Source organism: Oncorhynchus gorbuscha, unplaced genomic scaffold (assembly GCF_021184085.1).
Source record: "Oncorhynchus gorbuscha isolate QuinsamMale2020 ecotype Even-year unplaced genomic scaffold, OgorEven_v1.0 Un_scaffold_736, whole genome shotgun sequence".
NCBI classification, from domain to species: Eukaryota; Metazoa; Chordata; class Actinopteri; order Salmoniformes; family Salmonidae; genus Oncorhynchus; species Oncorhynchus gorbuscha.
In genome coordinates this window covers 1-105,000 of record NW_025745784.1, presented here as the reverse complement: position 1 = coordinate 105,000, position 105,000 = coordinate 1, and the positions used below count along the sequence as shown (strand labels likewise).

At 46.6% G+C, this 105,000-nt stretch overlaps 2 protein-coding genes and 1 pseudogene across 3 annotated transcripts in view; 1 reads left to right on the top strand and 2 right to left on the bottom strand.

Moving 5' to 3' along the window:
• LOC124019945 (DNA topoisomerase 3-alpha-like) overlaps positions 1-15,179 on the bottom strand; it is a 48,204-nt gene extending 33,025 nt beyond the window's left edge. The window contains 6 exon segments of the mRNA XM_046335385.1: positions 9,094-9,237; positions 9,650-9,758; positions 13,247-13,322; positions 13,413-13,486; positions 13,692-13,751; positions 14,525-15,179. Coding sequence (XP_046191341.1) covers positions 9,094-9,237; positions 9,650-9,758; positions 13,247-13,322; positions 13,413-13,486; positions 13,692-13,751; positions 14,525-14,746 — 685 coding nt within the window. The 5' untranslated portion in view covers positions 14,747-15,179.
• A 562-nt stretch (positions 15,180-15,741) lies between these two features.
• On the top strand, positions 15,742-32,584 carry smcr8a (Smith-Magenis syndrome chromosome region, candidate 8a). 2 transcript variants are annotated; one of them, XM_046335389.1, is made up of 7 exons: positions 15,742-16,270; positions 16,339-16,487; positions 18,279-18,539; positions 19,047-20,471; positions 28,594-28,818; positions 31,194-31,731; positions 31,813-32,584. In XM_046335389.1, the coding sequence occupies exons 1-7, from the start codon at positions 16,073-16,075 to the stop codon at positions 32,068-32,070; spliced, it is 3,054 nt and encodes a 1,017-aa protein (XP_046191345.1). In that variant the 5' UTR covers positions 15,742-16,072; the 3' UTR covers positions 32,071-32,584. The 2 variants fall into 2 exon arrangements, with proteins under 2 accessions (XP_046191345.1, XP_046191344.1); XM_046335388.1 differs by having other exon boundaries at positions 31,194-32,584.
• Positions 32,585-48,864: 16,280 nt separating this feature from the next.
• LOC124019948 lies at positions 48,865-102,265 on the bottom strand (annotated as a pseudogene).
• Between the last annotated feature and the right edge of the window lie 2,735 nt (positions 102,266-105,000).

Sequence of the window (105,000 nt, the reverse complement as noted above, 5' to 3'; positions counted from 1 at the left end):
AGCCACGTTTCTGTTAGCCACGTTTCTGTTTGGTTAGCAACGTTTCTGTTAGGTTAGCCACGTTTCTGTTAGGTTAGCCACGTTTCTGTTAGGTTAGCCACGTTTCTGTTAGGTTAGCCACGTTTCTGTTAGCCACGTTTCTGTTTGGTTAGCCACGTTTCTGTTTGGTTAGCCACGTTTCTGTTTGGTTAGCCACGTTTCTGTTTGGTTAGCCACGTTTCTGTTTGGTTAGCCACGTTTCTGTTAGCCATTTCTGTTAGCCACGTTTCTGTTTGGTTAGCCACGTTTCTGTTTGGTTAGCCACGTTTCTGTAGCAATAATGTGATTGCAGAGTTGCAAAATTGATGCAAATAACAAAAGACGTTATTCTGCCATGTATTTACATTACATTTACATTTAAGTCATTTAGCAGACGCTCTTATCCAGAGCCATAGACTACTGTGTAGTTCCCATTTAACTCTATCGGAGATAGCATTAGCATCATGTAGCCATAGACTACTGTGTAGTTCCCATTTAACTCTATCGGAGATAGCATTAGCATCATGTAGCCATAGACTACTGTGTAGTTCCCATTTAACTCTATCGGAGATAGCATTAGCATCATGTAGCCATAGACTACTGTGTAGTTCCCATTTAATTCTATCAGAGTTAGCATTAGCATCATGTAGCCATAGACTACTGTGTAGTTCCCATTTAACTCTATCGGAAGAAGGTTAGCATCATGTTGCTAACGGCTACAAGAAGTGTGCCTTCACCAGGTTGTCTAACTAACTAACTAACTAACTAACTAACTAACTAACTAACTAACTAACTAACTAACTAACTAACTAACTACACACACACCCACACACACACACACACCTGTTTCAGAAAGCTGAAATACCCATCATAGTGGAGGACATTAGTCATTCACTGATCACTGATGATTCTGTTCATCTATTATGATTCACTTGATTCCCTCCCAAGTTCCCTACATCTAGTTGATTCCCTACATCTAGTTGATTCCCTACATCTAGTTGATTCCCTACATCTAGTTGATTCCCTACATCTAGTTGATTCCCTACATCTAGTTGATTCCCTACATCTAGTTGATTCCCTACATCTAGTTGATTCCCTACATCTAGTTGATTCCCTACATCTAGTTGATTCCCTACATCTAGTTGATTCCCTACATCTAGTTGATTCCTACATCTAGTTGATTCCCTACATCTAGTTGATTCACTACATCTAGTTGATTCCCTACATCTAGTTGATTCCCTACATCTAGTTGATTCCCTACATCTAGTTGATTCCCTACATCTAGTTGATTCCCTACATCTAGTTGATTCCCTACATCTAGTTGATTCACTACATCTAGTTGATTCACTACATCTAGTTGATTCCCTACATCTAGTTGATTCACTACATCTAGTTGATTCCCTACATCTAGTTGATTCACTACATCTAGTTGATTCCCTACATCTAGTTGATTCCCTACATCTAGTTGATTCCCTCCCAAGTTCACTACATCTAGTTGATTCCCTACATCTAGTTGATTCACACATCTAGTTGATTCATCTAGTTGATTCCCTACATCTAGTTGATTCCTACATCTAGTTGATTCACTACATCTAGTTGATTCCCTACATCTAGTTGATTCACTACATCTAGTTGATTCCCTACATCTAGTTGATTCCCTACATCTAGTTGATTCCCTCCATCTAGTTCATTCTACATCTAGTTGATTCACTACATCTAGTTGATTCACTACATCTAGTTGATTCCCTACATCTAGTTGATTCCCTACATCTAGTTGATTCCCTCCCAAGTTCACTACATCTAGTTGATTCCCTACATCTAGTTGATTCCCTACATCTAGTTGATTCCCTCCCAAGTTCACTACATCTAGTTGATTCCCTACATCTAGTTGATTCACTACATCTAGTTGATTCCCTACATCTAGTTGATTCCCTACATCTAGTTGATTCACTACATCTAGTTGATTCACTACATCTAGTTGATTCCCTACATCTAGTTGATTCCCTACATCTAGTTGATTCCCTCCCAAGTTCACTACATCTAGTTGATTCCCTACATCTAGTTGATTCCCTACATCTAGTTGATTCCCTACATCTAGTTGATTCCCTACATCTAGTTGATTCCCTACATCTAGTTGATTCCCTACATCTAGTTGATTCCCTACATCTAGTTGATTCCCTACATCTAGTTGATTCCCTACATCTAGTTGATTCCCTACATCTAGTTGATTCCCTACATCTAGTTGATTCCCTACATCTAGTTGATTCCCTACATCTAGTTGATTCCCTACATCTAGTTGATTCCCTACATCTAGTTGATTCCCTACATCTAGTTGATTCCCTACATCTAGTTGATTCCCTACATCTAGTTGATTCCCTACATCTAGTTGATTCCCTACATCTAGTTGATTCCCTACATCTAGTTGATTCCCTACATCTAGTTGATTCCCTACATCTAGTTGATTCCCTACATCTAGTTGATTCCCTACATCTAGTTGATTCCCTACATCTAGTTGATTCCCTACATCTAGTTGATTCACTACATCTAGTTGATTCACTACATCTAGTTGATTCACTACATCTAGTTGATTCCCTACATCTAGTTGATTCACTACATCTAGTTGATTCCCATACATCTAGTTGATTCACTACATCTAGTTGATTCCCTACATCTAGTTGATTCCCTACATCTAGTTGATTCCCTCCCAAGTTCACTACATCTAGTTGATTCCCTACATCTAGTTGATTCACTACATCTAGTTGATTCCCTACATCTAGTTGATTCACTACATCTAGTTGATTCCCTACATCTAGTTGATTCACTACATCTAGTTGATTCCCTACATCTAGTTGATTCCCTACATCTAGTTGATTCCCTCCCAAGTTCACTACATCTAGTTGATTCACTACATCTAGTTGATTCACTACATCTAGTTGATTCCCTACATCTAGTTGATTCCCTACATCTAGTTGATTCCCTCCCAAGTTCACTACATCTAGTTGATTCCCTACATCTAGTTGATTCCCTACATCTAGTTGATTCCCTCCCAAGTTCACTACATCTAGTTGATTCACTACATCTAGTTGATTCACTACATCTAGTTGATTCCCTACATCTAGTTGATTCCCTACATCTAGTTGATTCACTACATCTAGTTGATTCACTACATCTAGTTGATTCCCTACATCTAGTTGATTCCCTACATCTAGTTGATTCCCTCCCAAGTTCACTACATCTAGTTGATTCCCTACATCTAGTTGATTCCCTACATCTAGTTGATTCCCTACATCTAGTTGATTCCCTACATCTAGTTGATTCCCTACATCTAGTTGATTCCCTACATCTAGTTGATTCACTACATCTAGTTGATTCCCTACATCTAGTTGATTCCCTTCACATCTAGTTGATTCCCTACATCTAGTTGATTCCCTACATCTAGTTGATTCCCTACATCTAGTTGATTCCCTACATCTAGTTGATTCCCTACATCTAGTTGATTCCCTACATCTAGTTGATTCCCTACATCTAGTTGATTCCCTACATCTAGTTGATTCCCTACATCTAGTTGATTCACTACATCTAGTTGATCTCTAGTTCCCTACATCTAGTTGATTCCCTACATCTAGTTGATTCACTACATCTAGTTGATTCCCTACATCTAGTTGATTCACTACATCTAGTTGATTCCCTACATCTAGTTGATTCCCTACATCTAGTTGATTCCCTACATCTAGTTGATTCCTACATCTAGTTGATTCCCTCCCAAGTTCACTACATCTAGTTGATTCACTACATCTAGTTGATTCACTACATCTAGTTGATTCCCTACATCTAGTTGATTCCCTACATCTAGTTGATTCCCTACATCTAGTTGATTCACTACATCTAGTTGATTCCCTACATCTAGTTGATTCCCTACATCTAGTTGATTCCCATCCCAATTCACTACATCTAGTTGATTCCCTACATCTAGTTGATTCCCTACATCTAGTTGATTCCCTACATCTAGTTGATTCCCTACATCTAGTTGATTCCCTACATCTAGTTGATTCCCTACATCTAGTTGATTCACTACATCTAGTTGATTCCTACATCTAGTTGATTCACTACATCTAGTTGATTCCCTACATCTAGTTGATTCCCTACATCTAGTTGATTCCCTACATCTAGTTGATTCCCTACATCTAGTTGATTCCCTACATCTAGTTGATTCCCTACATCTAGTTGATTCCCTACATCTAGTTGATTCCCTACATCTAGTTGATTCCCTACATCTAGTTGATTCCCTACATCTAGTTGACTCCCTACATCTAGTTGACTCCCTACATCTAGTTGATTCCCTACATCTAGTTGATTCCCTACATCTAGTTGATTCCCTACATCTAGTTGATTCCCTACATCTAGTTGATTCCCTACATCTAGTTGATTCCCTACATCTAGTTGATTCCCTACATCTAGTTGATTCCCTACATCTAGTTGATTCCCTACATCTAGTTGATTCCCTACATCTAGTTGATTCCCTACATCTAGTTGATTCCCTACATCTAGTTGATTCCCTACTAAGTTCAATACATCTAGTTGATTCCCTACATCTAGTTGATTCCCTACATCTAGTTGATTCCCTACATCTAGTTGATTCCCTACATCTAGTTGATTCCCTACATCTAGTTGATTCCCTACATCTAGTTGATTCCCTCCCAAGTTCAATACATCTAGTTGATTCCCTACTAAGTTCAATACATCTAGTTGATTCCCTACTAAGTTCAATACATCTAGTTGATTCCCTACATCTAGTTGATTCCCTACTAAGTTCAATACATCTAGTTGATTCCCTACATCTAGTTGATTCCCTACTAGGGTCAATACATCTAGTTGATTCCCTACATCTAGTTGATTCCCTACTAAGTTCAATACATCTAGTTGATTCCCTACTAACGTCAATACATCTAGTTGATTCCCTACTAACGTCAATACATCTAGTTGATTCCCTACTAAGTTCAATACATCTAGCTGATTCCCTACTAAGTTCAATACATCTAGTTGATTCCCTGTGTAGTGTGTAGTGTGTGTAGTGTGTAGTGTGTGTAGTGTATAGTGTGTGTAGTGTGTATAGTGTGTGTGTAGTGTATAGTATATAGTGTGTAGTGTGTGTAGTGTATAGTGTGTATTGTACAGTGTGTAATGTGTAGTGTGTAGTGTATAGTGTGTGTAGTGTATAGTGTGTGTAGTGTGTATAGTGTGTGTGTAGTGTATAGTATATAGTGTGTAGTGTGTAGTGTGTGTAGTGTATAGTGTGTGTAGTGTGTAGTATATAGTGTGTAGTGTATAGTGTGTGTAGTGCTTATAGTGTGTGTGTAGTGTATAGTATATAGTGTGTAGTGTGTGTAGTGTGTACAGTGTGTGTGTAGTGTATAGTATATAGTGTGTAGTGTATAGTGTGTGTAGTGTATAGTGTGTGTAGTGTATAGTGTGTGTAGTGTATAGTGTGTGTAGTGTGTGTAGTGTATAGTATATAGTGTGTAGTGTATAGTGTGTGTAGTGTATAGTGTGTATAGTGTATAGTGTGTGTAGTGTGTGTAGTGTGTGTAGTGTGTGTAGTGTATAGTATATAGTGTGTATAGTGTGTAGTGTGTATAGTGTGTGTAGTGTATAGTGTATAGTGTATAGTGTGTGTAGTGTAGTGTATAGTGTATAGTGTGTGTAGTGTGTGTAGTGTATAGTGTATAGTGTGTGTAGTGTGTGTAGTGTGTGTAGTGTATAGTGTGTGTAGTGTGTGTAGTGTGTAGTGTGTGTAGTGTATAGTATATAGTGTATAGTGTGTGTAGTGTATAGTGTATAGTGTGTGTAGTGTGTATAGTATATAGTGTATAGTGTGTGTAGTGTATAGTGTATAGTGTGTGTAGTGTGTGTAGTGTATAGTATATAGTGTATAGTGTGTGTAGAGTATAGTGTATAGTGTGTGTAGTAGTGTGTAGTGTGTGTAGTGTGTAGTGTGTGTAGTGTGTATAGTGTGTATAGTGTGTGTAGTGTGTATAGTGTGTGTAGTGTGTGTGTAGTGTGTATAGTGTGTGTAGTGTGTGTGTAGTGTGTATAGTGTGTAGTGTGTAGTGTGTATAGTGTGTAGTGTGTAGTGTATAGTGTGTAGTGTGTATAGTGTGTGTAGTGTGTATAGTGTGTGTAGTGTGTGTGTAGTGTGTATAGTGTGTGTAGTGTGTGTGTAGTGTGTATATAGTGTGTAGTGTGTGTGTATAGTGTGTATAGTGTGTAGTGTGTATAGTGTATAGTGTGTGTAGTGTGTATAGTGTGTATAGTGTGTATAGTGTGTAGTGTGTAGTGTGTGTAGTGTGTAGTGTGTATAGTGTGTAGTATATAGTGTGTAGTGTGTAGTGTGTAGTGTGTATAGTGTGTATAGTGTGTAGTGTGTATAGTGTGTGTAGTGTGTGTAGTGTGTAGTGTGTATAGTGTGTGTAGTGTGTGTAGTGTGTATAGTGTGTAGTGTGTGTAGTGTGTATAGTGTGTGTAGTGTGTGTAGTGTGTGTATAGTGTGTGTAGTGTGTATAGTGTGTGTAGTGTATAGTGTGTGTAGTGTGTATAGTGTGTGTAGTGTGTATAGTGTGTGTAGTGTGTGTGTAGTGTGTATAGTGTGTGTAGTGTGTATAGTGTGTGTAGTGTATAGTGTATAGTGTGTATAGTGTGTGTAGTGTGTATAGTGTGTGTGTAGTGTGTATAGTGTGTGTAGTGTGTGTGTAGTGTGTATATAGTGTGTAGTGTGTGTGTATAGTGTGTATAGTGTGTAGTGTGTATAGTGTATAGTGTGTGTAGTGTGTGTAGTGTGTGTAGTGTGTGTATAGTGTGTATAGTGTGTATAGTGTGTAGTGTGTAGTGTGTATAGTGTGTAGTATATAGTGTGTAGTGTATAGTGTGTAGTGTGTAGTGTATAGTGTATAGTGTGTGTAGTGTGTGTAGTGTGTATAGTGTGTGTAGTGTATAGTCTATAGTGTGTATAGTGTGTAGTGTGTGTAGTGTATAGTATATAGTGTATAGTGTGTGTAGTGTATAGTGTATAGTGTGTGTAGTGTGTGTAGTGTATAGTGTGTAGTGTATAGTATATAGTGTATAGTGTGTAGTGTATAGTATATAGTGTATAGTGTGTGTAGTGTATAGTGTATAGTGTGTGTAGTGTGTGTAGTGTATAGTGTGTATAGTGTGTAGTGTGTGTAGTGTATAGTGTGTATAGTGTGTGTAGTGTGTGTAGTGTATAGTGTGTATAGTGTGTATAGTGTATAGTATATAGTGTATAGTGTGTAGTGTGTAGTGTATAGTGTATAGTGTGTGTAGTGTGTATAGTGTGTAGTGTATAGTCTATAGTGTGTATAGTGTATAGTGTATAGTGTGTATGTATAGTATATAGTGTATAGTGTGTGTAGTGTATAGTGTATAGTGTGTGTAGTGTGTGTAGTGTATAGTGTGTATAGTGTGTAGTGTGTATAGTATATAGTGTATAGTGTGTGTAGTGTATAGTGTGTAGTGTGTGTAGTGTGTGTAGTGTGTGTAGTGTGTATAGTGTGTAGTGTGTATAGTGTGTAGTGTGTGTAGTGTGTATAGTGTGTAGTGTATAGTGTGTAGTGTGTGTAGTGTGTGTAGTGTGTGTAGTGTGTGTAGTGTGTAGTGTGTGTAGTGTATAGTATATAGTGTATAGTGTGTGTAGTGTATAGTGTATAGTGTGTGTAGTGTGTGTAGTGTGTGTAGTGTGTGTAGTGTGTGTAGTGTGTGTAGTGTGTATAGTGTGTATAGTGTATAGTATATAGTGTGTGTAGTGTGTATAGTGTGTGTAGTGTGTGTAGTGTGTGTAGTGTGTATAGTGTGTATAGTGTGTGTAGTGTATAGTATATAGTGTATAGTGTGTGTAGTGTATAGTGTATAGTGTGTGTAGTGTGTGTAGTGTGTGTAGTGTGTGTAGTGTATAGTGTGTGTAGTGTGTGTAGTGTGTGTAGTGTGTGTAGTGTGTGTAGTGTGTATAGTGTGTGTAGTGTATAGTATATAGTTTATAGTGTGTGTAGTGTATAGTGTATAGTGTGTGTAGTGTGTAGTGTGTAGTGTGTAGTGTGTATAGTGTGTAGTGTATAGTATATAGTGTATAGTGTGTGTAGTGTATAGTATATAGTGTATAGTGTGTGTAGTGTATAGTGTATAGTGTGTGTAGTGTGTGTAGTGTGTGTAGTGTGTGTAGTGTATAGTGTGTGTAGTGTGTGTAGTGTGTGTAGTGTGTGTAGTGTGTATAGTGTATAGTATATAGTTTATAGTGTGTGTAGTGTGTAGTGTGTAGTGTGTAGTGTGTGTAGTGTATAGTATATAGTGTATAGTGTGTAGTGTGTAGTGTGTAGTGTGTGTAGTGTATAGTATATAGTGTATAGTGTGTGTAGTGTATAGTGTGTAGTGTGTGTAGTGTGTGTAGTGTGTGTAGTGTGTGTGTAGTGTGTAGTGTGTGTAGTGTATAGTGTGTGTAGTGTGTGTAGTGTGTATAGTGTGTATAGTGTGTGTGTAGTGTGTGTGTAGTGTGTATAGTGTGTGTAGTGTGTGTGTAGTGTGTATAGTGTGTAGTGTATAGTGTATAGTGTGTAGTGTGTAGTGTACAGTGTGTGTGTGTATAGTGTGTGTAGTAGTAGTGTGTGTAGTGTGTGTGTAGTGTGTATAGTGTGTGTGTGTAGTGTGTGTGTAGTGTGTATAGTGTGTAGTGTGTAGTGTATAGTGTGTAGTGTGTATAGTGTGTGTAGTGTGTGTGTAGTGTGTATAGTGTGTGTGTAGTGTGTATAGTGTGTGTGTAGTGTGTATATAGTGTGTGTATAGTGTGTAGTGTGTATAGTGTGTAGTGTGTGTAGTGTGTGTAGTGTGTGTGTAGTGTGTATAGTGTGTAGTGTGTATAGTGTGTAGTATATAGTGTGTATAGTGTGTGTATAGTGTGTATAGTGTGTAGTGTGTAGTGTGTGTAGTGTGTAGTATATAGTGTGTAGAGTGTGTAGTGTGTAGTATGTGTAGTATGTAGTGTGTGTGTAGTGTGTGTAGTGTGTGTAGTACCTATCCGGAGGTCCAGCTCCTGACGAACGTCCACAGCATCACTCACGTTGCCGTCTGGTTCCGTTAATGTGTCACATGCTCTCCTGATAGAGTTGGGAGTGATCTCAGAGAACCGAGCACGGAACACCTGCACACCGGGCTTGACTGGAACACACACACCACAGACACAGACACAGACACAGACACAGACAGAGAGAGAGAGAGACAGAGAGACAGAGAGACAGAGAGACAGAGAGAGAGAGAGAGAGAGAGAGAGAGAGAGACAGAGAGAGAGAGAGAGAGAGAGAGAGAGAGAGAGAGAGACAGAGAGAGAGACAGAGAGACAGAGAGAGAGAGAGAGAGAGAGACAACTGCTATCACAACACACATTATCCAGTCAGAGGTGCACAAGTGTGTGTGTGTGTGTGTGTGTGTGTGTGTGTGTGTGTGTGTGTGTGTGTGTGTGTGTGTGTGTGTGTGTGTGTGTGTGTGTGTGTGTGTGTGTGTGTGTGTGTGTGTGTGTGTGTGTGTGTGTGTGTGTGTGTGTGTGTGTGTGTGTGTGTGTGTGTGTGTGTACCTGCTTTGCAGACGTCTATCACCTCAAAGCCGATGTTCTCTCCCTCTCTGTCACAATCTGTCCAGATGACAAGCGCCTGGCACTGACCCACCTCTCTCTCTAGGGTCCGCTAGGAGACACACAGAGAACCACAGAGACACACACACACACACACACACACTCACATCAGACTGAGAAGCTTGTTCGTTTCTGTCTTCGGAAACTCTTTCAGAAACTCTTTCTGTCTTTCAGAAACTCTTTCAGAAACTCTTTCTCTGTCTTTCAGAAACTCTTTCACAAACTCTTTCTCTGTCTTTCAGAAACTCTTTCTGTCTTTCAGAAACTCTTTCAGAAACTCTTTCAGAAACTCTTTCAGAAACTCTTTCTATGTCTTTCAGAAACTCTTTCACAAACTCTTTCTCTGTCTTTCAGAAACTCTTTCTATGTCTTTCAGAAACTCTTTCACAAACTCTTTCTATGTCTTTCAGAAACTCTCAAACTCTTTCTGTCTTTCAGAAACTCTTTCTGTCTTTCAGAAACTCTCAAACTCTTTCTATGTCAGTGCATGATTTCATGATTGCAGCATTGAACAACAATGAGTCCAATCAAAGGAAGTGTCAGAACCACAGTAACAGTTAGAGACAGAAGACAGTAACAGTTAGAGACAGTAACAGTTAGAGACAGAAGACAGTAACAGTTAGAGACAGAAGACAGTAACAGTTAGAGACAGTAACAGTTAGAGACAGTAACAGTTAGAGACAGTTAGAGACAGAAGACAGTAACAGTTAGACAGAAGAGTACAGTTAACAGTTAGAGACAGAAGAAACAGTTAGAGACAGAAGACAGTAACAGTTAGAGACAGTTAGAGACAGTAACAGTTAGAGACAGTAACAGTTAGAGACAGTAACAGTTAGAGACAGAAGACAGTAACAGTTAGAGATAGTAACAGTTAGAGACAGTAACAGTTAGAGACAGAAGACAGTTAGAGACAGTAGACAGTTAGAGACAGTAGACAGTTAGAGACAGTAACAGTTAGAGACAGTAACAGTTAGAGACAGAAGACAGTAACAGTTAGAGACAGAAGACAGTAACAGTTAGAGACAGAAGACAGTAACAGTTAGAGACAGTAACAGTTAGAGACAGTAACAGTTAGAGACAGTAACAGTTAGAGACAGAAGACAGTAACAGTTAGAGACAGTAACAGTTAGAGACAGAAGACAGTAACAGTTAGAGACAGTAACAGTTAGAGACAGTAACAGTTAGAGACAGAAGACAGTAACAGTTAGAGACAGTAACAGTTAGAGACAGTAACAGTTAGAGACAGAAGACAGTAACAGTTAGAGACAGTAACAGTTAGAGACAGAGACAGTAACAGTTAGAGACAGTACAGTTAGAGACAGTAACAGTTAGAGACAGAAGACAGTAACAGTTAGAGACAGTAGAGACAGAAGACAGTAACAGTTAGAGACAGAAGACAGTAACAGTTAGAGACAGTTAGAGACAGTAACAGTTAGAGACAGTAACAGTTAGAGACAGTAACAGTTAGACAGAAGACAGTAACAGTTAGAGACAGTAACAGTTAGAGACAGAAGACAGTAACAGTTAGAGACAGTAACAGTTAGAGACAGTAAGAGACAGAACAGTTAGAGACAGTACAGAAGACAGTAACAGTTAGAGACAGTAACAGTTAGAGACAGAAGACAGTAACAGTTAGAGACAGTAACAGTTAGAGACAGTAACAGTTAGAGACAGAAGACAGTAACAGTTAGAGACAGTAACAGTTAGAGACAGAAGACAGTAACAGTTAGAGACAGTAAGACAGTTTAGAGACAGTAACAGTTAGAGACAGTTAGAGACAGTAACAGTTAGAGACAGTAACAGTTAGAGACAGTAAGAGAGACAGTAACAGTTAGAGACAGTAAAGTAACAGTTAGAGACAGAAGACAGTAACAGTTAGAGACAGTAACAGTTAGAGACAGTAACAGTTAGAGACAGTAACAGTTAGAGACAGAAGACAGTAACAGTTAGAGACAGAAGACAGTAACAGTTAGAGACAGTTAGAGACAGTAACAGTTAGAGACAGAAGACAGTTAGAGACAGTAGACAGTAGAGACAGTAGACAGTTAGAGACAGTAACAGTTAGAGACAGTAACAGTTAGAGACAGAAGACAGTAACAGTTAGAGACAGAAGACAGTAACAGTTAGAGACAGAAGACAGTAACAGTTAGAGACAGTAACAGTTAGAGACAGTAACAGTTAGAGACAGTAACAGTTAGAGACAGAAGACAGTAACAGTTAACAGTTAGAGACAGAAGACAGTAACAGTTAGAGACAGTAACAGAGAGACAGAAGACAGTAACAGTTAGAGACAGTAACAGTTAGAGACAGACAGTAACAGAAGACAGTAACAGTTAGAGACAGTAACAGTTAGAGACAGAAGACAGTAACAGTTAGAGACAGTAACAGTTAGAGACAGTAACAGTTAGAGACAGAAGACAGTAACAGTTAGAGACAGTAACAGTTAGAGACAGAAGACAGTAACAGTTAGAGACAGTAACAGTTAGAGACAGTAACAGTTAGAGACAGTAACATTTAGAGACAGAAGACAGTAACAGTTAGAGACAGTAACAGTTAGAGACAGTAACAGTTAGAGACAGAAGACAGTAACAGTTAGAGACAGTAACAGTTAGAGACAGTAACAGTTAGAGACAGTAACAGTTAGAGACAGAACAGTTAGAGACAGTAACAGTTAGAGACAGTAGACAGTTAAGACAGTTAGAGACAGTAACAGTTAGAGACAGTAACAGTTAGAGACAGAAGACAGTAACAGTTAGAGACAGTAACAGTTAGAGACAGAACATTTACAGAAGACAGTAACAGTTAGAGACAGTAACAGTTAGAGACAGAAGACAGTAACAGTTAGAGACAGTAACAGTTAGAGACAGTAACAGTTAGAGACAGTAACAGTTAGAGACAGAAGACAGTAACAGTTAGAGACAGTAAAAGTTAGAGACAGAAGACAGTAACAGTTAGAGACAGTAACAGTTAGAGACAGTAACAGTTAGAGACAGTAACAGTTAGAGACAGAAGACAGTAACAGTTAGAGACAGTAACAGAGACAGAAGACAGTAACAGATAGAGACAGTAACAGTTAGAGACAGTAACAGTTAGAGACAGAAGACAGTAACAGTTAGAGACAGAACAGTAACAGAGACAGTAACAGTTAGAGACAGAAGACAGTAACAGTTAGAGACAGTTAGAGACAGTAACAGTTAGAGACAGAAGACAGTAACAGTTAGAGACAGAAGACAGTAACAGTTAGAGACAGAAGACAGTAACAGTTAGAGACAGTAACAGTTAGAGACAGTAACAGTTAGAGACAGTAACATTTAGAGACAGAAGACAGTAACAGTTAGAGACAGTAACAGTTAGAGACAGTAACAGTTAGAGACAGAAGACAGTAACAGTTAGAGACAGTAACAGTTAGAGACAGAAGACAGTAACAGTTAGAGACAGTAACAGTTAGAGACAGTAACAGTTAGAGACAGAAGACAGTAACAGTTAGAGACAGAAGACAGTAACAGTTAGAGACAGTAACAGTATGTTCAACTAGACTACCTTGATCTGAACAAAGTTCTCAGGACAATACTTCTCCACCTCAGCATCAAACAGCAGGACAGGATTACAGCTGTGCCTGGGGACACACACACACACACACAGTTACACACAGAGAGAGAGAGCACTATAGGAGGTGTCGTACGATGACAGAAGTCGTAAATCTCACCATTTCTGGAACTGAGCCTTGAACTCCAGACCCAACAGATGACCTGACACTGAGGTCATACACACCGTGACATTCTGTAGACACACACACACACACACACACACACACACACACACACACACACACACACACACACACACACACACACACACACACACACACACACACACACACACACACACACACACACACACACACACACACACACAAAATGAGCCACCACCAAATCCCAAACACACCTGGGATAGAGCAGGAGTAGTGTTGAATGCTGCTACTTACCCTTCCAAACAGGTTGTATTCATACTCATAGAGTTTATTATAGACGGACAGCCCCTCACTCTGAAACACAGACAGTTTATTATAGACAGACAGCCCCTCACTCTGAAACACAGACAGTTTATTATAGACGGACAGCTCCTCCCTCTGGAACACAGACAGTTTATTATAGACAGACAGCCAGAGACAATAAACAGAGACAATCACACCTGTTGATGTGAGACATTATGTCATGGGAAGACAGCTGGAAGCTGAGATAAACAGACAATCGTCCCATGTACTGATAAAAAAAAAACATTTCTCTCACACACCTAAGACCCAGACACACACACAGACCCACCCTCCAACACACACACACAGACCCAAACACACACACACACAGACCCACCCTCCAACACACACACAGACCCACCCTCCAACACACACACAGACCCACCCTCCAACACACACACAGACCCACCCTCCAACACACACACAGACCCACCCTCCAACACACACACAGACCCAGACACACACACAGACCCACCCTCCAACACACACACAGACCCAGACACACACACAGACCCAAACACACACACAGACCCAGACACACACACAGACCCAGACACACACACAGACCCAGACACACACACAGACCCAGACACACACACAGACCCAAACACACACACAGACCCAAACACACACACAGACCCAGACACACACACAGACCCACCCTCCAAAACACACACACAGACCCAGACACACACACAGACCCAAACACACACACAGACCCAAACACACACACAGACCCAGACACACACACAGACCCACCCTCCAACACACACACACAGACCCACCCTCCTCGCTCTGCCGCCAGACATGATCTCCGCGATGCCTTTGGCCGCGTCATTCTTCTCCGCCACACAGAGAACCCGTTTGATCTGAGTCCTCCGGATCATGTCTCCCGGGGAGTCTGTCCTCTTCTGTCCGGTGACGCTCAACCCCCTGTGGACCTGGAGCCGTAACGTTAACGGTCGTCCGGTTGTGAACAGAGCCCGAGTCAGATGATGTATCAGCATAGCTAGCCTAGCCAGGGCGCGTTGGGAGCTACACTTGTCATAACGTTACACACACGTCGTGCCCAGCTAATATTAGTCAATATAACTCCTGAAGCGTTGTTACAAACTGTTATTTTGACTGATTGACACAACATAAAACTGTCCAGATCTCACAGGGTCAGTTAGCTTGATGGGAGTAGAAATCATGTCAAACTTCAACCCTGAAACTAAGTTTCCATGTCAAACTTTAACCTTAACAATTTTCCTGATCACTTAAACACAATTTACAATGTAACGTGCATTAGCGTGGACCCAATCTGCTAATAAATAAATCGTTTTAAAACTATTTTGCCAACTGAAAGGGTTGGTAAAAAAGGGCAGATAAATGTGATGTTATTGATTTTACAAATTCCGCGCTTGTTAACGACAGCAGTCGTAAATCGATGATGTCGTAAAAACAACTGTCGTAAAAAACCCTTCCTGTTCGTATGAATAATACTTTTTTATGCCGATGTCCTTTAATTTTACGCCAAAAATACTACGTGAAGAGTATCTATTTTCAAGATTGAAATTGTGATTCACAATCTTAAATCATGTTGAATGTGTCATATTAGGTTTGTAATTTTAGGACAGACAGCTACTTCCTTATGTGAGCTGGTCACGTGGTAACTACCAGCGGATTTTAATATGGCGACGGTCAGGATGTACACTTAACATTAAATAGTTTCACCGTATTTACTACTGGGACTTTATTATACCAGTGCATGACGGGCCACTGCCGATATTACCCGGTAACGGTGCACGATTCCCCGGACGAGCAATGTGTCATTGGTGGTGTGTCGGGATACGGTCGTGTTCCGTTACGCGTCGTCTGTTTGCCAGATAACTGTCTTGACGTCGGTACTGTACCGGGGACGGAGCCAGAGAGATAGTCCCGGTGTTAAGTGCTATTGTTTATATGCAGCGGTGACAGACAGACAGACAGACAGACAGACAGACAGACAGACAGACAGACAGACAGACAGACAGACAGACAGACAGACAGACAGACAGACAGACAGACAGACAGACAGACAGCCTTTGGTCAAATGTCATGTTGATGTGTGGCCTTCCTGCATCGTGTGATATCATCATGGACAGACAGGTGAAGACCACTCCCAGCTGGTAGAGGTAACGGGACGCAGACGACAGACCGACATTACAACCGTCAGTGTCGTGGACTGTTACTCCCAGCGAGTAGAGGGATACAGACAGACCGACAGTCAGACTGGCTATCAGGCAGACATCTAGCCTAGTGGATGGACTTCCTCTGACGTCAAAGCTGACCCAAGCCCGGTCCAGAGAAAGATGATCGGTGCCCCAGACGTGGTGGCGTTTACTAAGGAGGATGATTTTGGGGAGGTAGGGTACCCCAACCCCTGGGTGGTGCCAGAAGAGTTCTCTGTCCCTCTGTTCCCATCGGATAACAACGCCAACCCCTGGGCCAAGACGGCATACGCCAAGTTCACTAAGGACTTCATCCTCATATCAGAGTTCTCTGAGCAGGTCGGTACCAGGGAAACCGGGGGGGGGTGTGTGTGTGTAATGAGCTGACCTTGTGTTGCCCCCTCCAGGTGGGCCCCCAGCCTCTTCTCACCATTCCTGACGACCCGAAGGTGTTTGGGACCTTTGACCTCAACTACTTCAGTCTGAGGATCATGTCTGTTGACTACCAGGCCTCGTTCGTAGGACACCCCACCGGCAGCGGATACCCACGACTCAGGTAGCTGTCCTATTTCATTGTTTATTGTGCTCTACTCTGATGTCCTATTGTATTTGTACTCTACTCTAATGATATCCTATTGTATTTGTATTGTACTCTAATGATATCCTATTGTATTTGTACTCTAATGATGTCCTATTGTATTTGTACTCTACTCTAATGATGTCCTATTGTATTTGTACTCTACTCTAATGATATCCTATTGTATTTGTACTCTAATGATATCTAATGATATCCTAATGTATTTTGTATTGTACTCTAATGATATCCTATTGTATTTGTACTCTACTCTAATGATATCCTATTGTATTTGTACTCTACTCTAATGATATCCTATTATATTTGTACTCTACTCTAATGATATCCTATTGTATTTGTACTCTACTCTAATGATGTCCTATTGTATTTGTACTCTACTCTAATGATATCCTATTGTATTTGTATTGTACTCTAATGATCCTATTGTATTTGTACTCTACTCTAATGATGTCCTATTGTATTTGTACTCTAATGATATTGTATTTGTATTGTACTCTAATGATGTCCTATTGTATTTGTATTGTACTCTAATGATGTCCTATTGTATTTGTACTCTGCTCTAATGATATCCTATTTTACTGTTTTCTGTTACATTTACATTACATTACATTTACATTTAAGTAATTTAGCAGACGCTTTATCCAGGAAGCGACTTACAAATTGGTGCATTCACCTTATGACATCAGTGGAACAGCCACTTTGCATAAATTCTAATGATATTGTATTTGTACTCTAAGGAGGGGCGTTCTACTCTAGTTGTTCTCTCCTCCCTGTAGTTTTGTGGAGGACTCCAGTGGAACAGGTGCTGGGTGACTCTAAGGAGGGGGGGTTTCGTTTGACTAGTCTGTTCTCTACCTCCCCTGTTCTGTTTATTCTGTTCTATTCTGAGGATATTCTGTTATTCTACTTATTTTCTGTTACATTATATTAATGTTCTACTCTAATTCTGTTCATTTCTGTAATTATTTTCTGTTCTATTCTTGATACATTCTAATATTCTGTCCTCTTCTACTGTAATTATTTTCTGTTACATTCTAACATTCTACTCTAATTCTGTTCTGTTACATTCTATTCTACTCTAATTCCATTCTGTAGTTTTGTATTACATTCTACTCTAAATCTGTTCTGAGGACTCTACTCTAATGGTGTTCTGGGTTCTACTCTCTAATTCTTTTCTAGGGGTATTCTATTATATTCTACTCTAATTGTCCTGTTCTCTCCTCCCCTGTAGTTTTGTGGAGGACTCCGGGTGGTTCTGGGTGACTCTAAGGAGGGGGCGTTTGACTAGTCTGTTCTCTCCTCCCTGTAGTTTTGTGGAGGACTCCCAGGTGGTGCTGGGTGACTCTAAGGAGGGGGCGTTTGACTAGTCTGTTCTCTCCTCCCCTGTAGTTTTGTGGAGGACTCCAGGGTGGTGCTGGGTGGTGCTGGGTGACTCTAAGGAGGGGGCGTTTGACTAGTTGTTCTCTCCTCCCCTGAGTTTTGTGGAGGACTAGTCTGTTCTCTCCTCCCCTGTAGTTTTGTGGAGGACTCCCGGGTGGTGCTGGGTGACTCTAAGGAGGGGGCGTTTGACTAGTCTGTTCTCTCCTCCCCTGTAGTTTTGTGGAGGACTCCCGGGTGGTGCTGGGTGACTCTAAGGAGGGGGCGTTTGACTAGTCTGTTCTCTCCTCCCCTGTAGTTTTGTGGAGGACTCCCGGGTGGTGCTGGGTGACTCTAAGGAGGGTGCATTTGACTAGTCTGTTCTCTCCCCTGTAGTTTTGTGGAGGACTCCCGGGTGGTGCTGGGTGACTCTAAGGAGGGGGCGTTTGCCTACGTTCACCACCTGACACTCTATGACCTGGAGGCCCGAGGCTTCGTCCGCCCGTTCTGTATGGCCTACGTCTCTGCCGACGAGAGGAAGATCATGCTGCAGTTCCAGGAGCTGTCGCTCCTCTTCTCCCGCGCCTCCGAGTGCCTGAAGACCGGAAACCGACGGGCCTTCGCCCGCGAGCTGCAGAGGAAGCTACGTGACCTGGAGTATGAGGACACACACTGAGACACACACCCACACTCTGACACACACCCACACTCTGACACACACCCACACTCTGACACACACCCACACTCTGACACACACCCACACTCTGACACACACACACACTCTGACACACACACACACTCTGACACACACACACACACACTGACACACACACACACACTCTGACACACACACACTCTGACACACACACACACACTCTGACACACACACACACACTCTGAGACACACACCCACTCTGAGACACACACACACACTGAACACACACACACACTCTGAGACACACACACACACACACACACACACACACACACACTCTGACACACACACACACACACACACACACACACACACACTCTGACACACACACACACACACACACTCTGACACACACACACAACACTCTGACACACACACACACACACTCTGACACACACACACAGGTTCCTACCATCTGTTGTAACTTCCTGTTGTGCCCCTCCTGCCAGGTACACACGGTCTGTTCTGCAGAAAGAGGAGGGGCTTCAGCGGGAGGCGGGGCCTCAGGGGTGTTACTCCGCCCGCGCGGTGGACAAGGCCAATGAGCTTGCGGCGATGGAGAAGAGTATTTACGAGCACCGAGACCTGCTGAGGCAGATCACCTCGTACCCCCTCCGCCCCCGCCGAGACCCCCATGCCGCACACTGTCAACACTGTGTCACCGAGTCACAGAGACATAGAGACGCGCCGCCTGGCCCCGACCGTGACACGGAGGAGGAGGCGGGACAGAGGAGGCAGTCCTACACCCCGCAGCTGATCAAGGGGAAGTCGGCCAAGTGTTTCGCCAAGCGTCTGAAGAACCTGACGGAGTTGTGCGAGGAGAGGTTCTACGAGGCCACCGTGGAACTACTCAACCACACAGAGCGGTGTTTCCGGGGGGACTTGTGTTACCTGTACACCCGCCGCCTGGACCGAGCGCTACGCAGGAAGCAGAACGTCACCAACTTCCTGTTTGAGGAGGAGCTAGGGGAGGAGGAAGAGGAAGTAGCGGTGCTGGGAAGAATCTTCTGTTCTCTCAACCACACAGCGGGGACGGACTCACACATACTCACCCCTTCCATCGTGCTTTGCCCCGAGCCACCGGAGTCTGTGGAGGTGAACCCCCCCTGCCCTGATAACTCTGCCCAGCAGAGTGAGGCCCTGACCGGGGAGGAGAGGCTGGAGTCGTCACTCTCTGATCTGACCATGGAGACGCAGGACCAGGAAAGCTCTGAGGAGAATAAGGACAGCTTTAGTAGTGACAGGAGTGGAGGAGAGGAGGAGGAGGGACGTGAGGGAGGAGATCAGACCCCTGTTTTTCTGCTGGAGGCTGAGGAGGGGGGCGAGGGTGAGAGACACCGTGTGTGTGAGAGGGAGGGAGAGGCAGAAGGAGTGTCTAACAGAAAGAGGGAGACAGAGGAGGGAGGGGCTGAGACAGAGGAGGGAGGGGCTGAGACAGAGGATGGAGGGGCTGAGACAGATGAGGGTGATGGACAGAGAGTTCCTGATCCTGAGTTACTGGTCCAGATGGACACAGCCTGCTGCATGTCTCAGGAGGGCTTCCTGTACAACTCCTCTCCCCCAGACGCGCTGCCTGCTTCTGGGCTGCAGCCCGGCTCTCTACCGCTTCCCCTGGTGGTCAACCAGGAGCCCCAGGCCCTGCTGCCGGTCCAGGGGGACTACGGCCTGGGTTCCCCCCACTGCCAGAGCCCTGGGGCTGGGCTGGACCTGCCCGTCTCCTCCTCGGGAGATACCACCTCCAGGGGTTCGGACCAGGACGGGTGGGACTGTACCATGTCAGCGTCTACGGGGTCCGAACGGGCCGGCTCACCTCTGGGGTACGGGGGGTTGGTAACGCTGAGGCAGAAGAAGAGGGCCGGGCAGGGAGCGCTCAGGTGAGTCACTCATTGGTTGATTAATACATTCTATAGTTTAGAGGACTCCTGATATCTCCAGTCTATGTGAGTGTTTTCTATACCTGCTAGAAACACAAGCATTAGATACTACTGTACTGTTGGAGCTAGAAACACAAGCATTAGATATTACTGACTGTTGGAGCTAGAAACACAAGCATTAGATATTACTGACTGTTGGAGCTAGAAACACAATCATTAGATATTACTGTACTGTTGGAGCTAGAAACACAAGCATTAGATATTACTGACTGTTGGAGCTAGAAACACAATCATTAGATATTACTGTACTGTTGGAGCTAGAAACACAAACATTATATATTACTGACTGTTGGAGCTAGAAACACAAGCATTAGATACTACTGTACTGTTGGAGCTAGAAACACAAGCATTAGATACTACTGTACTGTTGGAGCTAGAAACACAAGCATTAGATATTACTGTACTGTTGGAGCTAGAAACACAAGCATTAGATACTACTGTACTGTTGGAGCTAGAAACACAAGCATTAGATATTACTGTACTGTTGGAGCTAGAAACACAATCATTAGATATTACTGTACTGTTGGAGCTAGAAACACAAGCATTAGATATTACTGTACTGTTGGAGCTAGAAACACAAGCATTAGATATTACTGTACTGTTGGAGCTAGAAACACAAGCATTAGATATTACTGACTGTTGGAGCTAGAAACACAAGCATTAGATATTACTGTACTGTTGGAGCTAGAAACACAAGCATTAGATATTACTGTACTGTTGGAGCTAGAAACACAAGCATTAGGTATTACTGTACTGTTGGAGCTAGAAACACAAGCATTAGATATTACTGTACTGTTGGAGCTAGAAACACAAGCATTATATATTACTGTACTGTTGGAGCTAGAAACACAAGCATTTAGTTAGATACTACTGTACTGTTGGAGCTAGAAACACAAGCATTAGATACTACTGTACTGTTGGAGCTAGAAACACAAGCATTATATATTACTGTACTGTTGGAGCTAGAAACACAAGCATTTAGTTAGATATTACTGTACTGTTGGAGCTAGAAACACAAGCATTAGATACTACTGTACTGTTGGAGCTAGAAACACAAGCATTAGGTATTACTGTACTGTTGGAGCTAGAAACACAAGCATTATATATTACTGTACTGTTGGAGCTAGAAACACAAGCATTTAGATATTACTGTACTGTTGGAGCTAGAAACACAAGCATTAGATATTACTGACTGTTGGAGCTAGAAACACAAGCATTATATATTACTGTACTGTTGGAGCTAGAAACACAAGCATTAGATATTACTGTACTGTTGGAGCTAGAAACACAAGCATTAGATATTACTGTACTGTTGGAGCTAGAAACACAAGCATTAGGAATTACTGTACTGTTGGAGCTAGAAACACAAGCATTAGATATTACTGTACTGTTGGAGCTAGAAACACAAGCATTAGATATTACTGACTGTTGGAGCTAGAAACACAAGCATTAGATATTACTGTACTGTTGGAGCTAGAAACACAAGCATTATATATTACTGACTGTTGGAGCTAGAAACACAAGCATTATATATTACTGACTGTTGGAGCTAGAAACACAAGCATTAGATATTACTGACTGTTGGAGCTAGAAACACAAGCATTAGATATTACTGACTGTTGGAGCTAGAAACACAAGCATTTAGTTAGATATTACTGTACTGTTGGAGCTAGAAACACAAGCATTTAGTTAGATACTACTGTACTGTTGGAGCTAGAAACACAAGCATTTAGTTAGATATTACTGTACTGTTGGAGCTAGAAACACAAGCATTAGGTATTACTGTACTGTTGGAGCTAGAAACACAAGCATTAGAGATTACTGTACTGTTGGAGCTAGAAACACAAGCATTAGATATTACTGTACTGTTGGAGCTAGAAACACAAGCATTAGATATTACTGTACTGTTGGAGCTAGAAACACAAGCATTAGAGATTACTGTACTGTTGGAGCTAGAAACACAAGCATTAGATATTACTGTGCTGTTGGAGCTAGAAACACAAGCATTAGATATTACTGACTGTTGGAGCTAGAAACACAAGCATTTAGTTAGATATTACTGTACTGTTGGAGCTAGAAACACAAGCATTTAGTTAGATACTACTGTACTGTTGGAGCTAGAAACACATGCATTAGATATTACTGTACTGTTGGAGCTAGAAACACAAGCATTTAGTTAGATATTACTGTACTGTTGGAGCTAGAAACACAAGCATTAGATATTACTGTACTGTTGGAGCTAGAAACACAAGCATTAGATATTACTGTACTGTTGGAGCTAGAAACACAAGCATTAGATATTACTGTACTGTTGGAGCTAGAAACACAAGCATTAGATATTACTGTACTGTTGGAGCTAGAAACACAAGCATTAGATATAACTGTACTGTTGGAGCTAGAAACACAAGCATTAGATACTACTGCACTGTTGGAGCTAGAAACACAAGCATTAGATATTACTGTACTGTTGGAGCTAGAAACACAAGCATTAGATACTACTGTACTGTTGGAGCTAGAAACACAAGCATTTAGTTAGATATTACTGTACTGTTGGAGCTAGAAACACAAGCATTAGATATTACTGTACTGTTGGAGCTAGAAACACAAGCATTATATATTACTGTACTGTTGGAGCTAGAAACACAAGCATTTAGTTAGATATTACTGTACTGTTGGAGCTAGAAACACAAGCATTAGATATTACTGACTGTTGGAGCTAGAAACACAAGCATTAGGTATTACTGTACTGTTGGAGCTAGAAACACAAGCATTAGATATTACTGTACTGTTGGAGCTAGAAACACAAGCATTAGATATTACTGACTGTTGGAGCTAGAAACACAAGCATTTAGTTAGATATTACTGTGCTGTTGGAGCTACTGTAGAAACACAATCATTTAGTTAGATATTACTGTACTGTTGGAGCTAGAAACACAAGCATTTAGTTAGATACTACTGTACTGTTGGAGCTAGAAACACAAGCATTATATATTACTGTACTGTTGGAGCTAGAAACACAAGCATTTAGTTAGATATTACTGTACTGTTGGAGCTAGAAACACAAGCATTATATATTACTGTACTGTTGGAGCTAGAAACACAAGCATTAGATATTACTGTACTGTTGGAGCTAGAAACACAAGCATTAGATATTACTGTACTGTTGGAGCTAGAAACACAAGCATTAGATATTACTGTACTGTTGGAGCTAGAAACACAAGCATTAGATATAACTGTACTGTTGGAGCTAGAAACACAAGCATTAGATACTACTGCACTGTTGGAGCTAGAAACACAAGCATTAGATATTACTGTACTGTTGGAGCTAGAAACACAAGCATTAGATACTACTGCACTGTTGGAGCTAGAAACACAAGAATTATATTACTGACTGTTGGAGCTAGAAACACAAGCATTAGATATTACTGTACTGTTGGAGCTAGAAACACAAGCATTAGATATTACTGACTGTTGGAGCTAGAAACACAAGCATTTAGTTAGATACTACTGCACTGTTGGAGCTAGAAACACAAGCATTAGATACTACTGTACTGTTGGAGCTAGAAACACAAGCATTAGATATTACTGACTGTTGGAGCTAGAAACACAAGCATTTAGTTAGATACTACTGCACTGTTGGAGCTAGAAACACAAGCATTAGATACTACTGTACTGTTGGAGCTAGAAACACAAGCATTAGATACTACTGTACTGTTGGAGCTAGAAACACAAGCATTAGATACTACTGTACTGTTGGAGCTAGAAACACAAGCATTAGATACTACTGCACTGTTGGAGCTAGAAACACAAGCATTAGATACTACTGTACTGTTGGAGCTAGAAACACAAGCATTTAGTTAGATATTACTGTACTTTTGGAGCTAGAAACACAAGCATTAGATACTACTGACTGTTGGAGCTAGAAACACAAGCATTAGATATTACTGTACTGTTGGAGCTAGAAACACAAGCATTAGATATTACTGCACTGTTGGAGCTAGAAACACAAGCATTAGATACTACAGTACTGTTGGAGCTAGAAACACAAGCATTAGATATTACTGTACTGTTGGAGCTAGAAACACAAGCATTAGATACTACTGTACTGTTGGAGCTAGAAACACAAGCATTAGATACTACTGTACTGTTGGAGCTAGAAACACAAGCATTAGATATTACTGACTGTTGGAGCTAGAAACACAAGCATTAGATATTACTGTACTGTTGGAGCTAGAAACACAAGCATTAGATACTACTGTACTGTTGGAGCTAGAAACACAAGCATTTAGTTAGATATTACTGTACTGTTGGAGCTAGAAACACAAGCATTAGATACTACAGTACTGTTGGAGCTAGAAACACAAGGATTAGGTATTACTGCACTGTTGGAGCTAGAAACACAAGCATTTAGTTAAATACTACTGTACTGTTGGAGCTAGAAACACAAGCATTTAGTTAGATACTACTGTACTGTTGGAGCTAGAAACACAAGCATTTAGTTAGATACTACTGTACTGTTGGAGCTAGAAACACAAGCATTTAGTTAGATACTACTGTACTGTTGGAGCTAGAAACACAAGCATTTAGTTAGATATTACTGACTGTTGGAGCTAGAAACACAAGCATTAGATACTACTGTACTGTTGGAGCCAGAAACACAAGCATTAGATACTACTGTACTGTTGGAGCTAGAAACACAATCATTAGATATTACTGTACTGTTGGAGCTAGAAACACAAGCATTAGATACTACTGTACTGTTGGAGCTAGAAACACAATCATTAGATATTACTGTACTGTTGGAGCTAGAAACACAAGCATTTAGTTAGATATTACTGTACTGTTGGAGCTAGAAACACAAGCATTAGATATTACTGTACTGTTGGAGCTAGAAACACAAGGATTAGGTATTACTGCACTGTTGGAGCTAGAAACACAAGCATTTAGTTAAATACTACTGTACTGTTGGAGCTAGAAACACAAGCATTTAGTTAGATACTACTGTACTGTTGGAGCTAGAAACACAAGCATTTAGTTAGATACTACTGTACTGTTGGAGCTAGAAACACAAGCATTAGATACTACTGCACTGTTGGAGCTAGAAACACAAGCATTAGATATTACTGACTGTTGGAGCTAGAAACACAAGCATTTAGTTAGATACTACTGCACTGTTGGAGCTAGAAACACAAGCATTAGATACTACTGTACTGTTGGAGCTAGAAACACAAGCATTAGATATTACTGACTGTTGGAGCTAGAAACACAAGCATTTAGTTAGATACTACTGCACTGTTGGAGCTAGAAACACAAGCATTAGATACTACTGTACTGTTGGAGCTAGAAACACAAGCATTAGATACTACTGTACTGTTGGAGCTAGAAACACAAGCATTAGATACTACTGTACTGTTGGAGCTAGAAACACAAGCATTAGATACTACTGCACTGTTGGAGCTAGAAACACAAGCATTAGATACTACTGTACTGTTGGAGCTAGAAACACAAGCATTTAGTTAGATATTACTGTACTTTTGGAGCTAGAAACACAAGCATTAGATACTACTGACTGTTGGAGCTAGAAACACAAGCATTAGATATTACTGTACTGTTGGAGCTAGAAACACAAGCATTAGATATTACTGCACTGTTGGAGCTAGAAACACAAGCATTAGATACTACAGTACTGTTGGAGCTAGAAACACAAGCATTAGATATTACTGTACTGTTGGAGCTAGAAACACAAGCATTTAGTTAGATATTACTGTACTGTTGGAGCTAGAAACACAAGCATTAGATACTACAGTACTGTTGGAGCTAGAAACACAAGGATTAGGTATTACTGCACTGTTGGAGCTAGAAACACAAGCATTTAGTTAAATACTACTGTACTGTTGGAGCTAGAAACACAAGCATTTAGTTAGATACTACTGTACTGTTGGAGCTAGAAACACAAGCATTTAGTTAGATACTACTGTACTGTTGGAGCTAGAAACACAAGCATTAGATACTACTGCACTGTTGGAGCTAGAAACACAAGCATTAGATATTACTGACTGTTGGAGCTAGAAACACAAGCATTTAGTTAGATACTACTGCACTGTTGGAGCTAGAAACACAAGCATTAGATACTACTGTACTGTTGGAGCTAGAAACACAAGCATTAGATATTACTGACTGTTGGAGCTAGAAACACAAGCATTTAGTTAGATACTACTGCACTGTTGGAGCTAGAAACACAAGCATTAGATACTACTGTACTGTTGGAGCTAGAAACACAAGCATTAGATACTACTGTACTGTTGGAGCTAGAAACACAAGCATTAGATACTACTGTACTGTTGGAGCTAGAAACACAAGCATTAGATACTACTGCACTGTTGGAGCTAGAAACACAAGCATTAGATACTACTGTACTGTTGGAGCTAGAAACACAAGCATTTAGTTAGATATTACTGTACTTTTGGAGCTAGAAACACAAGCATTAGATACTACTGACTGTTGGAGCTAGAAACACAAGCATTAGATATTACTGTAGGTCAACTTCTGTTGGAGCTAGAAACACAAGCATTAGATATTACTGCACTGTTGGAGCTAGAAACACAAGCATTAGATACTACAGTACTGTTGGAGCTAGAAACACAAGCATTAGATATTACTGTACTGTTGGAGCTAGAAACACAAGCATTAGATACTACTGTACTGTTGGAGCTAGAAACACAAGCATTAGATACTACTGCACTGTTGGAGCTAGAAACACAAGCATTAGATATTACTGACTGTTGGAGCTAGAAACACAAGCATTAGATATTACTGTACTGTTGGAGCTAGAAACACAAGCATTAGATACTACTGTACTGTTGGAGCTAGAAACACAAGCATTTAGTTAGATATTACTGTACTGTTGGAGCTAGAAACACAAGCATTAGATACTACAGTACTGTTGGAGCTAGAAACACAAGGATTAGGTATTACTGCACTGTTGGAGCTAGAAACACAAGCATTTAGTTAAATACTACTGTACTGTTGGAGCTAGAAACACAAGCATTTAGTTAGATACTACTGTACTGTTGGAGCTAGAAACACAAGCATTTAGTTAGATACTACTGTACTGTTGGAGCTAGAAACACAAGCATTTAGTTAGATACTACTGTACTGTTGGAACTAGAAACACAAGCATTTAGTTAGATACTACTGTACTGTTGGAGCTAGAAACACAAGCATTTAGTTAGATATTACTGACTGTTGGAGCTAGAAACACAAGCATTAGATACTACTGTACTGTTGGAGCCAGAAACACAAGCATTAGATACTACTGTACTGTTGGAGCCAGAAACACAATCATTAGATATTACTGTACTGTTGGAGCTAGAAACACAAGCATTAGATACTACTGTACTGTTGGAGCCAGAAACACAATCATTAGATATTACTGTACTGTTGGAGCCAGAAACACAAGCATTTAGTTAGATATTACTGTACTGTTGGAGCTAGAAACACAAGCATTAGATACTATAGTACTGTTGGAGCTAGAAACACAAGGATTAGGTATTACTGCACTGTTGGAGCTAGAAACACAAGCATTTAGTTAAATACTACTGTACTGTTGGAGCTAGAAACACAAGCATTTAGTTAGATACTACTGTACTGTTGGAGCTAGAAACACAAGCATTTAGTTAGATACTACTGTACTGTTGGAGCTAGAAACACAAGCATTAGATACTACTGCACTGTTGGAGCTAGAAACACAAGCATTTAGTTAGATACTACTGTACTGTTGGAGCTAGAAACACAAGCATTAGATACTACTGTACTGTTGGAGCCAGAAACACAAGCATTAGATATTACTGACTGTTGGAGCTAGAAACACAAGCATTTAGTTAGATACTACTGTACTGTTGGAGCCAGAAACACAAGCATTAGATATTACTGACTGTTGGAGCTAGAAACACAAGCATTTAGTTAGATACTACTGTACTGTTGGAGCCAGAAACACCCTCAATAACATTGTTGAAAACGTGTATGTGACCAATAGCGTGATCATCTCGGTCTCTACCTCCAGGTTTGTTCGTCAGTATCCGTTTGCCCTGCATGCCCTGTGGTCCCTACTGAGTGGTCGAACCCTGGTGGTCCTGGGATCTGAGGAGGGGAGGGTCAGGAGGCTGGTGTCCGCTCTGGCCCTCTACGTGCCTGGACCCGGGCGCTGTGGGGAGAGGGTCCAGCCCTGGCTCTCCTGCCCCTTCAGCCTCACTGACCTACAGAGATGGAAACTCATAGGACTGCAGAGGTGAGGAGGAAGGGGCGGGGCTCTACAGCAGCAGGCTGTCACATGACATGATGCTGTCATCAGTCCTGGGGTCAGGCAGTGCATCTTTTGACCGAAACACTTCCTTTTATAACTAGCCTATATACGGTCAACTTCCTGTTATAGCGAGCCCATATACGGTCAACTTCCTGTTATAACTAGCCCAAATATGGTCTACTTCCTGTTATAACTAGCCCAAATTCGGTCAACTTCCTGTTATAACTAGCCCATATACGGTCAACTTCCTGTTATAACTAGCCCATATACGGTCAACTTCCTGTTATAACTAGCCCATATACGGTCAACTTCCTTTTATAACTAGCCCATATATGGTCAACTTCCTTTTATAACTAGCCCATATACGGTCAACTTCCTGTTATAACTAGCCCATATACGGTCAACTTCCTGTTATAACTAGCCCATATACGGTCAACTTCCTGTTATAACTAGCCCATATACGGTCAACTTCCTGTTATAACTAGCCCAAATACGGTCAACTTCCTGTTATAACTAGCCCAAATACGGTCTACTTCCTGTTATAACTAGCCTATATACGGTCAACTTCCTGTTATAACTAGCCCATATACGATCAACTTCCTGTTATAACTAGCCCATATACAGTCAACTGCCCTATATACAGTAGACATGCCTCCTCCTGCCCTATATACAGTAGACATGCCTCCTCCTACCCTATATACAGTAGACATGCCCCCTCCTGCCCTATATACAGTAGACATGCCTCCTCCTACCCTATATACAGTAGACATGCCCCCACTACCCTATATACAGTAGACATGCCTCCCCCTACCCTATATACAGTAGACATGCCTCCTCCTGCCCTATATACAGTAGACATGCCTCCTCCTGCCCTATATACAGTAGACATGCCTCCTCCTGCCCTATATACAGTAGACATGCCTCCTCCTGCCCTATATACAGTAGACATGCCTCCTCCTGCCCTATATACAGTAGACATGCCTCCTCCTGCCCTATATACAGTAGACATGCCTCCTCCTGCCCTATATACAGTAGACATGCCTCCTCCTGCCCTATATACAGTAGACATGCCTCCTCCTGCCCTATATACAGTAGACATGCCTCCTCCTGCCCTATATACAGTAGACATGCCTCCTCCTGCCCTATATACAGTAGACATGCCTCCTCCTGCCCTATATACAGTAGACATGCCTCCTCCTGCCCTATATACAGTAGACATGCCTCCTCCTGCCCTATATACAGTAGACATGCCTCCTCCTGCCCTATATACAGTAGACATGCCTCCTCCTGCCCTATATACAGTAGACATGCCTCCTCCTGCCCTATATACAGTAGACATGCCTCCTCCTGCCCTATATACAGTAGACATGCCTCCTCCTACCCTATATACAGTAGACATGCCTCCTCCTGCCCTATATACAGTAGACATGCCTCCTCCTGCCCTATATACAGTAGACATGCCTCCTCCTGCCCTATATACAGTAGACATGCCTCCTCCTGCCCTATATACAGTAGACATGCCTCCTCCTGCCCTATATACAGTAGACATGCCTCCTCCTGCCCTATATACAGTAGACATGCCTCCTGCCCTATATACAGTAGACATGCCTCCTCCTGCCCTATATACAGTAGACATGCCTCCTCCTGCCCTATATACAGTAGACGTGCCTCCTCCTGCCCTATATACAGTAGACGTGCCTCCTCCTGCCCTATATACAGTAGACATGCCTCCTCCTGCCCCTACCTATACAGTAGACGTGCCTCCTCCTGCCCTATATACAATAGACGTGCCTCCTCCTGCCCTATATACAATAGACGTGCCTCCTCCTGCCCTATATACAATAGACGTGCCTCCTCCTGCCCTATATACAGTAGACGTGCCTCCTCCTGCCCTATATACAGTAGACGTGCCTCCTCCTACCCTATATACAGTAGACGTGCCTCCTGCCCTATATACAGTAGACGTGCCTCCTGCCCTATATACAGTAGACGTGCCTCCTCCTGCCCTATATACAGTAGACGTGCCTCCTCCTGCCCTATATACAGTAGACGTGCCTCCTGCCCTATATACAGTAGACGTGCCTCCTGCCCTATATACAGTAGACGTGCCTCCTGCCCTATATACAGTAGACGTGCCTCCTCCTGCCCTATATACAGTAGACATGCCTCCTAGCTCCTACTCATACAGACAGCCTAATTAACACCCCTTGCATAGTTGTCATTTTGCGGCCTTAAAGTATAGAAAGTGCATTTATTTGGGATCGTTTTCCCCCATTGATCAATATAAAATCTGTCTAGACTTTCACGAGGCGCTTTGCATCTTACTCAGACTGAAGTTCTCCTCCCTCTTTCCCTCCCAGGATGGCGTCTCCCGTGGGGACCAGCATGCTCTGCTCGCTGTCTCGCTACAGCCGATACATCTCCGTCCTGGACGCCGACCGGAAGACCCTCCGTTGCCCCGGCTACCGCGGAACCCTCCTGGCCAACGTGGCGGACCACCGAACCCGTCTGCGTCGAGGTTCCACCTACTTCCTTCATCTCCAGAACGTGCTCAGTGGACTGGCTTCCCGGGCCTTCCTCCTTAGCTTTACGCATCACCTCCACCTTCCCATCAGCCACCTGGAGGAGAGACAGGAAGTGGAGGAGAGGACGAGAGGCTTCCTGAGGGATCAGCTCAGGCTTGGGGAAGACGACTGTTCCATCCTGATGTACCTGAGTCAGCTGATCACACAGCACTACCTGGACAGTACCACAGGAGGAGCTGTTACGACACAACCCCACCTGGAGAAGGACAACAGGCCTGGAACCACACAGCATTACCTGGACAGTACCTCAGGAGGAGCCGTTACGACACAACCCCACCTGGAGAAGGAGAACACGCCTGGAACCACACAGCAGGACCTGGACAGTACCTCAGGAGGAGCTGTTACGACACAACCCCACCTGGAGAAGGACAACAGGCCTGGAACCACACAGCAGGACCTGGAAGCTAACAACATACTAGACCCTACCACTGGGGGCACTATAACCCCAGCGCAGTACATAGACCCTACCACTGGGGGTGCTATAACCCCAGAGACGGGCCTAGACCCTACCACTGGGTGCACTATAACCCCAGAGCAGTACCTAGACCCTACCACTGGGGGCGCTATAACCCCAGAGACTGGCCTAGACTCTACCACTGGGGACGCTATAACCCCAGAGACTGGCCTGACTCTACCACTGGGGGCGCTATAACCCCAGAGACGGGCCTAGACCCTACCACTGGGGGCGCTATAACCCCAGAGACTGGCATAGACCCTACCACTGGGGGCGCTATAACCCCAGCGCAGTACATAGACCCTACCACTGGGGGTGCTATAACCCCAGCGCAGTACATAGACCCTACCACTGGGGGCGCTATAACCCCAGCGCAGTACCTAGACCCTACCGTCCATCAGTCTGCTTCTAGGAGCAGAGCTCCACCCAGCTTCACCTTTAACTACACCACCAGTCTCCTATACAAGATCTGATCTGAAACACTGACTGGGGTCGAATCTCCTGAGAGCCTTCAAGTCCTCTCTACTCACCTCCTCAAAACAACACCGGAGGAGACAGATCTGCGGTAGATTCACTCTAGGTTGGAGATGGGAGGGCCTGTCTCTGTCTCCTAGGTAACCAGGAGAGACTGAGGGCCCGTCTCTGTCTCCTAGGTAATCAGGAGAGACTGAGGGCCTGTCTCTGTCTCCTAGGTAACCAGGAGAGACTGAGGGCCTGTCTCTGTCTCCTAGGTAACCAGGAGAGACTGAGGGCCTGTCTCTGTCTCCTAGGTAATCAGGAGAGACTGAGGGCCTGTCTCTGTCTCCTAGGTAACCAGGAGAGACTGAGGGCCTGTCTCTGTCTCCTAGGTAACCAGGAGAGACTGAGGGCCTGTCTCTGTCTCCTAGGTAACCAGGAGAGACTGAGGGCCTGTCTCTGTCTCCTAGGTAATCAGGAGAGACTGAGGGCCTGTCTCTGTCTTCTAGGTAACCAGGAGAGACTGAGGGCCTGTCTCTGTCTCCTAGGTAACCAGGAGAGACTGAGGGCCTGTCTCTGTCTCCTAGGTAATCAGGAGAGACTGAGGGCCTGTCTCTGTCTCCTAGGTAATCAGGAGAGACTGAGGGCCTGTCTCTGTCTCCTAGGTAATCAGGAGTGAAAGTGAATGTAATGTAGCAGTGTTCACGTCAGTGACGTCACAATCATGCTGTCCATCAAGTCCTCCTTCCGATGAATGCCCTAACCTTGGGGGGCGGGGGAACCTGGACGCTGATTTTGATTGGTTGACAAGTCACTATGAACCGTCCTTCTGATCTGAGCGAGAAGTGTGTGTGTTGTATGAAACGTTAATATGTTCTGTGTGTGTGTGTGTGTGAAACGTTAATATGTTCCTTGTGTTTGTGAAACGTGTGTGTGTGTGTGTGTGTGTGTGTGTGTGTGTGTGTGTGTGTGTGTGTGTGTGTGTGTGTGTTAATGAGGCATGTTCTGTGTGTGTGTGTGACGTTAATGAGGCATGTTCTGTGTGTGTGTGTGTGTGTGTGTAACGTTAATGAGGCATGTTCTGTGTGTGTGTGTGAAACGTTAATGAGGCATGTTCTGTGTGTGTGTGTGAAACGTTAATATGTTCTGTGTGTGTGTGTGAAACGTTAATATGTTCCATGTGTGTGTTCGTGCCGGTCTGTCTCCCGTGACGTTGCATGTTGTCCACGGAACCACAGTACTACTACAGTTGCTTAGGAACGTTGACGTTGTAAAAAGACCAGATTGGTGCCCATTCAACACATCTCATCTAACAACAGAGGATCAAAGACCAGATTGGTGCCCATTCAACACATCTCATCTAACAACAGAGGATCAAAGACCAGATTGGTGCCCATTCAACACATCTCATCTAACAACAGAGGATCAAAGACCAGATTGGTGCCCATTCAACACATCTCATCTAACAACAGAGGATCAAAGACCAGATTGGTGCCCATTCAACACATCTCATCTAACAACAGAGGATCAAAGACCAGATTGGTGCCCATTCAACACATCTCATCTAACAACAGAGGATCAAAGACCAGATTGGTGCCCATTCAACACATCTCATCTAACAACAGAGGATCAAAGACCAGATTGGTGCCCATTCAACACATCTCATCTAACAACAGAGGATCAAAGACCAGATTGGTGCCCATTCAACACATCTCATCTAACAACAGAGGATCATCTTGTCATATCTGTCACGATGTAGTTACTTTAAGTCCCGATATATTGGACTGTTTGCAACATGTAGAAGTTGTCCCCTTTTTCAGGTTTAGAAGAAGAGGTGACCGCTAAATGCTAACTCCCATCCGTATAAGCTGGTAGCATAGCTAGCATACAGAAATCGTTGATGGTAGTAGTCATGTCTTTAAAAAAAAAAAACGAATGCACTTGATTGGTTGTTAACGTCCACACAAGCATTATACCTCAACATCGTGTGAAATAGACAATAAATGTAGGCTAATTTAGCTTTGGGGGGGTAGGGGGACAATGAGGAAGCTTAGGGATCTTAACCCCCCCGACGCGTTTCCATGACAACGGCATAACCATTGTTTTGATTTAGCTTTGGAGTGGGGTGGGGGACAATGAGGAAGCTTAGGAATCTTAACCCCCCCCCGACGCGTTTCCATGGCAACGGCGTTCCCATTGTTTTTGTTCAGTTGGATTTAGCTCGTGACTGCATCTGTAACCAACGACAACGTGTATATAAACTCTGGACTGCTGATTGCTTTGTTTTGGCCAGTTAGAGGCTTTAAGCCACTGGTCGGCCATTTTGACAGTCCTCCATAGGATTGAATGGAATTCTACAGCATTTCAATTAAAGGTTTCGAGGACCAAATTACATGTATTTCAGTACTTGTTGTAGTTTGGGACAGTAACATTAGTATTTTTAAGGGGGGGATGGGGATGTTTATTTATTTTTAGTGTAGCTCACATGTGTAAAATGATACATTTTAAGGTGTTTAATGGAATAAACGTGTCAGAAATGAATGTTGTGACATTAGTAAATGGATTTCTATATCTTCCAACATATTATTTACAATTGAGAGCCAAGATGGCTGCCGGTGGCTTCAATACAGCACCCCCCTGTCAGCCATCCAGGGTTTATACACATCATTAAGGAGAGCCAAGATGGCTGCCGGTGGGTTCAATACAGCACCCCCCTGTCAGCCATCCAGGGTTTATACACATCATTAAGGAGAGCCAAGATGGCTGCCGGTGGCTTCAATACAGCACCCCCCTGTCAGCCATCCAGGGTTTATACACATCATTAAGGAGAGCCAAGATGGCTGCCCAGTGGCTTCAATACAGCACCCCCCTGTCAGCTATCCAGGGTTTATACACATCATTAAGGAGAGCCAAAATGGCTGCCTGGTGGCTTCAATACAGCACCCCCCTGTCAGCCATCCAGGGTTTATACACATCATTAAGGAGAGCCAAGATGGCTGCAATACAGCACCCCCCTGTCAGCCATCCAGGGTTTATACACATCATTAAGGAGAGCCAAGATGGCTGCCCGTGGGTTCAATACAGCACCACCCTGTCAGCCATCCAGGGTTTATACACATTAAGGAGAGCCAAGATGGCTGCCGGTGGCTTCAATACAGCACCCCCCTGTCAGCCATCCAGGGTTTATACACATCATTAAGGAGAGCCAAGATGGCTGCCGGTGGGTTCAATACAGCACCCCTGTCAGCCATCCAGGGTTTATACACATCATTAAGGAGAGCCAAGATGGCTGCCGGTGGCTTCAATACAGCACCCCCCTGTCAGCCATCCAGGGTTTATACACATCATTAAGGAGAGCCAAGATGGCTGCCCAGTGGCTTCAATACAGCACCCCCCTGTCAGCTATCCAGGGTTTATACACATCATTAAGGAGAGCCAAAATGGCTGCCTGGTGGCTTCAATACAGCACCCCCCTGTCAGCCATCCAGGGTTTATACACATCATTAAGGAGAGCTAAGATGGCTGCAATACAGCACCCCCCTGTCAGCCATCCAGGGTTTATACACATCATTAAGGAGAGCCAAGATGGCTGCCGGTGGCTTCAATACAGCACCACCCTGTCAGCCATCCAGGGTTTATACACATCATTAAGGAGAGCCAAGATGGCTGCATTAGCCAACCAGGGTTTATACACATCAAGGCCAAAATGGCTGCCGGTGGCTTCAATACAGCACCCCCTGTCAGCCATCCAGGGTTTATACACATCATTAAGGAGAGCCAAGATGGCTGCCAATACAGCACCCCCGTCAGCCATCCAGGGTTTATACACATCATTAAGGAGAGCCAAGATGGCTGCCGGTGGCTTCAATACAGCACCCCCGTCAGCCATCCAGGGTTTATAAACATCATTAAGGAGAGCCAAGATGGCTGCCGGTGGCTTCAATACAGCACCCCCCTGTCAGCCATCCAGGGTTTATAAACATCATTAAGGAGAGCCAAGATGGCTGCCGGTGGCTTCAATACAGCACCCCCCTGTCAGCCATCCAGGGTTTATACACATCATTAAGGAGAGCCAAAATGGCTGCCCGGTCGCTTCAATACAGCACCCCCCTGTCAGCCATCCAGGGTTTATACACATCATTAAGGAGAGCCAAGATGGCTGCCAGTGGCTTCAATACATCACCCCCCTGTCAGCCATCCAGGGTTTATACACATCATTAAGGAGAGCCAAGATGGCTGCCGGTGGCTTCAATACAGCACCCCACCTGTCAGCCATCCAGGGTTTATAAACATCATTAAGGAGAGCCAAGATGGCTGCCAGTGGCTTCAATACAGCGCCCCTTTGTCAGCCATCCAGGGTTTATACACATCATTGATTTATAGAGCCCCATAGTGGTGTCATAATTCCCATAAAACCTAGCGGTCAAATAGGGAAATGGTTCCAATCATTTTCCCACCATGTTAATCTCTCTCGGACAAGGTGACTTTTATCAATATATTCGGCTCCGTTTACTCTGATTTGAAAATGCTAATTAGCATCAAAGTAGACATGCACAACTACAAATCCCAGCATGCTCCTGCATGTCATCTCCAGCTGACACCTTTGCTAACAGGTATTGTGTCAATTAAAAACTTACACAAGACAGTTCGCAGAATTGTCAATTTAAATTAAATGTAGCCAATTTATTAATAACTACATTTAGCTAACATTAGATAGTTAATACAGAGATTCTTACCTTTGTCTCGATTGTTAGTCTCTTGTCCAGATCATCATGGTATGTGTAGTTCTTTATGATAGCCACATTAGCAGCTAATTAGCATTTCTTTGTTTTTTTTGTGTGTGTGGGGGGGGGGGGTAAATAACCCTAACCCTAACCCTATATTTTATTTAAAGAATCACCTTGTCCAAGAGAGATTTACACAGCCCTTATTTTAAGATCCTGAACTGTATTCCGGGAAAAATTTGAACCATTTCATTGATTGCTGGAGACCCAACGCCCTATTAAAACACTATGTTGGTGTTTCCTGTACAAAGGTCAAGCTGATTAGATGTGTATTTTATTCTTCTGATTGTTACAGATTGGCTGAATGCAGACAGACAGCCACCTAACGGCAACCATTAGAGGGGTGATATATAACTGACCATAAGACTGATCTAGAATCAGCTTCCTCTCCTCCAGTCCTAACAGCCACCATTAGAGGGGTGATATAAGACTGATCTAGAATCAGCTTCCTCTCCTCCAGTCCTAACGGCCACCATTAGAAGGGTGATATATAACTGACAATAAGACTGATCTAGAATCAGCTTCCTCTCCTCCAGTCCTAACAGCCACCATTAGAGGGGTGATATATAACTGACAATAAGACTGATCTAGAATCAGCTTCCTCTCCTCCAGTCCTAACGGCCACCATTAGAGGGGTGATATAAGACTGATCTAGAATCAGCTTCCTCTCCTCCAGTCCTAACAGCCACCATTAGAGGGGTGATATATAACTGACCATAAGACTGATCTAGAATCAGCTTCCTCTCCTCCAGTCCTAACAGCCACCATTAGAGGGGTGATATATAACTGACCATAAGACTGATCTAGAATCAGCTTCCTCTCCTCCAGTCCTAACGGCCACCATTAGAGGGGTGATATAAGACTGATCTAGAATCAGCTTCCTCTCCTCCAGTCCTAACGGCCACCATTAGAGGGGTGATATAAGACTGATCTAGAATCAGCTTCCTCTCCTCCAGTCCTAACAGCCACCATTAGAGGGGTGATATATAACTGACAATAAGACTGATCTAGAATCAGCTTCCTCTCCTCCAGTCCTAACGGCCACCATTAGAGGGGTGATATAAGACTGATCTAGAATCAGCTTCCTCTCCTCCAGTCCTAACGGCCACCATTAGAGGGGTGATATAAGACTGATCTAGAATCAGCTTCCTCTCCTCCAGTCCTAACAGCCACCATTAGAGGGGTGATATAAGACTGATCTAGAATCAGCTTCCTCTCCTCCAGTCCTAACGGCCACCATTAGAGGGGTGATATAAACTGACCATAAGACTGATCTAGAATCAGCTTCCTCTCCTCCAGTCCTAACAGCCACCATTAGAGGGGTGATATATAGACAATAAGACTCTCTAGAATCAGCTTCCTCTCCTCCAGTCCTAACGGCCACCATTAGAGGGGTGATATAAGACTGATCTAGAATCAGCTTCCTCTCCTCCAGTCCTAACGGCCACCATTAGAGGGGTGATATAAGACTGATCTAGAATCAGCTTCCTCTCCTCCAGTCCTAACGGCCACCATTAGAGGGGTGATATAAGACTGATCTAGAATCAGCTTCCTCTCCTCCAGTCCTAACAGCCACCATTAGAGGGGTGATATACAACTGACCATAAGACTGATCTAGAATCAGCTTCCTCTCCTCCAGTCCTAACAGCCACCATTAGAGGGGTGATATATAACTGATGATCTAGAATCAGCTTCCTCTCCTCCAGTCCTAACGGCCACCATAAGACTGATCTAGAATCAGCTTCCTCTCCTCCAGTCCTAACGGCCACCATTAGAGGGGTGATATACTGAGACTTAGAGGGGTGATATAAGACTGATCTAGAATCAGCTTCCTCTCCTCCAGTCCTAACGGCCACCATTAGAGGGGTGATATAAGACTGATCTAGAATCAGCTTCCTCTCCTCCAGTCCTAACAGCCACCATTAAAGGGGTGATATAAGACTGATCTAGAATCAGCTTCCTCTCCTCCAGTCCTAACGGCCACCATTAGAGGGGTGATATATAACTGACCATAAGACTGATCTAGAATCAGCTTCCTCTCCTCCAGTCCTAACGGCCACCATTAGAGGGGTGATATACAACTGACCATAAGACTGATCTAGAATCAGCTTCCTCTCCTCCAGTCCTAACGGCCACCATTAGAGGGGTGATATAAGACTGATCTAGAATCAGATTCCTCTCCTCCAGTCCTAACGGCCACCATTAGAGGGGTGATATATAACTGACCATAAGACTGATCTAGAATCAGCTTCCTCTCCTCCAGTCCTAACGGCCACCATTAGAGGGGTGATATACAACTGACCATAAGACTGATCTAGAATCAGCTTCCTCTCCTCCAGTCCTAACGGCCACCATTAGAGGGGTGATATAAGACTGATCTAGAATCAGCTTCCTCTCCTCCAGTCCTAACGGCCACCATTAGAGGGGTGATATAAGACTGATCTAGAATCAGCTTCCTCTCCTCCAGTCCTAACGGCCACCATTAGAGGGGTGATATAAGACTGATCTAGAATCAGCTTCTCTCCTCCAGTCCTAACGGCCACCATTAGAGGGTTCCTCTCCAGGTGATATAAGACTGATCTAGAATCAGCTTCCTCTCCTCCAGTCCTAACAGCCACCATTAGAGGGGTGATATAAGACTGATCTAGAATCAGCTTCCTCTCCTCCAGTCCTAACGGCCACCATTAGAGGGGTGATATACAACTGACCATAAGACTGATCTAGAATCAGCTTCCTCTCCTCCAGTCCTAACGGCCACCATTAGAGGGGTGATATACAACTGACCATAAGACTGATCTAGAATCAGCTTCCTCTCCTCCAGTCCTAACGGCCACCATTAGAGGGGTGATATAAGACTGATCTAGAATCAGCTTCCTCTCCTCCAGTCCTAACGGCCACCATTAGAGGGGTGATATATAACTGACCATAAGACTGATCTAGAATCAGCTTCCTCTCCTCCAGTCCTAACGGCCACCATTAGAGGGGTGATATAAGACTGATCTAGAATCAGCTTCCTCTCCTCCAGTCCTAACAGCCACCATTAGAGGGGTGATATATAACTGACCATAAGACTGATCTAGAATCAGCTTCCTCTCCTCCAGTCCTAACAGCCACCATTAGAGGGGTGATATATAACTGACAATAAGACTGATCTAGAATCAGCTTCCTCTCCTCCAGTCCTAACGGCCACCATTAGAGGGGTGATATAAGACTGATCTAGAATCAGCTTCCTCTCCTCCAGTCCTAATGGCCACCATTAGAGGGGTGATATATAACTGACCATAAGACTGATCTAGAATCAGCTTCCTCTCCTCCAGTCCTAACAGCCACCATTAGAGGGGTGATATATAACTGACCATAAGACTGATCTAGAATCAGCTTCCTCTCCTCCAGTCCTAACGGCCACCATTAGAGGGGTGATATAAGACTGATCTAGAATCAGCTTCCTCTCCTCCAGTCCTAACGGCCACCATTAGAGGGGTGATATAAGACTGATCTAGAATCAGCTTCCTCTCCTCCAGTCCTAACAGCCACCATTAGAGGGGTGATATATAACTGACAATAAGACTGATCTAGAATCAGCTTCCTCTCCTCCAGTCCTAACGGCCACCATTAGAGGGGTGATATAAGACTGATCTAGAATCAGCTTCCTCTCCTCCAGTCCTAACGGCCACCATTAGAGGGGTGATATAAGACTGATCTAGAATCAGCTTCCTCTCCTCCAGTCCTAACAGCCACCATTAGAGGGGTGATATAAGACTGATCTAGAATCAGCTTCCTCTCCTCCAGTCCTAACGGCCACCATTAGAGGGGTGATATACAACTGACCATAAGACTGATCTAGAATCAGCTTCCTCTCCTCCAGTCCTAACAGCCACCATTAGAGGGGTGATATATAACTGACAATAAGACTGATCTAGAATCAGCTTCCTCTCCTCCAGTCCTAACGGCCACCATTAGAGGGGTGATATAAGACTGATCTAGAATCAGCTTCCTCTCCTCCAGTCCTAACGGCCACCATTAGAGGGGTGATATAAGACTGATCTAGAATCAGCTTCCTCTCCTCCAGTCCTAACGGCCACCATTAGAGGGGTGATATAAGACTGATCTAGAATCAGCTTCCTCTCCTCCAGTCCTAACGGCCACCATTAGAGGGGTGATATACAACTGACCATAAGACTGATCTAGAATCAGCTTCCTCTCCTCCAGTCCTAACAGCCACCATTAGAGGGGTGATATATAAACTGACAATAAGACTGATCTAGAATCAGCTTCCTCTCCTCCAGTCCTAACGTCCACCATTAGAGGGGTGATATAAGACTGATCTAGAATCAGCTTCCTCTCCTCCAGTCCTAACGGCCACCATTAGAGGGGTGATATAAGACTGATCTAGAATCAGCTTCCTCTCCTCCAGTCCTAACGGCCACCATTAGAGGGGTGATATAAGACTGATCTAGAATCAGCTTCCTCTCCTCCAGTCCTAACGGCCACCATTAGAGGGGTGATATAAGACTGATCTAGAATCAGCTTCCTCTCCTCCAGTCCTAACAGCCACCATTAAAGGGGGATATAAGACTGATCTAGAATCAGCTTCCTCTCTCCAGTCCTAACGGCCACCATTAGAGGGGTGATATATAACTGACCATAAGACTGATCTAGAATCAGCTTCCTCTCCTCCAGTCCTAACGGCCACCATTAGAGGGGTGATATACAACTGACCATAAGACTGATCTAGAATCAGCTTCCTCTCCTCCAGTCCTAACGGCCACCATTAGAGGGGTGATATAAGACTGATCTAGAATCAGATTCCTCTCCTCCAGTCCTAACGCCACCATTAGAGGGGTGATATATAACTGACCATAAGACTGATCTAGAATCAGCTTCCTCTCCTCCAGTCCTAACGGCCACCATTAGAGGGGTGATATACAACTGACCATAAGACTGATCTAGAATCAGCTTCCTCTCCTCCAGTCCTAACGGCCACCATTAGAGGGGTGATATAAGACTGATCTAGAATCAGCTTCCTCTCCTCCAGTCCTAACGGCCACCATTAGAGGGGTGATATAAGACTGATCTAGAATCAGCTTCCTCTCCTCCAGTCCTAACGGCCACCATTAGAGGGGTGATATAAGACTGATCTAGAATCAGCTTCCTCTCCTCCAGTCCTAACGGCCACCATTAGAGGGGTGATATAAGACTGATCTAGAATCAGCTTCCTCTCCTCCAGTCCTAACAGCCACCATTAGAGGGGTGATATAAGACTGATCTAGAATCAGCTTCCTCTCCTCCAGTCCTAACGGCCACCATTAGAGGGGTGATATACAACTGACCATAAGACTGATCTAGAATCAGCTTCCTCTCCTCCAGTCCTAACGGGGACCACCATTAGAGGGGTGATATACAACTGACCATAAGACTGATCTAGAATCAGCTTCCTCTCCTCCAGTCCTAACGGCCACCATTAGAGGGGTGATATAAGACTGATCAAATCAGCTTCCTCTCCTCCAGTCCTAACGGCCACCATTAGAGGGGTGATATATAACTGACCATAAGACTGATCTAGAAAACATCAGCTTCCTCTCAGTCCTAACGGCCACCATTAGAGGGGTGATATAAGACTGATCTAGAATCAGCTTCCTCTCCTCCAGTCCTAACAGCCACCATTAGAGGGGTGATATATAACTGACAATAAGACTGATCTAGAATCAGCTTCCTCTCCTCCAGTCCTAACGGCCACCATTAGAGGGGTGATATAAGACTGATCTAGAATCAGCTTCCTCTCCTCAGTCCTAACGGCCACCATTAGAGGGGTGATATAAGACTGATCTAGAATCAGCTTCCTTCCTCCAGTCCTAACGGCCACCATTAGAGGGGTGATATAAGACTGATCTAGAATCAGCTTCCTCTCCTCCAGTCCTAACGGCCACCATTAGAGGGGTGATATAAGACTGATCTAGAATCAGCTTCCTCTCCTCCAGTCCTAACGGCCACCATTAGAGGGGTGATATAAGACTGATCTAGAATCAGCTTCCTCTCCTCCAGTCCTAACGGCCACCATTAGAGGGGTGATATATAACTGACCATAAGACTGATCTAGAATCAGCTTCCTCTCCTCCAGTCCTAACGGCCACCATTAGAGGGGTGATATATAACTGACCATAAGACTGATCTAGAATCAGCTTCCTCTCCTCCAGTCCTAACGGCCACCATTAGAGGGGTGATATACAACTGACCATAAGACTGATCTAGAATCAGCTTCCTCTCCTCCAGTCCTAACGGCCACCATTAGAGGGGTGATATAAGACTGATCTAGAATCAGCTTCCTCCCTCCAGTCCTAACGGCCACCATTAGAGGGGTGATATAAGACTGATCTAGAATCAGCTTCCTCTCCTCCAGTCCTAACGGCCACCATTAGAGGGGTGATATATAACTGACCATAAGACTGATCTAGAATCAGCTTCTCTCCTCCAGTCCTAACAGCCACCATTAGAGGGGTGATATATAACTGACCATAAGACTGATCTAGAATCAGCTTCCTCTCCTCCAGTCCTAACGTCCACCATTAGAGGGTGATATAAGACTGATCTAGAATCAGCTTCCTCTCCTCCAGTCCTAACGGCCACCATTAGAGGGGTGATATACAACTGACCATAAGACTGATCTAGGACCAGTGTTAAACAGAGCTGAATGTCTGGTTCACACCATTAGAGGGGTGATTGATATAAGACTGATCTAGACCAGTGTTGTTATTATAATTACATTAAATTGTTGAATGCCTGTCGAAGTTCTTCTCCAGTCAGATAAAACACAGCCGATTCCTCTCCAGTCAGATAAAACACAGCCTGTTCCTCTCCAGTCAGATAAAACACAGCTGGTTCCTCTACAGCCGGTTCCTCTCCAGTCAGATAAAACACAGCCTGTTCCTCTCCAGCCTGTTCCTCTCCAGCCGGTTCCTCTCCAGTCAGATAAAACACAGCCTGTTCCTCTCCAGCCGGTTCCTCTCCAGCCGGTTCCTCTCCAGTCAGATAAAACACAGCCGGTTCCTCTCCAGCCGGTTCCTCTCCAGTCAGATAAAACACAGCCGGTTCCTCTCCAGCCGGTTCCTCTCCAGTCAGATAAAACACAGCCTGTTCCTCTCCAGCCTGTTCCTCTCCAGCCGGTTCCTCTCCAGTCAGATAAAACACAGCCTGTTCCTCTCCAGCCGGTTCCTCTCCAGTCAGATAAAACACAGCCGGTTCCTCTCCAGCCGGTTCCTCTACAGCCGGTTCCTCTCCAGTCAGATAAAACACAGCCGGTTCCTCTCCAGCCGGTTCCTCTACAGCCGGTTCCTCTCCAGTCAGATAAAACACAGCTGGTTCCTCTCCAGCCGGTTCCTCTACAGCCGGTTCCTCTCCAGTCAGATAAAACACAGCCTGTTCCTCTCCAGCTGGTTCCTCTACAGCCGGTTCCTCTCCAGTCGGTTCCTCTCCAGTCTGATAAAACACAGCCGGTTCCTCTCCAGTCGGTTCCTCTCCAGTCGGTTCCTCTCCAGTCGGTGCCTCTCCAGTCGGTTCCTCTCCAGTCAGATAAAACACAGCCGGTTCCTCTCCATCCGGTTCCTCTCCAGTCAGATAAAACACAGCCGGTTCCTCTCCAGCCGGTTCCTCTCCAGTCAGATAAAACACAGCCGGTTCCTCTCCAGTCAGATAAAACACAGCCGGTTCCTCTCCAGTCAGATAAAACACAGCCGGTTCCTCTCCAGTCGGTTCCTCTCCAGTCGGTTCCTCTCCAGTCGGTTCCTCTCCAGACGGTTCCTCTCCAGACGGTTCCTCTCCAGTCGGTTCCTCTCCAGTCAGATAAAACACAGCCGGTTCCTCTCCATCCGGTTCCTCTCCAGTCAGATAAAACACAGCCGGTTCCTCTCCAGCCGGTTCCTCTCCAGTCAGATAAAACACAGCCGGTTCCTCTCCAGCCGGTTCCTCTCCAGTCAGATAAAACACAGCCGGTTCCTTCCATCCGGTTCCTCTCCAGTCAGATAAAACACAGCCGGTTCCTCTCCAGCCGGTTCCTCTCCAGTCCAGATAAAACACAGCCGGTTCCTCTCCAGTCAGATAAAACACAGCCGGTTCCTCTCAGTCGGTTCCTCTCCAGTCGGTTCCTCTCAGTCAGATAAAACACAGCCGGTTCCTCTCCATCCGGTTCCTCTCCAGTCAGATAAACACAGCCGGTTCCTCTCCAGCCGGTTCCTCTCCAGTCAGATAAAATACAAGCCAGGTTCCTCTCCAGTCAGATAAAACACAGCCGGTTCCAGTCAGATAAAACACAGCCGGTTCCTCTCCAGTCAACCTCTCCAGTCGGTTCCTCTCCAGTCGGTTCCTCTCCAGACGGTTCCTCTCCAGACGGTTCCAGTCGGTTCCTCTCCAGTCAGATAAAACACAGCCGGTTCCTCTCCAGTCGGTTCAACTCCAGTCGGTTCCTTCCAGTCGGTGCCATTCCAGTCGGTTCCTCTCCAGTCAGATAAAACACAGCCGGTTCCTCTCCAGTCGGTTCCTCTCCAGTCGATTCCTCTCCAGTCGGTTCCTCTCCAGACGGTTCCTCTCCAGACGGTTCCTCTCCAGTCGGTTCCTCTCCAGTCAGATAAAACACAGCCGGTTCCTCTCCAGTCGGTTCCTCTCCAGTCGGTTCCTCTCCAGTCGGTGCCTCTCCAGTCGGTTCCTCTCCAGTCAGATAAAACACAGCCGGTTCCTCTCCATCCGGTTCCTCTCCAGTCAGATAAAACACAGCCGGCCTCTCCAGCCGGTTCCTCTCCAGTCAGATAAAACACAGCCGGTTCCTCTCAGTCAGATAAAACACAGCCGGTTCCTCTCCAGTCAGATAAAACACAGCTGGTTCCTCTCAGTCGGTTCCTCTCCAGTCGGTTCCTCTCCAGTCAACCTCTCCAGACGGTTCCTCTCAGACAACATCTCCAGTCGGTTCCTCTCCAGTCAGATAAAACACAGCCAACATTCCTCTCCATCCGGTTCCTCTCCAGTCAGATAAAACACAGCCGGTTCCTCTCCAGCCGGTTCCTCTCCAGTCAGATAAAACACAGCCGGTTCCTCTCCAGCCGGTTCCTCTCCAGTCAGATAAAACACAGCCGGTTCCTCTCCATCCGGTTCCTCTCCAGTCAGATAAAACACAGCCGGTTCCTCTCCAGTCAGATAAAACACAGCCTGTTCCTCTCCAGCCGGTTCCTCTCCAGTCAGATAAAACACAGCCGGTTCCTCTCCAGTCAGATAAAACAAGCCTGTTCCTTACAGCACGGTTCCTCTCCAGTCAGATAAAACACAGCCGGTTCCTCTCCAGCTCTCCAGTCAGATGAAACACAGCCCCTCTCAGTCAGATAAAACACAGCCTGTTCCTCTACAGCCGGTTCCTCTCCAGTCAGATAAAACACAGCCGGTTCCTCTCAGCCGGTTCCTCTCCAGTCAGATGAAACACAGCCGGTTCCTCTCCAGCCGGTTCCTCTACAGTCGGTTCCTCTCCAGTCGGTTCCTCTCCAGCCGGTTCCTCTCCAGTCAGATAAAACACAGCTGGTTCCTCTCCAGCCGGTTCCTCTCCAGTCAGATAAAACACAGCTGGTTCCTCTACAGCCGGTTCCTCTACAGCCGGTTCCTCTCCAGTCAGATAAAACACAGCCGGTTCCTCTAGTCAGATAAAACACAGCTGGTTCCTCTACAGCCGGTTCCTCTCCAGACGGTTCCTCTCCAGACGGTTCCTCTCCAGACGGTTCCTCTCCAGTCAGATAAAACACAGCCGGTTCCTCTCCAGCCGGTTCCTCTCCAGTCAGATAAAACACAGCCGGTTCCTCTCCAGCCGGTTCCTCTCCAGCCGGTTCCTCTCCAGTCAGATAAAACACAGCCTGTTCCTCTCCAGCCTGTTCCTCTCCAGCCGGTTCCTCTCCAGTCAGATAAAACACAGCCTGTTCCTCTCCAGCCGGTTCCTCTCCAGTCAGATAAAACACAGCCGGTTCCTCTCCAGCCGGTTCCTCTACAGCCGGTTCCTCTCCAGTCAGATAAAACACAGCCGGTTCCTCTCCAGCCGGTTCCTCTACAGCCGGTTCCTCTCCAGTCAGATAAAACACAGCTGGTTCCTCTCCAGCCGGTTCCTCTACAGCCGGTTCCTCTCCAGTCAGATAAAACACAGCCTGTTCCTCTCCAGCTGGTTCCTCTACAGCCGGTTCCTCTCCAGTCGGTTCCTCTCCAGTCTGATAAAACACAGCCGGTTCCTCTCCAGTCGGTTTCTCTCCAGTCGGTTCCTCTCCAGTCGGTTCCTCTCCAGTCAGATAAAACACAGCCGGTTCCTCTCCAGCCGGTTCCTCTCCAGTCAGATAAAACACAGCCTGTTCCTCTCCAGCCGGTTCCTCTCCAGTCAGATAAAACACAGCCCTTCCTCTCCAGTCAGATAAAACACAGCCGGTTCCTCTCAGTCAGATAAACATTAACCGGTTCCTCTCCAGTCGGTTCCTCTCCAGTCGGTTCCTCTCCAGTCGGTTCCTCTCCAGACGGTTCCTCTCCAGACGGTTCCTCTCCAGACGGTTCCTCTCCAGTCAGATAAAACACAGCCGGTTCCTCTCCATCCGGTTCCTCTCCAGTCAGATAAAACACAGCCGGTTCCTCTCCAGCCGGTTCCTCTCCAGTCAGATAAAACACAGCCGGTTCCTCTCCAGCCGGTTCCTCTCCAGTCAGATAAAACACAGCCGGTTCCTCTCCATCCGGTTCCTCTCCAGTCAGATAAAACACAGCCGGTTCCTCTCCAGTCAGATAAAACACAGCCTGTTCCTCTCCAGCCTGTTCCTCTCCAGCCGGTTCCTCTCCAGTCAGATAAAACACAGCCGGTTCCTCTCCAGTCAGATAAAACACAGCCTGTTCCTCTACAGCCGGTTCCTCTCCAGTCAGATAAAACACAGCCTGTTCCTCTACAGCCGGTTCCTCTCCAGCCGGTTCCTCTCCAGTCAGATAAAACACAGCCGGTTCCTCTCCAGCCGGTTCCTCTACAGTCGGTTCCTCTCCAGTCGGTTCCTCTCCAGCCGGTTCCTCTCCAGTCAGATAAAACACAGCTGGTTCCTCTCCAGCCGGTTCCTCTCCAGTCAGATAAAACACAGCTGGTTCCTCTACAGCCGGTTCCTCTACAGCCGGTTCCTCTCCAGTCAGATAAAACACAGCCGGTTCCTCTAGTCAGATAAAACACAGCTGGTTCCTCTACAGCCGGTTCCTCTCCAGACGGTTCCTCTCCAGACGGTTCCTCTCCAGTCAGATAAAACACAGCTGGTTCCTCTACAGCCAGTTCCTCTCCAGTCGGTTCCTCTCCAGACGGTTCCTCTCCAGACGGTTCCTCTCCAGTCAGATAAAACACAGCCGGTTCCTCTACAGCCGGTTCCTCTACAGTCATCTATCTCTCTCTCAATGGAAACATGATAAATGTGTGTATCTGGAACCAAATCCCAATGGCCGATGGGCTCTATATCTACCCACAATGCACGCTCTAATCACATCCATTGACCCACACATGCTATCTACAGTTCATCTCTAATCACATCCATTGACCCACACATGCTATCTACAGTTCATCTCTAATCACATCCATTGACCCACACATGCTATCTACAGTTCATCTCTAATCACATCCATTGACCCACACATGCTATCTACAGTTCATCTCTAATCACATCCATTGATCCACACATGCTATCTACAGTTCATCTGCTGAAGAAAGAGCCGGTAGAGACCGAGGTGTGGTCCACATCTGTGAGTTTTATTGGTCTTGGGTTTCATTACATTAAACCGTTAAAGCAGGGGACAAACCAGTCAGTCAAACCAGTCAGACAAACCGTTAAGGCAGGGGACAAACCAGTCAGACAAACCAGTCAGACAAACCGTTAAGGCAGGGGACAAACCAGTCAGTCAAACCAGTCAGACAAACCGTTAAGGCAGGGGACAAACCAGTCAGACAAACCAGTCAGACAAACCGTTAAGGCAGGGGACAAACCAGTCAGTCAAACCAGTCAGACAAACCGTTAAGGCAGGGGACAAACCAGTCAGTCAAACCAGTCAGTCAAACCGTTCAGGCAGGGGACAAACCAGTCAGTCAAACCAGTCAGACAAACCGTTAAGGCAGGGGACAAACCAGTCAGTCAAACCAGTCAGTCAAACCGTTCAGGCAGGGGACAAACCAGTCAGTCAAACCAGTCAGACAAACCGTTAAGGCAGGGGACAAACCAGTCAGTCAAACCAGTCAGACAAACCGTTAAGGCAGGGGACAAACCAGTCAGTCAAACCAGTCAGTCAAACCGTTAAGGCAGGGGACAAACCAGTCAGTCAAACCAGTCAGTCAAACCGTTAAGGCAGGGGACAAACCAGTCAGTCAAACCAGTCAGACAAACCGTTAAGGCAGGGGACAAACCAGTCAGTCAAACCAGTCAGTCAAACCGTTCAGGCAGGGGACAAACCAGTCAGTCAAACCAGTCAGTCAAACTGTTAAGGCAGAGGACAGCAGAGAAGGAAACAGTCAGTCAAACTGTTAAGGCAGGGGACAAACCAGTCAGTCAAACTGTTAAGGCAGGGGACAAACCAGTCAGTCAAACTGTTAAGGCAGGGGACAAACCAGTCAGTCAAACTGTTGAGACAGAGGACAAACCAGTCAGTCAAACCGTTAAGGCAGAGGACAGCAGAGAAGGAAACAGTCAGTCAAACTGTTAAGGCAGGGGACAAACCAGTCAGTCAAACTGTTAAGGCAGGGGACAAACCAGTCAGTCAAACTGTTAAGGCAGGGGACAAACCAGTCAGTCAAACTGTTAAGGCAGGGGACAAACCAGTCAGTCAAACTGTTAAGGCAGGGGACAAACCAGTCAGTCAAACCGTTAAGGCAGGGGACAAACCAGTCAGTCAAACCGTTTAGGCAGAGGACAGCAGAGAAGGAAAGTCAGTCAGTCAAACCGTTAAGGCAGAGGACAAACCAGTCAGTCAAACCGTTTAGGCAGAGGACAGCAGAGAAGGAAAGTCAGTCAGTCAAACCGTTAAGGCAGAGGACAAACCAGTCAGTCAAACCGTTTAGGCAGAGGACAGCAGAGGTATGATGATGTGGCAGGTGACAGAAAACAACTTGAAAACAGGTCTTTAAAGTTCCTCCAGACCAGGCATGGGGAACCCCCCAGCGAAAGCCTCCACCTCCCCCCTCAGCTCTGCTACCCTCTCCTGGTGCTTCCCCTCCCCTGCCAGGGCCTCCTTAAACTCCTTCAGGGTCGCCTTGGGCTGCAGAGAGGCCTGGATGTCCAGGGTCATCTGGATACCTGTAAGGAGAACGAGAGTGAGAGGTCAAGGGGTTAGAGGTGGCCTTGGTCTGCTAGCTGGACATCTAGGGTCGGCACCATGTCTATAGACACAGAGGTCAGGGGTTAGAGGTGGCCTTGGTCTGCTAGCTGGACATCTAGGGTCAGTACTATGTCTATAGACACAGAGGTCAGGGGTTAGGGGTGGCCTTGGTCTGCTAGCTGGACATCTAGGGTCAGTACTATGTCTATAGACACAGAGGTCAGGGGTTAGAGGTGGCCTTGGTCTGCTAGCTGGACATCTAGGGTCAGCACTATGTCTATAGACACAGAGGTCAGGGGTTAGGGGTGGCCTTGGTCTGCTAGCTGGACATCTAGGGTCAGTACTATGTCTATAGACACAGAGGTCAGGGGTTAGAGGTGGCCTTCGTCTGCTAGCTGGACATCTAGGGTCAGCACTATGTCTATAGACACAGAGGTCAGGGGTTAGGGGTTAGGGGTGGCCTTGGTCTGCTAGCTGGACATCTAGGGTCAGTACTATGTCTATAGACACAGAGGTCAGGGGTTAGAGGTGGCCTTGGTCTGCTAGCTGGACATCTAGGGTCAGCACTATGTCTATAGACACAGAGGTCAGGGGTTAGAGGTGGCCTTGGTCTGCTAGCTGGACATCTAGGGTCAGCACTATGTCTATAGACACAGAGGTCAGGGGTTAGAGGTGGCCTTGGTCTGCTAGCTGGACATCTAGGGTCAGTACTATGTCTATAGACACAGAGGTCAGGGGTTAGGGGTTAGAGGTGGCCTTGGTCTGCTAGCTGGACATCTAGGGTCAGCACTATGTCTATAGACACAGAGGTCAGGGGTCACCTCTGTGGATGAACTCTGCGACCTTCCTGAAGTCGTCTTCAACCATTCCTCTGGAGGTCAGAGCAGGAGAGCCGAACCTCAGACCGCTGGGACGCAACGCACTCTTATCACCTACACACACACACACACACACACATTATGTATATACACACACACACACATTACGTATATACACACACACACACACACATTATGTATATACACACACACACACATTATGTATATACACACATATACAGACAACTGGGACACAGAGCACTCTCACCACCTACAGAGGACTGTGTCTGTTACTTACCTGGACAGGTGTTCTTGTTGCAGGCGATGGCAGCAGCTTCTAGAACCTTCTCAGCTCGTCCACCGTCCGTCCCGTTGGGCCTCAGGTCCAGTAAGATCAGATGGTTATCAGAACCCCCTGGAGAACATTAACACAACCATACAACAACCTACAGCAACATTAACACAACCCTACAGCAACATTAACGCAACCCTACAGCAACATTAACGCAACATTAACACAACCCTACAGCAACATTTACACAACCCTACAGCAACATTAACACAACCCTACAGCAACATTAACACAACCCTACAGCAACATTAACACAACCCTACAGCAACATTAACACAACCCTACAGCAACATTAACACAGCAACATTAACACAACCCTACAGCAACATTAACACAACCCTACAGCAACATTAACACAACCCTACAGCAACATTAACACAACCCTACAGCAACATTAACACAACCCTACAGCAACATTAACACAACCCTACAGCAACATTAACACAACCCTACAGCAACATTAACACAACCCTACAGCAACATTAACACAACCCTACAGCAACATTAACACAACCCTACAGCAACATTAACACAACCCTACAGCAACATTAACACAACCCTACAGCAACATTAACACAACCCTACAGCAACATTAACCCTACAGCAACACAACATTAACACAACCCTACAGCAACATTAACACAACCCTACAGCAACATTAACACAACCCTACAGCAACATTAACACAACCCTACAGCAACATTAACACAACCCTACAGCAACATTAACACAACCCTACAGCAACATTAACACAACCCTACAGCAACATTAACACAACCCTACAGCAACATTAACACAACCCTACAGCAACATTAACACAACATTAACACAACCCTACAGCAACATTAACACAACCCTACAGCAACATTAACACAACCCTACAGCAACATTAACACAACATTAACACAACCCTACAGCAACATTAACACAACCCTACAGCAACATTAACACAACCCTACAGCAACATTAACACAACCCTACAGCAACATTAACACAACCCTACAGCAACACTAACACAACCCTACAACAACATTAACACAACCCTATAGCAACATTAACACAACCCTACAACAACATACATCAACATTAACACAGGTTACAGTCTGTTAACCACAACCATGACATTATTGTCTCACCGGTGACGATCTTGTACCCGTGGTTGATGAGGGCGTTGGCCATAGCTCTGCAGTTAGAGAGTACCTGGTACTGATACGCCTTAAACTCTGGGGTAAGAGCCTGCTTCAGGGCCACCGCCACACCTAGAGAAACATTCACACACATTAACACACTAACCCTTAAACTCTGGGGTCAGAGCCTGCTTCAGGGCCACCACCACACCTAGAGAAACATTCACACACATTAACACACTAACCCTTCAACTCTGGGGTCAGAGCCTGCTTCAGGGCCACCGCCACACCTAGAGAAACATTAACTCTTAAACTCTGGGGTCAGGGCCTGCTTCAGGGCCACCACCTAGAGAAACATTAACCCTTAAACTCTGGGGTCAGAGCCTTGCTTCAGGGCCACCGCCTAGAGAAACATTAACCCTTAAACTCTGGGGTCAGAGTCTGCTCCACCTGGAGAAACACTAACCCTTAAACTCTGGGGTCAGAGCCTGCTCCACCTAGAGAAACATTAACCCTTAAACTCTGGGGTCAGAGCCTGCTCCACCTGGAGAAACATTAACGCTTAAACTCTGGGGTCAGAGCCTGCTCCACCTAGAGAAACATTAACCCTTAAACTCTGGGGTCAGAGCCTGCTCCACCTGGAGAAACATTAACCCTTAAACTCTGGGGTCAGAGCCTGCTCCACCTGGAGAAACATTAACCCTTAAACTCTGGGGTCAGAGCCTGCTCCACCTGGAGAAACATTAACCCTTAAACTCTGGGGTCAGAGCCTGCTCCACCTGGAGAAACATTAACCCTTAAACTCTGGGGTCAGAGCCTGCTCCACCTGGAGAAACATTAACCCTTAAACTCTGGGGTCAGAGCCTGCTCCACCTGGAGAAACATTAACCCTTAAACTCTGGGGTCAGAGCCTGCTCCACCTGCAGAAACATTAACCCTTAAACTCTGGGGTCAGAGCCTGCTCCACCTGGAGAAACACTAACCCTTAAACTCTGGGGTCAGAGCCTGCTCCACCTGGAGAAACACTAACCCTTAAACTCTGGGGTCAGAGCCTGCTCCACCTGGAGAAACATTAACCCTTAAACTCTGGGGTCAGAGCCTGCTCCACCTGGAGAAACATTAACCCTTAAACTCTGGGGTCAGAGCCTGCTCCACCTGGAGAAACATTAACCCTTAAACTCTGGGGTCAGAGCCTGCTCCACCTGGAGAAACATTAACCCTTAAACTCTGGGGTCAGAGCCTGCTCCACCTGGAGAAACATTAACCCTTAAACTCTGGGGTCAGAGCCTGCTCCACCTGGAGAAACATTAACCCTTAAACTCTGGGGTCAGAGCCTGCTCCACCTGGAGAAACATCAACCCTTAAACTCTGGGGTCAGAGCCTGCTCCACCTGGAGAAACATTAACCCTTAAACTCTGGGGTCAGAGCCTGCTCCACCTGGAGAAACATTCATATTACCTGGCTACTGTACCTGTCATAGTGAGGTGTCCTGGCTACTGTACCTGTCATAGTGAGGTGTCCTGGCTACTGTACCTGTCATAGTGAGGTGTCCTGGCTACTGTACCTGTCATAGTGAGGTGTCCTGGCTACTGTACCTGTCATAGTGAGGTGTCCTGGCTACTGTACCTGTCATAGTGAGGTGTCCTGGCTACTGTACCTGTCATAGTGAGGTGTCCTGGCTACTGTACCTGTCATAGTGAGGTGTCCTGGCTACTGTACCTGTCATAGTGAGGTGTCCTGGCTACTGTACCTGTCATAGTGAGGTGTCCTGGCTACTGTACCTGTCATAGTGAGGTGTCCTGGCTACTGTACCTGTCATAGTGAGGTGTCCTGGCTACTGTACCTGTCATAGTGAGGTGTCCTGGCTACTGTACCTGTCATAGTGAGGTGTCCTGGCTACTGTACCTGTCATAGTGAGGTGTCCTGGCTACTGTACCTGTCATAGTGAGGTGTCCTGGCTACTGTACCTGTCATAGTGAGGTGTCCTGGCTACTGTACCTGTCATAGTGAGGTGTCCTGGCTACTGTACCTGTCATAGTGAGGTGTCCTGGCTACTGTACCTGTCATAGTGAGGTGTCCTGGCTACTGTACCTGTCATAGTGAGGTGTCCTGGCTACTGTACCTGTCATAGTGAGGTGTCCTGGCTACTGTACCTGTCATAGTGAGGTGTCCTGGCTACTGTACCTGTCATAGTGAGGTGTCCTGGCTACTGTACCTGTCATAGTGAGGTGTCCTGGCTACTGTACCTGTCATAGTGAGGTGTCCTGGCTACTGTACCTGTCATAGTGAGGTGTCCTGGCTACTGTACCTGTCATAGTGAGGTGTCCTGGCTACTGTACCTGTCATAGTGAGGTGTCCTGGCTACTGTACCTGTCATAGTGAGGTGTCCTGGCTACTGTACCTGTCATAGTGAGGTGTCCTGGCTACTGTACCTGTCATAGTGAGGTGTCCTGGCTACTGTACCTGTCATAGTGAGGTGTCCTGGCTACTGTACCTGTCATAGTGAGGTGTCCTGGCTACTGTACCTGTCATAGTGAGGTGTCCTGGCTCTGTACCTGTCATAGTGAGGTGTCCTGGCTACTGATACCTGTCATAGTGAGGTGTCCTGGCTACTGTAACCTGTCATAGTGAGGTGTCCTGGCTACTGTACCTGTCATAGTGAGGTGTCCTGGCTACTGTACCTGTCATAGTGAGGTGTCCTGGCTACTGTACCTGTCATAGTGAGGTGTCCTGGCTACTGTACCTGTCATAGTGAGGTGTCCTGGCTACTGTACCTGTCATAGTGAGGTGTCCTGGCTACTGTACCTGTCATAGTGAGGTGTCCTGGCTACTGTACCTGTCATAGTGAGGTGTCCTGGCTACTGTACCTGTCATAGTGAGGTGTCCTGGCTACTGTACCTGTCATAGTGAGGTGTCCTGGCTACTGTACCTGTCATAGTGAGGTGTCCTGTCTACTTTACCTGTCATAGTGAGGTGTCCTGTCTACTTTACCTGTCATAGTGAGGTGTCCTAGCTACTTTACCTGTGTTAGTGCGGTTGTGAGGTTTCCTTGTTAATATCCACCTTAGAGATGTCTGTGTAGGTGCCTGTATATAAAGCCAATATAGGTGTCCAGAGAAGTGCCTGTACCTGCGATGGCGTGGTTGTGGGGTCCTCCCTGTAGTCCTGGGAACACTGCCTGGTTGATGAGAGACTCCAGATTATACAGAGTCTCCTTTCCCTTAGGGTCCACACTACGTATTCCTGGAGGACAGGGACACAGAGAGAGACCAGCATGACACACACACTAAACCCCACAGAGAGAGAGACCAGCATGACACACACACTAAACCCCACAGAGAGAGAGACCAGCATGATACACACACTAAACCCCACAGAGAGAGACCAGCATGATACACACACTAAACCCCACAGAGAGAGACCAGCATGATACACACACTAAACCCCACAGAGAGAGAGACCAGCATGATACACACACTAAACCCCACAGAGAGAGAGAGAGAGAGACCAGCATGATACACACACTAAACCCCACACAGAGAGAGACCAGCATGACACACACACTAAACCCCACACAGAGAGAGAGACCAGCATGATACACACACTAAACCCCACACAGAGAGAGAGACCAGCATGATACACACACTAAACCCCACAGAGAGAGATCAACATGATACACACATTAAACCCCACAGAGAGAGAGAGAGACCAGCATGATACACACACCTAAACCCCACAGAGAGAGAGACCAGCATGATACACACACTAAACCCCACAGAGAGACCAGCATGATACACACACTAAACCCCACAGAGAGAGACCAGCATGATACACACACTAAACCCCACAGAGAGAGACCAGCATGATACACACACTAAACCCCACAGAGAGAGAGACCAGCATGATACATACACTAAACCCCAGAGAGAGAGAGACCAGCATGATACACACACTAAACCCCACAGAGAGAGAGACCAGCATGATACACACACTAAACCCCACAGAGAGAGAGAGACCAGCATGATACACACACTAAACCCCACAGAGAGAGAGACCAGCATGATACACACACTAAACCCCACAGAGATAGAGACCAGCATGATACACACACTAAACCTCACACAGAGAGAGACCAGCATGATACACACACTAAACCTCAGAGAGAGACCAGCATTATACACACACTAACCCCCACAGAGAGAGAGACCAGCATGATACACACACTAAACCCCACAGAGAGAGAGAGACCAGCATGGTACACACACTAAACCCCACAGAGAGAGAGACCAGCATGATACACACACTAAACCCCACAGAGAGAGAGACCAGTATGATACACACACTAAACCCCACAGAGAGAAAGACCAGCATGATACACACACTAAACCCCAGAGAGAGAGACCAGCATGATACACACACTAAACCCCACAGAGAGAGAGACCAGCATGATACACACACTAAACCCCATAGAGAGAGAGACCAGCATGATACACACACTAAACCCCATAGAGAGAGAGACCAGCATGATACACACACAAAACCCCACAGAGAGAGACCAGCATTATACCCCCCCTCCTCTCCGTACCCTTTCTGTAGAAGATGACCCCAGAGCGACAGCCCCGCAGCGTCTTGTGGGTCGTCGTGGAGACCACGTCACAGTACTCGAACGGAGACGGGACGATTCCCGGCCGCCACCAGTCCGCTGATGTGTGCCATGTCGGCCAATAGGAAAGCTCCGTTCTCATCGGCGATACGACGCAGCCGAGCGTAGTCGAGGTTACGGGAATAACAGCTGGTACCTGGAGAGAAGACGGAACGATTAACAGGAAACGGTCTCAGTTTTTTCAACCTCATCCTCAGCACCATTCCCAACATCAACTGTGAAAATTACAGATTTCAATGTTTTGTAGTTAAAAAGATGCACCAAACGACAACAGGAGATTCTGTGTCTGAGAAACCAGGCCCAAATGATACAACAGGAGATTCTGTGTCTGGGAAACCAGGCCCAAATGATACAACAGGAGATTCTGTGTCTGGGAAACCAGGCCCAAATGATACAACAGGAGATTCTGTGTCTGGGAAACCAGGCCCAAATGATACAACAGGAGATTCTGTGTCTGGGAAACCAGGCCCAAATGATACAACAGGAGATTCTGTGTCTGGGAAACCAGGCCCAAATGATACAACAGGAGATTCTGTGTCTGGGAAACCAGGCCCAAATGATACACAACAGGAGATTCTGTGTCTGGAGAAACCAGGCCCAAATGATACAACAGGAGATTCTGTGTCTGGGAAACCAGGCCCAAATGATACAACAGGAGATTCTGTGTCTGGGAAACCAGGCCCAAATGATACAATGTCAACAGGAGATTCTGAGAAACCAGGCCCAAATGATACAACAGGAGATTCTGTGTCTGGGAAACCAGGCCCAAATGATACAACAGGAGATTCTGTGTCTGGGAAACCAGGCCCAAATGATACAACAGGAGATTCTGTGTCTGGGAAACCAGGCCCAAATGATACAACAGGAGATTCTGTGTCTGGGAAACCAGGCCCAAATGATACAATTCTGTGTCTGGGAACAGGAGATTCTGTGTCTGGGAAACCAGGCCCAAATGATACAACAGGAGATTCTGTGTCTGGGAAACCAGGCCCAAATGATACAACAGGAGATTCTGTGTCTGGGAAACCAGGCCCAAATGATACAACAGGAGATTCTGTGTCTGGGAAACCAGGCCCAAATGATACAAGGCCCAAATGATCAACAGGAGATTCTGTGTCTGGGAAACCAGGCCCAAATGATACAACAGGAGATTCTGTGTCTGGGAAACCAGGCCCAAATGATACAACAGGAGATTCTGTGTCTGGGAAACCAGGCCCAAATGATACAACAGGAGATTCTGTGTCTGGGAAACCAGGCCCAAATGATACAATGTCAACAGGAGATTCTGTGTCTGAGAAACCAGGCCCAAATGATACAACAGGAGATTCTGTGTCTGGGAAACCAGGCCCAAATGATACAACAGGCCCAGATTCTGTGTCTGGGAAACCAGGCCCAAATGATACAACAATGATACACAACAGGAGATTCTGTGTCTGGGAAACCAGGCCCAAATGATACAACAGGAGATTCTGTGTCTGGGAAACCAGGCCCAAATGATACAACAGGAGATTCTGTGTCTGGGAAACCAGGCCCAAATGATACAATGTCAACAGGAGATTCTGTGTCTGGGAAACCAGGCCCAAATGATACAACAGGAGATTCTGTGTCTGGGAAACCAGGCCCAAATGATACAACAGGAGATTCTGTGTCTGGGAAACCAGGCCCAAATGATACAACAGGAGATTCTGTGTCTGGGAAACCAGGCCCAAATGATACAATGATACAACAGGAGATTCTGTGTCTGGGAAACCAGGCCCAAATGATACAACAGGAGATTCTGTGTCTGGGAAACCAGGCCCAAATGATACAACAGGAGATTCTGTGTCTGGGAAACCAGGCCCAAATGATACAATGTCAACAGGAGATTCTGTGTCTGGGAAACCAGGCCCAAATGATACAACAGGAGATTCTGTGTCTGGGAAACCAGGCCCAAATGATACAACAGGAGATTCTGTGTCTGGGAAACCAGGCCCAAATGATACAACAGGAGATTCTGTGTCTGGGAAACCAGGCCCAAATGATACAACAGGAGATTCTGTGTCTGGGAAACCAGGCCCAAATGATACAACAGGAGATTCTGTGTCTGGGAAACCAGGCCCAAATGATACAATGTCAACAGGAGATTCTGTGTCTGGGAAACCAGGCCCAAATGATACAACAGGAGATTCTGTGTCAGGAGATTCTGTTCTGTCTGGGAAACCAGGCCCAAATGATACAACAGGAGATTCTGTGTCTGGGAAACCAGGCCCAAATGATACAATGTCAACAGGAGATTCTGTGTCTGGGAAACCAGGCCCAAATGATACAACAGGAGATTCTGTGTCTGGGAAACCAGGCCCAAATGATACAACAGGAGATTCTGTGTCTGGGAAACCAGGCCCAAATGATACAACAGGAGATTCTGTGTCTGGGAAACCAGGCCCAAATGATACAACAGGAGATTCTGTGTCTGGGAAACCAGGCCCAAATGATACAACAGGAGATTCTGTGTCTGGGAAACCAGGCCCAAATGATACAATGTCAACAGGAGATTCTGTGTCTGGGAAACCAGGCCCAAATGATACAACAGGAGATTCTGTGTCTGAGAAACCAGGCCCAAATGATACAACAGGAGATTCTGTGTCTGGGAAACCAGGCCCAAATGATACAACAGGAGATTCTGTGTCTGGGAAACCAGGCCCAAATGATACAATGTCAACAGGAGATTCTGTGTCTGGGAAACCAGGCCCAAATGATACAATGTCAACAGGAGATACAATGTCAACAGGAGATTCTGTGTCTGGGAAACCAGGCCCAAATGATACAACAGGAGATTCTGTGTCTGGGAAACCAGGCCCAAATGATACAATGTCAACAGGAGATTCTGTGTCTGGGAAACCAGGCCCAAATGATACAACAGGAGATTCTGTGTCTGGGAAACCAGGCCCAAATGATACAACAGGAGATTCTGTGTCTGGGAAACCAGGCCCAAATGATACAACAGGAGATTCTGTGTCTGGGAAACCAGGAGATTCTGTGTCTGGGAAACCAAATGATACAATGTCAACAGGAGATTCTGTGTCTGGGAAACCAGGCCCAAATGATACAACAGGAGATTCTGTGTCTGGGAAACCAGGCCCAAATGATACAACAGGAGATTCTGTGTCTGGGAAACCAGGCCCAAATGATACAATTCTGTGTCAAACCAGGAGATTCTGTGTCTGGGAAACCAGGCCCAAATGATACAACAGGAGATTCTGTGTCTGGGAAACCAGGCCCAAAATGATACAAATGATCAACAGGAGATTCTGTGTCTGGGAAACCAGGCCCAAATGATACAACAGGAGATTCTGTGTCTGAGAAACCAGGCCCAAATGATACAACAGGAGATTCTGTGTCTGGGAAACCAGGCCCAAATGATACAACAGGAGATTCTGTGTCTGGGAAACCAGGCCCAAATGATACAACAGGAGATTCTGTGTCTGGGAAACCAGGCCCAAATGATACAACAGGAGATTCTGTGTCTGGGAAACCAGGCCCAAATGATACAATGTCAACAGGAGATTCTGTGTCTGGGAAACCAGGCCCAAATGATACAACAGGAGATTCTGTGTCTGGGAAACCAGGCCCAAATGATACAATGTCAACAGGAGATTCTGTGTCTGGGAAACCAGGCCCAAATGATACAACAGGAGATTCTGTGTCTGGGAAACCAGGCCCAAATGATACAATGTCAACAGGAGATTCTGTGTCTGGGAAACCAGGCCCAAATGATACAACAGGAGATTCTGTGTCTGGGAAACCAGGCCCAAATGATACAACAGGAGATTCTGTGTCTGGGAAACCAGGCCCAAATGATACAATGTCAACCAGGAAATGATTCTGTGTCTGGGAAACCAGGCCCAAATGATACAACAGGAGATTCTGTGTCTGGGAAACCAGGCCCAAATGATACAACAGAGATTCTGTGTCTGGGAAACCAGGCCCAAATGATACAATGTCAACAGGAGATTCTGTGTCTGGGAAACCAGGCCCAAATGATAAACCAATGATACAACAGGAGATTCTGTGTCTGGGAAACCAGGCCCAAATGATACAACAGGAGATTCTGTGTCTGGGAAACCAGGCCCAAATGATACAACAGGAGATTCTGTGTCTGGGAAACCAGGCCCAAATGATACAAGGAGATTCTGTCAAACCAGGAAATGATTTCTGTGTCTGAGAAACCAGGCCCAAATGACACAACAGGAGATTCTGTGTCTGAGAAACCAGGCCCAAATGATACAACAGGAGATTCTGTGTCTGAGAAACCAGGCCCAAATGATACAACAGAATCTCTAGTCTGATCTATAGTCTGATTGGACACAATGTGATACAGCTGGCGACAGGACCTGCTGGTGGTGTGTGTGTGTGTGTGTGTGTGTGTATATGATGATGATGATGGTGGTGGTGTGTGTGTTACCTGCGATGATCAGTCTAGGTGGAACAGCCGGGAGCGTTCTCCTCCAGTCGGTCGTAGTTGATGAGACCAGTGTCTGGATCTACCTGATACAACACAGATTAACGTCACTAGGATCTACCTGATACAACACAGGTTAACGTCACTAGGATCTACCTGATACAACACAGATTAACGTCACTAGGATCTACCTGATACAACACAGATTAACGTCACTAGGATCTACCTGATACAACACAGATTAACGTCACTAGTCGTAGTTGATGAGACCAGTGTCTGGATCCACCTGATACAACACAGATTAACGAGCGTCACTTTGTTAATCTGGGGGAACCCCTTCGGCACCTTGTCGAGTCCATGACTTTATACATCTGTCAGCAACGGCTGAAACATAATCCACTCATTTGAAAAGGGTTGTCCACATACATTTGTCTACAAAGAAAGAAAATTGCCCCCAATTCAGAAATGGAGAAAGAGGAGAGAAAGCTCTAGAAATGTTTAGAAAGCTCTAGAAAGCTACCGTTATCTGCTGCCTCTTCAACAAGAAGCCACATTGATCCTACGATCCAGAAATACACTTCCCTCCCACACCCCTCCCACATCCCTCCCCTCCCCACCCTCCCCTCCCCACCCACACCCCTCCCACATCCCTCCCCTCCCCACCCTCCCCCTCCCACATCCCATCCCTCCCCTCCCCACCTGGGATCCATCCCTCCCACATCCCCACCCCACATCCCCTCCCACACCCTCCATCCCTCCCCTCCCCACCCTCCCACATCCCACATCCCCCTCCCACATCCCCCTCCCACAGACCAAAAAAAAAATCACCCTCCAAAAAAAGCATGGCCCCTTCTCCGGAATGCCACCCGATCCCAGTGGCCGAAGCATCGCATTTCTGTTTAGGCAGCACTGTATAGAAAACAACCCCCGAGAGCCACAGAATGACCGAATTAGCACCACCATAAACACCTATAGGCAGCACTCGGGCAGGCTGTATAGAAAACAACCCCCGAGAGCCACAGAATGACCGAATTAGCACCACCATAAACACCTTTAGGCAGCACTCGGGCAGGCTGTATAGAAAACAACCCCCGAGAGCCACAGAATGACAGAATTAGCACCACCATAAACACCTATAGGCAGCACTCGGGCAGGCTGTAGAGAAAACAACCCCCGAGAGCCACAGAATGACCGAATTAGCACCACCATAAACAACTGTAGGCAGCACTCGGGCAGGCTGTAGAGAAAACAACCCCCGAGAGCCACAGAATGACCGAATTAGCACCACGCACAGCCACCACAAACACCTATAGGCAGCACTCGGGCAGGCTGTAGAGAAAACAACCCCCGAGAGCCACAGAATGACCGAATTAGCACCACGCACAGCCACCACAAACGCCTTGAAAATGTCTCTTTCCCATAGGCTGGTACTATCTACGTCATCATCAGCAGTTAAATACCATCATGGTAGACGCGTTTACAGCTGGTTGGCTTTGATCACGTGATCTCTGAAATTCAAACCGATTTGGAGAAAGAAAAAAAATCAAGCCCAACTTTTAGAATAACTTTATAAGAATTGATTTAAGAATTTGTAAATTTGGGAATGTTTTCTTAGGGGTGCTCCAAGTTACTATTCTATGTGTTTCTGCCATTGAGAAATCAAAGGACTCAAAGGAGGAACACTCCGGGACTCGGAGGAGGAACACTCCGGGGCTCGGAGGAGGAACACTCCGGGGCTCGGAGGAGGAACACTTCGGGACTCAGAGGAGGAACACTTCGGGACTCAGAGGAGGAACACTCCGGGACTCAGAGGAGGAACACTCCGGGACTCAGAGGAGGAACACTCCGGGACTCAGAGGAGGAACACTCCGGGACTCAGAGGAGGAACACTCAGAGGAGGAACACTCAGAGGAGGAACACTCAGAGGAGGAACACTCAGAGGAGGAACACTCAGAGGAGGAACACTCAGAGGAGGAACACTCAGAGGAGGAACACTCAGAGGAGGAACACTCAGAGGAGGAACACTCAGAGGAGGAACACTCAGAGGAGGAACACTCAGAGGAGGAACACTCAGAGGAGGAACACTCAGAGGAGGAACACTCCGAGGAGGAACACTCCGAGGAGGAACACTCAGAGGAGGAACACTCCGGGAACGGAACACTCCGGGAACGGAACACTCCGGGAACGGAACACTCCGGGAACGGAACACTCCGGGAACGGAACACTCCGGGAACGGAACACTCCGGGAACGGAACACTCCGGGAACGGAACACTCCGGGAACGGAACACTCCGGGAACGGAACACTCCGGGAACGGAACACTCCGGGAACGGAACACTCCGGGAACGGAACACTCCGGGTACTTTAAGGAACACTCCGGGTACTTTAAGGAACACTCCGGGTACTTTAAGGAACACTCTGGGTACTTTAAGGAACACTCCGGGTACTTTAAGGAACACTCCGGGTACTTTAAGGAACACTCCGGGTACTTTAAGGAACACTCCGGGTACTTTAAGTCTTTAGTGATTTGAACACCAAGGAAGTTCGCGACCCGGAAACCTGACCAATAAAATGAGGCCCGATCCAGAACGACTGCAGACGATCTTAGATCTTTGGTCTACAGTATGGAAAGCCTTCGAAAGGTCAATAAAGAGGGCTGCACAGTACCTCCGTCCTATCCAGTCCCTTTACCACATCATTTAAATCAGCCAATCAGGTGTTGAGGATGGGTAAAGGTCAGTGAGACAACTCCGTGTGGTCAAGGCCTTTGCACAGCAACAATGTTGCAACATAAAGACAACACTGACACAACCAACTAACCGTGTCAAGGTCCATCTTTGGTGTGATGACATAACGGTGCATCAGACAGTCTGTTCTCGCCGTGGTTACCTTGGCTGGACAGGCAGGCAGAAGGACGTTGATCTCAAATAAACTGTGTGGTGTGTCTCTGCTCCTCTCCTCTCTCTCTGCTCCTCTCTCTATGCTCTTGCTCCTCTCTCTCTGCTCCTCTCTCTCTGCTCCTCTCTCTCTCTGCTCCTCTCTCTCTCTGGCTCCTCTCTCTCTGCTCCTCTCTCTCTGCTCCTCTCTCTCTGCTCCTCTCTCTATGCTCTGGCTCCTCTCTCTATGCTCCTCTCTCTCTGCCCCTCTCTCTATGCTCCTCTCTCTATGCTCCTCTCTCGCTGCTCCTCTCTCGCTGCTCCTCTCTCTATGCTCCTCTCTCTCTATGCTCCTCTCTCTCTCTATGCTCCTCTCTCTCTCTATGCTCCTCTCTCTCTATGCTCCTCTCTCTCTCTATGCTCCTCTCTCTCTATGCTCCTCTCTCTCTATGCCCCTCTCTCTATGCTCCTCGCTATGTGTTGTTGTTGTTTACCTTGTAGGGCATGGACTCAAAGAAGATGGATGTGTTGTTGTTTACCTTGTAGGGCATGGACTCAAAGAAGACGGATGTGTTGTTGTTTACCTTGTAGGGCATGGACTCAAAGAAGATGGATGTGTTGTTGTTTACCTTGTAGGGCATGGACTCAAAGAAGACGGATGTGTTGTTGTTGTTTACCTTGTAGGGCATGGACTCAAAGAAGACGGATGTGTTGTTGTTGTTTACCTTGTAGGGCATGGACTCAAAGAAGATGGATGTGGCAGAGATCTTCTTCTTGTCCGTCATGAAGCCGTGCGTCAGGTGACCTCCGTCGGGGAGGTCCAGACCCATGATCCTCCCATGAGGCTCCACGATCGCCGTGTACACAGCAAAGTTAGCAGGGGAGCCTACAAACACATCGTCTAGTTAGACCCTACAGAGCTGTACTGGGATGGTCTGGTTACACCTCCACCTAGTTAGACCCTACAGAGCTGTACTGGGATGGCCTGGTTACACCTAGTTAGACCCTACAGGGCTGTACTGGGACGGCCTGGTTACACCTAGTTAGACCCTACAGAGCTGTACTGGGATGGCCTGGTTACACCTAGTTAGACCCTACAGAGCTGTACTGGGACGGCCTGGTTACACCTAGTTAGACCCTACAGAGCTGTACTGGGATGGCCTGGTTACACCTAGTTAGACCCTACAGAGCTGTACTGGGACGGCCTGGTTACACCTCCACCTAGTTAGACCCTACAGAGCTGTACTGGGATGGCCTGGTTACACCTAGTTAGACCCTACAGAGCTGTACTGGGATGGCCTGGTTACACCTAGTTAGACCCTACAGAGCTGTACTGGGATGGCCTGGTTACACCTCCACCTAGTTAGACCCTACAGAGCTGTACTGGGATGGCCTGGTTACACCTAGTTAGACCCTACAGAGCTGTACTGGGATGGCCTGGTTACACCTCCACCTAGTTAGACCCTACAGAGCTGTACTGGGATGGCCTGGTTACACCTAGTTAGACCCTACAGAGCTGTACTGGGACGGCCTGGTTACACCTAGTTAGACCCTACAGAGCTGTACTGGGATGGCCTGGTTACACCTAGTTAGACCCTACAGAGCTGTACTGGGATGGCCTGGTTACACCTAGTTAGACCCTACAGAGCTGTACTGGGATGGCCTGGTTACACCTCCACCTAGTTAGACCCTACAGAGCTGTACTGGGATGGCCTGGTTACACCTAGTTAGACCCTACAGAGCTGTACTGGGATGGCCTGGTTACACCTCCACCTAGTTAGACACTACAGAGCTGTACTGGGATGGCCTGGTTACACCTAGTTAGACCCTACAGAGCTGTACTGGGATGGCCTGGTTACACCTAGTTAGACCCTACAGAGCTGTACTGGGATGGCCTGGTTACACCTAGTTAGACCCTACAGAGCTGTACTGGGATGGCCTGGTTACACCTAGTTAGACCCTACAGAGCTGTACTGGGATGGCCTGGTTACACCTAGTTAGACCCTACAGAGCTGTACTGGGATGGCCTGGTTTCACCTCCACCTAGTTAGACCCTACAGAGCTGTACTGGGATGGCCTGGTTACACCTAGTTAGACCCTACAGAGCTGTACTGGGATGGCCTGGTTACACCTCCACCTAGTTAGCCCTACAGGGCTGTACTGGGACGGCCTGGTTACACCTAGTTAGACCCTACAGAGCTGTACTGGGATGGCCTGGTTACACCTAGTTAGACCCTACAGAGCTGTACTGGGATGGCCTGGTTACATTTACATTACATTTAAGTCATTTAGCAGACGCTCTTATCCAGAGCGACTTACAAATTGGTGCATTCACCTTATGACATCCAGTGGGACAGTCACTTAACAATAGTGCATCTAAAACTTAGGGGGGGTGGGGTGAGAGGGATTACTTAACCTATCCTAGGTATTCCTTAAAGAGGTGGGGTTTCAGGTGTCTCCGGAAGGTGGTGATTGACTCCGCTGTCCTGGCGTCGTGAGGGAGTTTGTTCCACCATTGGGGGGCCAGGGCAGCGAACAGTTTTGACTGGGCTGAGCGGGAGCGGGAGCTGTACCCTCAGTGGTAGGGAGGCGAGCAGGCCAGAGGTGGATGAACGCAGTGCCCTTGTTTGGGTGTAGGGCCTGATCAGAGCCTGGAGGTACTGAGGTGCCGTTCCCCTCACAGCTCCGTAGGCAAGCACCATGGTCTTGTAGCGGATGCGAGCTTCAACTGGAAGCCAGTGGAGAGAACGGAGGAGCGGGGTGACGTGAGAGAACTTGGGAAGGTTGAACACCAGACGGGCTGTACTGGGATGGCCTGGTTACACCTAGTTAGACCCTACAGAGCTGTACTGGGATGGCCTGGTTACACCTAGTTAGACCCTACAGAGCTGTACTGGGAGGGCCTGGTTACACCTCCACCTAGTTAGACCCTACAGAGCTGTACTGGGATGGCCTGGATACACCTAGTTAGACCCTACAGAGCTGTACTGGGATGGCCTGGTTACACCTAGTTAGACCCTACAGAGCTGTACTGGGATGGCCTGGTTACACCTCCACCTAGTTAGACCCTACAGTTAGACCCTACAGAGCTGTACTGGGATGGCCTGGTTACACCTAGTTAGACCCTACAGAGCTGTACTGGGATGGCCTGGTTACACCTAGTTAGACCCTACAGAGCTGTACTGGGATGGCCTGGTTACACCTCCACCTAGTTAGACCCTACAGAGCTGTACTGGGACGGCCTGGTTACACCTAGTTAGACCCTACAGAGCTGTACTGGGATGGCCTGGTTACACCTCCACCTAGTTAGACCCTACAGAGCTGTACTGGGATGGCCTGGTTACACCTAGTTAGACCCTACAGAGCTGTACTGGGATGGCCTGGTTCCACCTAGTTAGACCCTACAGAGCTGTACTGGGATGGCCTGGTTACACCTAGTTAGACCCTACAGAGCTGTACTGGGACGGCCTGGTTACACCTAGTTAGACCCTACAGAGCTGTACTGGGATGGCCTGGTTACACCTAGTTAGACCCTACAGAGCTGTACTGGGATGGCCTGGTTACACCTAGTTAGACCCTACAGAGCTGTACTGGGATGGCCTGGTTACACCTAGTTAGACCCTACAGAGCTGTACTGGGATGGCCTGGTTACACCTAGTTAGACCCTACAGAGATGTACTGGGACGGCCTGGTTCCACCTAGTTAGACCCTACAGGGCTGTACTGGGATGGCCTGGTTACACCTCCACCTAGTTAGACCCTACAGAGCTGTACTGGGATGGCCTGGTTACACCTAGTTAGACCCTACAGAGCTGTACTGGGATGGCCTGGTTACACCTAGTTAGACCCTACAGAGCTGTACTGGGATGGCCTGGTTACACCTAGTTAGACCCTACAGAGCTGTACTGGGATGGCCTGGTTACACCTCCACCTAGTTAGACCCTACAGAGCTGTACTGGGATGGCCTGGTTACACCTAGTTCGACCCTACAGAGCTGTACTGGGAGGGCCTGGTTACACCTAGTTAGACCCTACAGAGCTGTACTGGGATGGCCTGGTTACACCTAGTTAGACCCTACAGAGCTGTACTGGGATGGCCTGGTTACACCTAGTTAGACCCTACAGAGCTGTACTGGGATGGCCTGGTTACACCTAGTTAGACCCTACAGAGCTGTACTGGGATGGCCTGGTTACACCTAGTTAGACCCTACAGAGCTGTACTGGGATGGCCTGGTTACACCTAGTTAGACCCTACAGAGCTGTACTGGGATGGCCTGGTTACACCTCCACCTAGTTAGACCCTACAGAGCTGTACTGGGAGGGCCTGGTTACACCTAGTTAGACCCTACAGAGCTGTACTGGGATGGCCTGGTTAGACACCTACAGAGCTGTACACCTAGTTAGACCCTACAGAGCTGTACTGGGATGGCCTGGTTACACCTAGTTAGACCCTACAGAGCTGTACTGGGATGGCCTGGTTACACCTCCACCTAGTTAGACCCTACAGAGCTGTACTGGGATGGCCTGGTTACACCTAGTTAGACCCTACAGAGCTGTACTGGGATGGCCTGGTTACACCTGGTTACAGTTAGACCCTACCTACAGAGCTGTACTGGGATGGCCTGGTTACACCTAGTTAGACCCTACAGAGCTGTACTGGGATGGCCTGGTTACACCTAGTTAGACCCTACAGAGCTGTACTGGGATGGCCTGGTTACACCTAGTTAGACCCTACAGAGCTGTACTGGGATGGCCTGGTTCCACCTAGTTAGACCCTACAGAGCTGTACTGGGACGGCCTGGTTCCACCTAGTTAGACCCTACAGGGCTGTACTGTGATGGCCTGGTTACACCTCCACCTAGTTAGACCCTACAGAGCTGTACTGGGATGGCCTGGTTACACCTAGTTAGACCCTACAGAGCTGTACTGGGATGGCCTGGTTACACCTAGTTAGACCCTACAGAGCTGTACTGGGATGGCCTGGTTACACCTAGTTAGACCCTACAGAGCTGTACTGGGATGGCCTGGTTACACCTCCACCTAGTTAGACCCTACAGAGCTGTACTGGGATGGCCTGGTTACACCTAGTTAGACCCTACAGAGTTACTGACCCTACAGAGCTGTACTGGGATGGCCTGGTTACACCTAGTTAGACCCTACAGAGCTGTACTGGGATGGCCTGGTTACACCTAGTTAGACCCTACAGAGCTGTACTGGGATGGCCTGGTTACACCTAGTTAGACCCTACAGAGCTGTACTGGGATGGCCTGGTTACACCTAGTTAGACCCTACAGAGCTGTACTGGGATGGCCTGGTTACACCTAGTTAGACCCTACAGAGCTGTACTGGGATGGCCTGGTTACACCTAGTTAGACCCTACAGAGCTGTACTGGGATGGCCTGGTTACACCTCCACCTAGTTAGACCCTACAGAGCTGTACTGGGATGGGCCTGGTTACACCTAGTTAGACCCTACAGAGCTGTACTGGGATGGCCTGGTTACACCTAGTTAGACCCTACAGAGCTGTACTGGGATGGCCTGGTTACACCTAGTTAGACCCTACAGAGCTGTACTGGGATGGCCTGGTTACACCTAGTTAGACCCTACAGAGCTGTACTGGGATGGCAGAGCTGTTAGACCCTTACACCTAGTTAGACCCTACACCTCCACCTAGTTAGACCCTACAGAGCTGTACTGGGATGGCCTGGTTACACCTAGTTAGACCCTACAGAGCTGTACTGGGATGGCCTGGTTACACAGAGCTGTACTGGGATGGCCACCTAGTTAGACCCTACAGAGCTGTACTGGGAGCTGTACTGGGATGGCCTGGTTACACCTAGTTAGACCCTACAGAGCTGTACTGGGATGGCCTGGTTACACCTAGTTAGACCCTACAGAGCTGTACTGGGATGGCCTGGTTACATTTAGACCTGGGATGGCCTGGTTACACCTAGTTAGACCCTACAGAGCTGTACTGGGATGGCCTGGTTACACCTCCCTACCTAGTTAGACCCTACCCTACAGAGCTGTACTGGGATGGCCTGTACTGGGACACCACCTAGTTAGACCCTACAGAGCTGTACTGTACTGGGATGGCCTGGTTACACCTAGTTAGACCCTACAGAGCTGTACTGGGATGGCCTGGTTACACCTAGTTAGACCCTACAGAGCTGTACTGGGATGGCCTGGTTACACTCCACCTAGTTAGACCCTACAGAGCTGTACTGGGATGGCCTGGTTACACCTAGTTAGACCCTACAGAGCTGTACTGGGATGGCCTGGTTACACCTAGTTAGACCCTACAGAGCTGTACTGGGATGGCCTGGTTACACCTCACCTAGTTAGACCCTACAGAGCTGTACTGGGATGGCCTGGTTACACCTTTAGACCCTACAGAGCTGTACTGGGATGGCCTGGTTACACCTAGTTAGAGTTGGCCTGTTCCACCTAGTTAGACCCTACAGAGCTGTACTGGGATGGCCTGGTTACACCCTGGTTACACCTAGTTAGACCCTAGAGCTTACTGGGATGGCCTGGTTACACCTAGTTAGACCCTACAGAGCTGTACTGGGATGGCACCTCCACCTAGTTAGACCCTACAGAGCTGTACTGGGATGGCCTGGTTACACCTAGTTAGACCCTACAGAGCTGTACTGGGATGGCCTGGTTACACCTAGTTAGACCCTACAGAGCTGTACTTGGCCTGGTTACACCTAGTTAGACCCTACAGAGCTGTACTGGGATGGCCTGGTTACACCTAGTTAGACCCTACAGAGCTGTACTGGGATGGCCTGGTTACAGAGCTGTACTGGTTACAGTTAGACCCTACAGAGCTGTACTGGGATGGCCTGGTTACACCTAGTTAGACCCTACAGAGCTGTACTGGGATGGCCTGGTTACACCTAGTTAGACCCTACAGAGCTGTACTGGGATGGCCTGGTTACACCTAGTTAGACCCTACAGAGCTGTAGGGATGCCTGGTTACACCTAGTTAGACCCTACAGAGCTGACTGGGATGGCCTGGTTACACCTAGTTAGACCCTACAGAGCTGTACTGGGATGGCCTGGTTACACCTGTTAGACCCTACAGAGCTGTACTGGGATGGCCTGGTTACACCTAGTTAGACCCTACAGAGCTGTACTGGGATGGCCTGGTTACACCTAGTTAGACCCTACAGAGCTGTACTGGGATGGCCTGGTTACACCTCCACCTAGTTAGACCCTACAGAGCTGTACTGGGATGGCCTGGTTACACCTAGTTAGACCCTACAGAGCTGTACTGGGATGGCCTGGTTACACCTAGTTAGACCCTACAGAGCTGTACTGGGATGGCCTGGTTACACCTCCACCTAGTTAGACCCTACAGAGCTGTACTGGGATGGCCTGGTTACACCTAGTTAGACCCTACAGAGCTGTACTGGGATGGCCTGGTTACACCTCCACCTAGTTAGACCCTACAGAGCTGTACTGGGATGGCCTGGTTACACCTCCACCTAGTTAGACCCTACAGAGCTGTACTGGGATGGCCTGGTTACACCTAGTTAGACCCTACAGAGCTGTACTGGGATGGCCTGGTTACACCTCCACCTAGTTAGACCCTACAGAGCTGTACTGGGATGGCCTGGTTACACCTAGTTAGACCCTACAGAGCTGTACTGGGATGGCCTGGTTCACCTAGTTAGACCCTACAGAGCTGTACTGGGATGGCCTGGTTACACCTAGTTAGACCCTACAGAGCTGTACTGGGATGGCCTGGTTTAGACCCTACAGAGCTGTACCTAGTTAGACCCTACAGAGCTGTACTGGGATGGCCTGGTTACACCTAGTTAGACCCTACAGAGCTGTACTGGGATGGCCTGGTTACACCTAGTTAGACCCTACAGTTGGGAGACCCTACAGAGCTGTACTGGGATGGCCTGGTTACACCTAGATGGCCTGGTTACACCTACCTAGTTAGACCCTACAGAGCTGTACTGGGATGGCCTGGTTACACCTAGTTAGACCCTACAGAGCTGTACTGGGATGGCCTGGTTACACCTAGTTAGACCCTACAGAGCTGTACTGGGATGGCCTGGTTACACCTAGTTAGACCCTACAGAGCTGTACTGGGATGGCCTGGTTACACCTCCCTACCTATGTTAGACCCTACAGAGCTGTACTGGGATGGCCTGGTTACACCTAGTTAGACCCTACAGAGCTGTACTGGGATGGCCTGGTTACACCTAGTTAGACCCTACAGAGCTGTACTGGGATGGCCTGGTTACACCTAGTTAGACCCTACAGAGCTGTACTGGGATGGCCTGGTTACACCTAGTTAGACCCTACAGAGCTGTACTGGGATGGCCTGGTTACCTCCACCTAGTTAGACCCTACAGAGCTGTACTGGGATGGCCTGGTTACACCTAGTTAGACCCTACAGAGCTGTACTGGGATGGGATGGCCTGGTTACACCTAGTTAGACCCTACAGAGCTGTACTGGGATGGCCTGGTTACACCTAGTTAGACCCTACAGAGCTGTACTGGGATGGCCTGGTTACACCTACTGGGATGGCCTGGTTACACCTAGTTAGACCCTACAGAGCTGTACTGGGATGGCCTGGTTACACCTAGTTAGACCCTACAGAGCTGTACTGGGATGGCCTGGGATACACCACCTAGTTAGACCCTACAGAGCTGTACTGGGATGGCCTGGTTACACCTAGTTAGACCCTACAGAGCTGTACTGGGATGGCCTGGTTACACCTCCACCTAGTTAGACCCTACAGAGCTGTACTGGGATGGCCTGGTTACACCTAGTTAGACCCTACAGAGCTGTACTGGGATGGCCTGGTTACACCTCCACCTAGTTAGACCCTACAGAGCTGTACTGGGATGGCCTGGTTACACCTAGTTAGACCCTACAGAGCTGTACTGGGATGGCCTGGTTACACCTAGTTAGACCCTACAGAGCTGTACTGGGATGGCCTGGTTAGTTACACCTACAGAGCTGTACTGGGAGACCCTACAGAGCTGTACTGGGATGGCCTGGTTACACCTAGTTAGACCCTACAGAGCTGTACTGGGATGGCCTGGTTACACCTAGTTACCTAGTTAGACCCTACAGAGCTGTACTGGGATGGCCTGGTTACTGGGACCTGGTTACACCCTAGTTAGACCCTACAGAGCTGTACTGGGATGGCCTGGTTACACCTAGTTAGACCCTACAGAGCTGTACTGGGATGGCCTGGTTACACCCTAGTTGGGATGGCCTGGTTACCCTAGTTAGACCCTACAGAGCTGTACTGGGATGGCCTGGTTACACCTAGTTAGACCCTACAGAGCTGTACTGGGATGGCCTGGTTACACCTCCACCTAGTTAGACCCTACAGAGCTGTACTGGGATGGCCTGGTTACACCTCCACCTAGTTAGACCCTACAGAGCTGTACTGGGATGGCCTGGTTACCTAGTTAGTTAGACCCTACAGAGCTGTACTGGGATGGCCTGGTTACACCTAGTTAGACCCTACAGAGCTGTACTGGGATGGCCTGGTTACACCTAGTTAGACCCTACAGAGCTGTACTGGGATGGCCTGGTTACACCTAGTTAGACCCTACAGAGCTGTACTGGGATGGCCTGGTTACACCTCCACCTAGTTAGACCCTACAGAGCTGTACTGGGATGGCCTGGTTACACCTAGTTAGACCCTACAGAGCTGTACTGGGATGGCCTGGTTACACCTAGTTAGACCCTACAGAGCTGTACTGGGATGGCCTGGTTACACCTAGTTAGACCCTACAGAGCTGTACTGGGATGGCCTGGTTACACCTAGTTAGACCCTACAGAGCTGTACTGGGATGGCCTGGTTACACCTAGTTAGACCCTACAGAGCTGTGTACTGGGATGGCCTGGTTACACCTAGTTAGACCCTACAGAGCTGTACTGGGATGGCCTGGTTACACCTAGTTAGACCCTACAGAGCTGTACTGGGATGGCCTGGTTACACCTCCACCTAGTTAGACCCTGTACAGGGAGCTGTACTGGGAGCTGGCCTGGTTACACCTAGTTAGACCCTACAGAGCTGTACTGGGATGGCCTGGTTACACCTAGTTAGACCCTACAGAGCTGTACTGGGATGGCCTGGTTACACCTAGTTAGACCCTACAGAGCTGTACTGGGATGGCCTGGTTACACCTAGTTAGACCCTACAGAGCTGTACTGGGATGGCCTGGTTACACCTACACCTAGTTAGACCCTAGGGATGGCCTTAGACCCTACAGAGCTGTACTGGGATGGCCTGGTTACACCTAGTTAGACCCTACAGAGCTGTACTGGGATGGCCTGGTTACACCTAGTTAGACCCTACAGAGCTGTACTGGGATGGCCTGGTTACACCTAGTTAGACCCTACAGAGCTGTACTGGGATGGCCTGGTTACACCTAGTTAGACCCTACAGAGCTGTACTGGGATGGCCTGGTTACACCTCCACCTAGTTAGACCCTACAGAGCTGTATGGCCTGGGATGGCCTGAGCTGTACTGGGATGGCCTGGTTACACCTAGTTAGACCCTACAGAGCTGTACTGGGATGGCCTGGTTACACCTAGTTAGAGAGCTGTACTGGGATGGCCTACAGAGCCCTGTAGCTGTACTGGGATGGCCTGGTTACACCTAGTTAGACCCTACAGAGCTGTACTGGGATGGCCTGGTTACACCTAGTTAGACCCTACAGAGCTGTACTGGGATGGCCTGGTTACCTACCTAGTTGTAGACCCTACAGAGCTGAGCTGTACTGGGATGTTAGACCCTACAGAGCTGTACTGGGATGGCCTGGTTACACCTTAGTTAGACCCTACAGAGCTGTGGGATGGCTGGGATAGACCCTACAGAGCTGTACTGGGATGGCCTGGTTACACCTAGTTAGACCCTACAGAGCTGTACTGGGATGGCCTGGTTACACCTCCACCTAGTTAGACCCTACAGAGCTGTACTGGGATGGCCTGGTTACACCTAGTTAGACCCTACAGAGCTGTACTGGGATGGCCTGGTTACACCTAGTTAGACCCTACAGAGCTGTACTGGGATGGCCTGGTTACACCCCTACAGAGCTGTACTGGGATGGCCTGGTTACCACCTAGTTAGACCCTAGAGCTGGGATGGCTGGGATGAGCTGTACTGGGATGGCCTGGTTACACCTCCACCTAGTTAGACCCTACAGAGCTGTACTGGGATGGCCTGGTTAGACCCTACCTGTAGTTAGACCCTTACAGAGCTGTACTGGGATGGCCTGGTTACACCTAGTTAGACCCTACAGAGCTGTACTGGGATGGCCTGGTTACACCTAGTTAGACCCTACAGAGCTGTACTGGGATGAGCTGTACTGGTTACACCTAGTTAGACCCTACAGAGCTGTACTGGGATGGCCTGGTTACACCTAGTTAGACCCTACAGAGCTGTACTGGGATGGCCTGGTTACACCTAGTTAGACCCTACAGAGCTGTACTGGGATGGCCTGGTTACACCTAGTTAGACCCTACAGAGCTGTACTGGGATGGCCTGGTTATGTTAGACCCTACAGAGCTGTACTGGGATGGCCTGGTTACACCTCCACCTAGTTAGACCCTACAGAGCTGTACTGGGATGGCCTGGTTACACCTAGTTAGACCCTACAGAGCTGTACTGGGATGGCCTGGTTACACCTAGTTAGACCCTACAGAGCTGTACTGGGATGGCCTGGTTACACCTAGTTAGACCCTACAGAGCTGTACTGGGATGGCCTGGTTACACCTAGTTAGACCCTACAGAGCTGTACTGGGATGGCCTGGTTACACCTAGTTAGACCCTACAGAGCTGTACTGGGATGGCCTGGTTACACCCTACAGAGCTGTACTGGGATGGCCTGGTTACACCTAGTTAGACCCTACAGAGCTGTACTGGGATGGCCTGGTTACACCTAGTTAGACCCTACAGAGCTGTACTGGGATGGCCTGGTTACACCTAGTTAGACCCTACAGAGCTGTACTGGGATGGCCTGGTTACACCTAGTTAGACCCTACAGAGCTGTACTGGGATGGCCTGGTTACCCTAGTTAGACCCTACAGAGCTGTACTGGGATGGCCTGGTTACACCTAGTTAGACCCTACAGAGCTGTACTGGGATGGCCTGGTTACACCTAGTTAGACCCTACAGAGCTGTACTGGGATGGCCTGGTTACACCTGTACCACCCTAGTTAGACCCTACAGAGCTGTACTGGGATGGCCTGGTTACACCTAGTTAGACCCTACAGAGCTGTACTGGGATGGCCTGGTTACACCTAGTTAGACCCTACAGAGCTGTACTGGGATGGCCTGGTTACACCTAGTTAGACCCTACAGAGCTGTACTGGGATGGCCTGGTTACACCTAGTTAGACCCTACAGAGCTGTACTGGGATGGCCTGGTTGTACTGGGATGGCCTGGTTACACCTAGTTAGACCCTACAGAGCTGTACTGGGATGGCCTGGTTACACCTAGTTAGACCCTACAGAGCTGTACTGGGATGGCCTGGTTACACCTCCACCTAGTTAGACCCTACAGAGCTGTTAGACCCTGGGATGGGATGGCCTGGTTACACCTAGTTAGACCCTACAGAGCTGTACTGGGATGGCCTGGTTACACCTCCACCTAGTTAGACCCTACAGAGCTGTACTGGGATGGCCTGGTTACACCTAGTTAGACCCTACAGAGCTGTACTGGGATGGCCTGGTTACACCTAGTTAGACCCTACAGAGCTGTACTGGGATGGCCTGGTTACACCTAGTTAGACCCTACAGAGCTGTACTGGGATGGCCTGGTTACACCTCCACCTAGTTAGACCCTACAGAGCTGTACTGGGATGGCCTGGTTACACCTCCCTACAGAGCTGTACTGGGATGTTAGACCCTACAGAGCTGTACTGGGATGGCCTGGTTACACCTAGTTAGACCCTACAGAGCTGTACTGGGATGGCCTGGTTACACCTAGTTAGACCCTACAGAGCTGTACTGGGATGGCCTGGTTACACCTAGTTAGACCCTACAGAGCTGTACTGGGATGGCCTGGTTACACCTAGTTAGACCCTACAGAGCTGTACTGGGATGGCCTGGTTACACCTAGTTAGACCCTACAGAGCTGTACTGGGATGGCCTGGTTACACCTAGTTAGACCCTACAGAGCTGTACTGGGATGGCCTGGTTACACCTAGTTAGACCCTACAGAGCTGTACTGGGATGGCCTGGTTACCTAGTTAGACCCTAGAGCTGTACTGGGATGGCCTGGTTACACCTAGTTAGACCCTACAGAGCTGTACTGGGATGGCCTGGTTACACCTCCACCTAGTTAGACCCTACAGAGCTGTACTGGGATGGCCTGGTTACACCTAGTTAGACCCTACAGAGCTGTACTGGGATGGCCTGGTTACTGGGATGGCCTGGTTACACCTAGTTAGACCCTACAGAGCTGTACTGGGATGGCCTGGTTACACCTAGTTAGACCCTACAGAGCTGTACTGGGATGGCCTGGTTACACCTAGTTAGACCCTACAGAGCTGTACTGGGATGGCCTGGTTACACCTTTAGACCCTACAGAGCTGTACTGGGATGGCCTGGTTACACCTAGTTAGACCCTACAGAGCTGTACTGGGATGGCCTGGTTACACCTCCACCTAGTTAGACCCTACAGAGCTGTACTGGGATGGCCTGGTTACACCTAGTTAGACCCTACAGAGCTGTACTGGGATGGCCTGGTTACACCTCCACCTAGTTAGACCCTACAGAGCTGTACTGGGATGGCCTGGTTACACCTAGTTAGACCCTACAGAGCTGTACTGGGATGGCCTGGTTACCCTACAGAGCTGTACTGGGATGGCCTGGTTAGACCCTACAGAGCTGTACTGGGATGGCCTGGTTACACCTAGTTAGACCCTACAGAGCTGTACTGGGATGGCCTGGTTACACCTAGTTAGACCCTACAGAGCTGTACTGGGATGGCCTGGTTACACCTAGTTAGACCCTACAGAGCTGTACTGGGATGGCCTGGTTACACCTAGTTAGACCCTACAGAGCTGTACTGGGATGGCCTGGTTACACCTAGTTAGACCCTACAGAGCTGTACTGGGATGGCCTGGTTACACCTAGTTAGACCCTACAGAGCTGTACTGGGATGGCCTGGTTACACCTAGTTAGACCCTACAGAGCTGTACTGGGATGGCCTGGTTACACCTAGTTAGACCCTACAGAGCTGTACTGGGATGGCCTGGTTACACCTAGTTAGACCCTACAGAGCTGTACTGGGATGGCCTGGTTACACCTAGTTAGACCCTACAGAGCTGTACTGGGATGGCCTGGTTACACCTAGTTAGACCCTACAGAGCTGTACTGGGATTAGACCCTAGTTAGACCCTAGAGCTGTACTGGGATGGCCTGGTTACACCTCCAGTTAGACCCTACAGAGCTGTACTGGGATGGCCTGGTTACACCTAGTTAGACCCTACAGAGCTGTACTGGGATGGCCTGGTTACACCTAGTTAGACCCTACAGAGCTGTACTGCTGTACATAGACCCTACAGGCTGTACTGGTTACACCTAGTTAGACCCTACAGAGCTGTACTGGGATGGCCTGGCACCTAGTTAGACCCTACAGAGCTGTACTGGGATTACACCTAGTTAGACCCTACAGAGCTGTACTGGGATGGCCTGGTTACACCTAGTTAGACCCTACAGAGCTGTACTGGGATGGCCTGGTTACACCTAGTTAGACCCTACAGAGCTTAGGGACCCTACCTAGTTAGCTGTGTACTGGGATGGCCTGGTTACACCTAGTTAGACCCTACAGAGCTGTACTGGGATGGCCTGGTTACACCTAGTTAGACCCTACAGAGCTGTACTGGGATGGCCTGGTTACACCTAGTTAGACCCTACAGAGCTGTACTGGGATGGCCTGGTTACACCTAGTTAGACCCTACAGAGCTGTACTGGGATGGCCTGGTTACACCTCCACCTAGTTAGACCCTACAGAGCTGTACTGGGATGGCCTGGTTACACCTAGTTAGACCCTACAGAGCTGTACTGGGATGGCCTGGTTACACCTAGTTAGACCCTACAGAGCTGTACTGGGATGGCCTGGTTACACCTAGTTAGACCCTACAGAGCTGTACTGGGATGGCCTGGTTACACCTAGTTAGACCCTACAGAGCTGTACTGGGATGGCCTGGTTACACCTCCACCTAGTTAGACCCTACAGAGCTGTACTGGGATGGCCTGGTTACACCTAGTTAGACCCTACAGAGCTGTACTGGGATGGCCTGGTTACACCCTACAGAGCTGTACTGGGAGTTAGACCCTACAGAGCTGTACTGGGATGGCCTGGTTACACCTAGTTAGACCCTACAGAGCTGTACTGGGATGGCCTGGTTACACCTAGTTAGACCCTACAGAGCTGTACTGGGATGGCCTGGTTACACCTAGTTAGACCCTACAGAGCTGTACTGGGATGGCCTGGTTACACCTAGTTAGACCCTACAGAGCTGTACTGGGATGGCCTGGTTACACCTACCTGTACTTAGACCCTACAGAGCTGTACTGGGATGGCCTGGTTACACCTAGTTAGACCCTACAGAGCTGTACTGTTAGACCCTACAGAGCTGTGTACTGGGATGGCCTGGTTACACCTAGTTAGACCCTACAGAGCTGTACTGGGATGGCCTGGTTACACCTAGTTAGACCCTACAGAGCTGTACTGGGATGGCCTGGTTACACCCACCTACCTACAGAGCTGTACTGGGACCCCTACAGAGCTGTACTGGGATGGCCTGGTTACACCTAGTTAGACCCTACAGAGCTGTACTGGGATGGCCTGGTTACACCTCCACCTAGTTAGACCCTACAGAGCTGTACTGGGATGGCCTGGTTACACCTAGTTAGACCCTACAGAGCTGTACTGGGATGGCCTGGTTACACCTCCACCTAGTTAGACCCTACAGAGCTGTACTGGGATGGCCTGGTTACACCTCCCTACAGAGCTGTACTGGGATGGCCTGGTTACCTAGTTAGACCCTACAGAGCTGTACTGGGATGGCCTGGTTACACCTAGTTAGACCCTACAGAGCTGTACTGGGATGGCCTGGTTACACCTAGTTAGACCCTACAGAGCTGTACTGGGATGGCCTGGTTACACCTAGTTAGACCCTACAGAGCTGTACTGGGATGGCCTGGTTACACCTAGTTAGACCCTACAGAGCTGTACTGGGATGGCCTGGTTACACCTAGTTAGACCCTACAGAGCTGTACTGGGATGGCCTGGTTACACCTAGTTAGACCCTACAGAGCTGTACTGGGATGGCCTGGTTACACCTAGTTAGACCCTACAGAGCTGTACTGGGATGGCCTGGTTACACCTAGTTAGACCCTACAGAGCTGTACTGGGAGAGCCTGGTTACACCTAGTTAGACCCTACAGAGCTGTACTGGGATGGCCTGGTTACACCTCCACCTGTAGTTAGACCCTACAGAGCTGTACTGGGATGGCCTGGTTACACCTAGTTAGACCCTACAGAGCTGTACTGGGATGGCCTGGTTACACCTAGTTAGACCCTACAGAGCTGTACTGGGATGGCCTGGTTACACCTAGTTAGACCCTACAGAGCTGTACTGGGATGGCCTGGTTACACCTAGTTAGACCCTACAGAGCTGTACTGGGATGGCCTGGTTACACCTAGTTAGACCCTACAGAGCTGTACTGGGATGGCCTGGTTACACCTAGTTAGACCCTACAGAGCTGTACTGGGATGGCCTGGTTACACCTAGTTAGACCCTACAGAGCTGTACTGGGATGGCCTGGTTACACCTAGTTAGACCCTACCTGTACTGGGATGGCCTGGTTACACCTAGTTAGACCCTACAGAGCTGTACTGGGATGGCCTGGTTACACCTCCAGTTAGACCCTACAGAGCTGTACTGGGATGGCCTGGTTACACCTAGTTAGACCCTACAGAGCTGTACTGGGATGGCCTGGTTACACCTCCAGTTAGACCCTACAGAGCTGTACTGGGATGGCCTGGTTACACCTAGTTAGACCCTACAGAGCTGTACTGGGATGGCCTGGTTACACCTAGTTAGACCCTACAGAGCTGTAGGGATGGCTGTACTTAGACCCTACAGGCTGTACTGGGATGGCCTGGTTACACCTAGTTAGACCCTACAGAGCTGTACTGGGATGGCCTGGTTACACCTAGTTAGACCCTACAGAGCTGTACTGGGATGGCCTGGTTACACCTAGTTAGACCCTACAGAGCTGTACTGGGATGGCCTGGTTACACCCTCAGAGCTGTACCTAGTTAGACCCTACAGAGCTGTACTGGGATGGCCTGGTTACACCTAGTTAGACCCTACAGAGCTGTACTGGGATGGCCTGGTTACACCTAGTTAGACCCTACAGAGCTGTACTGGGATGGCCTGGTTACACCTAGTTAGACCCTACAGAGCTGTACTGGGATGGCCTGGTTACACCTCCACCTAGTTAGACCCTACAGAGCTGTACTGGGATGGCCTGGTTACACCCTACAGAGCTGTACTGGGATGGCCTGGTTACACCTAGTTAGACCCTACAGAGCTGTACTGGGATGGCCTGGTTACACCTAGTTAGACCCTACAGAGCTGTACTGGGATGGCCTGGTTACACCTAGTTAGACCCTACAGAGCTGTACTGGGATGGCCTGGTTACACCTAGTTAGACCCTACAGAGCTGTACTGGGATGGCCTGGTTACACCTCCACCTAGTTAGACCCTACAGAGCTGTACTGGGATGGCCTGGTTACACCTAGTTAGACCCTACAGAGCTGTACTGGGATGGCCTGGTTACACCTAGTTAGACCCTACAGAGCTGTACTGGGATGGCCTGGTTACACCTAGTTAGACCCTACAGAGCTGTACTGGGATGGCCTGGTTACACCTCCTGGTTACCTAGTTAGACCCTACAGAGCTGTACTGGGATGAGTTAGACCCTGAGCTGTACTGGGATGGCCTGGTTACACCTACCTGTACTGGGAGTTAGACCCTACAGAGCTGTACTGGGATGGCCTGGTTACACCTAGTTAGACCCTACAGAGCTGTACTGGGATGGCCTGGTTACACCTAGTTAGACCCTACAGAGCTGTACTGGGATGGCCTGGTTATGGCCTGGTTACTGGGATGGCCTGGTTACCTAGTTAGACCCTACAGAGCTGTACTGGGATGGCCTGGTTACACCTAGTTAGACCCTACAGAGCTGTACTGGGATGGCCTGGTTACACCTCCACCTAGTTAGACCCTACAGAGCTGTACTGGGATGGCCTGGTTACACCTCCACCTAGTTAGACCCTACAGAGCTGTACTGGGATGGCCTGGTTACACCTAGTTAGACCCTACAGAGCTGTACTGGGATGGCCTGGTTACACCTCCACCTAGTTAGACCCTACAGAGCTGTACTGGGATGGCCTGGTTACACCTAGTTAGACCCTACAGAGCTGTACTGGGATGGCCTGGTTACACCTAGTTAGACCCTACTGTAGGGAGCTGTACTGGGATGGCCTGGGTTACACCTAGTTAGACCCTACAGAGCTGTACTGGGATGGCCTGGTTACACCTAGTTAGACCCTACAGAGCTGTACTGGGATGGCCTGGTTACACCTAGTTAGACCCTACAGAGCTGTACTGGGATGGCCTGGTTACACCTAGTTAGACCCTACAGAGCTGTACTGGGATGGCCTGGTTACCTAGTTAGACCCTACAGAGCTGTACTGGGATGGCTGGTTACACCTAGTTAGACCCTACAGAGCTGTACTGGGATGGCCTGGTTACACCTAGTTAGACCCTACAGAGCTGTACTGGGATGGCCTGGTTACACCTAGTTAGACCCTACAGAGCTGTACTGGGATGGCCTGGTTACACCTCCATGGCCTGGTTAGACCCTACAGAGCTGTACTGGGATGGCCTGGTTACACCTAGTTAGACCCTACAGAGCTGTACTGGGATGGCCTGGTTACACCTAGTTAGACCCTACAGAGCTGTACTGGGATGGCCTGGTTACACCTGGCCTGGTTACACCTAGTTAGACCCTACAGAGCTGTACTGGGATGGCCTGGTTACACCTGGTTAGACCTAGTTAGACCCTGGTTACAGAGCTGTACTGGGATGGCCTGGTTACACCTGGGACTGGGATGGCCTGGTTACACCTAGTTAGACCCTACAGAGCTGTACTGGGATGGCCTGGTTACACCTAGTTAGACCCTACAGAGCTGTACTGGGATGGCCTGGTTACACCTAGTTAGACCCTACAGAGCTGTACTGGGATGGCCTGGTTACACCTAGTTAGACCCTACAGAGCTGTACTGGGATGGCCTGGTTACACCTAGACCCTACAGTTAGACCCTACAGAGCTGTACTGGGATGGCCTGGTTACACCTCCACCCTACAGTGTACTGGGATGACCCTACAGAGCTGTACTGGGATGGCCTGGTTACACCTAGTTAGACCCTACAGAGCTGTACTGGGATGGCCTGGTTACACCTAGTTAGACCCTACAGAGCTGTACTGGGATGGCCTGGTTACACCCTAGTTAGACCCTACAGAGCTGTACTGGGATGGCCTGGTTACACCTCCACCTAGTTAGACCCTACAGAGCTGTACTGGGATGGCCTGGTTACACCTAGTTAGACCCTACAGAGCTGTACTGGGATGGCCTGGTTACACCTAGTTAGACCCTACAGAGCTGTACTGGGATGGCCTGGTTACACCTCCACCTAGTTAGACCCTACAGAGCTGTACTGGGATGGCCTGGTTACACCTAGTTAGACCCTACAGAGCTGTACTGGGATGGCCTGGTTACACCTAGTTAGACCCTACAGAGCTGTACTGGGATGGCCTGGTTACACCTAGTTAGACCCTACAGAGCTGTACTGGGATGGCTGTACTGGGATGGCCTGGTTACACCTCACCTAGTTAGACCCTACAGAGCTGTACTGGGATGGCCTGGTTACACCTAGTTAGACCCTACAGAGCTGTACTGGGATGGCCTGGTTACACTGTACTGGGATGGCCTGGTTACACCTAGTTAGACCCTACAGAGCTGTACTGGGATGGCCTGGTTACACCTAGTTAGACCCTACAGAGCTGTACTGGGATGGCCTGGTTACACCTAGTTAGACCAGAGCTGTACAGAGCTGTACTGGGATGAGCTGTACTGGGATACACCTAGTTAGACCCTACAGAGCTGTACTGGGATGGCCTGGTTACACCTAGTTAGACCCTACAGAGCTGTACTGGGATGGCCTGGTTACACCTAGTTAGACCCTACAGAGCTGTACTGGGATGGCCTGGTTACACCTAGTTAGACCCTACAGAGCTGTACTGGGATGGCCTGGTTACACCTAGTTAGACCCTACAGAGCTGTACTGGGATGGCCTGGTTACACCTAGTTAGACCCTACAGAGCTGTACTGGGATGGCCTGGTTACACCTCCCTACCTAGAGCTGTACTGGGATAGACCCTACAGAGCTGTACTGGGATGGCCTGGTTACACCTCCACAGAGCTGTAGTTAGACCCTACAGAGCTGTACTGGGATGGCCTGGTTACACCTAGTTAGACCCTACAGAGCTGTACTGGGATGGCCTGGTTACACCTAGTTAGACCCTACAGAGCTGTACTGGGATGGCCTGGTTACACCTAGTTAGACCCTACAGAGCTGTACTGGGATGTTAGACCTGGCTGTACTGGGATGGCCTGGTTACACCTAGTTAGACCCTACAGAGCTGTACTGGGATGGCCTGGTTACACCTAGTTAGACCCTACAGAGCTGTACTGGGATGGCCTGGTTACACCTCCACCTAGTTAGACCCTACAGAGCTGTGTACTGGGATGGCCTGGTTACACCTAGTTAGACCCTACAGAGCTGTACTGGGATGGCCTGGTTACACCTAGTTAGACCCTACAGAGCTGTACTGGGATGGCCTGGTTACACCTAGTTAGACCCTACAGAGCTGTACTGGGATGGCCTGGTTACACCTAGTTAGACCCTACAGAGCTGTACTGGGATGGCCTGGTTACACCTCCACCTAGTTAGACCCTACAGAGCTGTACTGGGATGGCCTGGTTACACCTAGTTAGACCCTACAGAGCTGTACTGGGATGGCCTGGTTACACCTAGTTAGACCCTACAGAGCTGTACTGGGATGGCCTGGTTACACCTAGTTAGACCCTACAGAGCTGTACTGGGATGGCCTGGTTACACCTAGTTAGACCCTACAGAGCTGTACTGGGATGGCCTGGTTACACCTAGTTAGACCCTACAGAGCTGTACTGGGATGGCCTGGTTACACCTAGTTAGACCCTACAGAGCTGTACTGGGATGGCCTGGTTACACCTCCACCTAGTTAGACCCTACAGAGCTGTACTGGGATGGCCTGGTTACACCTAGTTAGACCCTACAGAGCTGTACTGGGATGGCCTGGTTACACCTCCCTACAGAGCTGTAGTTAGACCCTACAGAGCTGTACTGGGATGGCCTGGTTACACCTAGTTAGACCCTACAGAGCTGTACTGGGATGGCCTGGTTACACCTAGTTAGACCCTACAGAGCTGTACTGGGATGGCCTGGTTACACCTAGTTAGACCCTACAGAGCTGTACTGGGATGGCCTGGTTACACCTCCCTACAGAGCTGTACTGTTAGACCCTACAGAGCTGTACTGGGATGGCCTGGTTACACCTAGTTAGACCCTACAGAGCTGTACTGGGATGGCCTGGTTACACCTAGTTAGACCCTACAGAGCTGTACTGGGATGGCCTGGTTACACCTAGTTAGACCCTACAGAGCTGTACTGGGATGGCCTGGTTACACCTCCACCTAGTTAGACCCTACAGAGCTGTACTGGGATGGCCTGGTTACACCTAGTTAGACCCTACAGAGCTGTACTGGGATGGCCTGGTTACACCTAGTTAGACCCTACAGAGCTGTACTGGGATGGCCTGGTTACACCTAGTTAGACCCTACAGAGCTGTACTGGGATGGCCTGGTTACACCTCCACCTAGTTAGACCCTACAGAGCTGTACTGGGATGGCCTGGTTACACCTAGTTAGACCCTACAGAGCTGTACTGGGATGGCCTGGTTACACCTCCACCTAGTTAGACCCTACAGAGCTGTACTGGGATGGCCTGGTTACACCTAGTTAGACCCTACAGAGCTGTACTGGGATGGCCTGGTTACACTAGTTAGACCCTGTGTGTGCTGTGTACTGGGATGGCCTGGTTACACCTAGTTAGACCCTACAGAGCTGTACTGGATGGCCTGTTACACCCTGTGTGTGTCTCTGTTAGACCCTACAGTGTGGGATGGCCTGTGTCTGTGTAGTGTGTGTGTACAGAGTACTGTGGCCTGGTTACTGTGTGTGGTTACACCTAGTTAGACCCTGTGTGTCTGTGTCTTTGTGTAGTGTGTGTGTGTGTGTGTGTGTGTATGTCTTGGTGGCCTACACCTGTTGTGTCTCTGAGCTGTACTGGGATGGCCTGGTTACTACCTGAGTTGTGTCTCTGAGCTGTACTGGGATGGCCTGGTTACCTACCTGAGTATGTGTCCCTGAGCTGTACTGGGATGGCCTGGTTACTACCTGAGTTATGTGTCTCTGTGTAGTGGGATGGCCTGGTTACTACCTGAGTTGTGTCTCTGTGTACTGGGGGGCCTGGTTACACCTAGTACTACCTGACACCTATGTGTCTCTGTGAGTGGGGGGATGGCCTGGTTACACCTAGTTAGACTACCTGAGTATGTGTCCCTACAGAGCTGTACTGGGATGGCCTGGTTACTACCTGAGTGTGTCTCTGTGTAGTGGGGGGGGGCCTGGTTACACTACCTGTTAGACCCTAGTATGTGTCTCTGTGTAGTGGGGGGGGGTTACACCTAGTTAGACCCTACAGACTACCTGAGTATGTGTCTCTGTGTAGTGGGGGCCTGGTACTACCTGAGTATGTGTCTCTGTGTAGTGGGGGGCCTACTACCTGAGTATGTGTCTCTGTGTAGTGGGGGGTACTACCTGAGTATGGGATGGCCTGGTTACCCTGTGCCTCTGTGTAGTGTGGGGGGGGTACTACCTGAGTATGTGTCTCTGTGTAGTGGGGGGGTACTACCTGAGTATGTGTCTCTGTGTAGTGGGGGGGGTACTACCTGAGTATGTGTCTCTGTGTAGTGGGGGGGGGGGTACTACCTGAGTATGTGTCTCTGTGTAGTGGGGGGTACTACCTGAGTATGTGTCTCTGTGTAGTGGGGGGTACTACCTGAGTATGTGTCTCTGTGTAGTGGGGGAGGGGGGGTACTACCTGAGTATGTGTCTCTGTGTAGTGGGGGGGGGGGGGGGGGTACTACCTGAGTATGTGTCTCTGTGTAGTGGGGGGGTACTACCTGAGTATGTGTCTCTGTGTGTAGTGGGGGGTACTACCTGAGTATGTGTCTCTGTGTAGTGGGGGGGTACTACCTGAGTATGTGTCTCTGTGTAGTGGGTGGGGGGGGGGATGGCCTGGTACTACCTGAGTATGTGTCTCTGTGTAGTGGGTGGGGGTACTACCTGAGTATGTGTCTCTGTGTAGTGGGTGTAGTGGGAGGGGGGGGGTACTACCTGAGTATGTGTCTCTGTGTAGTGGGGGGTACTACCTGAGTATGTGTCTCTGTGTAGTGGGGGAGGGGGGTACTACAAGAGTATGTGTCTCTGTGTAGTGGGGGGGCCTGGTACTACCTGAGTATGTGTCTCTGTGTAGTGGGGGGTACTACCTGAGTATGTGTCTCTGTGTAGTGGGGGGGTACTACCTGAGTATGTGTCTCTGTGTAGTGGGGGGTACTACCTGAGTATGTGTCTCTGTGTAGTGGGGGGGGGGGGGGTACTACCTGAGTATGTGTCTCTGTGTAGTGGGGGGGGTACTACCTGAGTATGTGTCTCTGTGTAGTGGGGGGTACTACCTGAGTATGTGTCTCTGTGTAGTGGGGGGTACTACCTGAGTATGTGTCTCTGTGTAGTGGGGGGGTACTACCTGAGTATGTGTCTCTGTGTAGTGGGGGGTACTACCTGAGTATGTGTCTCTGTGTAGTGGGGGGGTACTACCTGAGTATGTGTCTCTGTGTAGTGGGGGGGTACTACCTGTGTATGTGTCTCTGTGTAGTGGGGGGGGTACTACCTGAGTATGTGTCTCTGTGTAGTGGGGGGTACTACCTGAGTATGTGTCTCTGTGTAGGGGGGGTACTACCTGAGTATGGCTGTCTCTGTTAACTCCCCACTTGTCAGCGTGAGTCCGTAGGCCTCCAGAGTGGGGGGTACTACCTGAGTATGGCTGTGTAGTGGGGGGTCCCCACTTGTCAGCGTGTCTCTCCGTAGGCCTCCAGAGTGGGGGGTACTACCTGAGTATGGCTGTGTAGTTAACTCCCCACTTGTCAGCGTCCAGTCCGTAGGCCTCCAGAGTGGGGGGGTACTACCTGAGTATGGCTGTACGTTAACTCCCCACTTGTCAGCGTCCAGTCCGTAGGCCTCCAGAGTGGGGGGGTACTACCTGAGTATGTGTCTCTGTGTAGTGGGGGGGTACTACCTGAGTATAGGTCTCTGTGTAGGGGGGTACTAGTGGGGGGGTACCTGAGTATGGCTGTACGTTATCTCCCCACTTGTCAGCGTCCAGTCCGTAGGCCTCCAGAGTGGGGGGTACTACCTGAGTATGGCTGTCTCGTTAACTCCCCACTTGTCAGCGTCCAGTCCGTAGGCCTCCAGAGTGGGGGGTACTACCTGAGTATGTGTCTCTGTGTAGTGGGGGGGGTACTACCTGAGTATGTGTCTCTGTGTAGTGGGGGGTACTACCTGAGTATGTGTCTCTGTGTAGTGGGGGGGGTACTACCTGAGTATGTGTCTCTGTGTAGTGGGGGGGTACTACCTGAGTATGTGTCTCTGTGTAGTGGGGGGGGTACTACCTGAGTATGTGTCTCTGTGTAGTGGGGGGGTACTACCTGAGTATGTGTCTCTGTGTAGTGGGGGGGGGTACTACCTGTGTATGTGTCTCTGTGTAGTGGGGGGGGGGTACTACCTGAGTATGTGTCTCTGTGTAGTGGGGGGTACTACCTGAGTATGTGTCTCTGTGTAGGGGGGGTACTACCTGAGTATGGCTGTACGTTAACTCCCCACTTGTCAGCGTCCAGTCCGTAGGCCTCCAGAGTGGGGGGGTACTACCTGAGTATGGCTGTACGTTAACTCCCCACTTGTCAGCGTCCAGTCCGTAGGCCTCCAGAGTGGGGGGGTACTACCTGAGTATGGCTGTAAGTTAACTCCCCACTTGTCAGCGTCCAGTCCGTAGGCCTCCAGAGTGGGGGGGTACTACCTGAGTATGGCTGTACGTTATCTCCCCACTTGTCAGCGTCCAGTCCGTAGGCCTCCAGAGTGGGGGGGTACTACCTGAGTATGGCTGTACGTTAACTCCCCACTTGTCAGCGTCCAGTCCGTAGGCCTCCAGAGTGGGGGGTACTACCTGAGTATGTGTCTCTGTGTAGTGGGGGGTACTACCTGAGTATGTGTCTCTGTGTAGTGGGGGGGGGGTACTACCTGAGTATGGCTGTACGTTAACTCCCCACTTGTCAGCGTCCAGTCCGTAGGCCTCCAGAGTGGGGGGTACTACCTGAGTATGGCTGTACGTTAACTCCCCACTTGTCAGCGTCCAGTCCGTAGGCCTCCAGAGTGGGGGGTACTACCTGAGTATGGCTGTACGTTAACTCCCCACTTGTCAGCGTCCAGTCCGTAGGCCTCCAGAGTGGGGGGGTACTACCTGAGTATGGCTGTACGTTAACTCCCCACTTGTCAGCGTCCAGTCCGTAGGCCTCCAGAGTGGGGGGGTACTACCTGAGTATGGCTGTACGTTAACTCCCCACTTGTCAGCGTCCAGTCCGTAGGCCTCCAGAGTGGGGGGGTACTACCTGAGTATGGCTGTACGTTAACTCCCCACTTGTCAGCGTCCAGTCCGTAGGCCTCCAGAGTGGGGGGGTACTACCTGAGTATGGCTGTACGTTAACTCCCCACTTGTCAGCGTCCAGTCCGTAGGCCTCCAGAGTGGGGGGTACTACCTGAGTATGTGTCTCTGTGTAGTGGGGGGTACTACCTGAGTATGTGTCTCTGTGTAGTGGGGGGTACTACCTGAGTATGGCTGTACGTTAACTCCCCACTTGTCAGCGTCCAGTCCGTAGGCCTCCAGAGTGGGGGGTACTACCTGAGTATGGCTGTACGTTAACTCCCCACTTGTCAGCGTCCAGTCCGTAGGCCTCCAGAGTGGGGGTACTACCTGAGTATGGCTGTACGTTAACTCCCCACTTGTCAGCGTCCAGTCCGTAGGCCTCCAGAGTGGGGGGGTACTACCTGAGTATGGCTGTACGTTAACTCCCCACTTGTCAGCGTCCAGTCCGTAGGCCTCCAGAGTGGGGGGGTACTACCTGAGTATGGCTGTACGTTAACTCCCCACTTGTCAGCGTCCAGTCCGTAGGCCTCTAGAGCTCTCCTCTGACACAGGCACTCCAACTCATCAACATGTTCTGTACCGCCGTAGTACCTACACACACACACACACACACACACACACACACACACACACACACACACACACACACACACACACACACACACACACACACACACACACACACACACACACACACACACACACACAACATATTGTTGAGATCTCTGGTCTCCATAACTGATAGAGGAATTCTAAATTCCTTTATGCTTTAATTGCCAAAACCAATTCGCACTCATTTCTAATTCATTAATGAATTGTAAGTTCATTAATTATGCATGAAGTAGATCGAGACCAGTCTTAAAAGCCAGGCTAAAGAGCGTTTAATTCCAGAGAGTACTAACCACATACACAGATTTCCACAGGTTATAAACTCAAAATGACATCATCAGTTTCCCACGATAGCCCCGTTGTTTTTTTGTTTAGGTCCGGAGATGCTTTCTACTCCCCTCATAAAGCAGACATTACAACCTGTCTAAAAGATATACTTTTCTCTCACCAATGGAACAAAACCCAAACATTCTTATCTTGACCTTCCCAAGAGGCACAGACAATCAAATTAGTTCTGCTTACATTTTCAGTAACAGCTTAACCAATAACCTTTACTTTTCATATCATAACATAATAGTATTAGAATAAATGGTTCTAATCAATAATGTATACATAATTAACCATCTTAACTACAATTTCCTCTAACAATAACCAAACCCATTAGATAACCCTGGAGATCTCTCTGGTCTCCATAACCAAGCCCATTAGATAACCCTGGAGATCTCTCTGGTCTCCATAACCAAACCCATTAGATAACCCTGGAGATCTCTCTGGTCTCCATAACCAAACCCATTAGATAACCCTGGAGATCTCTCTGGTCTCCATAACCAAACCCATTAGATAACCCTGGAGATCTCTGGTCTCCATAACCAAACCCATTAGATAACCCTGGAGATCTCTCTGGTCTCCATAACCAAACCCATTAGATAACCCTGGAGATCTCTCTGGTCTCCATAACCAAACCCATTAGATAACCCTGGAGATCTCTCTGGTCTCCATAACCAAACCCATTAGATAACCCTGGAGATCTCTCTGGTCTCCATAACCAAACCCATTAGATAACCCTGGAGATCTCTCTGGTCTCCATAACCAAACCCATTAGATAACCCTGGAGATCTCTCTGGTCTCCATAACCAAACCCATTAGATAACCCTGGAGATCTCTCTGGTCTCCATAACCAAACCCATTAGATAACCCTGGAGATCTCTCTGGTCTCCATAACCAAACCCATTAGATAACCCTGGAGATCTCTCTGGTCTCCATAACCAAACCCATTAGATAACCCTGGAGATCTCTCTGGTCTCCATAACCAAACCCATTAGATAACCCTGGAGATCTCTCTGGTCTCCATAACCAAACCCATTAGATAACCCTGGAGATCTCTCTGGTCTCCATAACCAAACCCATTAGATAACCCTGGAGATCTCTCTGGTCTCCATAACCAAACCCATTAGATAACCCTGGAGATCTCTCTGGTCTCCATAACCAAACCCATTAGATAACCCTGGAGATCTCTCTGGTCTCCATAACCAAACCCATTAGATAACCCTGGAGATCTCTCTGGTCTCCATAACCAAACCCATTAGATAACCCTGGAGATCTCTCTGGTCTCCATAACCAAACCCATTAGATAACCCTGGAGATCTCTCTGGTCTCCATAACCAAACCCATTCTCTCCCTGGAGATCTCTCTGGATAGATAACCCTGGAGATCTCTGGTCTCCACAACCAAACCCATTAGATGACCCTGGAGATCTCTGGTCTCCATAACCAAACCCATTAGATAACCCTGGAGATCTCTGGTCTCCATAACCAAACCCATTAGATAACCCTGGAGATCTCTGGTCTCCACAACCAAACCCATTAGATAACCCTGGAGATCTCTGGTCTCCATAACCAAACCCATTAGATAACCCTGGAGATCTCTCTGGTCTCCACAACCAAACCCATTAGATAACCCTGGAGATCTCTGGTCTCCATAACCAAACCCATTAGATAACCCTGGAGATCTCTCTGGTCTCCACAACCAAACCCATTAGATAACCCTGGAGATCTCTCTGGTCTCCATAACCAAACCCATTCTCTCAGGGATAGATAACCCCAGAGATCTCTCTGGTCTCCATAACCAAACCCATTAGATAACCCTGGAGATCTCTCCGGTCTCCACAACCAAACCCATTAGATAACCCTGGAGATCTCTGGTTTCCACATAAATTGGGGAAAATTTGCTTTTAGTTTTTTTTGTCCCTTATGTGTAGAACATTATTCAGAATTCCTTCTAGTTAGATATTCTGGTGTCTATACTCTAACCACCTGAAGCCATATAGTCTATACTCTAACCACCTAAAGCCATATAGTCTATACTCTAACCACCTAAAGCCATATAGTCTATACTCTAACCACCTGACTAAAGCATATAGTCTATACTCTGACCACCTGACTAAAGCCATATAGTCTATACTCTAACCACCTAAAGCCATATAGTCTATACTCTAACCACCTGAAAGCCATATAGTCTATACTCTAACCACCTGAAGCCATATAGTCTATACTCTAACCACCTAAAGCCATATAGTCTATACTCTAACCACCTGAAAAGCCATATAGTCTATACTCTAACCACCTGAAGCCATATAGTCTATACTCTAACCACCTAAAGCCATATAGTCTATACTCTAACCACCTGACTAAAGCCATATAGTCTATACTCTGACCACCTGACTAAAGCCATATAGTCTATACTCTAACCACCTAAAGCCATATAGTCTATACTCTAACCACCTGACTAAAGCCATATAGTCTATACTCTAACCACCTAAAGCCATATAGTCTATACTCTAACCACCTAAAGCCATATAGTCTATACTCTAACCACCTAAAGCCATATAGTCTATACTCTAACCACCTAAAGCCATATAGTCTATACTCTAACCACCTGAAGCCATATAGTCTATACTCTAACCACCTAAAGCCATATAGTCTATACTCTAACCACCTAAAGCCATATAGTCTATACTCTAACCACCTGACTAAAGCAATATAGTCTATACTCTGACCACCTGACTAAAGCCATATAGTCTATACTCTAACCACCTGACTAAAGCCATATAGTCTATACTCTAACCACCTAAAGCCATATAGTCTATACTCTAACCACCTGACTAAAGCCATATAGTCTATACTCTAACCACCTAAAGCCATATAGTCTATACTCTAACCACCTAAAGCCATATAGTCTATACTCTAACCACCTGAAGCCATATAGTCTATACTCTAACCACCTAAAGCCATATAGTCTATACTCTAACCACCTAAAGCCATATAGTCTATACTCTAACCACCTGACTAAAGCCATATAGTCTATACTCTAACCACCTAAAGCCATATAGTCTATACTCTGACCACCTGACTAAAGCCATATAGTCTATACTCTGACCACCTGACTAAAGCCATATAGTCTATACTCTAACCATCTAAAGCCATATAGTCTATACTCTAACCACCTGACTAAAGCCATATAGTCTATACTCTAACCACCTAAAGCCATATAGTCTATACTCTAACCACCTAAAGCCATATAGTCTATACTCTAACCACCTAAAGCCATATAGTCTATACTCTAACCACCTAAAGCCATATAGTCTATACTCTAACCACCTGACTAAAGCCATATAGTCTATACTCTAACCACCTAAAAGCCATATAGTCTATACTCTGACCACCTGACTAAAGCCATATAGTCTATACTCTGACCACCTGACTAAAGCCATATAGTCTATACTCTAACCATCTAAAGCCATATAGTCTATACTCTAACCACCTGACTAAAGCCATATAGTCTATACTCTAACCACCTAAAGCCATATAGTCTATACTCTAACCACCTGAAGCCATATAGTCTATACTCTAACCACCTAAAGCCATATAGTCTATACTCTAACCACCTAAAGCCATATAGTCTATACTCTAACCACCTGACTAAAGCCATATAGTCTATACTCTAACCACCTAAAGCCATATAGTCTATACTCTGACCACCTGACTAAAGCCATATAGTCTATACTCTGACCACCTGACTAAAGCCATATAGTCTATACTCTAACCATCTAAAGCCATATAGTCTATACTCTAACCACCTGACTAAAGCCATATAGTCTATACTCTAACCACCTAATGCCATATAGTCTATACTCTAACCACCTGACTAAAGCCATATAGTCTATACTCTAACCACCTAAAGCCATATAGTCTATACTCTAACCACCTGACTAAAGCCATATAGTCTATACTCTAACCACCTGACTAAAGCCATATAGTCTATACTCTAACCACCTGACTAAAGGCATATAGTCTATACTCTAACCACCTGACTAAAGCCATATAGTCTATACTCTAACCACCTGACTAAAGCCATATAGTCTATACTCTAACCACCTGACTAAAGCCATATAGTCTATACTCTAACCACCTGACTAAAGCCATATAGTCTATACTCTAACCACCTGACTAAAGCCATATAGTCTATACTCTAACCACCTGATGCCATATAGTCTATACTCTAACCACCTGATGCCATATAGTCTATACTCTAACCACCTGACTAAAGCCATATAGTCTATACTCTAACCACCTGACTAAAGCCATATAGTCTATACTCTAACCACCTGACTAAAGCCATATAGTCTATACTCTAACCACCTGATGCCATATAGTCTATACTCTAACCACCTAAAGCCATATAGTCTATACTCTAACCACCTGACTAAAGCCATATAGTCTATACTCTAACCACCTGACTAAAGCCATATAGTCTATACTCTAACCACCTAAAGCCATATAGTCTATACTCTAACCACCTGACTAAAGCCATATAGTCTATACTCTAACCACCTAAAGCCATATAGTCTATACTCTAACCACCTAAAGCCATATAGTCTATACTCTAACCACCTGACTAAAGCCATATAGTCTATACTCTAACCACCTAAAGCCATATAGTCTATACTCTAACCACCTAAAGCCATATAGTCTATACTCTAACCACCTAAAGCCATATAGTCTATACTCTAACCACCTCTAAAGCCATATAGTCTATACTCTAACCACCTCTAAAGCCATATAGTCTATACTCTAACCATCTAAAGCCATATAGTCTATACTCTAACCACCTGACTAAAGCCATATAGTCTATACTCTAACCACCTGACTAAAGCCATATAGTCTATACTCTAACCACCTAAAGCCATATAGTCTATACTCTAACCACCTAAAGCCATATAGTCTATACTCTAACCACCTAAAGCCATATAGTCTATACTCTAACCATCTAAAGCCATATAGTCTATACTCTAACCATCTAAAGCCATATAGTCTATACTCTAACCACCTAAAAGCCATATAGTCTATACTCTAACCACCTGACTAAAGCCATATAGTCTATACTCTAACCACCTAAAGCCATATAGTCTATACTCTAACCACCTAAAGCCATATAGTCTATACTCTAACCACCTAAAGCCATATAGTCTATACTCTAACCACCTGACTAAAGCCATATAGTCTATACTCTAACCACCTGAAAAGCCATATAGTCTATACTCTAACCACCTGACTAAAGCCATATAGTCTATACTCTAACCATCTAAAGCCATATAGTCTATACTCTAACCATCTAAAGCCATATAGTCTATACTCTAACCACCTGACTAAAGCCATATAGTCTATACTCTAACCATCTAAAGCCATATAGTCTATACTCTAACCATCTAAAGCCATATAGTCTATACTCTAACCACCTAAAGCCATATAGTCTATACTCTAACCACCTGACTAAAGCCATATAGTCTATACTCTAACCACCTGGTATGCACACATGACTGTAAGTCGCTTTGGATAAAAGCGTCTGCTAAATGGCATATATTATTATTATTATATATTACCTGACTAAAGCCATATAGTCTATACTCTAACCACCTGACTAAAGCCATATAGTCTATACTCTAACCACCTAAAGCCATATAGTCTATACTCTAACCATCTAAAGCCATATAGTCTATACTCTAACCACCTAAAAGCCATATAGTCTATACTCTAACCACCTGAAAAGCCATATAGTCTATACTCTAACCACCTGACTAAAGCCATATAGTCTATACTCTAACCACCTGACTAAAGCCATATAGTCTATACTCTAACCATCTAAAGCCATATAGTCTATACTCTAACCATCTAAAGCCATATAGTCTATACTCTAACCACCTAAAGCCATATAGTCTATACTCTAACCACCTGACTAAAGCCATATAGTCTATACTCTAACCACCTGACTAAAGCCATATAGTCTATACTCTAACCACCTGACTAAAGCCATATAGTCTATACTCTAACCACCTAAAGCCATATAGTCTATACTCTAACCACCTGACTAAAGCCATATAGTCTATACTCTAACCACCTGACTAAAGCCATATAGTCTATACTCTAACCATCTAAAGCCATATAGTCTATACTCTAACCACCTAAAGCCATATAGTCTATACTCTAACCACCTAAAAAGCCATATAGTCTATACTCTAACCACCTGACTAAAGCCATATAGTCTATACTCTAACCACCTGACCTAAAGCCATATAGTCTATACTCTAACCACCTAAAGCCATATAGTCTATACTCTAACCACCTAAAGCCATATAGTCTATACTCTAACCACCTGAAAAGCCATATAGTCTATACTCTAACCACCTGACTAAAGCCATATAGTCTATACTCTAACCACCTAAAGCCATATAGTCTATACTCTAACCACCTAAAGCCATATAGTCTATACTCTAACCACCTGACTAAAGCCATATAGTCTATACTCTAACCACCTAAAGCCATATAGTCTATACTCTAACCACCTGACTAAAGCCATATAGTCTATACTCTAACCACCTAAAAGCCATATAGTCTATACTCTAACCACCTGACTAAAGCCATATAGTCTATACTCTAACCACCTAAAGCCATATAGTCTATACTCTAACCACCTAAAGCCATATAGTCTATACTCTAACCACCTAAAGCCATATAGTCTATACTCTAACCACCTAAAGCCATATAGTCTATACTCTAACCACCTAAAGCCATATAGTCTATACTCTAACCACCTCTAAAGCCATATAGTCTATACTCTAACCACCTGACTAAAGCCATATAGTCTATACTCTAACCACCTGACTAAAGCCATATAGTCTATACTCTAACCACCTAAAGCCATATAGTCTATACTCTAACCACCTGACTAAAGCCATATAGTCTATACTCTAACCACCTAAAGCCATATAGTCTATACTCTAACCACCTAAAGCCATATAGTCTATACTCTAACCACCTAAAGCCATATAGTCTATACTCTAACCATCTAAAGCCATATAGTCTATACTCTAACCATCTAAAGCCATATAGTCTATACTCTAACCACCTGACTAAAGCCATATAGTCTATACTCTAACCACCTAAAGCCATATAGTCTATACTCTAACCATCTAAAGCCATATAGTCTATACTCTAACCATCTAAAGCCATATAGTCTATACTCTAACCACCTGACTAAAGCCATATAGTCTATACTCTAACCATCTAAAGCCATATAGTCTATACTCTAACCATCTAAAGCCATATAGTCTATACTCTAACCACCTGACTAAAGCCATATAGTCTATACTCTAACCACCTAAAGCCATATAGTCTATACTCTAACCACCCATACTAAAGCCATATAGTCTATACTCTAACCACCTGACTAAAGCCATATAGTCTATACTCTAACCACCTAAAGCCATATAGTCTATACTCTAACCACCTAAAGCCATATAGTCTATACTCTAACCAACCTGACTAAAGCCATATAGTCTATACTCTAACCACCTAAAGCCATATAGTCTATACTCTAACCATCTAAAGCCATATAGTCTATACTCTAACCATCTATAAACCACCTAAAAGCCATATAGTCTATACTCTAACCACCTAAAAGCCATATAGTCTATACTCTAACCACCTGACTAAAGCCATATAGTCTATACTCTAACCACCTGACTAAAGCCATATAGTCTATACTCTAACCACCTGACTAAAGCCATATAGTCTATACTCTAACCACCTAAAGCCATATAGTCTATACTCTAACCACCTAAAGCCATATAGTCTATACTCTAACCACCTGACTAAAGCCATATAGTCTATACTCTAACCACCTAAAGCCATATAGTCTATACTCTAACCACCTGACTAAAGCCATATAGTCTATACTCTAACCACCTGACTAAAGCCATATAGTCTATACTCTAACCACCTGACTAAAGCCAAAGTCTATACTCTAACCACCTAAAGCCATATAGTCTATACTCTAACCACCTAAAAGCCATATAGTCTATACTCTAACCACCTAAAAGCCATATAGTCTATACTCTAACCACCTAAAGCCATATAGTCTATACTCTAACCACCCATATAGTCTATACTCTAACCACCTGACTAAAGCCATATAGTCTATACTCTAACCACCTGACTAAAGCCATATAGTCTATACTCTAACCACCTAAAGCCATATAGTCTATACTCTAACCACCTAAAGCCATATAGTCTATACTCTAACCATCTAAAGCCATATAGTCTATACTAACCAGCCATATAGTCTATACTCTAACCACCTAAAGCCATATAGTCTATACTCTAACCATCTAAAGCCATATAGTCTATACTCTAACCATCTAAAGCCATATAGTCTATACTCTAACCACCTGACTAAAGCCATATAGTCTACACTCTAACCACCTAAAGCCATATAGTCTATACTCTAACCACCTGACTAAAGCCATATAGTCTATACTCTAACCACCTAAAGCCATATAGTCTATACTCTAACCACCTGACTAAAGCCATATAGTCTATACTCTAACCACCTGACTAAAGCCATATAGTCTATACTCTAACCACCTAAAGCCATATAGTCTATACTCTAACCACCTAAAGCCATATAGTCTAAAACCATCTAAAGCCATATAGTCTATACTCTAACCATCTAAAGCCATATAGTCTATACTCTAACCAAAGCCTATAGTCTAAACCACCTAAAGCCATATAGTCTATACTCTAACCATAAAGCCATATAGTCTAACCAACCACCTGACTAAAGCCAAAGTCTACACTCTAACCACCTAAAGCCATATAGTCTATACTCTAACCACCTAAAAGCCATATAGTCTATACTCTAACCACCTAAAGCCATATAGTCTATACTCTAACCACCTAAAGCCATATAGTCTATACTCTAACCACCTGACTAAAGCCATATAGTCTATACTCTAACCACCTGACTAAAGCCATATAGTCTATACTCTAACCACCTAAAGCCATATAGTCTATACTCTAACCATCTAAAGCCATATAGTCTATACTCTAACCACCTGACTAAAGCCATATAGTCTATACTCTAACCATCTAAAGCCATATAGTCTATACTCTAACCATCTAAAGCCATATAGTCTATACTCTAACCACCTGACTAAAGCCATATAGTCTACACTCTAACCACCTAAAGCCATATAGTCTATACTCTAACCACCTGACTAAAGCCATATAGTCTATACTCTAACCACCTGACTAAAGCCATATAGTCTATACTCTAACCACCTGACTAAAGCCATATAGTCTATACTCTAACCACCTAATGCCATATAGTCTACCATCTAAAGCCATATAGTCTATACTCTAACCACCTGACTAAAGCCATATAGTCTAAACTCTAACCACCTAAAGCCATATAGTCTATACTCTAACCATCTAAAGCCATATAGTCTATACTCTAACCATCTAAAGCCATATAGTCTATACTCTAACCATCTAAAGCCATATAGTCTATACTCTAACCACCTAAAGCCATATAGTCTATACTCTAACCACCTGACTAAAGCCATATAGTCTATACTCTAACCACCTGACTAAAGCCATATAGTCTATACTCTAACCACCTGACTAAAGCCATATAGTCTAAACTCTAACCACCTAAAGCCATATAGTCTATACTCTAACCATCTAAAGCCATATAGTCTATACTCTAACCATCTAAAGCCATATAGTCTATACTCTAACCATCTAAAGCCATATAGTCTATACTCTAACCACCTAAAGCCATATAGTCTATACTCTAACCACCTAAAGCCATATAGTCTATACTCTAACCACCTGACTAAAGCCATATAGTCTATACTCTAACCACCTGACTAAAGCCATATAGTCTATACTCTAACCACCTGACTAAAGCCATATAGTCTACACTCTAACCACCTAAAGCCATATAGTCTATACTCTAACCACCTGACTAAAGCCATATAGTCTATACTCTAACCACCTGACTAAAGCCATATAGTCTATACTCTAACCACCTGACTAAAGCCATATAGTCTATACTCTAACCATCTAAAGCCATATAGTCTATACTCTAACCATCTAAAGCCATATAGTCTATACTCTAACCATCTAAAGCCATATAGTCTATACTCTAACCACCTAAAGCCATATAGTCTATACTCTAACCACCTAAAGCCATATAGTCTATACTCTAACCACCTAAAGCCATATAGTCTATACTCTGACCACCTAAAGCCATATAGTCTATACTCTGACCACCTGACTAAAGCCATATAGTCTATACTCTAACCATCTAAAGCCATATAGTCTCTTCCCAGTTAGATATTCTGGTGCCTTCCTGGTATGTCTTATTATTGATTGAAGAGTTTTGCTACAGAATGCGATTGCTTTTCTTACCTCTGTCCAGGATACCCCTCTGAGTACTTGTTGTTCATACAGGAGCCCAGGGCTTCTAGAACAGCTCTGGAGGTGAAGTTCTCTGATGCGATCAGCTCCAGGCCGAAGGTCTGACGGTGCTTCTCTCTCTTGATGATGGAGAACACCTAGACAATACACCGATTCATTACAATACACCTTGATAATACACCGATTCATTATAATACACCTAGACAATACACCGATGCATTACAATACACCTAGATAATACACCGATTCATTATAATACACCTAACACAATACACCGATTCATTATAATACACCTAGACAATACACCGATTCATTACAATACACCTAGATAATACACCGATTCATTATAATACACCTAGACAATACACTGATTCATTATAATACACCTAGACAATACACCGATGCATTACAATACACCTAGATAATACACCGATTCATTATAATACACACCTAACACAATACACCGATTCATTATAATACACCTAGACAATACACCGATTCATTATAATACACCTAGACAATACACCGATTCATTATAATACACCTAGACAATACACTGATTCATTATAATACACCTAGACAATACACCGATGCATTACAATACACCTAGATAATACACCGATTCATTATAATACACCTAGACAATACACCGATTCATTATAATACACCTAGACAATACACCGATTCATTATAATACACACCTAACACAATACACCGATTCATTATAATACACCTAGACAATACACCGATTCATTATAATACACCTAGACAATACACCGATTCATTATAATACACCTAGACAATACACCGATTCATTATAATACACCTAGACAATACACCGATTCATTATAATACACCTAGACAATACACCGATTCATTATAATACACACCTAACACAATACACCGATAAATTATAATACACACCTAACACAATACACAGTTTCATTATAATACACACCTAAAACAATACACCATTTCATTATAATACACCTAGACAATACACCAATTCATTATAATACACCTAGACAATACACCGATTCATTATAATACACCTAGACAATACACCGTTCCATTATAATACACCTAGACAATACACCGATTCATTATAATACACCTAGACAATACACCGATTCATTATAATACACCTAGACAATACACCGATTCATTATAATACACCTAGACAATACACAGATTCATTATAATACACCTAGACAATACACAGATTCATTATAATACACACAATACACAGATTCATTATAATACACCTAGACAATACACTGATTCATTATAATACACCTAGACAATACACCGATTCATTACAATACACCTAGACAATACACCGATTCATTATAATACACACAATACACCGATTCATGACCAGACCATTAGCAAGGCTGCACCTCCCCTACAAACTGGACGGAAATGGACATCATCCAATGCTGTGCAGCAAGCAACATCAGCCCTGAGACACCAAGACATTGTGGGGAATATCCAGCATGGAAGAGGAGGCTTTGGCCTGGCAGCAAAACCAACGTTCCATAAGGCAACAACATCTGAACGCAGGAAGCTGGTGGTCGAGGAGGTGCGCAGACAGGAGGAGACTGCAAGAAGTGCAAAGGCTGTCTCTCTTGCTAAACAAGGGCAATGGACGCGGTGGGAAGGCCTGGAGAGGAGAAAGATCAACTGGAGTGAGCTTTGGCAAATGGAGGCAAGCAACATCAGCTTCATCATAAGAGCTGTTTATGATGTGCTTCCATCACCAAAAAATCTACATCAATGGTATGGCGAGGACTCGACCTGCCCCTCTGCCCAGCTCCAGCGACTCTCAGGCATATAATGACAGGTTGCAAGACCAGCCTCTCACAAGGCCGCTACACCTGGAGGCACAATCAGGTCCTCAAGAGCCTGGCTGCAGCACTTGAGACCAAGAGGAGTGCAACCAATTCATTACCTCCAAAAACAAGCAATCCCGTCAAAACAACAACATTCATCCGGGAGGGACAGAAAAGGCCCAAGTATCCTCCTACAAAGCCAGAAACTGGACACCTAGCTATGGCCCGGGACTGGAAGATGCTTGTCGATATTGGCCAGCAACTCATTTTTCCACCTGAGATTGCTTCTACCAACCTTAGGCCAGACATGGTACTCTGGTCCCCTTCACGAAAGGCTGTGTACATCATAGAGCTCACAGTCCCGTGGGAAAACTCTGTTGAAGAGGCCTACGAACGTAAGAAACTGCGTTACACAGAGTTGGCAGCAGACGCAACTCAGCGTGGCTGGAATGCAAAAGTCTGGCCAGTTGAAGTGGGATGCAGAGGATTCGTGGCTTCTTCCATCATCAGGTTGCTGAAAGAACTTGGAATCCATGGACAGGCTCTGCGGCAGACCGTCAGAGCAGTTTCTCAAGCAGCTGAAAGAGGTAGCCAGTGGATCTGGATCAAACGGAAGGACCCTTGCTGGGCTATAACTTCATGACCCCTCACCCCCACCTGAGAACTCAATTCAGATCCCTCCAACTTGAGGAGGGCATATGAGGTATGCGGTCAGCTGTATGGCTGGCTCAGAGAAGAGGACGCCCTGCCTTGCACAGTCCTGTGGGACATCTTAATTGGGCATGGGACACAAGCTAAGGCTTGATCACCCTTTAGCTGGCCACCTTTGATGAGGGTGTTTAGTGATTAAAGGCCGAAACACCCACTGATTCGAAGGCACACTACTGAGGATGTGTCCCAAAAATTGACATCTTACCCCAGTCTAAGAAATAAACCTCCCATGCCACTCTGTCAACATCACGGCAAATCTCATGCGAGTGCATTCCATCTATTGGCACAATGGACAGTTTTTAACATCTCGTCCCGTGTTTTATGATTC

Bases quoted from the DNA above. Each gene is read 5' to 3' on its own strand.
- smcr8a (XM_046335388.1), top strand. From the start codon at position 16,073: ATGATCGGTGCCCCAGACGTGGTGGCGTTTACTAAGGAGGATGATTTT. The intron at 20,472-28,593 runs GTGAGTCACTCA...CTCTACCTCCAG, and splicing joins GCCGGGCAGGGAGCGCTCAG to GTTTGTTCGTCAGTATCCGT. The intron at 28,819-31,193 runs GTGAGGAGGAAG...TTTCCCTCCCAG, and splicing joins AAACTCATAGGACTGCAGAG to GATGGCGTCTCCCGTGGGGA.